The sequence below is a fragment of the Euprymna scolopes genome, chromosome 2, assembly GCF_053919585.1.
Source record: "Euprymna scolopes isolate OS-2025 chromosome 2, ASM5391958v1, whole genome shotgun sequence".
In the NCBI taxonomy this organism is placed as follows: domain Eukaryota; kingdom Metazoa; phylum Mollusca; class Cephalopoda; order Sepiida; family Sepiolidae; genus Euprymna; species Euprymna scolopes.
The window spans coordinates 72,402,236-72,546,414 of NC_136483.1; the positions used below are offsets into that span (position 1 = coordinate 72,402,236).

General features: G+C 33.9%; 3 protein-coding genes across 8 annotated transcripts in view; 2 read left to right on the forward strand and 1 right to left on the reverse strand.

The window, feature by feature from the left end:
- Positions 1-15,391: 15,391 nt before the first annotated feature.
- Positions 15,392-66,288, reverse strand: LOC145292257 (zinc finger MYND domain-containing protein 12-like). Of its 4 annotated transcripts, none has more exons than XM_080138599.1 (9): positions 66,020-66,288; positions 61,362-61,388; positions 48,010-48,151; positions 44,051-44,222; positions 34,445-34,614; positions 31,327-31,449; positions 26,703-26,823; positions 21,794-21,939; positions 15,392-16,406 (listed from the first exon to the last, which is right to left on the reverse strand). In XM_080138599.1, exons 3-9 carry the CDS (start codon positions 48,022-48,024, stop codon positions 16,314-16,316), a joined length of 840 nt encoding a protein of 279 aa, XP_079994725.1. In that variant the 5' UTR covers positions 48,025-48,151; positions 61,362-61,388; positions 66,020-66,288; the 3' UTR covers positions 15,392-16,313. The 4 variants fall into 4 exon arrangements, with proteins under 4 accessions (XP_079994725.1, XP_079994720.1, XP_079994707.1 ...); XM_080138594.1 differs by lacking the exon at positions 66,020-66,288 and adding an exon at positions 64,678-65,121; XM_080138581.1 differs by lacking the exons at positions 61,362-61,388; positions 66,020-66,288 and adding an exon at positions 53,350-53,634.
- LOC145292280 (zinc finger MYND domain-containing protein 12-like) lies at positions 61,720-110,762 on the forward strand. 2 transcript variants are annotated; one of them, XM_080138615.1, is made up of 9 exons: positions 61,720-61,825; positions 76,797-76,938; positions 84,881-85,022; positions 90,333-90,504; positions 95,617-95,789; positions 101,603-101,725; positions 102,038-102,146; positions 104,994-105,136; positions 110,157-110,762. In XM_080138615.1, exons 2-9 carry the CDS (start codon positions 76,823-76,825, stop codon positions 110,283-110,285), a joined length of 1,107 nt encoding a protein of 368 aa, XP_079994741.1. In that variant the 5' UTR covers positions 61,720-61,825; positions 76,797-76,822; the 3' UTR covers positions 110,286-110,762. The 2 variants fall into 2 exon arrangements, with proteins under 2 accessions (XP_079994741.1, XP_079994734.1); XM_080138608.1 differs by lacking the exon at positions 61,720-61,825 and adding an exon at positions 66,321-66,420.
- Positions 110,763-143,187: 32,425 nt separating this feature from the next.
- LOC145292293 (TNF receptor-associated factor 4-like) overlaps positions 143,188-144,179 on the forward strand; it is a 188,387-nt gene continuing 187,395 nt past the window's right edge. Inside the window, exon 1 of one of the 2 annotated variants that reach the window (XM_080138621.1) lies at positions 143,188-143,519. In XM_080138621.1, coding sequence (XP_079994747.1) covers positions 143,377-143,519 — 143 coding nt within the window. In that variant the 5' untranslated portion in view covers positions 143,188-143,376. The remainder of the gene's footprint in view (positions 143,520-144,179) is intronic. The other variant, XM_080138625.1, reaches the window with a different exon arrangement.

Here is a 144,179-nt window from a genome sequence, read left to right on the forward strand (position 1 = left end):
GCTTGTTAGATTTTGGATTTAAAACAATTTTCATTGGTTGGAAAATATTGAGTTAACATGATCCTGTGAAAACTACTTACTTTTGGAAATGAGAAGAAAAAAGAAAACGTGGCTATTCAATCGCATCTCTATTTAGTCACTACAAGCCTATCAGTGCCATACAATGAGAAACGTCCCTACGTTCTCCAATACTATCATATATTTTTTCTCACTTTTTCTTGTTCTGATTGGGTGGTTTCCCTTGGATTTCTATTAAAGTTAGCTGGTCTTCTTTATATAATTACTATTATATTAATAAAATCGTTTGACTATTAATAAATAGTATTGAAAAAAGAAAAAAATACTTAAAAATAAAATAAATTCTTCAGCCAACAATTTGCAATTTCATTTTCTAAAAGTGATTAAAAGCTAAAATTTGTTGCAGGTAACGAAAATAACTGATCCATGACAAATGATTTTACTTAAGCTTTAACAATCCTTTTATAGTTTTCTTTTAAATATTCATAAGTTTATAAATTATTTGTATTATTCAATCTGATATTCTCATTTTCGTTGTTATAATCACAACGTTATGGCTAATGTAATTAATCTCTGTTGCAAGTCTTGTTAGCAACAAATGAGATATAAATATAAGGAACTTGACCACATTTTTGAAAACATTATTTTGTAAAGTTACTGTGAAAATTTTAGAAAATGTTAGAAAATATTTGGTACTTATGCACTATTTGACCAGTGTGCTGAAATAATAACGTTATTATTTAGAAAGCCATTCTTAACATGGGGAGGGGAGGATGTTTTGTAACTATTCTGTACTGTCACCTAACAATTTAAAAAAAAAAGATATTGAAAAACTTGAATTTAACTTGAAAATATTATTTTTAAAATAGCGCATAAGTGTCAAGTATTTTATTATTATTATAGTATTTTATTTTTCTGAGACTATCGGTGTAGACACCTTTTTCAAAAAAGACTTTTTCAACGACGACTTTGGTGCTTTTTAGCTGTTGTTTTTTTTCTTCATTTTCTGGTGGTGTGTAGAACACATTATCATGGGACTGCTTTCTTGCAAACTACAATATGGTCATCCTCATATTGAATATTAACAAATACTTGTATGAAAAAGGACAGACCCAGTAAGTAAGAACGCAAACTAGATGAGTTTGAAAATGATATTTGGAAAAAGTTAGAATCGAACCCAGTAGGCAAGTGTTAAAAGATGATAGATATTTAATCCTAGGAATTGTTCATTCTTTTAGAAATAACTGGATATTAAATATTAAAAAGTTTAGAAATAATGATTAACAAAATAGGTTAAAAACGATACAATTTAATTTAGGAATTTCTTTGCTTACCAGAGGCGTTTAGATGCATGTGCAAAGCGCACATGTAAGTTGAAATGTGAGGGAGTCACATTGGTTGACCACGCCTCTAATGTCATCAAGAAAGGAGATTTCCAATATATTGAGACAGGGTTCTAAGTTAGAGAATCGCAGTCAGAGACAGAGCAAGAGAAAGTTGAGTCAGCCACACTGGGAGCTAACGCCCTATTGGAGGTGAGAGGCAGGGAAGATAGAACAATGTAATTGAAAAGGCTTGAATCCCTGACAATCATCAATCATCCAGCTGTTATGAATAAAGAATCATCCATATTTGTAAACTGTTGTCTTTGTCTGTCGTCATTCCACCAAAAGGAAAAGGTAAATGTGTTTTGTCTATCATCTTGTAAACAAACTTTATGTATAACTCCATCCAAGTATAATGTGTCCCCTCCGTCGTCATCAATAATGTATCCCCTCCTCTAATGAGTTAAAAGAACTGTACATGTCATATCTTTTAGCCCCAGTTAATAATGTCTCCCCCTTGTTATAAAATGTATTCCGTCATCTATCACACAGAAGAATCTACACACTCGACGATATATACACTCCTCGATATATGTACACCTGATATAAACGTCCTAAAATATATATATATACACATGATAAATGTCCACACCCACTATGTAGCAAGACTTGCCATAGACTGTTTTCATCAGTAATCAAATTTTGTTCATTCCATTTATCAGTTTTAATTTTCTCATAATATTTGTCATCGTTCAACTGGCAATCCACACATCTCATTAACCCTAATCCCGGAGTAGTATTTTGGCCTTGATAAATGATAACTAATTAGTATGAAAAAAAAACAAAAAAAAAACATCACATGTCCTTCCTTTCTCACCTGGAATTCTTTACTAATTTCACTCAAACCAGATGCATTCAAAAGCCCCCCCCTCCCGTCTCTTCTCTCTCTACCCACAACATTCACCAACACAGATGAAGAGAATATTTAGATGATTTTTTTTCCTTCTCTTCCACCCTAATTGAAATAAATGAAGGCAATTAAATTTTAATATCTATTTGCCAAAGATATTTACATTAATTTACAGTACACTACGCTTCCAAAAGCTGACCAACTTTATTATAACAAAGAATCATATATATATATATATATATATATATATATATATATATATATATATATATATACATATATATATATATATATATATATACTAGCTGGCAGCCCGATATTGCCTGGTCGTACAGTATGTTTAAACATGATATTTTAATTACTGCAGATTGCGTATGTATTATTATAGAATCAATCCTTTATTGATTATTATATATTACATGGAATAATTTGTCCAATGGACTAATTCCCCCCCCCCCAAATTTTAAAAATAGAATAATAATAATAATAAAAATAATAATAATAATAAAAATAATAATAATAATAATGTTGTTTATCAAATGTCGTCTGTGTTTGTTTACAATATCATGTCAGCTGATATATGGGCTTGATGATTGCTCTAGAAAAGTCAGTTCTGATTAATGTTTAGTTTTAAAATATGCAAACGAAGAAATGATTTGTGACGATTTTAAATGGTGCCTCTGTTATCGTAAATTGAACTCATTAATAAGAAAAAATTAAAATAAAATGGTGAGGTACACTCGGGATTATACAGGGGATCATTTGATCAGTAGTCGAATGCTCTACCACTAAGCTATATCTTCAGATTATAATAAATCTGTTTTTTAAGAAATGATTTGCTGAAATTTTATTATGTCCCTTTGCCGGTGTAAAATATTCCCCCATAAAAAATTCTTTTCTTTTCATCTATAAGAGAGAAATACTATTTTTTAGATCGGATTTTTTCGATATTTATCAGATGAATTTCTGTACAAAACATATCTAAGAACACCCTAGACATATAAATTAGTTTTGTGTGAAATTTGCAAAAGATAGGCTCAGCTGTTTCGGAACCTATAAGGAAGAAACTCACATACACACACAATGTGACTTTTATATAGTAGATAGATAGATAGATAGATAGATAGATAGATAGATAGATATAGAATAAGTTAAGAAGATAAAGTGTAAAGTTACATAGGAGTTTTATTATATTATCAAGTCAAGGGTTACAGAAAGAGGAATAAGGGAGAAACCTCTTCAGGCCATGGCATTTCGAAGCTAAATGCTTCTTTTCAGAAGAGGAGAAAATTTATTATATTATTGTACAAAAGCAAAGGTAAAAAGACGACACGACTTTAAAAAATTCAGATTAGAAATGAAAAAATTTTTTACATTAGAATTGAAAATAAATTTTTTATAGTGGCTGATATGATGCGGATAAAAGAGAGAAGGAACAGAAAAGAACAATATATATATATATATATATATATATATATATATATATATATATATATGGTGGGGCAAGCACAATATCGTAGGATAATATAGAATTTGACCTGGTATCAACTGGTAGTGGTAGGAGCACTAAATATTGAGAGAGAAAAATAGGAACTTCTTCTGTAGATGTGGCCATTGTGATGGTGTTCCTCATTGGAGATAACGTAGCATTTTATTATCACAAGTGAATGTGGCAGAAATGGTGGTCGTAAGCTACATAAGATAATTGCTGTCAGAGTAGATGTAGTGAATTTGTGTGTGGCATCTGTTGTTGCAAACCTACAGTACTTTAGTCCAGAGGGTAATTTTTGCAATCAAAATATTATATATGGAGATCAAGCAAACAACGACAAAAAAAGAATAACAAACTTTGAACCGGTAACTTTCTGAGCTCTGACATCCTGGTGATACTGTAGGAAGGGGAGGGGGACTTCCCAATTATATGCCACAAAAACTTTTTAAGTTCTAGTACTGATGTTAAAAATTTCTCAATTCTCTATCTGGGCCTAAATCTAATCACAAATTCCATGAACAAAGCTTCTTCCCAGAACTGCCCACATATGAAACTCTGTACCACAGGTCTGCTTTCCAGCTGACTACAACATGATCGTCTTCAAGTTCAATGTAAACAAGTTCTTCTTGAGCTGCCCACTTAAATAATCAAACTTTACCCAATTTCCACTACTACCGATCACTATGCTGTTGTTTCACTGACCACCTTTTTTTTTTTTTTTTACACAGGGATCACCACTTATCAAGGCCCGGAGACCACTCAAGGATAAGGGTTAATGGGTATACACTCATTAACTCTTATTCCTGAGTGGCCTTCAGGCCTTGATAAGCGGTGTCTCCGTTGTAAAAAAGGAGGAAGGGTGGTTTGAATATAATTAGATGCATTGCATTTCATCACGTCAATTTGAATACATCGGCGATGCCCCATGTCCCCTCCCTCCTCTGTACTGCATTTTATGGTCTTTTACTTTTAAGTATTTTTTGTTTTTACTTATATTTCCCTCTGGTTTATTATCCAATGTCGAACACATGTTCTATATGTAAGCAATTGTAAATAAGCACCAGTCATGGATTTGATTTTAAAAAAGTGCAAAGTTCAGAGTTTTCTATTTGTCTCCCGGCGCCGCGTGAAAGGAACGCGTCTCCTCAACTCCCGGCAATTTATGATAGACGACGGGCCGCCATGGTATTTGCTTAAACTAAAATGTGTTATTCTTGCTGGTCGTGACCCAAATCTGCATGAATGTGTTATAGGTACATATTAAAAAAAAAAAAAAAAAATATGAACCAAGGATAAAACATAATAGACAAAATGTATAAATGACGTTGAGAAGACATTTTTAACTTTAAAGAAAGAAAAAAAAAAAAAAAAAAAAAAACCTGCTATTTCAAATGTTTTGGGCGGCACCACTTTTTCGAGTGTTGTGTTTATTTATACCTTGTTTTTACTGTTTGGTTGAGAAAACAAAACTTAAAAGTGAGCAAAAGTCATAACCACAATTATGTGCTTTGGTGAACGTGGTTCTGGTTCATGGTTAGAATTGTATACGTGGTCACTGGTCAGTGGTCAGGCACTTTCTTAATATACGGTCGCTTATTATTTACTGCTTGGTTTCGATATTGCTTCAAAAAATAAAAATAAAAATAAAATAAAATAAAATACATAAGCTTAGGATATTTATTAGTATAGACAACAAACCGAAAAAGTAGCCAAGAAACAAATATATAACAAATAAATCTTACCAAAAGCAAGATAAATTACTAATAAAAATACACCCAGTAAATATCACCATGAAATTTATTAGGTGGATTAGGATTTCTATCAGCATTTTATTTTCGTTTTTTTTTTTTACTCATTTTCAACCCAAACAAAGCATATTGCCACTTGAAATGTAAGGGGCTACTATTTGGGATCATGTCTAACAGGCGACTGGGGGGGGGGGTTGAGCAGCAAGATGTCTGTTCACATTAGATTTAACCTTCTGCAGTTTAGTACAGTCAGAGGAGCAAGAAACGGGGAAGGAATTCCAAAGCCTAGCAGTCCAAAAGAAGGAACTATTGAAGTAAAAGATTTTCCAACAACTAAGGACCTCAACAGTGAAAAGGTGGGATTTTGCTGCTTATTGGATTAGTCGGGTGTATGTATGTTGAGAGAGCACACATGCTATGAGTTCACCAGAGCACATTCCATTAAAGTACTTGTAAAACAGGCATAGGGATGCGACATTGCAGTGATCTGGCAGAAATTAGAGCTTGGCTGACAGTCCGAGACCTATTAGATTTGAGACTTTTTTTTTTTTTTTTTTTTGACCCTGTCTAAGAGTAAAAGACTAGTGGTAGATGCACAAGCCCAGATGTGGCAATAAATACTCCATGCATGGGAGAATTGTTGCCTTGTAAAGTTATAGGATACTCTTTTGTGTGAGCAATTTTGAGTGATTATCGAGATTCCAAAGGTGACAGCTTTATGACCGCCATTTTGTTGTCGTTCTAACTTAAGCACTCGATACCACTTGTGTTTCAAAGTATTTAAATGCTTTAAATTAAGTTAAACCACCAAAATTTTATCCAAGTAGGCAAAAGAGTTTTAGGTTTTAAAAATACTTTTAGGGCACAATCTAATAAAATAAATAATTCAATACAAGCTTCTGAAATGACGAACGCAACAACTTCATAAAAGGTAACACAGAAAAGGTTTATTAAGGAGAATGTCATATGTTCCTTGTCAAAAGCTAAACTCTGGCTACCTGGTGCTATCGCGGTAGTTATTCCCAGTAGAAACGTTGATACCGTTAGAAATCACCGAGGTGCAGAGAGAGAGAGAGAGAGAGAGAGAGAGAGAGAGAGAGAGAGAGAGCGAAGAAAAAGGAGGTCCTTTCTGTTTGGTGTCTCCCTCAGTAAGGTCGAGTTGTTCTTCTTCAAACCGGATGCTGGCCGATTTCCTTTGGAGATAGGAAGGATCAATGCGCCGTACCCCTGATTGATCAGTATGTGGCCAAATAGCACTGGGGAGAGGCATTGATTCGAGGAAGAAAAAAGTTCCATATATTTCACTAACATGCTGGAGAAATGTTTCATAATTTTCCATCCTGTTGTCAATTTTCATATCGTACGCCTCCCGATACATTGCTTCGTCAACATGGGACCATTTCATATCTCTCGTAAGAAGAAAAAAAAATGGGTGACCGATTTACCAGAACATTGTAAGTAAAAAGTGAGCACCCCTTTCAAATGACTTCTTTTTTTTTTCTTTTTTTTTTTCATAATCTGGTTAATATCTGGTTAATTAGTATCCAATCAATAATAATCAAGTGAAAAAATTAAAAAAAAAAAAAAAAAAACTATCAGTATAGAAATTACGCATGGGGGTGATGGTTGTACAACTCTGCCTTTTCTAGTATTAAATAAAATTAATAAATTAAACAAATACCTATAGGTATTTAAAAGCAAAGATTTTTTTTTTACCATTTGCTGCCATATCCCTTCTTGATTTGTTTATATCGGCCATTATTTCAGGCTGACTTGCTTTTTCCGAGTTTCGCGCGTATGATTAAACCTGCTACAACTAATTGTTTTTTTTTTTAATGTTTTTGTTTGTTTGTTTGTCATAAAATATGATTTAAAGTACAAATAAATTGTGAATAATGCTGAAGCTTATTTTTCGCCTTGACAGTGAAAAATTGACAAAGTTCGTCACCGTAATTTCACCACCATTTCACTGTAAATAACCAACCGTACATTAGAAAATTGACTCTTTTCATCAAAAGTATTCAAACAGATGTCTTTTTAGTTCTCGGAGTCATGAAAAGTTAATAAGAAAACGAACTGTTTTTACAATCTTCATGCTGTTTGGCAAATGTAAGCTACTTTATTTCAAAACAATGGTTGGTTGATATGGAGTTTGCAAGACTTATTCAAATGATATGAAACCAAATTTCACGCCTGGGTGACAAACCAGCATGATTATCATTTTAATATGCGAGAAACGTGCCTAAAGCTCAATCTCTTGCACGTTTCTTTCTTTCTTTTTTTTTTTTTTTACTTCCTTCTTTCTTTCTTTCTTTTCTTTTACTAGAGCGATACAATTTTTGGTGCGTGTGCACAATAGTGGATTTTGAAATAAACGCATTTCAGGTGAAAACACTATTACGTACTTACATGTCATGACAAAATTAGTGTAAATTTCAAACAGTACAAAAAAATGATCCAATAGAAAAAATAATCGCAAGTAAAAATAAAATTCATCGATTTATAAAGTTTTATCGTATGTTTAAATGTGGAAGACTTCTCCAAATCTAGCGGAGGTAACCACAATCGATCATTTGGCAAAACTGATTTATCTCTTTTGTTTTCAATTAAAATCCGCCATTTTAAAATACAAAATGTCGGATCCTTATTGTGAATTTTTTTTATTTTTTTTTTTAATAAAAACTAGATCTCGATCACTTTTCGCAAATTTTGGAATTTATACTAATGTTGACATGATACGTAAGTACGTAATAATTTTTTTCACCTGAAATGCGTTTATTTCAAAATCCACTATTCTGTACAAGGATTCAATTTTTTTAACTCCTGGAAATAGTTTGGATTTAATCCCATTGAAGATATATAAGTAAAAGTCAAGAACGGAACTGCAGGAAAGAAACCTACAATTATTGAAGCATTAAGAGAAGACATTAAAGAAATACGAACGCAACGTTGAAAGTTTTATTCTGAGAATATCTAGCACATCCAAGCAGTGATAACGAATACTATGAAAACTATTTTATTTAATGGGTTGTTTTATTCTATCCTTTATATTCTAGCGTTGTGTCACATATTTCTGCGATGAGAAGGAAATAAATACGGACATTTAGACTGTTGTGGTGGCACACATTCATTTGCATATGTGAATAATAATTACACATAAATAGGAAGACTCAGTTAGTCTGAGTGTGTGTTCACCAGAAGCCACCGAAGGCCACCGAGAGCAGATATGTTTCTCCAGCAAAGACTCTCTTATTTCATACCATTATGTAAATATCCTGTAAATATACCTTTTCCTAATACACTTCTTATTTGATCTACCTTTGTTTGTTGAGTCGTCATTTGTATTGCTTTCTACGTTACTTGTTTCAACCTGCAAACTTAACAGTGACGACGAGGATGAACATCAAATATAACAGTTTGACGAAGAAATGGAAAGAACTCACTAAAAAAAAGTACAACGCAACGGTTGACCTTTCTAAGGAATACAAGTTTTGACGAACGAAATAGCCGTAAAAACGGATTTTACGCTAAAGAGAAGTTCGACTCAAGCGGAAAAATGAATAATTCAGCGAACATTGGAAAACTGTAAAATATTTTCCTCGCGAAGTACAACACTAAAAGAAAGAAACGGTTGTTTCCCAAATTCCAAGAACAAAAACTACATTCAGGTTAAAAAAAAAAAAGTAACCTCGATTAATAGTATTTTATTTACTAAAATACTAGTCGGAAAAAAAAGAGACAAACCAAAACCTTTAATTGCAGTCTCAAAGAAAAAAAAAAAAATTCGAACGTGGCCAAAAAAAAAAAAAAGCGACGATTTACGCCGTTTCCCGTGGAATCCATCTTTAAAAAAAAATAACAAACTGTAAAAGTGAATTTTTGTAAAACGACAAACCGATTCGTATAACTAAATTACAAAGAACAGATTCGTATTACTAAATTACAAGGAAGTAACATACGAAGAAAAAAAAGTTCACCAGTGGATTTCCTAAATTGCTGTAAATACCAACTAAAGACTTTTTGGTAAACCAAATTTTTCTTTTCGGTATTTAAAAAAAAAATACCACAGTTAAACTAAAATCAAATTTTTTTAAAACTAAAGTTGTCACTGGATAACGGATATAAGACAGTAAAACGTCACGCAAAAAAAAAAAAAAATTTAAATGTAGTCCATACATTTTATTTTTTTCAATTGTGACTCGAGTTGAAAAACTTTCTTTTTTTTTTTTCCTATGGAAAGAGTTGTACTTAAGTTCGGCTGTTATTTATTAGGAAATCCCTAAAACGGAAAAGTAAATCGTATTTTGTGGTTGGATGAGCTTGACTCGCTAGCGAAGTGAGAAAATATTATTCAAGCAGCGATATTACTATTGAAAACAGGAACTATGAACAATTTTTTTCTGTAACACAAGCCATTTTATATGGTACGGATATTGTGTTGCATGTGAAATTGTACAATTTTTCTTTGTAACTGCATTACTGCTACTGAAGGATACAAAAAAAAAAAAAATGGAAGATTTATCTAGAATGTTAATGCAATTTTTGCAGACGCAACAAAAGGCGCAATCCGAGCTAGATGCACGTAGAGAAGAGAAATTATTGAAATGGCAAATGGAACAAGAAGAAAGGCAGAAGAAATTACAAACTTGAACAAGAAGAAAGGCAGAAGAAATTACAACTTGAACAAGAAGAAAGGCAGAAGAAATTACAATTTGAATATGAAAAAAAGGCAAAATGAACGTTTTGCTAAAACACTGGAACTATTAAAGACTAATCGAGAAAATGTCGACAGTACTAATTTCTCGCATACAACTATATTTAATAGCATGGGCGCATTTAATTATGTGCCGGAGGAAGAAAAGACTTTTGAAGCATACTATACAAGATACGAGGATGTCTTTCAACTGGACTGCAAAAGTTGGCCAAATAGTCAGAAAGTGAGCCTTTTACTCAGGAAGTTGGGTGTAAGAGAACACAGCAAATTTGTAGATTATATGTCGAGAGCAGATATGTTTCTCCAGCAAAGACTCTTATTTGTCACCATTATGTAAATATCCTGTAAATATACCTTTTCCTAATACACTTCTTATTTGATCTACCTTTGTTTGTTGGATCGTCATTTGTATTGCTTTCTACGTTACTTGTTTCAACCTGCAAACTTAACATAGACCAAATTGGAAGGAAAGAGAAAGTAAACTTCTGATTCACGACTTTTGTATGAGGTGACCACATGATAAAAATCAATCAATGATCTGGGAATCCGCATATTAGAAAACAAAACAACCGTAACAAATCTCAGAAAAGATGTATATGATATAAACTAATTTAAATTTGCATATTAATTATGCAATAATTGCATTTGATTGCTTAATCCAATAAATTGATTACATATTAAAATTTGCCTTTATTTAGTACTAGTAGGGCTACTCGGCATTGCCCGGAGTAAAAGTATAATATAATTTCTATCCCTCTCTCTTTTACCCCCGCCTCTGTTTTCATCTTCTCCCTTCTCATCACACTTTCTTCTTTGCCTAACACATTCCTCACTCTTCACACATACGCACACACACAACTTGAGTCGGCATAAGGGAAATAAGTTTGTGAAAAAAATCTCTTTACACGATAACGTTAAAAGATGTATGTTTTGATAACATTAAATGATATAAATGGTCTTTTGACCCTCAAATAATGAATATTTAAACTCACATGTTGTAGTCTGCAGAGAAGCAAACCGGTCGTAATATGTTTCACAGATAACTGTTTTATTAAATCGTGCCATTAAAAGCTTTTGCAAAGAAGATTAGAAAGAACTGAAACATTTTCACTGTTCTATAAAATATTTGACAATTGTGTTCAATATATAACTTACTTCAAAGCATATTAAAATCGATTTTTTGTAAATCCATCGCTTTTGTCATCGTTTGACTAATCACACCCCTCCCTCCGATATATTATAATTGACTTGGGTGAAATTTCAACACGAATTGTTTTAAACTAGTGTTGATTATCTTTCCATCATCTGGCCTTCGGAAAACGTTTGTTGAATGGGATAACCTTTTTCTGATAACATCAGATTCCATCCTTTATGCAAGATGCTGAAACATAGAACGAGAACAACATATTCGACTGATCCAACAAACATGCTCAAAACGCTTGACAAAACTTTTTTTTAAATATTTTACAGTGGAAGAAACTTGAACGAATGGAGATAACTTTGAATGTCTACATAGTGTCTAAAATCTCTTTGTATAAGAGTTTGTGTCAGAATAACCTGGTATAAGGATACTTCCTTCTACAAGGAAACCCTGACTAAATATTCCAAATAGCATAGTATTCGAAGTACAAATAAAATCTTTTTGATAAAACTGCGCCACTCTGGCTTATAAGAGGAATGGTGCACATTATCTAAGTGATGTTGCTTATAATTCAGTTGGACTCTCCACTAGACTAGATGAATTCTTGTCCTGGAATCTGGTAAAAGCAAGAGACTATAAGAACGATATACTATAACACAGTTTACTGGTTAGTTAGTGAGAGGAAAAATAATGCTCTTCATGTTTTTACTATATAATGGAGTGGTCGGAGGATCCCAGGAGAGATAGAACGGAACATGAACATAGCTCAGAGTAAGTTGTGTCCTTTTCTCTTCCCTGCAACCTCTCTCCCACAGAAGAGACGTTGCGAGCCTGTCTTTGTTTTATCGTTATTTCCATGGCAAGTGCTCATCCAAGCTCCAATCTCTGGTCCCCCCTCGCCAATCTTTCACAAAAAACACCCGTCTTGCTGAAACCACTGTCAGTAATTCCCCACTCCTTATCTGTGCCTAAATCAAAACGTAGATTCCATGAAAAAAGCTTCTTTCTTAGAAGTGCACTCCTGTGGAACTCTCTTCTATTTGCCTGTTTCCCATCTGACTACAACTTGGATGTCTTCAAGTCCAACATAAACAAATTCCTGATGAATCGTCGCCTTAAGTAAGACTCTTTATCAAATCTCCAATACTAACGATTACTACGATACTATCCCATTGATTACTGTACATGCAATAATCCTTATCCCCGAGTGGCTTCCGGGCCTTGATAATTGGTGACCTCCATGTAAAAAAAAAACAAAAAACAAAAACAAAAAATGAACAATTGAGGGGTAAAGGATAATCTTAAATGAATGCATGAATATCTCTGTATCTCATGTAGAAATCGACTCGGGGCTCCTTAATTTCTGAAAATTTTGATTGAAGTAAAATAAAACGAAAAGGATGATGACATTCTCATGTAGGAATCAAATCAAACCATTAGATCAAATTAGAATATTAAGCATCTATTTAAATGCTCATCCATTTAAATGAGCGCTCATTGTTCATCTATGAATTTAGTCAAGTGAACTATGTTGATCCTCTGATGAGGATTGAACACGTATTCAAAATAAAACAGTACTTCCACATGGCAGTTAAGCGAATTATATTGTCCGTAGAATTTTTTTTTTATGGAAATCACTCCAGATAAGGCATGAAGCCACCCAATGAAAGGAGCTAAAAAAGAAAATACTACTTCAATGTCAAAAAACTAGCCAACGATAGGTGTTAGATGGGTAGATTCCAACCCAGAAAATAGCAATTCTTCCTCCTTTGTCAAAAAATTCGTTCATGGAATGTGAGGACTAAAAGACAAAATAAGACAAACGAAAATTATGAGGCTGCCGAAAGTAAGCGCAAGGTCTATTTTTCTACTCTCCTTAAAATACATGTCTATGCCCAGTTTCTTAAATTTTTCCCTTTTGACCACGTCAACTCAGCTGCAGAAAATATGTCTTATTTTGAATTTTAATAAGGAAAAACAATTCAAAATTAACGTTATATCCATCCGTTCCTGACTCCGGATAGTGTTGCAACAAAAAATGAAGAATCAAAAACAAGAAAAGTTTTATTTTGATAGCTTGTAATTTATTTGGAGTAGAATGTCAACATTTTCATGATACACTCTTGCCTTACAGATGAAGTCAACACCCCAGCCCCCATTCGGAAGGAGAAAATGGTGATACATCCACTCATTCAACTACAAATTTTGCTTTCTCAATTTTTTTTGGCGATTCTCTCTTGATCGGTTATGTAACTCCGACACTTGTTTTTAACATATTTCTCAATTCGACATACTTCAAAATAAAAACAATCTCTCTCTCTCTCTCTCTTTCTCTCTCTCTCTCTCTCTCCTATATATATATATATATATATATATATATATATGTGTGTGTGTATATATATATATATAAAATATAAAATATATTTTAGTCATCGACATACAGACCTGTTTCGTTGTTTCACAACTCATCAGTGCCGCTAGACTAACACCTCTCCCAAGCCGAGGATCGAACCTAGAACCGTCGTGATGACAGTCGGCAGTCCTACCCCTTGACTACAGAATCGGTGGCCGAAATTAACCTGTCCGAACGATTATTTAAATAAACATCGGTCCGTTACTCGTAGAGGGCTCAAACGTTTGTTTGTAAACAAATCGCGAGCTTCGCATTATTTCAGCTAAATTAAGTAGCGAGTAAGATAATTTTCGAGAGTGCTCTACCAAAGAGGGGAGCTTTATAAATATATATATATATATATATATTCAATAAAATAAAAAGCTATAGCAAACATCTAAATGACTACTTTAAATACAGTTCCTGATTTCAAAAAAAGAAAAACCAAAAGATTCATCTGCCTTACTTTTAATGCTAGGTTTATTTTTGGTGTCTTTTCAATTCAATAGAAATCCTCCTAAATTTGCTGATGAGGAGACCGTGCTTACCAAAAAAACTATGTATAATTGTTCTACGTGACTTCATGTATACCTCAAATAAAAAGCACGGATTTCCGAAACGATCGTACAGATAATTGACTTTGTTGTTGTTCCTTCTTATGAAACTGATTTTTAATTTAATTAAATTTTGATTTTTAAATTTTAAAATTTTTTAAAATTTTTAAATTATAAATCACATTACTTAATATTGAATTAGCTCTAGGACATTTAACTATCGAGCTTATTATATATCTAAATTACAACGAGCATTTCCTGTATTTTAATTAAACTAGTAATTTCACTATTACATTAAAATACACTTAGCTCTTTAGACTATTATTCTAATCTCCTTTAAATTTATATATATATATGTATATATATATATATATAGGAGCAAACAGTTAATAAAACATGTTAAAAAACACTTTGAAAAAGAGTTAAAAACATATTTAATTTGAAAAGGAAACATTTGATAAGTGGATAGTCCTTAATCCGCAGAGTTTCGAAGAAATACTTTCCTTCTCATCAGAGGGTAGGAATTATAAATATATATATATATATATATATATATATATATATATATATATATATATATATATATATCTTAGTCTGTCTGTCTTATCCATTTTTCCTCGGAAACTACTGGGCCAATCTGGCTGAAATTTTGTATGGATCTTTATTATGGTAAGGTGCAGCACATTAAGTATTATGGTATCCATACGAAACACAGCAGTTAATAAGGATTAGTATCCAATGGAAAAATGTGCATAAATTTAACCATATTCATTCTAAGTCAACAGGCTATAACATTTTTCTCGTTCTTAACGGGCTAAAAAGTCTAGTGTGTTTGTATTTTCAATCCTTGTCCCAACCTTTAAATTATCACAACGACCATAGTCACATTCCAAACACAGCGTTCACCCACTTGACCTGCACTTCAATCTTGTCTATAATCTCGTTATCTTCTAGGTTATAATTCTTATTTACTATTCTGCTTATTCGATCACTCCGGGGTAATCTCGTTGCACATGTAGAGTTTATATATTTAATTTCTATTGTGTATTAGCATTTCAGCCGGGCGTTGTCCGGGTGTTTGGAGGTGTATATTGAGCAAAAAAAAAAAAAAAAAAAGTGGTAGTTGGAAGGCAGGCTCGAACCCGTACCATGAAGGAGGAAAAGCACAGGAAAAAACGTGACGTCTTTGCTGTTACGACCACCATCAAACCGGGAGTGACGTGGGTTTAAATTAAGGCTAGACAATCGAAAAGAGGGGATGACTTTCAAAAATATCGGCGAAAACACCGACCCCTCCCTGTAGAAAAGTGCCCAGTTGTGGGTGAAGAAATTCATGTTTTTAGCCAATTTTTCGGTATTTGTCGTCTGAAGGGTCGAGCTTCAAAACGATACTGATCTTGTGAATCCGCCGCCTCTCTCGAAAGTTTTAGACAGACATGCAAACATTTATATATTGGTAGCTCAAACATGCAAATATTTATATATTGGTAGCTCAAATTTTCGACCCAAACCGATTAAAAAGCTTTCCCTATCTCTGAATACCCTTTATGTAAAATTTCAAATGCTTAGACCAGAAATTGTCTGAGTAATTTGGTAGAAACCGCAGAGGTCAGATTTTTTTTAACTTTGACCCCTATTATGACCCCTTTAATATTTATTGTTTTGGGTTCAAATCAATTTATTAAGTTAGATCCATGTCCAAGGAACCTACATCTAAAATTTCAAGTGTTTAGACCCAAAATTGTCGGAGGAGTTTGGTAGAGTTCTCAAAGGGCAAATCATTGAACTTTGACCCCTTAACAGCCAAATTTCTGGCCGAAACCCAATCACATCGATTTTCCTAAATCTCAGTACCCTATATATCAAATTTCGAGTCTGTAGACTACAAATTGACAGAGTTATTGCGTAGGGAAATGTACACAGACAGACAGACACACAGACAGACACTTTCACTTTTATAGATATATAGATGAATGAATATTTTTACACTCATTTATTCTTTCATATTTTAATATTCGATTATATTTTTATGTTATTCAGGAACTCAGTTATTTCCTCAGCGTATTTGGGATTTTCACACGTCATATATGCTTTGTTTCCGTATTCTCGGGCCTGCAAAAAAGAAATCAAATATTCTTTTGAAAACGTCATCAACAAATGATCAAATGGGATCTCACGCATGCATGATACTATCAACGTCCCCACCGCAAATGCTAGGAAGAAAAACAAAATAAAAACTATAACTAAAAAGAGGAAATAAGTTGACCAGTAGAACAAAGGTTATAAGAAGTGAGCTTAGTGGAAAGACAATGGAGAGGAAGTTGTTTATCAAGGTACATAAAGGCGGTTTAAATAGGATTGTTAATCAAAGTGTGGCAGGTGACTGGGATCAAAAATCGGGCTTGCAGGTCAATATATTTAGGGTTAGTTTACAGACAGTTTTAAGAGTGAGAGTAAATTTTATGACAGTTTACGAGTTGAGGACAGTTTCCAGTTTGCAACAGTTGGCAATTTGGACCCCCCCCCCCGCCCCGAGAGAGATCAAAGAGATTAGATTAGAGTCAAAGCTGGGCGAGAGTAACATGGGCCAAGAGGAAAATCGCGAGTGACTGACGTGATTAAACAGCTAGCGGCGGACAACATCTGGGGTTTCTTTTTCTACACTATGTGATGGTATCACACACACACACACACACACACACACACACACACACACACACACACACACACACACACATAAAGCTTTTCTGATTTACATTAAGCACTCGATTTGTGTTGTTTTATCATAGCGCGATCACAAAAGTGATAATTGAACCACACACGTATGCATGCACACACAGAGTAATGTTATAAGAGAAATAACCAGTGTGTTTGGCTACTTGTGCAAAAACAAGCATTTTTTACAATTTCAATTGACATTATATATTATATATTAGTTTGATCTTACACCGATACCTTCAGTTTCACAGAAACACTGGAAACTCAGTCTGCAGGGCTAAAGATACCGAATCTAACTGATCCTCCAGTCGATGTTTCACTCAAAAAATCAGTTGCAATTGGTTATATCTGGGCTGAGTTTTCAGTATTTTCATGAAACCGAAGGTATCAATGGAAGAACAAGATAATGTACAGCGCTTATATATATATATATATATATATATATATATATATATATATATATATATAGTACTCCAGATTACACTGCGTATCAAATTATTAACGAGTTTATATTTTTTTTTTAATATTGAAGGAACGAGTGAATAAAAATCCATGAAACTTTGAGAAAGTTCTTACAATACTATTCAGCTACTCCAGTCAGAAAATAAAAGTATTTAAAGCAGTATTAGCGAAACTATGGCAGAATGTAGGAATATCTGTTGATTTCACTTTGTCAAGTTATTAACGAGGTTGAGAAAAAAGCACAATATACCTATAACTTGTTTATTGAAATAATTTTCAAACATTAAATGAACTAGGAAAAATGATTAAAACACAATGACTACATAGCAATTTCTATGTTGACATAATTAGTAGGGGATATGCGATCCTTTTTTATGAATGACTTGTAAAAGACGTTGGTCCACAGAATTAGTCAAATTTGTGATTTCGTCAACAGTTATTCCTCATGATACCTCTTGGAGAGCATTCCACAACTCATCTTTGCTCTTAAATTGGCGTCCACTTGCATAGAGGCATCACTTCATGATACTCCAAAGGTTCTCTATTGGGTTAAATCTGGTGAATTCGCAGACCATTCCATCTTCCGTAGCCCAGAGAACCCCAGTTGTTGCAAATACTCTTTGATTTAGTTTGCTGCATGCGAGGGAGCATTATCTTGCATAAAAATAATGGTTCTTCTGAACGTCAACCTTTGCTTCTTCAGTCATGGTTCAAAGTGCTCCTTCAGAAAATTTATGTAAGCATTTGACATTATTTTTACGCCTCCTGGGACTATCCATGGGCCAATTAAAGACCTCCAATAATCCCAGCCCAAATGATTATCCCATCACCACCTTGTTGGCGCCTTAAACGCTGATGACGATGTCGTGCATCTAAGACCCATCCCTTGCTCCAGCCATCTGGGCCATCAAGTGTGACATGCACTTCATCCGTGAACAAAACTTTGGAAAACTCCATTTTCATGTTGTCCTCTGCCCATTTCAATCGGTTTTGTATGTGATGTTGCTTTAATGGAGGCTTTGTCATAGGCTTAACAGACTTTGACACTTCTTCCAGATGGTGACGTCTAGTACTTTTTGAGACATTCTTCAATCTGGCTTATTCAAAGACTTCTCGACTTGTCTGCCCAGGGTTCTTAGCAACTAAACATTTAATTTGGAGTAGAGAACGGCATGAAACAACTCTAGACTCTTATGTACCTTTGTAGGCTCCTTGACAAAGTTCTTCACAGTTTGACGGTACCTTCCTTTCATTTTCGATATTTCGAGGGTAGCTTTACCTTTTGCTAGCTGTTCTGTAATAGTACTCTTTTCAGAACTACTCAACCCACCTTTACGACCCATTTTATTGACGAAACAAACTGCCTTGTTAATAATTTGACACACCTTAAATACCGTGGATTCAGCAATTACGATGGCAAGTTGTTTACATTGCATGGAACAGTACGAAAATTTCACAGTACGGCACAGCTCAGCATCGCCAACGTTTCCAAAGCTTTTGATATGAAACTACCGGTAAGTTTCTGAAACTGGTAAAAAAATGTTATCTCATTAATAATTTGACACGCAATGTAAGTATGTATTCGGAGAATAGAAATCCAGAGAATTTCAATCGGATTTATGTAATATAGTACTCAATAGTAAATCAATCTATTTATCTTAATATTTTTATTTATATGAACATGTGCAAACGCCACGATACTGACATGACGATATTTCGACCTGTAGTTGTTAGAAACTAAGATCCCTCAGTCGAAAAGGCTCTCATTTCTTTTAGATGTTCATGTGGAAAAAGAAAGAAGGAAAAAACTTTAGGTTTAAAACTGAAAGATCACACGATAAAATTTGAAATAATAAAAGAAAACTATATTATTTTAAATTTGATACATTTTGGTAAATTAATAACTCTCTCAAGACACATCTTCCATTTTATGGAAATTAGTGATAGTTATTATGTACTATTGATCCACTTATTAACATCTGTATTATTATTTTTTTTAATATAATTTTCAAGTTATTCATAAAATAAAATAAACGTCTTATTTCCTTTTTATGAAACGTAGTCCGTACAATCATTTTACTACCAGGTGGAATGATAAAGTTGTTGTCCAAACAAAGATGACATGATTTAATTTCCGTTTGATGAAAACCGGTTTTCTTTATTTTTTTTTTTTTTTTTTTTTTGTTACAGACCATCTACTTGCTGTATAAATCCTAAGAGCAATAGGAACCTTTTATCATGCTTGAAAGTGACACAATGTTCAACGAGCGAAACCGGAAATGCGCCGCTGTACAACTCCTGCTCTCTACCAATCCAAGTTATGACAACAGGAGCATTGCCAGCACCCTTAAAATGCATCGCTGGATTACCACAAATAACAGGGATGTGCCCAGTATGATGAAAACAAATTTTTTGGCCATGGTTATGACCTTTGGTGTGGTTTCAAGTGAGGGCCACATCTTGCCATCTCACATTTTTGAAGTCAGCTCGAAAGTCAACACCAAAGTGTATCTGGATGTGCTGAAAAGTGTTGTGATTCTCTGATGTAATGGGGTGGCCGCTGGCAGACATTGAGGTGACAGTAGGATTCTGTGCTGGTTCACAGTTCAAAGCTTGGCTTCAGAAGAAGTGTTATGACGTTGTACCCTTCTCTCACTGGCCTCTCTCCTCCTCCAACCTGGACTACTTCGTTTGATCATACATCGAGAACATCACCAACATGACCTTCTACAACACCAAAGCCAGCCTGATCGCTACCATCTGCCGAGTATTCACGGAGCTCCCGCCGGCACTTGTGGAAAAGGCATGCTCCCAGTTCCGGACCCGTATCGAGACAGTGATTGAGGCTGAAACTGGCTACATTAAATAGATGTCAGCTCTACTACATAATCAAATTACCTGAATTTATCTTTTCAATAAAAGCTTTAAAATAAAGTTGTAATGTTGTTTTCTTTAGGGCAACAACTTTATTGTTCCACCTTATATTTTGAAAAATCTATTTATTTAAAAAAAAAATTCACAATACTCAAAACAAATTAGGCACAAGGCCATTCAAAAGTGTGTGGAGAGGGATCCAGGGTCATCCTTGTCACTTTATTTAAGGATTATCTATGCTATTCCTAGTTAGAATCCAGTCATCATAATATCGCACTCACTCTAATGGTCGTCCTGCCTAAAATTCCGAAATCGATTTTTTTTAAATTAAAAATTTTATTAAATAAATAAATAAATATTTAATTTGTGTGGAGTAAGGAAAAAACAAAACGTAAAGAACAGGTGTTACTAAGATCCTCTCACCTTTTTCTAAAAAATCGACCACCTGCTGTTTTCCGGTTTATTTGGAACCGAAAACAAGCAGGCCAATCTCTCAAAATGAAATATACTCATCTAGATTAATATTTAATGCTATTGCATATGGATGCAAGATAGCACCTTCTTAGATTGATTAGTAGTCGAACACCTTGCATGGAATAATAAAACAAAACCTCTTTTAAAACAAAACAATGAAAGGTTTATTTTGACACCAGAAAGTTAGACTGTGTCCGAGTGAGAATAAGAAAGACTAGAAAGTTCTTTGTGTGCCACAGGCCATGTTGCATTATTGAATGTATATATAACTTTCTAGTTTGCACTTTTAAAATGCTTGCAAAATGCTATCAAATACATATATACACCTGACAATTCTTTTGTCGTTGTTCTTAAAATCTCCTCTCTTTACTTCTCTCTGGTTGTTTATGTTATCCGTGTCTTATAAAGACATCAACCGACATTCCCGAAATGTAAATATTTAAAATATTTAATTGTTCTTATTTATTTTGTGTTACACAATTCTAACTTCCCGACCTGTAATGTAAGCCTTTCTTTGTTTTCGGTGATAGTTACAATTCAGGTCATTTTTATAAGAGGCTAGAATGTAGATAATCTGAAATGTGCATGTGTGCACATTTCAGATTTTATCAATATCCAACAGTCAGTCAGCAGTTAGCTTCAGCAAAGATCGTCTATGTTGGAGAGTCCTGTGAACAGGGACAGGAGAGAGAGAGAGAGAGAGAGAGAGAGAGAGAGAGAGAGAGAGAGAGAGAGGGGGGTCTCTCTTTGATGCTTGCTGAGTTCTCTCTGTTGACCGAACATGATCCTCTAAGGGGTTAGAAAAGTTCCTTAGATGGAATCAATGCACTCCGCCATCTGATTTGTCAGTGTGTGATTGACTCGCATTGATTCACAAGAAGAAATAAATCTTTATTTTATTTGTGACTACTACATGCTTTTAATGAATTTAAAAAACAAAAACAAAAAAAAAACACTCTTCAATCACTAACCTTGTGGTATTGCCCAAGAATAAAATAAAGCATCGAAAGGGCATGACTTGTTTCTGCCAAATCTTTCGAGCATTTTTTTGGACTTGATTCCCAGATATCATAAATGGTACAAAGAACTTGAGTCGCTTCTGCTTCATCCCATTCATCTGCAATAGAAAATACAAATATCAATACAACATTCACTTTAAATCCATTTAGACTTTTTGGGGACATTTGTAACATTGCCCAACACGTTGTTGAAGACTCAATTGCAAACCAGACAATGAATTGAAAAGAACTTCAACTCGCTTCTTTTTTTTTTTTTTTTGTGCAACGAAATTTATTTCATCATTCTTTCGTAATCGCTGTGACTCCCTCTTGTGATCGTCTTCTTGAATGTACTCTCGAACGTCATCTACGTCTCTAATGTGATCACCTTCTCAAATGTGCTCTCTCTTTTTATAGTCGTCTTTTTCAATTCTGTGATGTCATTTTGCTCATAGCTCAATATTTGCATATAGGTGTCCCCGCTATATTACACATTATCCAACCCCAAAGCAACACTCGCCTTAAGTGGGTTGAACCAGCTTTCTCCAAAGGAGGAAGTTTCATAAGAATATTAAATTCACAAGCAGTCCGTAGTTCTTGTATATCCCCATGAGGGGAGATGACAACATTAGGTTTTTGCAGTTCTTGCAGGAAGGTGTTGCCGTCCTCCTACATACAGCGCCTGGTATTCTCAAATGGTCATCCATCTTGTACTGATCAAGCTCAACTTTGCTTAACTTCAATGATCTAACAAAACCGGTGTGTCAACGTGATTCTTTTTTTAACATAAGGAGATGTATATGGTTTCCACAGATATTTTGATAGTAATTTTTAAATTCAATGAATAATTTCAGTTCTGATAAAAAATATAACGTTCATACACTCTATTTCGTTCCAGGGACATTTGAGCGAAATATTTATTAAAGATCAGAGAAAAATATTTACAAAGAAAACAATTAGGCAAATAATAAACAATAGCAAACAGTATTTTTTGTTTATTTTTTTTTTACAGTGTCTTTTTTGTTTTATTAAATTGTTAGGTGAAAGTACAGAATATTCACCCCCACCCCATGTTAAGAATGGCTTTTTAAATAATAACGTCATTATTTCATTACAGTACATAAATTGTGCAAGTGCCTTTTTTCATTAAAATTACTATACAATGCCTGTTTTCTATTATACTTTGATTTTTCTACTTTAATTTTTAACTGCTTGCCAGCATTTTAATCATTGGCCAACCATTTTCGGCAAAAAAAAAAAAAGAAAAAAAACACATACAGTTTTCGTTTGCATCTTCTGGCGGTTTATATAATCTACCCGAAATATGCGAATGCTAATGCAGTCCCTATTCTGCATAATACTAAATATTGTATTATTAATATAAATGTTCTGTGCAATGATTTTTTTTTTTAGATAAAAATCTCCATAAAAGCATAACAAAAAAAAATATCACCAGTGGAGATTTGGTATCTGTCTGTCTGAATCGGACACTATACTATCACTATTATGAAACCATCCTCTTATGTATTACCTCCTTCTTTTGGAGGATAGTGTAGTATCTGTTCTGTTGTCATGAGATCACCGTTCCAGGCATTACTTTCTCCTTGCGTAGGGGCAGTGTAGTATATGTTCATTATCTATATATATATTAAGAAAAATATTGTTAAGAGAGAATGTATTTTTGCTAGCAGATTTTATTTTTATTTTTTTTATTTTTTTTATTTTTGAAATTATTGGTTTGTCCTTCTTTTCCTATGATATAGCACTACTATCTCTCACCTGTGACAGGATTAATGAAAAGATTGTAGAATAAGATGTCAACGAACGTTGCATGTTCGCCATCACATCGAGAATCACCGAAATGTAGAATAAAGAAAACATGAAACCTCATTCCAACATCAGCCATCTTCGTTAGGAAGAATAAGGAACCGGGTTAGTCGTGGAAAGTTTTTCTGTGTGGAGATTTGAATTAAAGATTATACAGGCCTGTTGAAATAGGAAAAATTCATGTATCTTTGTGTCTGATGGCTTTTTAAAAACGTGCGTCACAAAAGATTAGAGACAGTACTGTATGATGAGAAAGGGCGTTTGTGTGTGTACCGTATTGAATTCCATGTGTGGCGATAACCATGTTGGCTTGTTTGCATTTTCGTCTTAATCGAACCCCAAGCCTGAAGGCTAGGTGAGTTCTGTTGAGTCCCAAGAGAGAAGTTGGGAACAACAGGTCCGTTCCACATGTTGTCAGTCCACGATCTAGAGAGAGAGAGAGAGAGTGTGTGTTGGCTGTTTAACCTTTTGTAAAATCGTTCAGGTGACTGAGAGCTGGTTTCTGATTAAGAAAACCAGATAGGAAGTGTATTCAAAATCTCCAGCCGCAAGAATTCGCTCCTACTTTATTGCAATTTTGTCTGCTACAGGATATTCTGATAGTTTGCTCGATTCTGATACAATTACTGATTCTGACCTAAATTCTGAATTAGGATTCTTCTAACATCTCTAAATATTTAGCTCTAGAATATTTTATTTACTTTTATTTTCAGTTTTATTTTTGGATTACTGTGAAAAAAAAAAAAAAATCATGTAATATGTGCATGTATTTTTGTAAGCATAAAAATACACTTTTGGGGGTTGATTTATAGATGTTAGTTTTACCAGTAGTTTAAAAAGCAATACATGGTTCTCATTTTATCATTAATACCAGAAATGGTAAATTAAGTTTCAAACAAAAAATACAAACAACCAAAACAAAAAGCAATGAAAGTATCGTTTTTGGCATCGAAGAATAGACACAAATCTTTCTGACTTCGATATCCCAAAAATGTTTTGATTTTCTGATTTATAATTCGATTTCGATTAATGATCTCAACACTAGACAGAAACACAGGAAAATTAAGCCTGGGTTTGGTGTTGTCATCCTCAACCCATGAATTATCGTATTTTGTTTTAATGTCGTTTTACATTCTGACATGTGTGAAACAAAAATGTAGCACAAAACAAAGCTAAAAGCTGTTAGGCTCAGAAGAAAGATGATTAACAGGTACTACCTTGATAGTCTATATGGAGAACATGGTTAGTATCCTGAAGAATAGAAGAAAAGAAAATCAGGAAAAAAAAGATGAACAGACTCCTCCCGTAAATCTCATGAGTTTACAGACTTGATTCATACAGACGCCAGTTCACTAATTACAAGGCTAAATATTGAAATAAACTTATTGAAATAATGAACCAATAAAACTCAGATCGGAAACCAAATTGGAAACCCAAAGTAAAAAACTATAAAAACAAAGAACTCTAAGACTATGAATAAGATCAATGATAACAGATAATGATAAAATAGAAACAAAAACATGGCTGACAAAGAAGAAAGACTAAACAAAACATGAAGAGCTAAAACAAAAGATTCTAGAAACGGAGAGAACACAAAAAAAGATACAGCTACAAATCTGAAGTGTACAAAATAAAATAGGACCTTTGAAAACAATGAAAGTCAGTTTTACAAAAGGATAAGTAAAAAAGAATGAGAACGCAACAGTTGAAACTGACTGTAACATGACAATATTGGAGCCATATATGGGGAAACCGGCAAGACTATAAAAGAAATGCTGAATGACTGAAAAAAATGAAAGAAGAACTTCAGGAAATTAAAGAAGGAACAAAAATCGAAATTAATGAATGAACACCCAGTACAGTCTTATATAAAAAAAAAAAACGGCATATATATGAGTATCTGGACGAGGAGGCGCCTTGTTAGCACTCAAATTCCTGAGAAAACCAACAACCGTTATCAGCAAAACCTCAATGGTAAATGGCTGTTGCAATATCGTAATGTGATTTGCAACAGTTATAAAAAGAAATAGTGTTGGAAATTGAAGAAAACTTTTTTAATGTTTTTTTTTAATAGAAATCATTCCAGACAAAGCATGAAAGCATGAAATAATTTGATGTAAGGAGCTAAAAAGAATGAAATATGATTATTGTAAAGACCGGAGATGCTCATTGGCCTAAGTCTTCTCAAGACTAAGGTTATAGGTTGGAGGAAAACAGGTAGCATACAGAAAGGTCCATAAATCTGCAGTTCTTGGAGGAAAAGCTACTGGAATAGAGAGCTGAATCACGATGAGATATCAAAACAGCGAATCAACTGAGTCAAACGAGCTGGAACAAAGTGAGCTAGGAATAGATCATTCAATTCTGAAGAACACCCACCATAATAATATTTATAGAAAACACTGAGACTAGCAACATTGTGTGTGTGTGTGTGTGTGTGTGTGTGTGAGAGAGAGAGAGAGAGAGAGAGAGAGAGAGAGAGAGAGAGAGAGTGAGAGAGAAAGAGAGGGGGTGCAGAAAAGAAGAATGGGTGAAGGCCAAGCAAATTACAGATATATTTCTGCACCTTATCAAGAACCTTCAAATGAAGCAGAGATTCACCAACTCAAATATGATAACAGTATACAATACATAGTCTGATAGTAGATTTGTAGAGATAGAGAATAGTTCCTGAAAAGCGCCTTTACCTCCTATTCTATTGGCCCAGATAGAGGATGTCATGATCAGTCAAGAGCCTAGTTTAACCCTACAGGTAGTAAAAACTGTAATATGAATAGATCTCTAGCCCCCTGGTTGAGTCTCAACTTTATGGGTGTGGGAGACGTAGATACTAGTTGTATGTTTTTCCTCTGTGGTGACGGTGTGGAAAGTCAGAGAGATAAGCGGTCATAACTAGCATGCGCCAGCTGCAAGGAAACAGTGAAATTTGTCACTCAGACTCCAGGGAACACCACCTGTGGTGTTAGTGAGCGATCACTGATAATAACTGAGAAGTCCTTGCAAGTAAAAAACAAAACAAGACAAACAAATGAAGAAGAAGAAGAAGAAAACTTACTGAGAAGACCTTGTGTCGGCTCATCCTTTGCAGCACTGATGGTGATTGTCTCTGGCTGTGAAGCTTGTTTTATTTTGCAAGCAGAAATTTCTGATAAATATCTGTACCAAATTTTAGTGACCTGTAAAAATGCCATTGTAGGTTGCTACAGACATCAAATGTAACTCTTTCTATCATAAACGGACTGGTTCATCCAAGGGGATTAATAAAAAACGTGATATTTTATTAATAAAGTGCTATATTAATAATAATAAAAAATTATGTTGTTTTTATAAAATAAGTTTATAATAAAAAAAAGATTTTCATATTGATAAAAAAAAGTGAGTTTTATATTAATAAAAATGAGTTTTAAAAAATCAGGTTCATATTAATAAGTGTTAAGATCTACGTTTGGATTTAGGCACAGATAAAAAGTGGGGAAAATTATTGACAGTAGTTTCAACCAGACGGGTGTTTCTTGTGAAAGATTGGCGAGGAGGGACGAGAGATTAGAGCTCAGACGAGCACTTGCCATAGAAATAACGATAAAACAAAGACAGGCTTGCAACGTCTCTTCCGTGGGAAAGAGGCTGCAGGGAAGAGAAAAGGGCATCCCTCACTAAACCACAAAGTCTATTTTGTACTCTGTCAAGGCAGGATAGGCTGTTTTTAGCAGCTCCTGCCCAGATGTGGCAGCAGTATTCCATCCTTGGACGTACTTGGCTTTTATACAGATAGAGAATTGCATCAGTAGTGAGATATCTTCTGGAGCGGTAGAAGGATCCCACCATTTTCCCAGCGTCCTTGGCAACAGACCTGATGTACGTGTTCCATTTCAGATCAGAAGTAAAGGTCAAACCCAGAAGCTTGTCAAAACATGGAGCCTCCCCAAGATGAGAGCCATCCATTTCAATTGATGCCAGATGGGGATCAGAGCGTTGATGATGTAAAGATAGAAGCTTGGTTTTGGATGCATTAAAAGTGACCAGCCACCTCTTCCCCCACTGTACGACGCGCTCAAGATCAGAGGAGAGAGAATCAGAGAGAGCTTTGTCATTTGTCACTTGTTCCATCAACACCAAAATCAACAGGAAAAGGCCATTTTTGAAATGGCCTTTCCCCTGTTGATTTCAATATGAATCAGCTGATTCAATTCAGTTTTAGGAGGTCCACCCTCTGAGACCTTGCCTTCTCTCTTTGAAAAGGGGTTAGTTTATTGTTAATCGCCTGAGGCACCACTCCTAGAGAATGCTGACAGGGCTATCCAATATTTTATTTTTTTTTTTTGCAGGTCAGAATGCTCCTCCTTGAAGATGCTGACTCTCCATTCCACTTTCTGATTCTTATGTCTTCAAGGTCAACAAGTAACCAATAATAAGTGCTAGTTGGAGAGATTCTGACCCCAAAACAGTAATTCTTCTCCCTAAGTCAGAAACATCGCTCATAGAATGTGAGTACTAAATGACAAAATAAGGAAGTGAAAGTTACAAGGCTGTGAAAAGTAAACAAAACGTTCACTTTGTATTATCCTTAGTTGCTGCACATGATGTTAAAGGGGAGCATGAGGTCACTACCTTCCAGCAAATACAGGTTGAGGGCATCTAATTGTTGTTCATAGGTATTTGCGTAGATCCTGTTGAACCATTCATGTTGCTAACCTCTGAACTCACTCCAGTTGCTGGATATCTCAAACGAGACAGGAAGGTAGAGCCTGGAGGCTGTATTCCAGAATGGATCACACCAGAGACATATACAACAGAAAGATATCGACTGTAATGGTGACACAATGGATCTAGTAAGGCTTGGATTTTAGAAAAATGATAAAGCTAATGCAAACCTTAAAAATGAAAGAATGTGTCAAAGTTTGGAATTGAATTTTGATTCTTTAATTGCTCAAAATTGTTCATTTCTCATTTTGGAACAGTTCTCATATGTTATTGATATGGTAAACCCGTTAACTGGAGTTGCCCGGTGGAAGCATGCCCCCCCCATCTCATAGAAAAATTAAAGTACGATTGTTGTTGTTGCCCAACCCACAATCTCCTCATGTTAAGAACGGCTTTCAAAATAGACACCCTCAACCTTCTAATGTTCAGAATGGCTTTTGGAATAGACACCCCATTTTGTGAGTTGGGGCGGGTGAAAATAATTGCTCCAAATTTAACCTTGATAATCACTGTCAGGATCCCCACGCGCAAATACTATGAACCAACAGAAAAATTGGGGGTGTCGGTCGGATATAATTAGATTTGTTCTTTGCCTGTGCTTGCTAATCTGGTGGCCAGTGATTTAAGGTGCATATTACAGGGCTTTATATCGCAAAAACTACTTCTATCCGGCAAATATAAATGAATAAAATGTCTAAAAGATAAAATTATCTTGTCGGATTTTAGAAATTGAGCCTAAATAGCATTTAAGCTAACATATAAAACTTTGATTCTGACTAGCCAATTTTAATTTCTTTTTATTGCATCTTTGCATCTGAATGAATGTTTCTATTTAAAGCACAATTGCACCATGATAATTGACTTTCATTTTAAACAAATTCAAGTTTTACTACGACACAAGCCGAAACGCTCGACATATAGAATCAACAGTAGGTTATTTGAAATGACAGGGGCGCGTTCGAAATTAATATTTCTGTTGAGAGAACAACTGAAGCATGATACTTGTCTTTTTCATTTTAAACTTTATTTCAAGCCATTAAATATAAAATATATTTTTATAAAATCAACAGTAGGTTCTGTATATTGCAATGTAGACTACAATATATTATGTATTAAGTCATTGCAGGGAGGCATGTGAAGCTTCCTCCTGGTGCACCATGATGTGTTCACAACTAGAGCAGGCAATTAATTGATTTGATTGAAAAATGGTCGATTTCACTAATTTCGATTACTATAAAAATATGGGAGTGTAAAACATTCATTGATCATCATTCAATCTCGGCAACGTGGGGTTTCCATGCTAGTCATATATAATAATAAAAATGTATTTATATACATGTAGTGCACTTACTATCACGGAACAACTTTTTTGTTTCATTTTGAAGAGTGCAGAACGGGGGAAACAATGCAATTTCAGAACAAGGAGAATCAAAAATGTAAACAAATGGAACAATACAATAACACGAAATAAAACATTATTTGAACATTTATCGAATTAAAATAAAATTAAGAAAATGCTAAAAGCACACAAAAAATTTTTTTTACACAAAAATTCTTAAATGAATAAAGTTGTTAAAATTTATAAATAGTTATGAACACTGTTGTTTTGAGACAGTAATGCATTTATATACACATATTTATGTATTATATGTATAGTAATAAATGCATTTATATAAAAGTATTTATTTATTATATATCTCTATCACTACAATTATATAAATGTAACTTTGTCTGTGTGTGAGTTTGTTCCTTATAGACTCCGAAACGGCTGGACAGATTTTCTGTAAAATTTACAGAACTTTAGTGTATAAGAATGAGAGTGATCTTAGTTAAGTTTTGTCTCAGAATATCCCCGATAATTACCAAATAATCGATAATCGAAACCGTTATTTTAATTTATCTATCATCGGTAAAGCCATTTTTTTCCATGTCGTCGCTTAGCAACTATGATAGAACAGGCTGTGAAAATTCTACTGTGGGTAAGTTGATAATGTGTTTTTAAAATTTTTTTTTTTTTGCATGACGTTGTCTGTAGGTTCGAACTCTGCACATAAATTTCTTAAATTTTTCTTAAATTTTTTTTCATTAACTGCAAAGAATTTTATAAGACTTGAAAATTTACATGTTTTTTTTGCTTTTTTTTTTGTTTTTTTTTTTTGCATGATATGTTCTGTAGGCTCAAACCCCGCACGTTATTTTCTCAGTGTTTTTTTCTCGTTAACTGGAAAGAAGTTTATACAAAATAATTTTATAAAAGAAACAGTAGGTTCTCTAGAGTGCAATGTAGAATAACATATATTTTGGACTAAGTTACTGCATAGTGCCATGTGAAGTTTCCTCCCGGGCGATTTCACAGATTTTGATGACAATAAAAATATAGGAATGTGAAATATTCGTTGATCATTATTAAATCCCGGGCAACGTCGGGTCTCCCTGCTAGTATAGTAATAAACGTATTTATAGAAAAGTGTTTATGTATTATATATGTAATAATAAATGTATTTATAGGAAAGTATTTAAAATACATAAATACTATTTATGTATTATATATATAGTAATAAATGTATGTATTTATGTATTATATATCATCATCATCATCATCATCATCATCATCATCATCATCATCATCATCATCTTATAACCGTGGTCGCGGTGATGAAGTTCACGCGCTCATGCCAGATATCCCAGTCCCGCATGACTGCTTCCATTATCCCTTGCAATGACATCTGAGTATATAAGCATTCAATATCTGGAGTGGGTAGTAGAGTTTTAACAGAAATAAGGATATTGTATACAAGTATTTATCTATTATATATAGTGATAAAAGTATTTATAATCAAGTATTTATGTATTATATATAGTTATAAAAGTATTTATGAATTATTTTGTCAATCGCAGCCTGCGGATTCGTAACAATGTATATAGAAAAAATGACTATCAAGAATAAAAGGATTGAATGAAAATGAAGTAATATTCACCTGCCGATAAATCGACATTGCCATATCCATTTTGCTTTGTCGAAAAAACACGTTGGCCATGTGATAATAGCCACCGGATGTCTTCAATGAGTTCGTGCCGAATTCTTCAGATGCATGATAAATCTGGGGAAATTGGAAGGAAAACAAAAGCCTTGTTTAAAAACTATAAAATAATTGTAGAAAATGTTTTGTAACATAATCTATTATATAAAGTTGTCTATGCGTATGTGTGTTTGTATGTCCAGCTAAAAACCAAATACCACAGAACAAACTCCCACAAGGTTGGTATATTTTTGAACAGCGTTGTTCTGGATGAGTAACATCTAAAATTTAAAAATAATTATTTAATCCTTGGAGGTCAACTAGACAAGGTTTTGTCAGGATTCTTGTCGGATTTTTTTTTTATCCATTTCTAACGTTTTCTATTATATAAAGGAGAGATGAATGACTTACATTATTATTATTTTCAATCAATTAAAACAGAGAGGATTGGACTAGGCAGAAGTGAAAAAGGGTGTGAGAGAGGGATATGGAAAAACAAGGAAAAGGGAAAGACAGATAGATAGAGGTAGAGATAGAATTTTTTTATATAAAGATGTTACACATTTTTTTAACCTCTTCTATTTTGTTTTTATAGCCCTGAGAAACGCCTGGTACCCCTACTAGTCTTATATATGAAGTAAAGATGATTTCTTTCCCTTTCCTACTTTTGGGATTAATAGCTTTTTTGTTACTACAAGCTAGTTAATTTGGATCTGTTCTTTTAATTATTTCTATCAAGCATTGGTTCATGTTGTTAAAAACAAAAAAAACTATTTTCAATTGAATTCATCGATTTTAATATTTAATCCTAATGAATATTTTATTTTTAATTAGTCATAAATAAGGAAATATGGGGGAGATTTTATCCTCATTGTAGTCTTAACATTGCAACCTAAATCAAAAATACAATAGGCGGTCTATCATTTAGAAAGGGTTGGGACACCTGTTTTTTGTTTTTACTCTACAATAAAATGAAATTATTGTTAACAAAATTTATTTATTTATGTATATAGTTAAAAAACAAAACAAAAAAAAAATGAGTAAAAACATCGATTTGGGAAATTTAAGTAGGACGACCCCTAGTGTAAATGGGGTATTATGGTGATTGAGGATTTTAGAAATAGCATAGACTAATCTGAAGTAAAGTGACAAAGATGACCATAGAATCCCCCTCCTCCTCACACTTTTGAAAGGCTTTGTACCTAATGATGATGGTATAATTTTCCGAAATAAATATATATTTCAAAGTACTAATTTAATAACAGATATATATTTTTTTGCTATTTCAGCATTTTGTTGGCTATTACTTTCCCTTCTTTTTTACTAAACGACTCTACATGCTACTCGATACACGTGCACACACACACGGAAAGAGAGAGAGAGAGAGAGAGAGAGAGAGAGAGAGAGAGGGAGAGAGAGAGAGAGAGGGGGGAGAGTGCTGTATTTAATAGTTTCATCATTTCGTACTTACTCCTGTGAGTCATTTTTTTTTTTACTCTGCCCACTGCCACTTGAACATAAGGAGTTACAATTTGGGACCATATCTACAGGGACACGATGTAGGGAGTTGTTCATTCACATTACATTTAAATTTTTGCATGTCAATACAGCCAGGAAAGCAGAAAACAGGGAGGGAATTCCAAAGCCTAGCAGTTTGAGGGAAGAAACTATTGGCTTTCCAACATCTAGGGAGTTCGACAGTGAAGGGATGGGATTTTGCTGCATATCAGGTTAGTCAGAGGTATTTACGTCAAAGGAGCACAAGTGCTATGAGTTCGTCAGAGCACATTCCATCAAAGTACTTGTAAAGCAAGCATATGAATGCAATATTGGAGTAATAGGAGAAAAGTAGTAGCTTAGTTGATAGTGTGGGACCTATTAGGATGGAGTTTCTTTTTTGAATCCTGTCTAAGAGAGATGAACCAATGGTAGCGTTAGAAAGAAACTAGTTAACACATTGTACTTAGACACAGAGGTTGTGTGCTCAAATCAAATCATTATCTGGGGCAAAATCATTTGTGCCTTTACTTTGTCTAAAAAAGAACTTTTTTTTTTTTAATGTAATCTGTATGATTTATGGAAATTAGAACTGTGGACGATGCCAGATAGCCCTGCTAGTCAATTAAAAAGAAAACATAATGGACAAAAGAAAAATAAACTAATTATTTAATCAGATTACATGAGCAAATATGGATTTATCATACTAGAAGTATTTCACAGAAAACAAGTTTATTTCTGTATGTCTGTTTTCAAATTAGGGTTAGAGTTAGTATTAAGGTTACGGCATATTAACACTTTTAATTTAATGCTGAAATGTAATTTCTATTAAAAATTACTAATTACATATAATTAGTTGAACAGAGTTCACTATTTTATCAATGGCCGCCAGTTTATAACTTTCCCCAAGATTCATAATTCAATGCAAGCCATCTAATTGGATTAGAACTTCACATTACTGATTTCAAGATGGTATCCAATAGGTCAATCAGGCATCCCACAAAAACATCAAGTTATAGATATGTAACATTCACATATTTATATCGATTTTTATATTTAATCCTAATGAATATTCTATTTATTATCATCGTATTCATAAATAAAAGTAAAAGAAGGAGATTTAACTCTCACAGTCAGATGTCCTAACACTGCTACCGAGATCACCAAGTATTCATTTGATAAGAAGCAACATTTTCTTAATCATTAAAATAAAAAAAACAATGTTCAAACACAAACAATAAGCAATCACTCGTATCTGGAGCACAGCACCACTGGGGTTTTTACCTTGGCAAAATCAACAGAGTCTAGGCTATTTCTGAAATGGCGTTTTCCCCATTCATTGTGGTATGTTGCTGATCCTGTGCAGTTCTAGGAGGTCCATCCTCCCAGGCTTTGTTTTTTTTTCTTGTTGAGAAGCAAGTTAGTTTATGGCTTATCACTTGAGGCACCCCTACTAGGTAAAGCTGATAGAGCGGCCATTCGGGGGGGGGGGTGAGCTGGTTTTTCAATCCCACTTTTCAACTCTAGTGTCTAATCAAACCCCCCCCCCCGGGGAAGGGAAATAAAAATTACAACTCACATCATGTGCAAAATGCCTTAAAGCATCCGCGTCATCTCCTTTTGCCGCGTAGAGCAATCCTAAATTGCGGTGTAAATTGTACATGATAGAACTCGGACAGTTCGGATCAGTGATAGCAATCCAGTTGGCTTGAGAGAGATATTCCTCCGCTTTGTCAAGTTTTCGCAAACCTATAACATTATAAACAAATTAATAATTGAAAAAAAAAAAAGAAGATGGGACCAATATATTAATAAAAATGGACCTTTATGTTATTATCTCTATTTTTATGTTATTATCTCTATTTTTTCATGACTGCTTAAAAAATTCATAAACCAAGCAATTCGTACAATAAACTGAAAGAGAATTGGTAAATTTGAAATCATTTCTACTTTTCATGACGAGTAACGAGGGTATCATTATGAAACCGTGAGTACAAACTACAATTAATGTTCTCTATTTCTTTTCTTTACGGTAAGTGGGAAATTAAATAGAATCATGTTTTCTCTCCAGTCTCCCAGAACCGATATGTTTTGGTATAACAACTACATGTTTAGACTACCATTCAGAACCTTAGAATGACGTACTGTGTATCCTTTAGCGGTATGTTCTAAAGAGAAAAAACAATTTTTTTAACCAACATAAACAATTTTTTTGTGTGCATGTGTGTGTATATATTAGTGTTGGGAATAAAAGGCGAATCAAATGAGGTATGGGTTGTTTAAACAGTTACATTCAATTTAGCTTAAATTTGCAGTTTTTGAAAACATGACAAGCGCGGACTTTCTTTTTGGCGGCACTCTATATATATATAGTGTTGAGATGAATAATCAGAATCTGAAAAGTCGGAACTTTTGGGGGTATCGAATTGGAAAAATTTGTGCTTAATTTCCAATTTAAAAACCAATTCTGTTTATAGTCATTTTATTTGTTTTGTTTAAAGTTTAATTTTCCATTGCATAAAATCATAAATACTTATTGGTTACCTACTTCTTTGTGCCTCAACTAGAAAGAATAAATGCTGCAGACATGTAGTTTCAGCAGAACAGAGCCACACACCACACAATGTGTAATATGATCAATTTACTGAGAGAAACATTTGGTGAACGAATCAAATTTTAGGAAATGGACCTGTCAACTGGTAATTTTATTTGTGCAATTTAACTCTATTAGATTATTTTCAACACAGATATGTAAAGTCCCATGTCTACACTGATAAACCGGATACAATAGACCACTTGGAAAATAACATACGATGCATTATTGCCTAATTAAATGTGTAGAGTCTGTAAAAATTGGACGTCTAGATTTTGCCATATATGCCGAAATGGTATTTAAATTACAAATGCCAAAAATTAATCTTTGGAATAAACCACATATTTTTATAATAAAAATATTTTTCTGTGATTTATTTTAATTCAAAGTTCGCTATCTCTAAAAAACACTCTTTATATATTTGACAAGAAAGTTCATGCAGTTTTTAACTTTTAAATTCAGATGAACATATCTCGACTCAAACAAAAATTTATTGATCAAAATAAGCACCATTTGCCAACGCAAAACAAAGTGTATTTATGCCAGTAACATAAAAATCTTGTGTTCTGGTGGCGATAAAGTCACTGAAAGCATTTTTTTTATATTGCTTAGGTTTATAAAGTGGTAGTTGGTAGGTGAGAGGTCTGGAGAGTATACTGGATGAGGCAGAGTTTCGTAGACCAATTTGTTCAACTTCTGCAGGGTCGGTTTAGCAACATGTGGTAGGGCATTGTCATGGAAGAGAAACTGACTTTTTCTGTTGACTAATACTGGGTATTGTTGTCAAAGTTTCGGGTGCATTTCATCCATTTGTTGACAGTACTTTTCCGCCGTAATCATTTCGTCTACTTTCAAAAAACTGTAATGGATGAGACCGGTTGCAAACCACCAAACAATCAGCATGGCCTTCTTTTGGTGCAACTCTGGCTTTAGGAAGTGTCGTGGAGCTTTGTCAGTGTCTAACCACTGAGCTAAGCATCGCTGGTTGTTGTAAAGAACCCACTTTTTATTGCAAGTCACAATCCGGTCAAGAAACGGGTCATTCTTGGGTAAAAGAAGGGAGAGTGACATTTTATTACAGCGTTTCTTTTGGTTGTCATTCAATTCATGAGGCAACCATTTATCAAGTATTTTGCCTTTCCAATCTCTCTCAAGTGGTTGGAAATCGTCGTATACATTACATCTAATTCAGAAGCAAGTTCTTGAAAGGTTGTATGTGGATTGACTTTGATTAAGGCTCTTAATTGATGGCTGACCACTATGCTCATCATTTTCAAGACTCTCCTTGCCTCCACAAAATTTCTGAAACCACCATTGTGCTGTGCATTCAGTAGTGAATTCCTGGGCCAAACGCTTTGTTGATATTGCAAGCTGTTTCAGCAACTTTTCGACCTAGCTTGAATTGAAATAAGAAAATTGTGCGAATTTATTCTTTTTTTTTCCATCTCGTATTCAACGTTCTGGAAAGAAGACATAATTTTGTTTAAATGATTGTAATTTAAATGATTAGATAGAAGAAAAAACGCTCTTTAAAATGATATATAAAGTAAAAGTATTTTGAATGTACATCATTTGAAATCAAAATTAAAAATTCTGCAAGAACCTTCTTGTCAACCTTGGCCAAAATGTTTACTTGGCCAAAATGTGGTGAGACGACAACAACTACGGATGGCAGTGATGGCTGAGAATGCAGTTGGGAGATTCGAAGTTCCTATCTGTTGTGGTTACCACCTGATGAAGCCCAGAGGAATAGTTGGCCGAAACGTTGTGAATAAACAAACCAATAAAAGATGAAAAAACAACAACTAATAAAGATGAGACTAGTAGTCCGAAATAAAAATAAATTAATATATATAATGCTCATCTCAAAAAAACGAATTCCAATTAAGGAATAATATATATACCAATCGGTATGGACCCGACTATGGAAGATCAGATAATAAATAAATGTGGATTTATAAGATCAAAGAATCTAACCTTGATCGCCCTTCGGGGCCCGTGGCGCAGTTGATAGAGACGTTGAATCTCTACAGTTCCAGATGAACATTGTCTGAAGATAGCGGTTTCAGTCCCACCCAAAGCGTGCCAGAGGTTTACTTGGCCAAAATGTGGTGAGACGACAACAACTACGGATGGCAGTGATGGCTGAGAATGCAGTTGGGAGATTCAAAGTTCCTATCCGTCGCGGTTACCACCTGACGAAGGCCAGAGGAATAGTTGGCCGAAACGTTGTGAATAAACAAACCAATAAAAGATGAAAAAACAACAACTAATAAAGATGAGACTAATAGTCCGAAATAAAAATAAATTAATATATATAATCCTCATCTGAAAAAAACGAATTCCAATTAAGGAATAATATATATATATATATATATATATATATATATATATATATATATATATATATATATATATATATATATATATATATATATTAAATTTATCTAACTAGCATAACCCAGGAGCAAAAGACAAATGACTAATTTGTTTATGAATAAATTTATTAAATTAGTACATACCATTAATGGATTATTAATAAGGACTAAATAATGATATGTTATAAAAGACTTGTTATACAGAAATACCGTGACGTTCGTTTGCTTAGTTAAAAGGTACAATGGTTTGTGGGGAAATGTCAGATGCTGATTTCTTTTTATTTTATGCTGGAGGTTGAGATGGTGGGACAGCTGAGGGGTGTCCCACTGCTTTGTCACAAGTCTGCCAGGTTTAAGTAGGTCAAACTGATGAATCTATTACCATACCTCGTAAAAATATCTAATTCATATAACTTTTCCTTATAAACACAATTACAGCCAAACTATAAAACAGATCAAAATAGATAAATTCCGAATGCATACCTCTTTTCAATGTATGGAGCTGGACCAAACAATGCTAGACCTTTCTGCCAACGCAATACAATGTGATCTTTTGATCAGATTCTTTGCGAAAGAGCTCCTCCCCCCCTCTCTCTTTCAGTCTTTGGTGTCTCGTTTATATATAGTGTTGAGATGAATAATCAGAATCTGAAAAGTCGGAACTTTTGGGGGTATCGAATTGGAAAAATTTGTGCTTAATTTCCAATTTAAAAACCAATTCTGTTTATAGTCATTTTATTTGTTTTGTTTAAAGTTTAATTTTCCATTGCATAAAATCATAAATACTTATTGGTTACCTACTTCTTTGTGCCTCAACTAGAAAGAATAAATGCTGCAGACATGTAGTTTCAGCAGAACAGAGCCACACACCACACAATGTGTAATATGATCAATTTACTGAGAGAAACATTTGGTGAACGAATCAAATTTTAGGAAATGGACCTGTCAACTGGTAATTTTATTTGTGCAATTTAACTCCATTAGATTATTTTCAACACAGATATGTAAAGTCCCATGTCTACACTGATAAACCAGATACAATAGACCACTTGGAAATAACATACGATGCATTATTGCCTAATTAAATGTGTAGAGTCTGTAAAAATTGGACGTCTAGATTTTGCCATATATGCCGAAATGGTATTTAAATTACAAATGCCAAAAATTAATCTTTGGAATAAACCACATATTTTTATAATAAAAATATTTTTCTGTGATTTATTTTAATTCAAAGTTCGCTATCTCTAAAAAACACTCTTTATATATTTGACAAGAAAGTTCATGCAGTTTTTAACTTTTAAATTCAGATGAACATATCTCGACTCAAACAAAAATTTATTGATCAAAATAAGCACCATTTGCCAACGCAAAACAAAGTGTATTTATGCCAGTAACATAAAAATCTTGTGTTCTGGTGGCGATAAAGTCACTGAAAGCATTTTTTTTATATTGCTTAGGTTTATAAAGTGGTAGTTGGTAGGTGAGAGGTCTGGAGAGTATACTGGATGAGGCAGAGTTTCGTAGACCAATTTGTTCAACTTCTGCAGGGTCGGTTTAGCAACATGTGGTAGGGCATTGTCATGGAAGAGAAACTGACTTTTTCTGTTGACTAATACTGGGTATTGTTGTCAAAGTTTCGGGTGCATTTCATCCATTTGTTGACAGTACTTTTCCGCCGTAATCATTTCGCCTGCATTCAAAAAACTGTAATGGATGAGACCGGTTGCAAACCACCAAACAGTCAGCATGGCCTTCTTTTGGTGCAACTCTGGCTTTAGGAAGTGTCGTGGAGCTTTGTCAGTGTCTAACCACTGAGCTAAGCATCGCTGGTTGTTGTAAAGAACCCACTTTTTATTGCAAGTCACAATCCGGTCAAGAAACGGGTCATTCTTGGGTAAAAGAAGGGAGAGTGACATTTTATCACAGCGTTTCTTTTGGTTGTCATTCAATTCATGAGGCAACCATTTATCAAGTATTTTGCCTTTCCAATCTCTCTCAAGTGGTTGGAAATCGTCGTATATATTACATCTAATTCATAAGCAAGTTCTTGAAAGGTTGTATGTGGATTGACTTTGATTAAGGCTCTTAATTGATGGCTGACCACTATGCTCATCATTTTCAAGACTCTCCTTGCCTCCACAAAATTTCTGAAACCACCATTGTGCTGTGCATTCAGTAGTGAATTCCTGGGCCAAACGCTTTGTTGATATTGCAAGCTGTTTCAGCAACTTTTCGACCTAGCTTGAATTGAAATAAGAAAATTGTGCGAATTTGTTCTTTTTTTCCATCTCGTATTCAACGTTCTGGAAAGAAGACATAATTTTGTTTAAATGATTGTAATTTAAATGATTAGATAGAAGAAAAAACGCTCTTTAAAATGATATATAAAGTAAAAGTATTTTGAATGTACATCATTTGAAATCAAAATTAAAAATTCTGCAAGAACCTTCTTGTCAACCTTGGCCAAAATGTGGTGAGACGACAACAACTACAGATGGCAGTGATGGCTGAGAATGCAGTTGGGAGATTCGAAGTTCCTATCTGTTGTGGTTACCACCTGATGAAGCCCAGAGGAATAGTTGGCCGAAACGTTGTGAATAAACAAACCAATAAAAGATGAAAAAACAACAACTAATAAAGATGAGACTAGTAGTCCGAAATAAAAATAAATTAATATATATAATGCTCATCTCAAAAAAACGAATTCCAATTAAGGAATAATATATATATATATATATATATATATATATATATATATATATATATATATATATATATATATATATATATATTAAATTTATCTAACTAGCATAACCCAGGAGCAAAAGACAAATGACTAATTTGTTTATGAATAAATTTATTAAATTAGTACATACCACTAATGGATTATTAATAAGGACTAAATAATGATATGTTATAAAAGACTTGTTATACAGAAATACCGTGACGTTCGTTTGCTTAGTTAAAAGGTACAATGGTTTGTGGGGAAATGTCAGATGCTGATTTCTTTTTATTTTATGCTGGAGGTTGAGATGGTGGGACAGCTGAGGGGTGTCCCACTGCTTTGTCACAAGTCTGCCAGGTTTAAGTAGGTCAAACTGATGAATCTATTACCATACCTCGTAAAAATATCTAATTCATATAACTTTTCCTTATAAACACAATTACAGCCAAACTATAAAACAGATCAAAATAGATAAATTCCGAATGCATACCTCTTTTCAATGTATGGAGCTGGACCAAACAATGCTAGACCTTTCTGCCAACGCAATACAATGTGATCTTTTGATCAGATTCTTTGCGAAAGAGCTCCTCCCCCCCTCTCTCTCTCTTTCAGTCTTTGGTGTCTCGTTTTACCCTACTATTTCGATTACTCCAGCCTCCCCTATTACATATACTTTTATCTATTACAATCACACTAGCACCAACTCCTCTCTAGTATCACCAAAGTAACAAAACTTCTGAACAAATCCAATAATTTCATCATCCAAATATACTTTCTTCACATCTAGGCTCTCATCTATCTCCATAAACTGGTTATCTCTCAACCTACTTGTGACTCGACTGCACTTTTTGTATACCTAATTTTTGAATATCACAAAACGTTGAGTTTCACCCAACTCCTTTTCCACAAACTGAGCAAAGAAATTTTTCTCTTTCTGGAGACTTTCCATCTCTAAAATCACTGATCATCACTTTGATTTCGGTAACATTAACACTATGATCTTTACTTTCCATAGAATTTATTCAAGTCCAACTTAACAATTGAGTCCTCCATTAGTTTAAAAGCAAATGCTGAATTATCAATATACAGCATCCCTTTCTTTTTATATGGCATAATCACGTTGACACACCGGTTCCCATTAGATCACCGAAGTTAAGCAACGTTGAGCCTAAAATGGGTGACCACTTTGGTAATTCCAGGTGCTGTATGTAGGAGGACGTTGACACCTCTCTGTAAGAGTCGCAAAAACCTAACGTTGTCATCTCCCACAACGGGGATATACATGCGACTTATAAATTTCATACTCCCATAGAACTTCCTCCTTTAGAGGAAGCCGGTTAAACCCGAATAGGGTTAGTACCGTTTCACACACACACACACACACACACACACACACACACACACACACACACACACACACATCTCTTTCAAACAACCTATACAAAATTCTCTGAATAATGTTTCTAAGACACAAATGAAAAATGATGAACCCTGATTTACTCCTTCTTTAATATTAAAGCTAAATGTACTGTTAATTCAAACAGGACTTTGAGCATTTCTGTACATTTTTTCAACAACCTTCATGAACCACTCGATCAACTTTAGTTGGTTTAGTGTTATTAGATAATGCCAATGTTTAAAAGAGATGGAAAACATAAGGCATTTTCTGAGTTTTCTTTTTAGACTTGTTCAAGAGTTAGAGACTGAATAAAAAATATTCAGTTTGCAAACATACAATTGATTAAGGAATAGATAGGCTCTGCCTCTTACCCAATTTTCACTTCTTCTTTGTCTATTCATCGGGTGTAGAGGTACGATTACAGGGATATTCTCAGTTTTTGGTCTTGTTTCTTGACTAGGAAAATGAACGCCATCCTATCCTCTCTCTTAATCTTTATCTGAGCAATATGGGAACACATGGTTTCACATAACTAGTTTTGAATGCTCTTCTTCTGAAAGGTTCAGAGTACAGGTTTAACAGCTTGCCTAGCTACTGTTTCCAACTGGTAGTACAGGGTCCCTAACGCTCTCAACTGTTGTATAATATTGACATAACTGTAGTGCTATGTTGCACATGGAAAAAAAAAACATGCACTTTTCTGCAATAAGTTTTTTGAGCCCAGAACATCATAGATACAGATTCAGACAATAGCCTACTTGTATAAATTTCGTTTTTTGACATCAAACAAACATCCACTTTGTCCAAACCCACTCAATCCAAAAAAATAATAAAAATAATGAAAATGCGAAAAATAGTAAAACAATTAAGTCAGGCGCTCCCCAAAAATATAATCAAATCGCATTCTCCCTTGACGCTTTCCTTCACAAATATTCGGCCACTTAGAACTAACCTTGATGATGCAGAATCTTTTCTCCACGTAAACTCACCAAGTATCCTTGAACTAAACCAAATTAATCTAAGCTCCTCAATCTCTAATCACTTCAATATGTCACAATATCTCTCCCTCTGCCGTAAAAACTCTGATAAACATAAATGTAATGTGAAAAAACATCTTGCTGCCTAACTCCCAACTTAGATTGCCCTCCCCTAAAAATCTGGCCCTTATCACCACAGCTCCTTATATTTCAGTGAACAAAGGTAAACATAAATATGCTGGGCTAGCTTTGACGTTATTTGAGGCATAAATAAATTTTAAATCACAGCTCATGTGTTAAACATATATTCCAAACAAATCCATTATTTAAGTAAAAGACTAAGACCGAAAGTATGGTTAACACATTTAATTATAAATGACAATTATGAAAGACATGATATGCACATTATACAAACCAATAAAATATATTTAGCTCTTACTCTACCGTTAAGAAAGGAAACACTGACTATTATGAGAACCTAGATTCTTCATTTTGTGGGAGCCTTTTAGGCAGAAACAAGGGGAAATAATTCAGCAGTTCTCAGAACTGGTACACAACCAGAATCAGTTCCCTACACATATACACATGCGCACATGTGCACGTGTGCGTGTGTGTGTGTGTGCGTGTGTGTGTGTGTACGTGTGACTTAGAATCTTTTGCACTATTTAAATTTACATTTTGAGGACCCGTTTAACTATAAAAATTCATGAAACTATCCATTTTCCAAACCCCTGTTACTGATAAGGAGCCTCAAAGATAATTTCCCACTAGTGGTTTTATGGTATCGCTATATGACTCTAAACCTTCTACTTAATACGTATATTTCGTTTTTGTCTTTTTTGTATAACCTTTTCCTTATGTATTTGTTTTGTATTTTTGTTTGCACACATGTATGCATGTTTTTGTATGCTTATATATTTATTGGTATGGGTTCTTCTATGTGAATATCGTCTGGTCCCTTTCAGACAATATCAATGAGAAACAATCAGTGATGCTGACCGGTGCACCATCAGAATTAGTTCCCTACAATATCTATATGTTATAGCTGTTAAAAGAATTTTAATTTCCTCTTCCACATGTAAATAAATTCGACAAAAAGAGTTATCTATTTACCTATACACGCTTCTCCAAGGCACAGATAGGCCGGTACAAGGGCTGTACTTGTTCGACCATGTATCTGCAGGCTGAATCGAATAGCTAAAAGAGCAGCTGGAATTGCTTTCTCGTGGAGACCTTGGAACAACAGTTGGCGCCCTCTAGTTGCAGCTATGTCAATTATCTGCAACTAGAAAATGATATTCACAAATATTACATATTGATTTTAGTACTTGTGCATTTCAGCAAATTGTATATATATATATATATATATATATATATATATATATATATATATATATATATATAAAATGAAATAATGATAATATACTGGCCAGTACTTGTAGAAATTTGAATGATCCGTGTAGATTATATCTAAATGAGAAAGTTGAAATTCTAAACAATAAGGACACCCAAAACTTATGAAATTGTAGAAGTGAACTAGCAGTAAACTGTAAACACACAATAAGCTTTACTTTAAAATAACAATACATAAGAAAAATAAAATAAAATAATTATTATTAATAAAAATGTACTCCAAGCATACATGTGTTAAGATAAGGTCAACTTTTAATTTAACACATTCTCAAGAGAAAAAGATGCATCATTCTATAGAAAACAAAACTATAGAATAAGAAGTAAACATGAGCCAAACATTTGTCTGAGTGAGTACGGGTTATTGTCAATGAACAACTTACAAGCAGGAAGAAAAATGAATGTTTAGACTAGTTAACTAACTTAAATACCAAGTAGATATATATATAAAAACAGTAACACAAATTCTGTGCATTATAATTTGATGAAAATAGATGGCAATCAACCTACACAGAATCTTTTGCATTTCATCCTGTGTGTGTGTGTGTGTGTGTGTGTGTGTGTGTGTGTGTGTGTGTGTGTGTGTGTGTGTGTATAGTAAGTTAGAAAAATATATATGGCAATTAAGCTACACAGAATATTCCACATTTCATCCACATTAGGATTCGTCAGGCTTCCTTACTAGCTTATATAAATACTTTTGCAGTTTTAACAGAAGACCGCCAATAATATCAGAGCATTTCCATTCAGTCTTATATATATATATATATATATATATATATATATATATATATATATATTAATTATCTTTAGTATTATGATAATGATTAATAGTACTATTGCCTTTTATTCTTTATTTCTTTAATTTTATCAATGACAATGGTACTCCAAAATTTTTATTATAGTTTATAGCATAAATACCAATATTATCATCATATTTCATTTTCATTAATTGACTTTACTACAATATTTACCTTAGTTTATTATTATTATCATCATCATCTATATATTAATAGGATAGCGTGTGTGTTATTAATTTTGTGTGTCACGCTTACATATAAGTGACTGCCGTTTAATTGCTATGGACTTCCATTTCTTGTATTGAATAATTTTACCAAGAATTCTTCATAAATTTTGGTTTCAATTTCGATTATAGCTGATGCACCCAAGTCATATGGATATTTTTTTTATTTTTAAAATCGCAAGATTATCTTCTATACTCCTATAAATTCGTTTCTCTTTTGTGTGTATTGATATTCATATTAAAAACCTTTTTTCTATTTATTTAAAAGAAAATGCAATGTTATATATGGGTCATAGAATTGCATTCACTAGCAAAAGATCTAGCTAATTTGCATATTTTTTTAAACATTCATTTTAATTAATTCTCTATTAGTTTTTTCGTTTTTCTTATGGGATGATCATCTTTAGTCAACTATTACGTGTAATTATATTCATGCAGATATTCTACATGATTTATACTTGCATAATATTTGCGTAAAAAGTGTGCAGTAAATACGAAATTGTTTCCATATATACTTATCTAGGCATATATATCTTTGTATTTCTATGTATCTATCTATAAAAGTGAACATGTCTGTGTATCTGTGTATCTGTGTGTCTGTGTGTCTGTGTACATTTCCCTACGCAATAACTCTGTCAATTTTTAGTCTACAGACTCGAAATTTGATATACAGGTTACTGAGATGTGGGAAAATCGATATGATTGGTTTTCGGTCAGAAATTTGGCTGTTAAGGGGTCAAAGTTCAACGATTTGACCTTTCAGAACTCTATCAAACTCCTTTGACAATTTTGGGTCTAAACACTTGAAACTTTAGATATAGGTTCCTTGGACATGGATCTAACTTAATAACTTGATTTGAGCCCAAAACAATAAATGTTAAGTGGTCAAAATAGGGGTCCAATTAAAAAAATTGACCGTTTTTTATTTTATTTTATTTTTTTTTTTACTCAGCATACACCTCCAAACACCCGGGCAACGCCGGGAACCCATGCTAGTAATATATAAAAATCAATAGAACATTAACTCTATAATAATATATACAAAATCTGCAAGAATTAAAATATCATATTTAAGTGTAATTTACGACCGGGCTATGCCGGGCGTCCCTGCTAGCTTATATAAATACTTTTACAGTTTTAACAGAAGACCTCCAATAATATCAGAGTGTCTCGATTTACACTGAAAATCTACAGAATGCCAACATTAATATATTACATATGAATGAGTTCCCTGTGAAATTTCCACAGGTCCCGCTAGTTATTATTATTATTATTATTATTATTATTATTATTATTATTATTATTATGATTGTCACCATCGTTGATACTCTTATAATTGTTAATATAGCTATGCTGTTATCACATTTAAATTAAATTTAGCCTTCTCCCTTTTAAGAATTGTATGACCTTGTAACAGTTTTTTGCGCACCTTGAATCATGCCAATCATGCTGTCTAGACGATTTCCACTGTCTGGGTTTACACCTACACATTTGCAACACTAATTTGAACTGATCTAATTTTTAAATATAAAGTCTTCTTTTACCATTTGACACCAAACCAACCACGGAAGCAGTTCTGTTGGTTGTGTGTAACTGACTGAAAATCAAATTTGTGATTTGGGTTATTTTTCACCAATTACAATTTTATATTCATTTAAGCTGTATTGAACTTCTTTTCCAACTGGATTATTTCTTGCTTTGAAATTACTTCTCCATTTGAATTATTTTTTTCACTCTACAACGCATTTGTGCATTCCACTCATTTTTAAATTCTGACTATTTGGTTTAAAAAAAAGATTTCTTTGCTTGTTGTATTTAGTGAGTGAGTCTTTATGTACGCTGGAACTTTTATTCCTGGTTTGTTTTTGTTCTTTTGGTCTTTTTTCCCCCCTATTTCCTCCACATTTTCGCATGTTTTTAACTGATATGAAAACATTTTTTTTGCAATTTATGATGTTTAGTTTAATGCCTTAACTGGCAAATTTTAGCTCTGCTATAATAATAATTTGCTAATTTCTTTCTTTCCTTTGATAAGAAGAATAGCAAGAAAAGCATTCTTTAAAACTCAGCGGAATAAAGCTTTTTGAAAATTGTTTTTGGAGTATTCTATCAAACTTAAATTTAATTATAAATTTTAATTTACAGTTTTAATTTCTTTTCTTTTCCTTATTATTTTCTTCTTCTTCTTCTTCTTCTTCTTCTTCTTCTTCTTCTTCTTCTTCTTCTTCTTCTTCTTCTTCTTTACTATAATAATTATTAGATACCTACAGACACTATTTTTTCATCCTTTCGGGAATCATCGGTGCAGGGTGTCACGATTTATTTGGGATATTCTAACTACTATTCTAATCTTGTTTGTTATATTTACAACATTTTGGCTAATGTCACACATACATTAAAAATATACATACTATTCACAGACAAAAAAATGGATGACACATATCTTGATTTTTAGTATTCGAAAGCAAATTTTCTAATACAAAATTTAAATAGGAAGTAATTTATGTCAAAAATAAAATTTTAAAATATTATTCATTGCCCTTGAACAAAAGAAAGGTACTAATGTTCTGACACAAGCATTTGTTAAGAAAAGAATCGAAAAATTATTAAAAAAGGCAAAAATAAAGATTCAACTGACGTTTAAGTCTCGCATTTTTTTCTTCCATTCTTGGCGGAGTTCTTCTGATGACAAGAATTTGGCAGGTTGTCTTAAAAGAGCCAGTTTCTCACAAATGTGATCATGGATGCTCTCCCTGTCAGACAATTGGTGTTCAGGACAACTGCAATGAAAAAAATTGTTTGCGTTGTGACGTGACTCAAACACATTACTATGGTTCAATACATCTAAGGATAGTGGAACTATTTGGAGTCAGTTGAAGCTTTAATTGGAATACAAATATTTAGTGGTTTCCTTGTTAACTCACTTACCTGTTATTGCTACCCGACATGGACTTCTATTATTGTACCTAACGGAATAAATCTATTCTATATTTTATATCTGTGTAGTGTTTTCCACTTGGCTATAGAAATTGTTATTGTCATTATGTCATCCCTATTTAGGTACAAAATGGACTCTTCACATAAATATGTAATACTTTGACTGTAATCTACTAGAGGAGTTTAGTAACAGAGATATTTGCTGGCTTAGTACATATCAGTTTAGGATCCGTTCTCAACAATAAGTCCAACAGAGACTAGGCCAACTCGGTGGTCTATTATTTGTTAGGTTGAAGTATTAGTTTTCTGTAGAATTAGGTCTATCATTCCAGCCTTTGTCTTCCTCCTTTAGAAAGGAGTTACTTTATTGCTAATTATCTGAGACATTTTGGCTAGAGAATCCTGTAAGAGGCCAAAGTTCCTTCTTTAAGGGCGCTGGCTTACTCTTCTTAACTCCCAGCTTTTTTCCACATCATACTGTCAAACTGTAATACTCGTTTTAGGTCTTGCCTTACGACTTTAGAAAATATGTTAGTTCATGACTAACTGTCTTAGGCACCCCTAGTGGGGAATGCCGAAGGTCAGATAGTTGTGGGTAGTTCTAAGTAGTCCACTCTTCCATGTTTTATGTTTTCATTTTTAGAAGGGGTTAGTTTAGCGTTAACTGCCTGAGGGACTCCTACGGGGGGGGGGGCGAAAGTATGCCTCATCATGTTTTGCTGGGCCAGAATATGTTACTTCATATGCACTGCTCTATCACATTCCACTTTCCAACCTTGTGTTACTTTTTTCTGTGATGGAGGTAGGAGAGACAAATACTATTAAGCAGCAGAATATACACTTGCAATATTTTATTGCTGTAATATAAACTGATTCTTCTTTTTAGCAGATGTGTTGGTCTTATTTATTTATGATGCCTAGTTGAGGACATAACAGTTATTTTATTGGCTATATTCTATATCTTATTGATGCTTTCTTTTGCTACAAAATTCTAAATCGAATGTATTATTAATTAAATTGTCTCTTCAAAATGGGAACATTATTTTTTCTTTTCGCTATTTCATATGCTGTAAATAAATGACCAAAATAATGACACAAACAACCAGTTTTACAAAACGATGGTCGATGCTTCGGGAGATAAACAACAACTTTGATTACTATGGTAACATGGCCTATTGGACTTGTTTAAGGTTATTATAGTCCACTAAACATACTCGAAATCCATTGTTTCTGATTTAATTCAAAATTCATAACTTATCTGTTAAAGCAATCTTTTTGGATAACTAAAAATAATAAGTCGCTTTACTTCGATATTATTACTAACAGAATTACCCGGCGTTGCCCAGGACTGTATAAAACAAAGGGAAGAAATGAAGTTGCGTTTTAACATACTTGCCATTCTTAGGATATTGAGCACTTTATAGTGACTATCTATCATTTCCTATCCCGAGCAAAGCCTAGTAGATTTTCTTGGATAAAAACAGTATAACAAAACACAGTCACATTTTTTTTCCTGGGCGACACAGTCTTTGACCATATTTGCTCTATCCAGGATATCGAGCACTTGAAAGAAGGAACAGGCGATTTTGACCAAAGTTAATACCTTACACAGCCTAACATTACAAGTACATGTAAGAAGTTTTATTACCACACAAGCTGAAAGGCTCGACATATAGAATCAACAGCAAGTTCTTTGATATGACAAGGACGAGTTCGAAATGAATGTTTCTTTTTAAAGCACAATTGCACCATGATACTTGACTTTTGTATTTTTAATTTTAATTCAAGCTTCTAAAATAAATTATTTTATAAAAATCAATAGTAAGTTCTCTACAGTGCAATGTAATTGTGTGCTAAGTCACTGAAGTGGGGGTCATATAAAGCTTCCTCCCGGTGCCCTGCAATGGGTTCCCAACTTGAGCAAGCAATCAATCAATTTGATTAAAAAATGGGCGATTTCACTGATTTTGATGACAATAAAAATATGGGAGTGTGAAACATTCGTTGATCATCATTCAATCCTGGGAAACGTCGTGTCTCCTTGCTAGTGATAAATAAAGCTCATTCAAAAACTGAAGAAGAAAAAAAAAGATTGTAAAAAAGAAAATAAAAAAAATCAAGATAATATTATCTGAAAAAACAAACAAAAATCTAAAATATTTGCAAAAAATTTGTATTTTCTATAAAATGTTTCAATTACATTATATGGCAGGTTATATGTTTACCTACGTTATGTGAATCTCATAAGGTGACGTGCAACTGTTGCGTTCAAACGAAAAACGTCTTGAAAAATAATAAACATTAGTAATCATAAGGTCTTCTTACCAATAATAGGTTACCCGGCACTGAGCACAAACAAGATGGCCAGGTTTTTGACAAAGCTCACATCTTAATTTGATCCCCTTCGGGTTGGCTAATGGATACACATTCATTTCTAAGATTATTGATTTTATATATTTATATATCTCTCTATATCTACCATACCATCGATGTATAAGCACAAATCTCCCCGTCTGTTAAGAGTGTTTTTTGTGTAATGTATATATGCGTACATAGGCAGTAACAGTTGCTAGGGGTGGCCGAGTCGGTGCAAGGGAAATAACTCTATCGGTTAAGAAGCAAATTTGTTACTTGTTAGAGGGTCGAAATTAAAAGAGAGATGACGTAGTCTTCCGAAGTTTTGAAGATACTTGACGTAGTTTAGTGAATTTATTTAAGCATATAAAAATGTTTGATTTTAATGTATTTCAGATTTTATTTTAGAGATTTTGAGAATTGAATTTAATTATTCCAATCACTTTTTAATTTTGGTGTGTTTGTCAGAGTAGTGGGATGTGAAACAAATGCATTTCAAGTGAAAACATTATTACGTACTTAAATGTCACATCGAAATTAGTATAAATTTCAAAAATTACAAAAAAAAAAAAAAAAAAATGATCCAGTAAAAAAATAATTACAAATAAAATTGATAGAATTATTGAATTTATTATACGCTTTAATATGAAAGAGTCCTTTGCGATCAATTCTATATATGACAAGCTAACTTATCTTCCTTGCTTTCAATTAAAACCCGCCATTTCAAAGTACAAAATGTCAGATCAGCAATATATATAATTATCAACAATCTTTAAATTAAATATGTACCTATTAGCTAACCCAAAAGAGATAAAATCAAGATTCAAATTAGATTTCTAACACTGTTGAAGTTGTATTCAACTAATCTCTCTCTCTCTCTCTCTCTCTCTCTCTCTCTCTCTCTCTCTCTCTCTCTCTCTCTCTATATATATATATATATATATATATATATATATATATATATATATATATATGAAGATTAGCTAAATAGAACTTCAACAGAGTATATATATATATATATATATATATATATATATATATATATGTGTGTGTGTGTGTGTGTGTGTGTGTGTGTGTGTGTGTGTGTGTGTGTATATATAGTCATTGTTGTACTATATCTTCAGCTCTTCAGTATTGCTAGACCAGTACCCATCCCAAGCCTGAATTCAGATGAACAACCATCCATCAAGGTGACAGTTTTATGTAAAAAAATAGGTTTTATATTATTTCATTTTAAACTTTTTTTCCATTCCACTGATCTTTTCTGTTTTCACTTGTTATAATGGCAAGAAATTTTATTTATTTATTTATAACGTCTTGGGTATTCAATATTTTTTGGACCTATTTATTATTATCATTGGACCTATTTATTATTATCATTTATTATTAATTAACTTTTAAGACTTGAATATAATTCATTCACACATTGGATGTCCGATGACTCATTTTGGATCTTACAGAGTACAACTTAATTGACTGTTTGATATTTTTTTCAAATTTGATTGACTTTTTGGACGTTACTATGACTTGTAGATGTGATTTTTTGCAATAGTAACGTCTTTGGAAAGTGCTAAGAACAGCGCTAAGAATTAATATATATATATATATATATATATATATATATATATATATATATATATATATATATATATATATATGTGTGTGTGTGTGTGTGTATGTGTGTGCAGTTAAATTGATTGATAAAAAGAATGATAAACATATGAATGGATCACTAGTTAGCAATCAACAAGGGGAATTTTGAAATAAAGGTGAGAAAACATGAATTAAAAAATAAAAAATATATATCAACAACTTTGCAAAAATATTAAATATACTTTGAAAAAACAAATTTTTAAAATTTTAGAATAAAAAGTAAACAAAAGCGTCAGAAAGTTAATCTCAAAATTCCGTTGTAGGTATGTGCATATGTGTGACATTTTACCTTCTGGGTGGCTGTATTCACTGGAGATAGAGTAGCAGGCTTAAAAGGAATTTCACCATGGCACATTCCAGTTGTTTGGTTTCAGGGCACAGAATTAACTTTGGCCCTAACACTCAGACTTAGGGTCAGTGCATACACCGGTTTTTGTAGAAGAGTAAGGGACTTTACGATCGAAGATGCACCACCTGACTGATTCTCTTTAGATATTCAACCCTTGGGTATCAAGGCTCTTAGTTGACTTCAGTCGGGTCTAAGCAAATAGGGTGTTAGAATTGTAGTTCTGTCTATGTATCCTTCAGCAAACATTCACGTCTGTGGAGACTTCAATGTTCACAATGTGGAACGGTTAACCCCCTCAAACAAGAACGACGACGAGGAGAGGTTCTGTCATGATTTCTCTATTGCTTATGACCTCACTCAGATTGCCCATGAACCCACCCGTGTGCCTGACACTGTCAGCCAGTACGCAAGTCTCACAACTTGCCCTGAGCTATGTTCATCTTCTCTTCTGTCTCCACTGGGATCTTCTGACCACTCTGTTGCATGTTGAGATAAAAACGAAATATAATAAGTCCCCTGACGTACCTCTCCATCGTACAGTATATTGATACTCTATGGCTGACTGGGAGAGCTTCCATACATTTATATCAGATCTACCTCTGCATTCTATGTTTAAAAAGGATGTGTCCTCTATAGTATCAGACCTGACAGAATGGTTAATTGTAGGTATAGACCGTTTCATACCCTCGAAAAAGTTCCAGCAAAAACCTTACAGCCAGCCGTGGTTCTCTCCAGAATGTGCTGCTGCCATTGCACACAGAAACCACTTTTTCCATTGCTTCCAACGTAATAGCTGTACTGAAACTAAAGCTGCTTTCAGGACCGCCAGCAACCACTGTAAAAAAGTGATAAAGAATGCGAGAGAGTTGTAAGTTCAGTCCGTCGAGTCCAAAGTAGCCGACCAGCAGCTTGGTTCTCATCAGTTTTGGCAAATAGAAAACAGAATCCTGAATAGGAGTGTGTGCTCTATCCCAACTATTATTAATGGACTTGAGATAATCTCGTCAGCATCAGACAAAGCTAAACTCTTTGCCAAGAACTTTGTAGCTAATTCTACCCTTAACGGCCAAGGCCGTCAACCCCCAGCATTTCCTCTTGCAACTGAAAACACGCTATGCGACATACAAATATCTGTACATGATGTTGCCAAGCCAATCAAAAACCTTGATTCCAGTAAAGCAACTGACCCTGACAGCATTCCAATTATAGTGCTCAAAAACTTCAACCAGAACTAGCTCCCATACTTACAAAGTTATTTAAGCATTGTCTTAAGGAGAAATGCTTCCTAACTGCATGAAAAATCTCATCAGTATGCCCTGTATTTAAGAATTCAGGTGATCGTTCATATCCCTCTCAGTAAAGGCCAATGTCTCCTGTGCATCATGAGTAAGTTACTGGAATCTGTGTTAAATAAAGAAGTAGTCAACCATCTTAGGAAAAATAACCTTCTTAGTGACATACAATATGGTTTCCATTCTGATAGATCTACAACAGATGTGCTTACAGTTATATCTCACAGGATTAGTGAATCTCTCGACGAAGGTTTCCTCTCCTTCATATCAAAGCCCTTTGATAGGGTATGGCATAAAGGCTTACTTCATAAGATCTCCAGCTATAGTATAGCTGGAAATGTCTTCTCAATTATTAAATCATTTCTCTCTGATAGGTTCATAACAGTAGTCATTGATGGGCAGAAATCAGAAGCTCTCAGTATTAATGCTGGATTCCCTCAGGGGTCCATCCTGGGCCCAACTCTCTTCCTAATCTACATCAATAATCTTTCAAATCACATCCTTACATCATTCGTAGACATTTATGCTGATGACACCACCATCTACGGTAACACATCAAAGATAGTAAACGACCAAGTTCTCTCTGATTCTCTCTCCTCTGATCTTGAGCATGTGGTATAATGGGGAAAGAGGTGGCTGGTTACTTTTAACGCATCTAAAACCAAGCTTCTATCCTTACATCATCAATGCTTTGATGTCCATCTGGCATCAATTGAAATGAATGGCTCTTGTCTTGGGGAGGCTTCATGTTTTGATAAGTTTCTGGGCTTGACCATTATTCCCGATCTGAAATGGAACACATATATCAAATCTGTTGTCAAGGTCACTGAGAAAATAGCAGGATCCTTCTACTGCTCCAGTAGATATCTCACTCCTGATGCAATTTTCTACCTATATAAAAGCCAGGTACAGCCAATGATGAAGTACTGTTGCCACATATGGGCTGGAGCTGCTAGAAGCAGCTTATCCTGCCTTGACAGAGTTCAAAATGGACTTCATAGCTTAGTTGGGATACCCTTTTCTCTTCCCTGCAACCTCTTTCCCACAGAAGAGATGTTGCAATCCTGTCTCTACTTTATCGTTATTTCCATGGCAGGTGCTCGCCTGAGCTTCAATCTATGCCCCCCCCCTTCGCCAAACTTTCACAAAAAACACTCGTCTAGCCAGAACCACTACCAATAGTTTCCCAGACTCTTTATCTGTGCCTAGACCTAAATGTACATTCCATGAGCAGAGCTTCTTTCTTAGAACTGCACGCCTGTGGAACTCTCTTTCATTCACCTGCTTCCCAGGTGACTACAATCTGATTGTCTTCAAGTCCAATTTAAACAAGTTCTTGATGAACCGTCCCCATATGTAATCCAACTTACAAAAATCCCATTACCTATGTCATAAACGCTATAATCACATTGACTATTGTATACCCATTAACCCTTATCTTCGAGTGGCCTCCAGGCCTTGATAAGTGATGATTCCTGTGTAAAAAAAAAATTCGTCCATGCAAATAGTTATGCAAGCATAGCAAAAATGAAAGAGCATAAAGTCGGCAGTCCAGCAAGAAAAGCAAAAAGATTAACACAAGAAAGGGAAAACGAACAGAATGGCAATAACTTAAAATCCAAATAATTAGATTTTCATATTTTTTTCCTTCTTTTTTTTTTGGTCCGGATTTTATTTATTTATTTCAAAACAATCAACACTTGATCAGCGCTAAAATAAAATCATATAATCAACAAACAGAATAAGGATAAAATAAAATGCCACAGATATCAAACTTAAAGAGTCTTTCAGTTTCCTTTGGTAATTAGAAAGTCTATGGTGTTTAAACATAGAGAAGTCTTCTCGACTGAATATTCAATAGGACGACCCAACGGGTCTCTGGAAATGTAGGAAAGATGAAGATTGAACCACAGGGAAGTTTTCTCAACTCAATATTCAGTGGATAACTCAACGGGCCTCAGCCGTATCCACGTGCCCTCAAAACATATAGCAAAGTTTTCTTCTTCTTTTCACATGAGACGGGGGAGAGGGAGTAAGAACTTGCCTTATATCTGCAAACCAAGGGTAGCAAAAGAACATATCACTGATCTGTTTCTTTTTGGCATCTTGTTTCACTACTCCGTATAAAAGTTCCAATTTACAGAGATGTTCACGCTTCCTCGCCGTAATATCCAAGCCCCTTTTTTCCCAAGCACTTCCTTTCACGCTAACATCAACCGAGCAAGAGAGAAAATCTTTCTTTCTTTTTCCCCTTTTTTGTTTTTCTCGCCACAGATCAGCATGTGCATAACGTCATCCCCCCCCCCGGCTTCAATCATGCATCATATCTAAAATTAGAAAGTCTGGCCATTTGGTAGATTTCTTGTCGCTTACGTGATCCCTCACTTTGATTCAATAGCGATGTTTACAGTTGCCCTGTTAAGTCAGTACACCACTTTATTGCTTCTTCCTTTTTTCTCTGGTGTTGCTCGGGCCCCATTCGTCACAGTGCTTGAGTCGCGGCAGGTGCAACACATCACAGGTGTCCCAGAAACAACTGAATTTCTGTTCAAAAAGCCACTGTTTTATAGGCTTGTTTAATTTTATGCCGGATTTTTACTTTTGTAGTTTGAAGTGATTTTTATTGGTTGGAAAATATTTTCAATTCACATGTTTCTGTGAAAACTTCTTGCTTTTGGGAGTAATGAAAAAAGTGAATCCCAATGAAACGGGGGGAGGGGGGGAGAAAAATGGTAGCAATTAAAGCCATTTGCTTTTTAGCATTCATTCGAATCGCATCTCGCTGTAAAAATCCGATGATAAAAGAAGTGAAAATGAAACAAGAAGATAGGTTAAGCCAAACAAACAAAAAAAAAAAAAAAAAAAAAGAAAGAAAAAAAAGAAAAGGGGCAGCTTATTGTGACCATTGGTCTCGTCTCCTACATTGATTTCTAATCTATCACAAACCAACTCACACCTCAGAGTTCAGTTTTTTTTCTGTTTGGATCTTAAGAAGTATAACTTTATTCGTAATTTGATATATTCAAATTTAACTGACTTTTTGGATTTCAGCACAATCCATTCAGATTTCGGATTCCAGATTCTTCTTTTTTGACTTTACGGAGTACAACTTCATTAATTAATTATTTGATTTTTTTTTCCAATCTTCTATTTAACACTATACTTTTTAATTCACTTTTTTTATGAATTAAAAAGTTGTTTTTTTTTAAACATATTTTCAAATTTATGCTAATCAATGATACATTTTTTGTTTTACTAAGGTTTATTCTTTGATGAAAAGCGTCTATCTTTGAAAATCCATGGATTAAGATTTTCATAATTCCTTGTTTGACTTTTTGATGGATTGATATTGTAATTTAATCAATTTTTATTTACATCATCAATTTCTCTTGATATATATATATATATATATATATATATATGAGAAATTATATATATACTAGCAGGACCTATGTACCGACGTTTCCCGATGGAAGTATGCCCCCCCCCTCTTCAGACCTGAACAATGATTCCCATAGTCTTTAAATTTTTCCTTTTGACTTTGTCATAATTTTTTCTAGTGATTATCATCGAGTATAGGCCTAATTTTCAGAATAAAAAAAAATTAAGGTAGTACTTTTAATGACTGTAATAGTTGGGAATAAGTTTGTAATAATAATTTTATGATCATTGGAATGCACACTTTTCTTTGCCACAGCAGTTGTTTATGCTGCCCCTAACCATTGAATGTTTCTCTTTTCTCCAAGGTATTTTAGTAGTGTGAAAGCTGAGTATGGAATCTATGATAAACGCCATAGAAATTTGTGAAAAATTGAAAATAAAAATCTAAATGCTAGTGGCAGCATTTACAATGGGAGTGTCCAAAAAGTGGATGTTCACTGTAGTAGAACGTTATAATTCCAAATGTAAGCCTGTAAGCGCTGATAATCGCCTGAAAAATTTACGAATAATTAAAAAATGGAAAAAAGTAAATGGTAGGGGAAGCATTGCTCAGGTCCACCAATTCTTTATTATTATTATTATTATTATTATTTTTTGTAATCTGAAAGTTATGCCTGTAATCGATGATAATCACTGGAAAATAAAGTATTGAAAACTGAAAAGGTGAAATCTAAAGGCTAGGGTCAGCATTGTTCAAATTCACCAAACCATGTTAGGGTGTACCTGAACAATTGGCCCCCATCCCTTTCAATTACTAAAGTTGACCATGTCGCCTTTTCTCAAGTATTTGCGTGGATTAATATCGATTGGACGCTTGGCTACCAGGAAAGGCTGCACATTTAAAGATTTGGAACGGGGTTTCCGTTTCACATGTAACATTATAGTAAATATGAAAAAAAGCTATATATTTAAAGATTTGGAAGGGGAAATTTTTCGTGTCAATGTTCTTTTATAATATGGTAACTTAGTGTCCAAACGATAATAATCTGCAGAATTAGTTTTAAAAAGCCAAAGAGGTAAAAATATGTAAATGGGTTCCAATTGTTAGGGTACACCCATGTTTGCATTACGGAATGTGTGGTGGTCCTAAATATGACCTTAAACTATAGCCAATGGTAAGGCCCTAACTTGGAGGCTTTGGGGAGTGTGGATCCACCCTTTAATTGCTATTGCTCCCAGGTCCACTCTGACCTGGAGTGGTAGTACCTGTTAGGGTCCCAACTATGGGTTAAATAGAAACCAACTTGAAAAAAAAAACAATATATTCTATTAAAACATTTTTTCTTCAAAATCACTGGATTTGACATTAAATAACCTGAAAAGGGTTGATATGCCGTAAAACAAAAACAACAACAACAACAACAAAATAACAAAGGAATGTGTGGTATCAAAAAAAAAAAAAGAAAAGAAAAGAAAATGAAGTTTGTAGTGTGAAATGTTTTCAATGAGATAAGAACAGAAGCAAAAGGGAAGCTGTTTTGTTGTGGTTTTCAATGATGATAATGATTAAAGAAAGTGTCGAAAGACAGTATGTAAACTGGAGTAAAAAAATAAAGGGAACGGAATATTAGTCTGTATTACGAAGTGTGTTCAACGGTAAAAAAAATTCGGTCATAGGGTTTGTGTAATTTTTGTTGTTGTTGCTTTGATCATGACATCGACGACAAAGGAGATTCTTATAGTGGATAGCATGTTTTAAACTTTGTAAAAGAAAGCAAATAAACTGATTATTGAATGTTCGTTTAATGATTTTCTCTTTCTTATAGTTTTCAATCTTACATGATTGAAATGACCTATTCATTAAATGAACTTGACGCTGGGCAACATAACGTCTCTTAGTGACGCCATATTTTAATGTTAGTAACCGTTGTCTTATGAAGTGAAGAACTGGATTCCAGAATATGAGAATTATCAGAGTTCAGCCAATCAGAATGGACGGACTTTGGAGAGGGAGCTTTTATTATTTCTGAATTGGAAATTGGAAGGATTATGTTAGATCTATATAAGTATGAGTCAGTTACAGCAGGCATAATCATCCCAACAAGTGCATAAGTTAAAAAACAAACAAAAATAATAATTTCTTATCTATTACGAAAAACAAAACTAGTCCATGTTAATCATATCAAAGTAACTGTAAGAAAAAAACCCACAAAAAATAAAAAATTTATACGTTATTCGATAGACTTTTATGCAGAAATTTATGAATAAATAAACATCTACAATAAAACAAATGGATAAAAAAATGATGTCTTACCTTCTGTAAAACAAATAGATTTCTTTTTAACAAACTACACAGACGAGAGTTAATCGCATTGAATTAATTTTAACGTTCTCAGTTGCCGAAAATTATGTAAATAACGAGACTGTTAATTAAAGGCCTCCATACATTTTTTTGAAAAAGGTGCAAAAATAAAGTTGACATTTCTTCAATTCAAACAATAAAATCAAAATGAATTGTTCTGATGCTGATGCTGGATTTCCGATTTTAACATTGCCAATATTCATATATTCTATTATATGAATATATGTTTTTAATATTGGAAACCTGTTATAAAAATTCTATGTCTAAACTTCATACTGTGGAATACTGGAATTTAATATCATTTAAATCTTTTTAGAAATAAACATTTTTTTATTTGAAGCTTCTTTTAAATGGTAAAAAAGTTAGGATGATGATATTTAATTAAATTAGTTACATCACATTACATATAGGGGCTTACATATATGGAAGGTTAAATTGCGTTGGAGGTACCTAAATATCGCCATTTATATAATCAAATGACTGCAGAAATTCCCCTCTGGACAAAAGTATCATAGGTTTGCAACAACAGATGCCACAGACAAATTCAATATGTTTAGGCCACTATCTTATGTAGCTTTCCAATACCATTTTAGACACATTCAGTCGTGATAATAAAATGCTACACTGCAACCTATGAGCAACATCATCGCAATCGCAACATCTTTAGAGGAAGGAATTCCTATTTTTCTCTTTAGATATTTAGTTCTATCACTGCTACCAGTAGTCACCGGCACAAATTCTACACTTTCCACATATTCTGTAATTACAATGACCGTAACTGGCTAATACACGTATACACCTACCATAATCTTTCCAATTTCCAATTCAGAATAATAAAGGCTTCCTCACCACAGTCCGCCATTCTGATTGGTTGAGATGTGAAAATTCTCATATCCCGGAATACAGTTCTTTGGTTTATAAACGAACTAATAGACATATTATTTCGCTCGACGTCATTCATTTAATGCATAGGTCATTTCAATCATATAAGATCAAAAAATACAAGAGAGAGAAAACCATTAAACGAACATTCAATAACCAATTTACTTGCTTTCTTTTACAAAGTTTAAAACATGCTAACCACTGTAAGAATCTCCTTTGTTGTCAACAACAACAACAACAACAACATAAACAGCCGATGGTTCAAACCGACGCATTACATTTATATTTATATATTGAAGCATTTAGCTCGCAAATATTTGCGTCTTTTATATTAGGATTTATCTTTTAAAAAAATATTATAGAAGTGAATGTAATTTGACAACATTTATAGGTTTTCCGGTATTATGACATTACTGAATATCACATCTAAAATTGCCGCCGACAAAACGTTATGCTTTCTGAGAGGCCAGCCAAACAATGCATGTGCGCGCGTTGTTTGGCTTATGGCAAGACTATTTGTCAGCGACAATTTACATGTATTATTCATTTACAGATTATCCAAAAACTTATAAATGTCATCAAATTAGTGTGAATGTGAAAAGCGGTGAGAAACAGCCAATTTAACTTTATTGGAACCTTGAACGTTACCTTTATGCTATATAGAGAATGTGGCTATATTGAAGATGTTAACTCTGGACTAAATTGAAGAGGTTAGCTCCAAAATATTTGCGTTTTTCAAAAATTATTATGCCGAAAAAACAAAAAAGTTTTATACGAACTTGTTTTTGCCAACAATCTGGTGATACCTGTGTAAAAAAAAAAAAAAGAAAAAAAAAAAATTCCGTAATTTTTTTCGGAACAAATCACAATACAAAAGACGTGATTATTTGGGAGTTAAACTCTTCAATATATAAATATATATGAAATGTGTCGGTACATTTGACGCGGTACATTCATTTTGGCCATGGTTGTCAGTGCCCGCTATTTTACTGGGCTGTCAGAGGCTCCCACTAACAACTGTAGTTTGTGTGTGTGTTTTTTTTTTTTTTTTTTTTTTTACAGGTTGAGTTGGGCATACTTCCACTGGGAAACGCCGGTACACGGGTCCTGCTACTGTTTTATATTGAAAGACAATATTGAAATGAAATAAGCAAGAAATCATGGAACGTAATTCGGCGGAGAGGGATCACCAAATTGACAAACAACAAAGAATGACTACAACTAGCAACTGCCGCCATCTATGGTAATATTTTTCTAGCTGATCTATGGTAATATTTTTTTTAAGCTGTTTATTATTTACGTGCTTTACAGACGATAATGCATTAGATAATTAAATGTTATATTGTTTTCAGGGCGTGGTTTCACCATAACTGTTCTGATTTTGTGTTATATTTCAACGGGACAAGTCCGGTACACGGTTCCTGCTAGTATATATATATATATATATATATATATATATATATATATATATATATATATATATATATATATTGTGTAACCGTTCCTCGCGTTGCTGTATATGTATGTGTCGCCAACATGTAACTTGCATTTGATTATTTTGCTTAATTCACTATTAATTGATTGTTTATCGTAGCAGAAATTATTAAAAATCCTATTTAAAAAACTAATTTAATTACGAAATTAAATCCATCACAATATATTCCATTCATTCGTAAATAATCTTTTGTTAATCGTTGAAGAAAATAATTAAAAACAGTATGAATTATTTCATGACCATGAATTTAACTTTCAAAGGACTATTTAAAAATAATGAGTTGCTTAAAAAAATAAAAATAAATAAAAAATGGCACAGTTTAAAAAAAAACAAAAGCATTAAAGATGCAAAATAAAATTGAAAGTAAAAACGTTTTCTGCGGCAGTGACGCAAGGTAGGTACAGCTAGGAGGGAGGGAGAGAGAGAGAGAGAGAGAGAGAGAGAGAGAGAGAGAGAGAGAGAGAGAGAGAGAGAGAGAGAGAGAGAGAGAAAGTCAAGTCAAGTATGTTAGCATATAAACGAGTACATCCTGTTTCAAAGACGCGTGGTTGGCAATTGAACCGGCTTGCTTGCGACGTCCGTGCCTGGCTCATCTCCCAAGATTAAATATAAAACTAAAAAATACAAAAAAGCTGGGGAGTTTGTAAGCCAACAGTCAAAGTGTTGTCCGCCACCCGGGTGACACCAAACAATGAAAGGAGCAAACAAGCTACAGAATTTGGTAGACCAGGTTTGGTGATGCTCTGATTATGCCCGGTGTCAACTTTTTCATTATATGTCCCAAAGACTCGAGTATAAATCCTAAATATATATGAGAAATATAAAAAGGGGAAATATCATTGGATGCCTCATACACTTTAGAAGACTCGGAGCCACCACCTATCGAACCCTCACTCACCCCTGCCCAACATTGCTAACAAATAAATATTTCCATTATGCTGGACTCCACTCAGACAAACGTTTGACTGACTTCTGCTTCCTATTTTATTTTTATGCTTTATATAGAGTGACACAGCCCTTTTTTTTTTTTTGTAAATGTGTCTGATTAATAGTTCAGTTTATCTTAACACGTGCATGCTTGGCAAACATTGTTGGTCCTCCGACAAAGGGGGAATTGGACATAGTAATTCACTCCAGTTCATCTATTCGCCCGTTCGTTTGTTCGCACTTTTCTCAATAACCACGCCTTGGATTAAAAAAAAAAAAATTGCCCAAACATTAGTCATGGTGAAAGTAAATTTTTGCCAAAACAGGTTTTCCGGGATAACTCTGGTTGCTCCCCTAGAGAGCATTATAGTAGTAAAGTTGCCCCAAAATCATTCATCCGTTAATTTCTTCGCACTTTTCTCAATAACCACATCTTGGATTTTTTTTAACTCATGGAGGGGACCCCGCATGCTTAGCTTGTTCATATTTAATTTAATTAAATTCTTATCTGTTGTTATTCTAATGTAAAGTTTATACTGTGTATACAGTTGTTTGCTATTTCACTTCAGTAGTTTAATAGGTTTTAAGATTCTTAAAGTTTAGAATTTCGAATTTCTCATTTAGACATAATGTGCACGAGTCGTCCAAATTTTACATGTACTGGCCTGTTGTAATGTTTTATATATTAGTGCCTATGCATTGACTTTATTCCAATTTCCTAAGAAAATATTTAGGGAATCAATTTTATCATTTACCATGTTTTCCATTTCGCTTTGTTATGCATTTGTAACAGTATGTTATATAAAAAATATCCTCCAATATCCATCATAGCTAAATAGACACGTTTATAAATTATCAATTAGTTTTTTTTTCGAAAGTCGTTTTTTTCTTTGTGCCAAGAAAAAATATCTAAAGTACTACTCCGTATATTAAACTACAAAATTAATTTATAGAAGTCATAAACATCAACATTTTTTTCACTCACGCACAGAGCAGTCTTAGCAAGAATGTTTGGCCACAGAATGACTAATTAAACTCCGCGGCGTATTTTTTTCAATTAAACCTTTGAAGGACTATTTCTTGAACCTTTGGGATTTACACAACAGTCACAAAGTGCTTTCAAGCACCAACGAAGAATGCACTAGCCAAAGACTTTCAGCAAATGATCTTTATTATTATTTCCTTCACAACGATGTTGTTTTAACTTTTGGCAACCTACACTTAACGGTGTCGGTAGCTTACATAAATATATTGTTATTTATAAAAGGGCCTTGTTTTTGTGTTTTTACCATCTCGTTTTGTTTCAAATTATTATAAGAGTGGGCCTTACTATTTATGCGAAGATAAACTCCTATATGTTGATGACCTCCAGCGTGACCTGAAAACGCAACCTTTTGATCTGGAGTCAGATTCAGATTATGAAAGATTTATATTCTTAGCATCAGGATCGTTGAGAAAGTAACAATTTATTTTTTGTGAGTAAAATGATGTTATATAAATTTGTAGGGGTTATTTTATTTACGAAACACACACACAAAACAAACACACGCGCACATAGAGAGAGAGAGAGAGAGAGAGAGAGAGAGAGAGAGAGAGAGAGAGAGAGAGAGAGAGAGAGAGAAAACATAGAAAGCATTTACGTTTTTGAATGAATTATATAATAAAATTCTTACTTGAAGCATGATCTCCGTATCCCGGAAGTAGTAGTAGTAGTAGAAGCTATATCTTATAATAATAATAATAATAATAATAATAATAATAATAATAATAATAATAATAATAATAACTAGCGGGACCTGTGAAAAATCCACAGGGGACTTGTTAATATGTAATACATTGATGTTGACTTTCTGCTGATGTCCAGTGTAAATAGAGACGCTCTGATATTATTGTACCTATTTACAATGCCTCCCCACGGGACAGAGTTAGACACCAGGGTGGGGTTTTTAACGCGTACAAAAGGTACAAAAATAAAAAAAATTGTCTCAGTCGTGAAGGACTGCTCCTCCACCGAAAGAGAACAAGAAATGGAAGTGCAGCATGCCTTTTTGTTAAAACTGCAAAAGTATTTATCTAAGCTAGCACGAACGCCCAGCAAAGCCCGGTCATAAAGTATCTATATATATATATACGAAATCTGCAAGAATTAAAATATCATATTTAAGCATACTTTATGACCGGGCTTTGCTGGGCGTTCGTTATATATATATATATATATATATATATAATATCCTATCGATTTTCTATATTATAAAGTTGCGATTTTAAAAATAAAAATATACCTATATGACTTGGATTCACTAGCTTGAATCAAAACCGAATATGTATACAAACAACTTTAGTTCCTTCAGCTATAATCGAAACCGAAACCAAAACTTATAAAGAATTCTTGATAAAATTATTTATAAAACGTACATTATTAGAGTGCCGTTAGCTATAACCGAAACCAAAACTTATGAGGAATTCTTAGTAAAATTATTTATAAAAAAATTAAATGATTTGAGTGCCATCAGCGATAATCGAAACCGAAATCAAAACTTATGAAAACTTCTTGGTAAAATTATTTATTACAAGAAATGGAGGTCCATAACAATTAAACGACCCAGATGTAAGCGTGACATAAATAACACACACACGCTATCGTATTAATATATAGATAATAACTGCGGAGACTAATACACATGAGCCACATAAGCGGGCAGACAAACTGCTGCGAAGGCAAAACCTGAAGAAGCGTTAGATGGAACCGAGAACATTAAAACTGCATATCTATAAGCTCTCTACCCCCTTCTTAATCCTCTCCCACTTCCCTATCACCGCTCCCTCGAAAAAATAGTGATACCAAATAGCCGAGAAGGGTCAAGGTAGAAAAGAGTGCTATGAGTAGGGCTATGACAACAGCATATTCGTTTCACTGTTTTTACTCTCGAGTATATATCCGACACAGTTAGACACAATTAATCAATTGAGGACCACATCACTCTAAAAACATATAAGATATCAATGGATATGTACCTGAGAATCAAAACAAGGAAAAGAATATGCTGTTGTCATAGCCCTAGCTATGAGTGGCATCTCTCCAGATGTGTCAGCAGTAGGCAGGGCTGACTTTGAATGAATAAAGAAAGTGCAAAAAGGCAGTCTTGACACAGAGCATTTGCATGATTTCTTGCGTTATTCACCAACAATCCATCTTGAGAAGATGCCAATTGTCATTATTTATAGCCTCATCTCTTTGAAGACTGAACGTGACACAATTTGCAAAGAAAAAATAAAGTAATGGCTTGAGATCACAAATATTTAAATGCTTTCTGACGTCACAACAAACATGACGTCATTATCGCTCTCTATTTCTCTCTTTCTCATTATCTATCTATAACAACTTTTCGCTGGTGGCACTCGTAAAAAGAAATAAAGTAAGTCTTAGCTCTCTTCAATTTTAAAAATTAATTCGAATTTTATATTTTCTACTATTGTAAATAAAATGGTGGTTTATTAACGTTCACATAATGACTGAATTATTACAATTTAATTGTAATCGCGGCTTCATCGGAATGACAACGATGAAGGTTTGAACGAAGGCCATAACATTAATAAGAATGCGTTCAAATATAGAATAGTGAGCTAAGAATTAAAAAGAGATTCTCGAGCTTCGCCGATAAATTACGGAATTTGCCGAAAAATGCAGATGATATATTGTAGAGACAAATATTTGAAAAACCTGATCCTTTCGCCAATTTCTGCCATCTTGCCGGAGGATTTTTCCCCCTTAGCGGCACCAAAATTAACAGCGTCTATACCATTTCTGAAATGGCATTTTCCCTGTTGACTGCGGTATGCTACTGGTCCTGTACAGTTCTAAGAGGTCCATCTTCCCAAGTTTTACCTTCTCTTTTTGGGAAGAGATTAGTATATTGCCGGAAAATGCCGATGGGGCTGGTTACGCATTTTTTGCAGGCTAGAGTGTTTTAGGGATTATTTATTTTGCGTCTGCTACAGTGTTCGTTATCGGGGGCGCTGGCTCTTCAATCCTATTTTCCGAACCTAGTGGCGCATCTTTTCGGCGTGGGAGAAAGATAAACCCATCACCATTTTTGTCTATTTCGCAAAATCGCTTCCGACAACTTCTTCTTCTTCTTCTTCTTCTTCTTCTTCTTCTTCTTCTTCTTCTTCTTCTTCTTCTTCTTCTTCTTCTTCTAATATATATACATATATATATATATATATATATATATATATATATATATATATATATATATATATAATGTTTAACGCGACTTACAAGAATCATCCTCTTAAAGTAATAAAAATGTCTCACTTATATTTGTTATCGACAGCTTTTCTAAGAAAAAGCATACACATAAATCTGTTTGTAAAATATTGCTTTCTGTTGTTAGAATACAAAATGTTACTTTCGATCGACTTCTTCGTCATTTATATTTTACTAGCAGAGCTACCCTGTATTACCCCGGGCCATAAAAAAATAACTAAATGGAAGATGCCAAATCGTGTTAAGTTTCTCAGCTCCTCACACCTAAAAGAAATTCCCTTTTTACGTAAGTAGTGAAAAAATAAAACTTAGGGGGCCTTTAGAGCGTTATACTAAAAGCTCAAAATAAGCATGGGGATGCCTCCAGAACACTACTAAAACTAAGTTTCTTCCATCCGTTTTCTTTGTAGAGATATAACAAGATTTACGAAATGATAAATCAAATCCGGATTTAGTGTCTTTCAATTTGAAAAAAAATGTTAACTAATACGTAATAATATTAAAAATCATGTTTAATTCCTGATAACATTCAATGATACAAATGACCATTTCACTCCTCCTACCAGGAATGAATCTTTTTTAATATAAATTTTAGATATCATTTTTCCATGGTTATGCTGATTAAAAAAAAATACTAATTTTGTAGCAATATGTTGTGTATTGTTGAAGTTTTAGCTGGACATGCAAACATACATACAAATAAATGCCCTTTATGTATAGATTCTGATGAATATTTAATTTGTTTGGTTTAATTTAAATGTTAGCAGAATATTTACTCACTAAATGGAAGTCCTTCAACTTCACTGATATACACCATGAAAAAAAAACACATAATTTAGTATGCTCTGGTTCGTCTTTACTAACATTTTGCAAAAATAAGCTTTGCTGATTACGGCATATCATAGCTGACAAAATAATTCAGTCATAACTAAAAAAGCACAATGAATACAATAATTATAGTCGACAAAAAATATACAAATAGACTAATTATTTAATAAACAAAACTAGATTTAAAATTAATCTGTCCTCGGACAATCCTTATTTAAACACTAATTTTCATAGCACTATCAGTTTCTCATACCAATAAAAGAACAAACGGTACTTAATTTAGTAATGTGTCCGTCTTATATTTATGTACAATATATATATATATATATATATATATATATATATATATATATATATATATATATATGAAAACGCTCGAAGAGTCATAATTGGTGGCGGTAAATTGTCCAGGACTCAAAGCCGTACAGGAGGGTGAAAAGTACCACGGCTCTGTACACACTGATTTTTTTGCAATTTTTTAAGTGTCTGTTTTTCTAGACTCTGTTGTACAATCTACGAAAAGCGCTGTTTGCTTTGGCCAGTCTGTTGTGTATTTCTCTGTCGAGTTTGGCATCTGATGTGATGGTACACCCCAGGTAGGTAAACTGGTGAACGGTCTTCAGCTTAGTCTCGCCAATGGTGGTGTGGGAAGGGCGGTACTCTACCCGGGGAGCTGGTTGGTGGAGAACTTCCATCTTTTTCAAGTTGACCTCGAGTCCGAAGAGCTGGGTAGCCTCTGCGAAACAGGATGTGAGATGCTGCAAGGCTGTTTCGGTGTGGGCAACAAGGGCAGTGTCGTCGGCAAAGAGGAGGTCTCGGATCAGTTGCTCAAAGGTCTTTGTGCGGGCTTGCAGCCTTTTGAGGTTGAACAGACTACCGTTAAGACGATAGCAAATGTAGACAGCATCGTCATCGTCAAGATCTCTGGTCGCCTGCTTGAGCATCATGCTGAAGAATATGCTGTTTCCGCACCATTCTCAACATCCACTGGGGTGACTATGTCATCAATGTTGAGGTCATCAGAAATCACCAGCATCGAGGCCATGCTGCTGAAGTCACAGCTATGCTGGGTTGGGCACATCTCCAGAATGGACGATTATCACCTGCTGAAGATAGTCCTATATAGCGAATTCTCTACTGGCCGTCGTGACAGAGGGGCATCGAAGAAAAGATATAATAACTTGGTGACTGCCACATTGACCACCTCCAGTGGTCTGCTCTCGCTGCTGACCCTGTTACATGGCAACGTACTGTCCACCAGGCTGTCGCCTCCTTTGAGATCTCCCCCACAGAGAATCTGTGGGAGAAGTACTGCAGAAGGAAGATTCGGGAAGCCTCAGCAGCCACATCTGATGTGACTTTTGACTACAGCCGCTGTGGCCAAACCTGCTTATCCCGCATCAGGCTCGTCAGCCTCAAGCGTGCCTGCAGTCGACGTGGAAAACCCCCTTCATAGAATCTTTGTTTGCGAAGTACTGCCAAGATATATATATATATATATATATATATATATATATATATATATATATATATATCTATATATATAGGGGGGATGAGAAAAGTGTCGCCCTAAAGAAAACAATACTAAAGCTTTATTTTAAAACCTTTATTGAAAAAATAAATTCAGGTAACTTGATTATGTAGTAGAGCTGACATCTATTCAATGTAGCCGCCTTCAGCTTCAATCATTTAATTACTGGGGAATACAGTTATAAGACTCAGCATTCCTATCCCATCGGGGTTAACCACATGAAGAAGGCCAGGGAATGAGTTGCTCGAAACGTGGTGAAATAACAACAACAACTATGAAGATGAGGATAATAGTCCACAAAAAAAAAAAAAATAAAATGAATACACCAATTATGAAGCCTCATTTCAAAGGATTCCAAAAAATAAAAATAAAATAATATATAAACAAAATTTTGTTACTTATGAGGACGGTTTATGACAAGTATTTGTTGAGGTTGGATTTCAAGACAAGAATGTTGTATTCCGCATGGCAGCACTTCCGTGATAATGTGTTCCCCAAATGGGAAATTCTTGGAAAAAGACTCTGTTCATGAAAACTTCGTCTGGTGCTTGACACACAAAAAAAGAAAAGAAAGTTATTTCCATTTGTGATGAAGGAAAAGTTCTTGCTGTTTTAAAAGGAAAAATCGAAGATTAAGATTCCATTTTTTTTTTTTACTCTTGTTCTCCCCAAACAAAATATTGCCACTTGGACGTAAGAGGCTACAAAGGAAGGAGGAAATAGGGAGGGAATTTCACAGTCTAACAGTCCGAGGGAAGAAGCTAATAGAACAGAAGGGTTTTCAGCATCTAGAGACGTCTACAGTGAATGATGGGAGTTTGCTGCTAGACAGGTTTGTCGCAAGTATGTACATCGAGGAGTACATTGATTTCATCAGAACACATTCCATTAAAGTACTTGTAAAACAGGCACAGGAATGCAACATTGCAGCAAGAGGTACTTGTATAATTTAATCAAGACATTAAAAAAATAAAAATATTGAAATAAGGTATATTGTACGTACCAGTCATTGAATGAAGTTCTCTGAAAAAAGATGTCACAAGTAGTTTTTGTTTGTTTGTTTTACATAAGAAAATTAAATTTTAATGAGATCGATTGTATCCCGGCCATCTTGCTTATTTCACAGACGAAGAAGGGAGGGTGCCTTTAAACAAAAAAGTGATTAACAAAGGACGAAATGAAAAAAAGGATTAAAAAACGACAGAGAAATTCTGTGAAGTGAATAAAAAAAAACCCTAAAATATTTATGTAGATAAATATTCTACGTCAATTTTTGACAAACTTTAAGCGGTGATGGAATTATCTCCCTTGCCGCACCCCCACCTCTTCGTGCGCGAAATAAACAAGATGGCGGGATGCGATCGATCTCATTAAAATTTGATTTTCCTCTGTTAAAAAAAATTAAAAAAACTACTTGATCAAATTAAGTGAATTTTTTTTTCCGGAGAACTTCATTCCATAAGGGGTACGTACAAAATAACTTATTTCAATATTTTCATTTTTTAATGTTTTGATTAAATTGTACAAGTACCCAGCAAGGGTATAGGAGTTGGAGTGTGGGATCTATTAGATTGGAAACTCTTTTTTGAGGGGTTCTGTCTATAAGGTAGGCTGCAGCAACCTAGATGTAGCATCAATACTCCATGCATGGGCGAATGGTGGCTTTGTAGAGATACAGTTCAAGCACCTTCCATGGAAATAACGACGTTATTTAGTTTGACACAAGGTGAATTAATTACGTTGTAAAATTCGTCCGAAAGTTGAACCTGTCGGTTATCAATTTATAATCAACTTGGACAAAGAAGGTGTTTTTGAATAAAATCAGGAAATCAAAAAAGAATGTATTGACTCTTTGCCAAAAGAGAAAGCACACACAAATCACTCATAAATGTTCATGCAGCATGGGTGAATGTAAAGGAGGGAAAAGCGGGGGGGGGGGGGGTCTCTTTAAATAGCTTGTTGCTGGTTTTATTCCTTTCAATGCGGTTGTCCTTTTTACAGATGCGTGTTATTTATTCATGAATAAATCAAATGAATCAATAAGAAAACACAATACTAATTGCCGAGTTGTAATCTGAGAGAAAACGAGAGTATTGCTTCCCTCCTCTTTATCATGTTAGACACAAGGTCAGGTGACATATTGAAAAGTCATCGCACTAGAAGAAATGTACTGAGACTTACAAAAAAATGCCTGAGCAATCATGTCAGCATTTCCCGATATAAGCACCGCAAGCAGTTAACAATAAACTAACCCTTTCTCCAAGAGAGATAGTAAAGCCTGGGAGCATGAATCTTTTAGGACTACACAGAACCTATGTTTCCCCTCTGGCCTGACTTTCACAAAAAAACTCCTCTAGTTGAAATCACTATCAATAATTTCCCTTACTCTTTACCTGTGCATAAACCTAAATGTTGATTCAATGAACAAAGCTTCTTTTTTAGAACTGCACGCCTGTGGAACTCTGTTCCGTTTTCCTACTTTCCAACTGACTACGTTGGTCGTCTTCAAGTCCAACGTAAACAAATTCTTGATGAGCCGTTTCCTTAAGTAATCCAATTTACCAAATTTCCACTACTAACGATTACTACATTTTCCCATTGACTACTGTACACTCATTAACCCTTATCCTTGAATGGTTTCCTGACTTTGATAAGCGGTGACTTTGTCAAAAAAGACATATATATATATATATATATATATATATATATATATATATATATATATATATATATATATCTTAGGTCTACTTTTGGACTGATTATCAAATACGTACATTTGACTGGTACAAACAACAGTAATATAAGATGTTATTGCTCTAACCTTTCAACACATAATACACATTGGGATAAAATCATAATGACTCGATTCTCACAAGTTCAACTGATTTGGTTAGAAATGTATCGGATAATAAAATAATTAAAAAAAAAGTATCGAAATAACATAAATTCTCCCATCCTCTCTCATCATCAGTTTTCGAAGAAAGATTTTGGGGGAATTTTTTTCAGAATAGCCAACAAAACGAAAAAGTAGCTGAAAAAATAAATACACAACACATAAATGTTACCAAAGGCAAGCTAAATTATTCTTCTCTCTAGCCGGATAAAATTTTTGAGTTTAACTTATTTTAAAGCGCTTTTATTTTTGCTTAAAAATAAAGGTAGCCTATCGAGTTAAAACAAAAAACAAAATGGTGGTCTTATTAGAGCCATTGTCGAATCTCGACAATCACTCAAAAATAAAAAAAATAAGCAAAGTCTGTTTCTTTTCTAACTTCACAATCATGAGCAGTAACTGAACCGGTATTAGCTAACCTGACGATACTAAGTCACGTGATAAACATATAATATTAAAATGAAATCTTATTTATATAACTCACTACGTCTGTCTGTCTCCATTTTTTTCAAAGTGTATCTTCTCCGAGACTCAAGGTCGCAGAGCGGTGCAAAGCAGATCAAATGATTGCACTTTTGTGGACGTTATTTTATGGTATTTAGCTGGTAAATATAGCTGCTAGTGGTCAAAATTGAAAAGAATTGGCATTCGATTGGCATAAGTCAACTTAAACACATGCTCAATATAGGTCTGGAAGTGAGAGCATGCCTTTTCCACATGCACCAGACGGGAGCTCAATGAATACTCAGTGGATGGCAGCGATCTAGCGGACTTTGATGTTGTAGGAGGTCATGTTCTCACCATATGAACAAAATAGTCCAGTGGGTTCAGGTCGGGGGAGGAGGAGGTAGTGAGAGAAGGGTACAAAGTCGTAGCACTCCTTCTGAAGCCAAGCATAGGTCTCTTTGGACTTATGAGCTGGCGGTGAGTCCTGCTGCCACACCCAGGGTCCATGAGCGGCCACCTGATTGCACCAGATCACCACACTCTTCAGCACATTCAGGTACACTTTGGTGTTGACTTTCAAGCAGACTTCGAAGATGTTAGGTGGTGTGATTTGGCCCTTACTTGAAACTACACCAAAGTGTGGCATTGTTTTCATCACCCTCGGCACGTCTCTGTTATTTGTAGCAATCCAATGATGCATTTTGAAGTTGCTGTCAATTGTTCTGTTGTCATAATTTGGATCGGCAGAGAGCATGGGTTGTACAATGGCGCTTATTGAACATTGTGTCACTTTCAGACATGATAGAAGGTTCCTATTGTCATTGGGATTTGTACACAACTGGTCAACTAATAGATGGTCTGCAACAACAACAAAAAAAAAAGAAAACCGGTTTTCATCAAACGGAAATGGAATCATGTCGTTTTTTCTATGGCGACAATTTTATCTTTCCATCCTGTAACAGATTGATGAATGAATTATGATCACGATGAATGTAAATTGTTAACAAGTAAGAATTACTTCTTTTGAATCGTAGTGTTCAATGGGGTCGCTCATCCAAGATGACCGAAAAAAAAAAGTTAATACTGTTAGAATAGGAAGTCAAAGTCTCATTCTAGCATTTAAAACAACTTTATTAAATCATCTTCGTTAACATGTTAATAATAAAAAAAAAAAGAGGAATGGAAACGAGAAGAGTGTTGGTAATGGAATAAGTCCACAAGTATGGACGAAGACAAAAAGTTAGAAACCCCATCCGGTGTTAAATGAATGTCTCGTTAATAAGGAAAAGAAAAGTGTTTATTTCTGAAGAAAGGGTGAATGTCCTGTTTGTAAGAAATGGAAGTGTTCGTTTATAAAGAATACGGACCGTACACCAGTGAAAGTTAGGGCCGTGTGTATGTGTGTGTGTGTGTGTGTGTGTGTGTGTGTGTGTGTGTGTGTGTGTGTGTGTGTGTGAGAGAGAGAGAGTGAGTGAGTGAGTTCCTCATAGGCTGTTGTTTCAGAACCTATCTTTTGCAAATTTCACATAAAGCTAATTTACGTGTCTGGCAGTGTTCTTAGATATGTTTTGTACAGAAATTCATCCAATAAGTATCAAAATTCTTTTCATTTTATCGATTCTTATTCTCATTATTTCTTATACTTTTTCTTAAGGGATTCTTCGAGTCCATTGCTTTTTATTTGTGTCTTAGAAAGGAATTCCACACAGTTATCCAGAGGAGATGCTTTATGCTGATAATTTAGTGCCTGTGAAACAATGGATGTTTGGTCTAATTGTTAAATTAAAGACTTGGAGGAAAACTATAGAAAATAAAATTTTGAGAGTGAAAGTGATGATCAGTGACTGTATTGTTGGAAAGAACTCAGAAAGGGGGACATTCCTCTGCTCAAAAGTAAGTTGGGAGCAACTCAATTTTTGTGGCATTTGTAAGCATTGGGTATACAAAAAGTGCCATGATTTGAGAGATGATTTGTGTGCAAAAAGTGTAAGATAATGGAGACAGCTGAGCACTTGCATTTACCTCCCTTGCATCTCGGTCACAGCACCTCAGGCAGTTAACTATAAAACGAGAAGGGACGAGGACTCAGGTGTGGGATAATGTTATGTACAGGGGTTTGAAACATTGGTAGATATAGTTGGGCTTGTGTGTGCACACATAACTATACATATATTTGTATATTGATTTTCTAGTAAGTATGTCAACTTGTGTATAACATTTAAGGGACTGTTCACAAGGCATATACAGATTGTGAAACACTGAAGGAGACAATACCTTCTCGTCCGATCGGTTTCATTCAGCTGGTTCTTAGTTCACCTGTTTGAACCATCGGTCCTGGAATAAAGATCTTTAACTTCTCCAAAGAAAAAGACTAACACAGAAATCATCGATAAAATAATATTTACTCTTCTTTATTCCCAGCAGTCGTTTTCTTCTCGAAGTTGCAAGCACCGTTTTTATTAACATTACCAGTCTGTTGGATTCGACCCGCTTCAGAGAAACCAACTTCTCTTGTCAGCTCCCAAAACCCAACTCCTCTAGCTCAATCTCCATGTCTCATTCTAAGATCCATGTAATCTTAAGTGACCTCTACGTCAGACTATGTCAGACTGCTAGAGGCCAGACCTACTTTTAAATCATTGTTATTAATTTAATCGTTCTAAAACCTATTTTGTTTCTATTATTTCTCTAAACATTATCTTTCTGGTTTATATTTATATAAACATTTATTTCAACTAGAATTTAATTTCAAACAACCAATTTATCTTGGGCTAGCAAGTTTATCTGGCATCGTCTGACATTGCTTATGCTATAATAAGGTATATTTGGATGGTGAACTATTGAGGTTGTCCAGTAGTTTTGTTATCCTTGATCAAAGGGTTGAGCTGGTGTTGAGCTACAAAGATTAAATGGTGCTCGTGTGATTACAAGAGTTAGAAATGGATGTTCAAACGACTTCTACCATTACTAATCAACAAATCATTCCCTCTGTCCGACTAGGGAATCATCTATCAAACATATGTGCGTAGTGTAATGGAAGTGAAACCTGGTCAGTAACGGCTGAGGATATGTGCTGCATGGAGAATGATATGATGTATATGTAATATTAGTCTAAAAGACAAGCTTAGATCTGATTACTTGAGACAAATATTAAATCTGGACAATATAAGACGTGTACTAAACAGGAGACTTCGATGGTATGGCCACATTTAAAGAATGGATGAGAGTTTATGGGTTCTTAGTTGTAGAACAACTGACGTCGCAGGGTTAGTCGGCATGGGAAGACCAAGAAAAACATGGAAGGAAGTGATGAGGGTGGATTTAATTCAAGTTATTATAAAAAAACTAACTTTATAAAATCAGCAGTAGGTTCTCTACAGTGCAATGTAGAGCAGGCAATCAATCAGTTTGATTTAAAAATAGGCGATTTTACCGATTTTGATGACAATAAAAGTATTGGAGTGTGAAACGTTCTTTGATCATCTTTAAATCCAGAGCAACGTCGGAGATCCCTGCTAGTATATATATATATATATATATATATATATATATATATATATATATATATATATATATATATATATATATATATGTGTGTGTGTGTGTGTGTGTGTGTTCTGAGAAGTAATGAAGTAATCGATTGTTTCAATACGAAAAATCAATACTGAATTCTGCCATTTCCGACTGAGCTGGCTATTTTCCAACCCTTTGCCCTGCAACATCCAACTGTGCTCACCAGTCAATGAACCTTTTCACTCAGCATCGTTGCTATTATTGTCACCTTTTGTCTTACTAATAACACATCACACTTATTTTCTTGCAGCTTTCTTTTCAAATACAATCCTGTCGATGGAGACAAAACAAATTTATCCCTTAGCCATCCCAAAAGGAAAGACTCACAAATGCATCGTGTGTAACCGCCTTGCTTGGATAATGTGTCAGACGTGTCGGACTGTCTCTTACTGGTGAGTAACCCTTGATGCATACAAAGAAGCACGCATAGAGGAGATATGTTCATATTGCATTGTAGGGGTTGTTGAAATATAGTTTGGGGATATTTTTTTCTATTATTAAAATCACTCACAGATTTTGTCTACTTTTTTTTGTTTTCAGACGACATATTTAAATTCATTACAAATTTACAAGATATTTACATGATAAACTTCTACCTTTTCCGTTTTTTTTTTTTCTATCGTATTTTCTCTGTTAAAAACGATTAGAAACGAAAGTGATTCTATAAAATTATGAGCTTTTGTTTAAATTCTGAATAAAAGTGATTGTTGGCCTAAAAAACAACTTTAACTTACCTTTTAAATTGTTAAAACTCCAACCTTTTCGGTGTGGTTTTAAACGAAACGGAGAAAGAAAGTAGATAAGTATTAGAGCCATTTGCTTTTTAGCGTTCGTCAGAATTAAGTCGCTACAATACCTTCGATTTAATTGAAACACTGAAAACTAAGCCCGTATATAGCCAATTGCAACCGATGCTTCAGTCAACATTTTGATCTAAAAAAAAAAAAATCAACTTAAATTCAATGTTGTAATGACGAGTAACTATTTTTGTCGTTTTAATTTTTTGCTTCAAAATATTACTGTTTTAAATTTTATTATATGTCACAAAAACATTCTATAAATAGAACACACACAAAAAAGCAAGTTTTGATAGAATCCAACGAATGTAAAATTAAAAAAAGACAAGAATAAATCATATTAGTCTTTTTTTTTTTTCTTATTCAGCCATTACTTGCGAAGATAGCTGTGATCGTGTACTTAGTTAGTGAACCCTAAGATCGCTCGTTAGTCCGATCCGAACTCTGAAGTTTCTCCTGCGTGCAGGGCACCTGCGAGTCGATTTGGTAGCAGAGGTACTGACTGCTTTCTTTTCGAATATCACATTTCTCTTGCTTTCCTCAATGCGTGCAGATTTGGCATTCGTGGCCTCTTTGCGGCTTGCAGTACACCAGGAACATTTGTTTTGGACTGTTTTCTCACGATTCGGATTACAAACTTAACTGTTTGATAGACACTTCAATTTGTCCTTGAACCGTTTCCACTGTCCTCCTACAGTTTGGCTAACTCACCACAAAGTAGAAAATTATTTGATGCTAGTGCACTTATTGATCCGCCTTAGTTTTTAAATAGTATTTTCAAGTTTAATTAAAGTTTTATGATATCTGTTTTTATTCAATTGTAAGGTTAAAGTACAGAATCGTTACGAAATACCCTCCCCTACCCATGTTAAGAATGGCCTTCTAAATAATAACGTTATTATTTCAGCACGGACTAATAAGTACACTAGTACCAATTATTTAATAACAAATTGCTGAAAAGAACATGGCCATTACCGCAAAGAATTCGGAACTGAAGTGCAATTTTATATTAATTCATATTTAATTTTATTCAATAAAAGTTATATTGACATACTAGTCTATGGCAACACTACTACGAGTACTGGTGCTCAAGCTCTCGCTGATTTTCTTTCATCTGATCAAGAGCTTGTGGTGCCATAGAGGAAACCGGCTTGCTATTTTTAATATTTCTAAAACTATTTTTTTAAATGTAATTTGTAGAAGGCGGACTAGTTAAACTAAGTAGTCTCTCCTTATTAATTAAATTAATTTAAATCTATTGTTTAACTGTTTCTTCGCCGATAACGAATAATAATAATAATAATAATAATAATAATAATAATAATAATAATAATAATCTAGGGAGACTTGTTGTCACTCAGGTTTCAGGGAACACCACAGGCTGTTTTCAGGGAGAGATCTCTGAAGATCTGTGTGAAAGCTCCTTGTGAGCTAATAATAAACAATAATTATATTTAAAATACAATTCATTTATAAATGCACATTAAATAAATAATAATTAAATAAACAATACTGAATTTATGAAAGCCCAACACTTAAGATATTATATAATTATATTGAAATAGAATAAAATAAAATATTTAAATAATACATTTCAGGTCATTATTTTCTGTGAGACTGTTAGTGTTTACATAGGCGCATTTTACTCAAAGTTGAACACATATCTGACGAAGAGATCTTTCTTGAAATATTATAGAATACGAGTATTCCATCAAACCATCTGACGCCGGTAATCACAATGCATATATAGATAAAATGTGTGTGTGAAACGTATAAATATATACACGTATTTATAGTTGTATTAATAAAACTATTCTTCATCTGCTTCAGTTTGTGTCTTTTTGTTGCACCTCTGCATTGTACTGCCTTCTACAAATTACGGTTAATTACACTAGCAGAACCTGTGAAAATTCCACAGTAATTTAAAATTTTTAAAACACATTATAAATAAAATGAATAAAACATAAAATAAAACAAATAACAACAAATTTAAAACAATTTTTAGCAAATTCATTTTTAAAGCTAAAAAAAAAGATTGATATAAAAAATTAAAATTTTATTCAATGAAAATTCAACACAAATCACATTGCTTTTTTTTCTGAATATTTTTTCTGTAAATTATAAAGGAGCAGATGTCAATTTACTTGCATTTTTTTTTTAAATTTTAAAAGAAACTATATAAAAAAAATCTTGCAATCTCTCCTGACTTTTTTTTTAAATCATAAAATAAAATAGTCAATTTGAAACCATAAACAGACAGCCACATTTTTTTATTTTTAAAATTTTTGGAGAGGAAATGATTTTAATTATTTTTAACTGATAAAAAGTGACTATAAAGAGGAGGTAATTTGTTTCTCATTGATTAATGTTTGCGATGATGATAGTTGTTTGTAACACTGGGCGTACGGACAAGTAAATTCATATTTAGATACTAGACAATGCTTCAAGCAAACTAGACCAACCAATTTTTTGTCTCTTTTCCTCACCGACGCCTGGATCTTTGTTTTGCCCCAGTTGAAATGAATGTCTCTCTCCTTGAAGAAGCCGTGTAGTGTGGATCCTAACTCAGATAGAATACAAACAACAATCACATCTTTGTAAATGTACAAAGACCAACGCTGACAATTCACAAGTTTATAAGTGGCGGGTGAGAAAATAGATAAGAACGTGAATGTTATGAATGATTGAGAATGGGTCACTATTTAGGAAGTGCTAAATTCACCAAAAAAGTCCTGTGAACGAAAGAGATAAAACATTGTTAATGAACCAAACATATTTATATGTCTATAACTTTACTATTTTATTAAAGGTATGTTGAGTGATTGCAGTGCTCGTTAGAAAAATTAACAGTTCTCGTGTTTGTAGAATGTCCGTATTGTGGAAGAAGACACGAGTGTTAGAAATGTGTATGTCTATATGTTTGTTTTCTCTCAGTGTTAATGTGCTTGTGTGAATTCAACAGGCATTGTAGTATGGTGTGTATATTTGCTTAATCGTTGCGATTTGTCAATGTGTGTATGTTCTGCCTTTTCTTAGTGTGTGGATATGTGTGTGGGTAAGCAGAATAGTCATATTGCCTCGTTTCTGGTTCAACTGTCGTTTCAGGTTTTGATTATATCTCACATGTAACAAACCCCATAATCTAACACGTCCTCCTTTGCACTACACACAGAAAAGATGGCGTCCACATCTGTTAGTACCACAAAAAATGATTGCTGAGAATCTAGGAGAATATAAAGATCGAGGGGGGGGATCACTATTCAGACCTTCACTGGAAGAACACAGAGTGTACTAGAGGCGTATTGTCACACAAAATTCAAAGAAAACCAACAGCTGTTATTAGCGAAAATTCAATGGTAAACGTCTGTTACAATAATACAAAATCGTTTGTATTATGTTTCGATTATAATGGAAACACAAACTAAGCACGTTTAACATTTTTATGCTAAGTTGAAACAAGTTTTGCCCTTGTCCCGCCTTTATTTATAACAACAAAAATAAACAAAAGCGCCCTCTAGGCAAGCTAAAAAAAATGCCATACAATTCGATTATATATATAATTTCGATTTGTTGTATTCGCATATCCCTCTATATTTACATGATAAACCAGAAAAGCAACAGCAGCTGCGACAGTCAATAATGACGATGCTAAGACAAAGATTTTCGTCGAGTTAATACAAATGAACTCAATAAATACACACATCAATTTCAAAGCCCATTCTCTTACATACACACATCAATAGAATAGCTCGCACATCACTTCAACCAAGAAAACCGCCAGATAAGGCTGCACAGCAAAAGAGAAAAACAAAATGTAAAACAAAAGCATCGCAGTAAACGCAACTTAGACAGCATATTCATGCAAATAAATATTACATAAAACATTGCAACAATTCAACACCAACTAGGTTACATTCACAGTTTTTCAGCTTTAAATTGATATAAAACATGCATACATACACCAAACAGACGATTCCCTACAACACATTAAAACACAATAAACAAACACAATTAAAATAGCAAAATATAAGCTAATTATCAATTTGCCCTTTGTCTTTAACTACGTCCGCGACACCACTATATGAACACTAACCGTCGCGACAAAAAAGCAGTCGCCCAGAGTCACAGCAAATCTGCAGCATGGGATAGTTATCGGCTCCATCGGATTCCTTCCCGACGTTAATTCCACTCTCGTGCGCATCATCCTTACGAACTTTGAACACTTTGTTTATTTTTACTTTCTCGTTAAGATTAATTTTTATAAATAAACGATTGAGATATCAATCATTTAAAAATTTAAATACATATTGTTTGTCTGGTTCCTTCTCGCCACCATACGCTTATTCATAATATAACAGATTTAAGCTTTTTGCTTTAAGGACGATAACTCACATCCTTGATATATATTATAATTTGCAGTGGTGATCGAAAGAAGCGGAAAGTAATGGACATCTAGTAAGACTTGTTTTCACCCGGACAAAATTTTATTGATCACTTTCGGTGCAAACAACAGCGTCTTGTTTTTACTATTGCTGACATGAAAAACAAAAAAAACAAAAAAAAAAAAAACTTATCGCATGGTTAAAATAAATCTATTGTTATTTTCTTTTTTTTTATGATGTTAAAAGGTTTTTCAATTACTGTAAGTTGAATATTTAAAAAAAAAAAGTGAATCTCATCGACGGTAGCCATTGTGATTAGGACTATAGTTTAGGTTAGGGTGTAGTAGTGTCAGAAACCGATTTTAAGAATACGTTGAAAAAATTGAATAATTCGACCTCCTATTTTTACAAGCTTATAACTACTTTAAAAATGTAATTCAAACCCTAATGTTTTTTTTTTTTCAATTAAAGGAGCAAAGACCAAAAAATTTAAAAAATAACAGGTTTAATAGCAAATCATGCAATATTTGTTTTTTTAAATCGACTTTCTTTAAAAAAGATTTGAAGAAAATCAACGAAATTTTTCTTCCTCCAAGTATAAAAAATCGATATAAATTCCAAAAAATCACCTAAAAAACAATTCAATGTGTAGTTCCATTCTTCATTGTTAAGAATTTATCCGCATTTATATTTTAAATTCTATTTATTTTTTAAATAAGAGAATTTTTAAAACGACTATTTGAAAAACGCGCGATCATGGAAGCATTTTTCGAAAAACCGGAAGTAATTTTTCTCCCTGTTTTGAACTACGGATGAACAAAAGGACATAAAATCCACACGTTCGCGTTAGGCGTGTAGCCTTGTACCTGGAGAATATGTGTTCCCATTGTTTAAAAATAGTCAAATTTTACTCATAATATTATTGCTTTAAAAAAAAAACACTCCAGGAATTTTTTTTCTTTTCTCAAAGAAATACATAAATTTTTGATTTATTATATTTTCAGTATTTTTTGTCGAGTGAAATTTTTGTTTTTTAATATCTAAAAAAAGAAAATATTGAATGAAATAGAAAAAATTAATGTTATCGTCCATTACTTACTGGACAATACAAGCAGAATATAGGCTTCCAATTAAAAAAAATTAACGTGGTTTAAAAAAAAAAGGTTTTACACTTTGGACTTTACAGGTAAATTTCCAAAAAACACTTTTTTTTTTTAATTTACAATATATTATTTATTGATCTTTTATCTTCAGTTTGTGATATATAAAACTTTGGTACATTATTTTAATTATTTAAATTTAAATAGACATTTCAAAATGGGGGGATTTAAAAAAATGTTTGTCTAAAATATTATATTCGGTTTATTGGAAAGAGCATAAAATTTCACACTGACCCTGAAAATATCATAAAAATTGAATCAATAGAAAAAGTTTGATAGATTTTTAAAGTTTAAAAATTGAAAAATATTTAACTCGTAAAATTCAATTGATTTCACTACGAAAAAAAAATGGTTGCATGAAAGCGCTTCGGCACTTTGTGAACACTGTTTTTTTTTTAATAAAATATAATATTTCTATTACTTTTTATACAACTTTAATAGTTTATTTTGGTAGTATAAAGAAAATAAACAACGCACTTTTAAAAGAGAAATTACGAGTTTTTTATATTTTATTCGCCAGATAACCCGAGGATTTAAGATAGAGAAGATAAATATAAATATATTTTAATTCACTGTCAAAATGGATATTTTTTTTTTTTTTTTTTTTTTGTTGGAAGACCTGAGATATTTTGTTATTTGGGAAAAATTCAACAGAAAATGCGATGATGTTAGACGAACATATTGTACTGGCTGAGTGATGGCTGATGACCTCGAGATTATGGGATTTTTAGTCTTGAATGGGGTCTCAGATCGGTGGGGCTTAGCGTGATTTGATTGTCTGGGGAGACTTCCACCCCACCCACATCAGGTCGATACGCTCTAAAATTAGGCAGATTGCTTATTGAATTCTGGAAGAACAAATCGTAGAGAACCGCCGTTCCCTGGAGAGGAGACTCCTCCACCTTCCTCATCCAGCCATCTGTTGCTGTCTGTGAAGAGATTTGAGACTTTGGAAAAAACTTACAAAAACTGAATGAGATTTGTAAAAACATTTGTCCATAATTTTGCGAAAGTTGTCTTTCTTCCTGCCTGCTGCTTCGATATTCGCTTTCAGCATATCAGATTTCATGTAACAACCTCAGAGAAGACTAGACTACAGGAGCCGGGATTTCTAGATAAAAAGGGGTCCTTAATCACCTTCTCACGTGAGGGGTTACGGCAGTTTCCTGTTAGGGGTGTCAAAAATTCCCCTCAAATTCTGATACACCTAGTTATGGTGTGCTGCTACGTGCTCGTCCGCTTGACAACAAATGTCAACCCCAATGTTGTTTCTATGGGATTCTTATCTTTCATCTTCTCCCCTAGCTATGTCATCGTTTCTCACATCAGCGGATGCTGAAGGTGTGCAGTGGCTCACAATTTTAATAACAATAAAACAACTCAAACACACAAATTCAAGAGAAACAAAAACCTCGAACACATTTTGCATATATCGGTTGGACTCTCAGTATGTGTGTGAAACAACAATCTAAGCATTAAGATCCAAATCGACGTCTTCTGTCGAGGCCATGTTCTTCAGCTGCCGTCAGCTCACGTCGATCTGATCTGCGTTCAACTATCCCAAACTGCAAACAGTTGTCAACTGTTGCAAACTCAAGACTGTCTGTAAACTTCCCTTAACTGTCGTAATTTGTCACAAAACTCATTCCCACTCCTCAAATTGCCTGTAAACTAACTCTAAATATATTAACTTCTACTGTCCGGTTCTTTATCTTAAACACTGCCACACCTTGAGTAACAATTCTATTCATTTTTTTTTTTTTTGTTCGTCTTGGTGAACAAATTCCTATACCTTTGTTTTATTGATAAACTTATTTCCTTTTTTTTTTTAATATATTTTTACCTTGTTTTTTTTTTTTTTTTTTTTTTTTTTTTTGCCTAATACTTGAGCGGGGGAGGACGTCGATGGTATCACAAACAGTTTTTCCACTTAAGTATTTTATCATTAGCATTATTTTATATAGATTTTTAAAAAAATTTTGTTTTGTTTGTTAGCAATAAAGAACACCAGGAATTGGATCAGAGAGGCATTCACCAACTCATCTGCACTACATTACGGGATCTTTATGCCGAACCAAAACGAGTAATCCGCAAAAGCGAGAAAGAACGTTTTCTCAAAAAACTACTTGACGCTAAAGTAAGATATTTCTGATTTTTATACATTTTTCAAAATGTTTGTTCATGTTGGATTTTTCTAATGAATGGTGTCGCAGACAGATCATATGATAATATGGCGATCAACTATTGATTCATTTAGCCACAAGGTTACCCATATAAAAGTCGTGACTCAAAAGTCACCCCGCACTTTTATAAATAAAAAAATAGTAAATTTTTGAAACACAAAAGTATGTAGAAAATCTGTGTCAAACAAAGAGTTTCATATAAGCACATTTCATAGTTTGGATCGAAACCGGTGTAAGCGCGACTGAATAAATAATGCAAATGGTTTAAAGATATAAATGCATTAGAAATATATGTGGGGGAGTTAATATGCAGAAATCTGGGAAAGTATATCTGACATAAACAGATGTTTACGATGAGGCTCGATTTTTTAATATCTCCAAGATCATGTGATGATGCAGTCAAACAGCCATGTTGTCACCCATATAAAAAGTGACTCAGAAGTCCATTCTCCCCCGCCCCCGTTTTTTATTTATTTATTTATTTATTTTTTTTTTTTAGCTTGAATGAATGTGCTGGTGAAAACAGTTTTGCCAAATTCATTGCTCTTATTTTCAGTATCATCCCTGAAGCGACAATAATTATTGTCCACTGTCCCTATTTTGTCCAGACAAATCCTGTGACATGCGGTTGATCTCTTCATCGAACAAACCAAGTCTTTTCGACATATCTCTACACATCTTTTTAAGTCTAACTTTTTCGTACACCTAGGGATCTCTACTGTGTAAGAGTAGGATTTAGCTGGTTGTCAGGCTTGTCGGGGATATTTACGTCGAGGGGGCACAAGTATTTGTAGTTCGTCAGAGCATTCACTATTAAAATACTTATAGAACAGGCAGAGGGATGCAACATTTAGTCGATAGGACAGAGGTTGAAGCTTAGATGAGAGTTCAGGCCCTATCAGATTAGCGACTCTCTTTTGAACCCTGTCCAGGAGTGAGAGACTAGAAGCAGATGCACCAGCCCAAATGTGACAACAGTACTCCATACATGGGCGAATGGTGGCCTTATAGAGGTACAGGATGCTTTCAGGCGTAAGTAGTTTTCTAGCACGGTAGAGATAGACCACTTTCTTTGCAGCAGCCTTTGCTATGCTCTCAATGTATCTGTTCCAATTCATGTTCCCTGTGAACGTTAGGCCAAAGAGTTTAAAGGAAGTACTTTCGAGTAATGTGTTTTTGGCCATTGCTATTGGTAAGCACAAATAAATCCTGTTATGTTTTTTACAAGTTTTAGTTCTTTTCTTAGTTTACCTCTTTTGTTTATGTGTAAGAACAGTTAAGAAACAAATGATTATTATACTTAAATAAAGAGCTACTGAAATTTTTGAAATTACAATAGAGTGCAAATACATCATAAGGGTTAAACAATACATATGTATCTAATGACTTATCACGTGAGATTTAAAAAGTTCAACCTATATAGCACTTGAGTAGACATATCAAACTTTGATTCTCGCTAGCCAATTATCAATTCTTATTGTTGTGCCATGTTACTGATACTATAATAATAATAATATGTACAGCATAATCACGTTGACATACTGGTTCTTGTTAGATCACTAAAGTTAAGCAACATTAAACCTGGTCAGTACCAGAGAGGTAACCATTTAGGAATATTAGGCACTGTATATAGGAGGATGTCAAGATCCCTTTGCAAGAACTGCAAAAACCTAACGTCATCATCTCCCTTGATGGAAATATACAAGTGACTGGGAACTAATTGTGGCCCTATTTTATCCAGACAAGTTCTATGACATGTGGGTTGGTCTCCTCACCGAAGCAGACCAACTCTTTTTGACATGTCCCTACACATCTTTTTAAGTCTACCTTTTCACATATATAGCTTTACATATGTGTATAATTTTAGTGCATTACTTATAAGCGCAAATAAATCCTGTTATATATTTTTTTAAAATAAAGTTTTAGTCAGGCGAAATAAAAATAAAGATTGTGAATTTCTCGTGAGTACCTATGTACAATGCCTCCCCACGGTGCAGAGTTAGACACCAGGGTCGTTTTTTAACGTGGAGAAAAGGAACAAAAATTTTAAATTGTCTCAGTCTTGAAGGATTTCTCCTCCACTGAGGGAGAACAAGAAATTGAAGTGCAGCATCTGAAGAACAGATACTACACTTTGATCTTGGCCTGAATTTTCGTGAGTAGCATAGACTTTTATAGTCTCGGCATATTTCATTTTATTTTATTTTTAAACTCTATTTAATACAAATGTCAAAATAGCGAACATCTTTTGCGCCATTAAGTTATTAATTACTAGCTGTCATTCCGCTATCATTCTGCAAGGTTCGCTACTTGAAATACTTGAAGCATTAATATAATAAGCATTCCAGCCGTAATAATAAGCATTCCAGTCGTAATAATAAGCATTCCAGTCGTAACTTTGTTGTAAACAAGAAGCAAAACCTTTTCTCATTTTTCATTTCGATAAATACCAGCCTGGGTGCCCAGCATTGCCCGGGTGTTTGGAGGTGTGTGTTGAGCAGAAGAAAAAAAAAAAGAGCGGTTAGTAGGCAGGCAGGCTCGAATCCGCACTGTGAAGGAGGAAAAGAAAGTGACCCCCCCCCCAAAAAAAAACGTGACGCGTTAGCTGTTACGCCCATCGCCAAACCGGAAGTCATGTAGATTTAAATTAAGGCTGTTCAATCAAAAAGAGAGGATGACTTTCAAAAATATTGGCGAAAAAAGTGACCTCTCCTTGTAGAAAAGTGCCCAGTTGAGGACGAAGGAATTAATGTTTTGGGCCAATTTTTCGATATTTGTCGTCTGAATGACCAATCTTCAAAACGATACTGATCTCGCGAAAATCTGTCGCCCCTGTCGAAAGTTTTAGGCATACATACATACATACATACATACATACATACATACATACATACATGTGAGATTTATATAATAGATTAACATCTTGGTAATTTTCATAGAAATTTATTTATCGTTTTAATGTGATCGTAAAGAAAAGAAAGAACAAATCAATTTGCCTTTTCACTTGCAATCTAGAAATAGATCACAACATGTTGGAAATCAGGACGGGCCCCTTCTATAAAACGGGGCATTTGAACACAAATGCTCAATATTTGTCTACGAAATAAAACAAGGAGAACTATTTTTTATATTAAAATCTGAACAAATGTTGAATTTTTAAAAATCAACGAGTAATAGTTAATTAATAAATGTACGTTTTAAAAACTAAAAGGCAAATCAGTTAACCTTGCAACTAGTGATGGGACGATTCCAAAAGTTTTCCCGATTCCAATACATTTACTAATTCCGATTCTTTTAAAATCACTAAATATTTAGCTGTAGAGTTGTTTTCTTTTAGATTACCATAAAAATTCATACGAGATATTTTTGTGAATGTAAAAATATACTTGTGTTGGTTATCTCTACATTTTAATTTTGTTTTTAACTTAAAACCAATACACATTTACCATTTTATCTTTAGTAATGGTAATGGAAAATTAAGTTTTAAACAAAAACAAAACAAATAATAAACAATTACAAGAATCGTTTTTGGTATCGGAAAATAGGCACAATTTTCTCCGATTCCGATACTTTAAAAATTTCCAATTTTCTCGATTCCCAATTCCAAATCCAATTAATCGTCCCAACACTACTTGCAGCTAATATCGCACATACATAAGCAGCATATAAAATAGATTCCGCGTCTATTGTATAAAGTTGAATTAGCTTGAAATGGGCCGTTTTTTTTAATCACTGTTCGGAGGTGATTGTGATCTAGTAGCTAACAGCACTGACTGACGACCTGAGTGTTCCAAGTTCGAACCCAGTTGTTTCCACAAAAATCACTTTCAACCTTCTCGTGGTCCCTCCCGTAAGTACCTTATGTCTTTCTAGAAATAATTCTGACTACAAAAATATCGGGTAAACCAATGCCAACAATAGAATCTTCGGGATTCATGCAATATGATGATAATACTGCTAGTGTGAGGAAGTTGTTAGTATAAAAGATGATTGCCTCATTTCTAACATTTCCATCAACTTTATAGACCATCTTCGTTAATCATCTAATAACAGGTGAGGTGTTGCTTATCTATGTTATGTTGCTCTTAGTTTGTCTGTCTGTTCCACTTTTTCTCGGAAAGTATTCGTCTGATCTGGACAAAATTTTGTATGGACTTTTGTTATGATAAGGTGCAGCGAACTAAGTATTATGGTATCATTCGATGCACAGTTAGGGATCAATAGGGATTAGTTGCTACAATATCACATTTACTCCGGAAGTTTAGTAAAAAGCACTCATTCTAAGTCAACGGGCTATAACTTTTACTCGTTTTCAATGGTTTAAAAGTGTAATAGAGAAGAATTGCGTGAGTCTGGACGAGTCCATAATAGGAGAAAGTTCTTAAAAGTCCGTCCGTACATAAGTAATAGAGAAGTGATTTGTAAGGATTGCAGTTCACATTGTTAGGAATTTTGTTGTGTCTACTGAACGTTGAGAGTAGGGCTATGGCAACAGCGTATTCTTTTCATTGTTTGGACTCTCGAGTATATATCCGACACAGTTAGACACAATTAATCAACCGAGAAACACATCACTCTACATAAAAACATATAAGATATCAATGGATATATACCTGAGAATTAAAACAAGGAAAAGAATATGCTGTTGTCATAGCTCTAGTTGAGAGTCACCAAATATAGAGTTGATGTCCTGTTTGTAGTGAACGGTTAAAAATTGTGTATTCTAGATCCACTTGTGGCAGGCAGGTCGTCATTTTAGATAATAAAGTCTTCTTGCCGACATTGATAGCCCGTGGCTAATGGCGATTTTGGTTTGTATCCAAGAGATGAGTTTGGTGGTCGAATTGAGCAGCATGGGTGAGTTAGATAGCTGTGCCTTCTCACGGTTAAAGAGAAAGAACAACGCCGATGCATTCCTTTAAATAACCTCTGCTGACTATTGCTCTGTTCACACAAAACGGTGTCTCTGATTGATACAATCTCAATCGAATTACTTGTTTACTTTAATTAGCACTTACAAGTCATTATTTCAGATATTTCAAATATCGTTAATGGCGGCTGTTTTTGTTTGTTTTTGATGATTGTAGTACGGACTACTCCTGCTGCTACAAATTAGATCCACTTTCGCATTTAGATCAAACGAATGTAACAGGTAAGGTTTTGTTAATCAAAACAATTAATCAAGTTTTAAAAACGTTGACATGAGATGAACTGATTCATCGCACAACTTATAAAACTATTTTTTTACTGAATCTTTTTTTTAGCTAAAGATTATTAATGTGTGCCTATTACGCGCCCAGAAGAATCTTTTCGAAGGGAATTATCAGCTCGTTAAACCGGCAGCTTTCCAATCGATGCGACTCTACAAAGAGATCTACAAGACACAATCTGCAAATGCAATTCCTGCTTTCCTTGTTTTGGCAGAAGCTTTATTCGGTGAGTCTAATTTCCGCCCGTTTTTATTTCCGCTATTTTTTTTTTTTTTTATTTATACAGTCCGCAGATCAGTTGATATTGGGCCCACAAAAAATTAATAAATTATTTTCATTTTATTTATTACTAGCCTGGGTGCCCGGCGTTGCTCGGGTGTTTAGAGGTGTGTGTTGAGAAAAAAAAAAAAAAAGGCTCGAACTCGTACTGCGAAGGAGGAAAAGAAAGTGAAAAACAAAACAAAAACAAAACAAAACAAAAAAAAAAAACGTTAGCTGTTGCGCCAATCGCCAAATCGGAAGTGACGTAGGTTTTAATTAAGGTTAGACAATCGAAAAGAGGCGATGACTCTCGAAAATATCGACAAAAAAAAAAAAAGCGACTCCTCCCTGTAGAAAAGTGCCAAGTTGAGGATGTTTTTGGGCCAATTTTTCGATATTTGTCTTCCGAAGGGTCGAGCTTCAAAATGATATCGATCTCGTGAAAATTCGTCGCCTCTGTTGAAAGTTTTTGCGAGACATACATACATACATACAAACAGACAGTTGAGATTTATATTATAGACCCCCCCCCTCATTTTTTTTTAATTTTCTAATTAATTTGTTCAAGCTGGAGATGGAGCATCCTACCGGATGCCAAAAATTCACCAGCTAACTCAGATATTCCAACTGAGAGAACTTTTTAAAATTCTGACCGTCCTTTTAAGTGGATCGGCTACAAGAAGCTTGTTTGAATCATTCTTGCACTTGGTTTACCGGGTATATTTGCCAGGTAGTTTTTGAAATGCTTTTTTCATGAATCCGGTTACTGACGTAAGACCTTGGTATTTATTATGTTAATAATCCAATCTGTGCGAAGCGAGGTGTTCTACAGTGACATCAACCAAAACAAAACAACTGAAGATAAGTAATGACTTGGGCGAGAGACGAGATCAACGTTTTTTCCATCATTGTTTCTTACATGGAACATAATTTTTTAAGTAATGTAAAAGTCATAATTTGATTTTTATCACATACTAGCAGGGGTGCCCGGCGTTGCTCGGGTGTTTGGAGGTGTATGCTGTGCAAAAAAAGCAAAAAAAACAAAAAAAATGGTTAATTTTTTAAAACTTTGACCCTTATTATGACCCCTTAAAATTTATTGTTTCGGGCTCAAATCACTTTATTAAGTTAGATCCAGGTTCAAGGAACCTATATCTAAAATTTCAAGTGTCTAGACCCAAAATTGTCGGAGGAGTTTGGGAGAGTTCTTAAAGGTCAAATCGTTGAAATTTGACCCCTTAACAGCCAAATTTCTGGCTGACACCCGTCACATCGATTTTCCCAAATCTCAGTACCCGGTATTTCAAATTTCAAGTCTATAGACTAAAAATTTACAGAGTTATTGCGTAGGGAAATGTACACAGACAGACAGACACACAGACACACAGACAGACAGACAGACACGTTCACTTTTATAGATATATAGATTTCCACTAAGCTAACTCGATTTTTTTTTTCAGACTTTGTACATATTGGTTTCACATAACAAATTTTTTATGTAATCCCCAAGCTATCATGAAGATTATATTAAAAAAAAAAAAATAATCGGAAAGAAAACTCTATAGTCGGTAAGATAAAGGTTAAAATCTGGTTTGAGATGTAACAAAACCCTATATTCCTCTCCTTAATTCTAACAATAGCCTTGCTAGACGAGTTGAAACTCATCAATTCAATTCCATTTCTAAAGGACGGACTAAACCTGTTTTGTATTCATGTTTTCACAACTGTTTTCGAGCCATGTTTTGTATTGATGAAACTGTTTGAATAAAATTGATTTAAATTGTAGAGAAGAAGTTTGTCCTTTTAGCTAAAGACTCGGCGACTCTTTTCTTCATATGGAACGAAGCCAGTAGGATGATTAACGATGCAACAGTGCAACACCCCTACTACAAAATGGCGATCCGGCATCTTCTCCCACCAACTCTACAAAAGTAAACGCAGTACCAGGGTTCATGAACGTTGCGGTAAATAAAATTGCAATGTAATAGGTAAATACAGTAGTTTGATTTGACCTCAAAGTGATACATATAAAAACTTTGAACGAGTTTATCACAAAATTGGCACGGAAAGATATCTATTAGTCTTTGCTAAATGTTTTGGTCCTAAGTCAATTCTACGTAAACAGAATTTTAGAAACTGTTAAATACGTTAATAATCCAATCTCCAAATAGCGATTGGTCACCATCACTACACTTTTTTTTTTACGGAAATCGCTCCAGACAAGACATGAAGCCATTTGATGTAAGGAGCTAAGAAAAAAAAATAACGATACTGCAAAGTTAAAAACTAGCCAATGATAAGTGTTTTATGGATAGATTTCTACTCAGAAAATAGTAATTCTTTCCCCTTTGTCAGAAACATCGCTCATGGAACGTGAAGACTAAAAGACAAAATAAGAGGAGCGAGAGTTACGAGGCTGCTATAGGAAAATGAATCCGATAATTCCTGTTAAGTTTACACTGATTTCACACTCTGAATAGCACCAAGAAAACAGACCGCAACCAAAATACACAACATGAACTCTTTCAGCACACAATTAGCTATTTTAACAGAATTGATTTATCTTCTGTATATCAGCAGATAAAAGGAAACAGCTGTCACTACTCTTTTATGCTTATTGCAATTCCATTCCGCACCATTTGACTTGAAAACGGCTGCTCCTATGTTTCAACCATATGTGAATTTAAAAAAATATTAAACTTTGTTTATTGTGTATTTATTTACTGAGCAAAGTTATGAAGCAAGGGTTCAATGCCCAACCACTCCTATCCTAAGTTGATACTGTTTGGTTCCAGTAGCAAGAAGTCCAGGACGACTGGAAACAATGCTGAGATAATCAGAGAGCACATACAGCGCCTGGTATTCCTAAATAATCATCCATTTTTATACTGCATAGCCTAAATGATGTGTAACTTCAATGATCTAATGGGAACCGGTGTGTCAATGTGATTATGCCGTATATTGAATACTTATAAACAGCAACACAGGGAAGGTTTAGATAAAGTATTTCAAATCTTTACTGACAATCTCATATAAATAGAGATTTTGTCTGTCTGTCAGTCACAGATTTTTTTAAACATAATAAAACCACTGTGGAATTGGTCTCATTTTGAAATATCAGTGACCTAGTTTTAAAAATGGAAAACATTTGCGTGAAGAGTACATAATTAATTCCCAACAAATAAAGCTGACGCTGTGATCTGAAATTGAAACCGAAACCAGTTGATCTTCCAACTGAGCCATCTGAATGTATAAATAGGGCTTAAAACATTAACAAAATGATTATAGCTCGGAAGTGACGTCATAGATTTATGATTTACGTCATGTTTCAAAACATGAATTCAAACATAAATAATAATAATAAAAAAAATAATATGCAAACATTATCAATAACGTTGGAAAATGTGCACACTCCCCAGGGGATAATGGATAAGGGATAAGGAATTATAACTAAGGGTTATGGACGTGCAAAAGAACTTTTGCATGCATACGGTAGTAGTGAGTTAAATGATGCAATTCATGTTTACAGTGATGGCCAGCATAGTGACCCCTTGCTTGTGCATGATAGCAGGCCCATAAACCCCCTTAATTATAGTAATAACCAAGCCACGTCGTTCAGTTCAACCACTAAACTCCTCTTTTCGCATGCAAAGAAAAGCCACATTTATCCTTGAGTTATCAGCGCTGGCATGTAGACTTCATTACCCAAGATGGCAACCTGTTACTGAATACAAAGATTTTATTTACAAATAACAATATGAACTGTTAGTATTTAAACTAATTCTTACTCTTATTTGTATGCACAGACATTTGTTGGCAATTATCTGAAAACGTAGTTAAGATCTCTGATGTTTCGCAATACATTTATTACATTATTTTAAAAATTGTGGTGGACAGACGAACACACAAAGACACAAGGAAAACGCCCTTTATATTATGAGTGAATTAGCACATTTTACATCACATTGCTAATGGGGATCACTGCATTTTTTTTCAAACTGGATGCTGACGAGAGAACATTCTCCTTTTTCTCACATTTCACCAGCATGTGTAGTGGGAACTGCTACGCAGCTGTCGGTAACATATTGAACGAAGATGACTAATAAAAGTTAATATAAAATCAGAATAGGATTTTGTCTTTTATTCTACAGAGGACACTTCATTTGTTGACAATTATCTGAAAACGTAGTTAAGATCTCTGATATTTTGCAATGTATTATTATATCATTTTAAAAATTGTGGCAGACAGACAGACAGACAGATAGAAAGACAAACAAAGACATAAGGAAAACACCTTTTATATTATGAGTGAACTAGACTCTCCAGGCCTAAGCGAATGCAGATCTTACAATATTATTAGTATGAATAAATTAATTCTTATAAATGCTAAGTACAAATGCAGACCTTTAGATGCACACATGTTGCACATTTAAACCGTTTTAAGGTCTTTTAAGTAAGTTTAACTCCACGGTGTGAATGCGGTATTGTGATCAAAGATGCCGACTAAGAGTAATCTCAAAATATCATAGACGATTAGAAAGACCATCAACTCCTACCCACAAATTTCTTAGGACTTCATGCCTAAATTTGTTGTTTATGGAATTAATCCGTTATTGTTGTAATGTACTGTATTAATTTCATGCGCAATAAATTAAATATAAGATCAAAATGTCGTATCTGTCTCCACAACATTGGTGCCATTTGATACTGGAAGTTTTCATGTAATTATCTCACTTGAAAAAAATTAAAAATACGGACAGACATGCAAACAAACAGAGAAAGTGCTACTTATATAATAAGCAGATAAGAAGATTGGTAATAGAATATTTCAATTTCAGACAGGCAGGTACATAATTTCTATCATTAAAAGATTTAAATTACAGTATTAAAGCTTTCACAGCTTGACTGAAAATGTTTCAGTTGCTAGAAAGACCAAAAAGGTCACACAGCAATCGGCTTAAATAATGATCCAATAAAAACCATTTTGAACAGTCTTTAGAGTGATATTTGCGCAGCGTTTAAACATGGTATTCCGATTTAAAAACCAAATATCGTTTGCCATATTTATGTCTTGCAGGACTGGACCGGCTACAAGAAGCTTGTAATTATTTGTCTTTTGCCATTGAGTGTCGGGTGAAATCATTGTATAATTGGAAATCACCAAATTCGTACAAAGTTTATCGAACGTTAGCTAAGATGTATTTGGTAAAAGAGGAGTATCAACTGTCCATCGAAAGCTTGGCAGAAGACGTAAGTAACAACGCTTTCAAAGTTATAAGGCATTGTAGCAGCCACAGGTTTTTATGTACTATTTTCTCTTGGTGTAAATAGACAAGTTTTAGCACTGAGTAATTGGTTAATCCACTAAAAGAAAGACTTTTTGCCGCCGCTTCTCTCCCCCCCCCTCCCGACAAAAGGAGGGTGGACCTGTAAAGTCACCCTTGTCCATTCGTCCGTTCGTCTGTCCGCACTTTCCTCAATAACTACGCCTTAGAATTTTTTTAAATTTTGCACAAACGTTAAACATGATATGAGTAAAAAAGTAACTGAACAGATTTTCCGGGAAAACTCCGGTTGCCTCTACTAGGGGTGCCTTTCAGGTTAAAATGGTTAAAATTGACACTTTTGTGCTTATTAAAAAAAATTGATGCCTTGGATTTTTATAAAACTTTCTGAAAAGTTGTAATTGATTTCTGTATAATTTTGTTTGTCTATACTTTGCGATAATTATTGGGTGTGCCCCAGGGGCTCTTTTAGGGCTAATAAAAACACTCCATTTTTGGGACTATTTTACCATATTTGTTGAAAATTTTCTGTGTATGTCTATTTAGCAGTTTTGCATGATGCTGAACGCAAATTTAAATATGTTAAGGTCTTGGATATTTTGGGGGCTAAATGCGGGCGGGAGTGGGGGCAAAGGATGGACTTAGTCATTTCTTTTTTTTTTTGCGTGGTGCAGAACTGAAATTTACATATGTTAAGGCCTAAAACTGCACCGTTTGTTCATTTTCACCAGAATTTGACGCCCCTGGCGACTTTTGGAGCTAAATGGCGGGGAGGGGAGGGGCAATGCTGAACTTAGTCATTTTTTTATGCTTCGTTCACTGTGCACTCATGGGGGCCATGCATGCTTCACTTGTTTGTATGGTAATCACTCCAGATAAGATGTGAAACAACTTGGAACTAACAAGAACAAAAGATGATTATCGCAAGTACAGATGCCTATTGACCTTAGTCTTGAAAAAACTATAGGTAAGAAGAAAACAGTCAGCAGGAACAGAGTTCCACAAGCTTGTAGTTCTTGGAAAGAAGCTACTAGAATAGGAAGCTGTATTACAATGAGGTATTAAAGCAGCAAATTGATGGAGATCACTGGACCAACGAGTCAAACGAGCTGGAACAAAGGAAGCAGGGAATAGATCAAATAATTCTGAAAAACATATGCCATAATAAGTATTTATAGAAAAGACTGAAATTAGCAACATCACGTCTGTGAGATTGAGATTGCAAAGAAGAAGAAAGATTGAGGTCAGTCAAATTACAGATACGTTTCTGCACCTTATCAGGAATTTTCAAATCGGACAGAGATTCACCAGCCTAAATATGACAACACTACTCGATACGTGGTTTGATTATAGATTTGTATGGATAGAGAAAAGCCTAAGGTGCGAGAAAGTGTTTAGAGCGATAGAGAGAATCAACTTTATGAGAATCAGAAAGAGCAATGGATTTAATTTATGAACTCCAAGAAAGATTTGATGAGAAAGAAAGCTCAAGAAGTTTCAGAGTCGATTTCTCCTCAAGAGCAAAGCAATTCAGGAAATAAATTGAAAGACAAGAACCCAGTCTGAACAGGATTAAATGAAACAAACCATTTCATGCCTCAATCCATGATGTAATGCAGGCCTTCTATTAGATTAATTACATATTTCAACTGCTATATTTTGTGTGTGTGCAGAGAATTGCATGTTAAGCTGAAAATGGTCAATTGTGAATCGATAAGAGAGTGTTGTATAATGATTCATTTGTGCACATTTTACAGCATATTGCTAATCGGGGACAAATTCCTTATTTTTTTATTATTTTTTTTTTTTGCGAACTGGATGCCGACGAGAGAACATTCTCCTTCTTTTCACATTTCACCAGCATCTGAAGTGGGAACTGCTACGCACCTGTTAACAACATGCTTGCTTGATATTCTTTTTCCTCATGCTCTCTACGAACCTTTGTGTATTATAAAATAATCTATTTATTAATGCGTTTAAAGCATTCAATTTTCATACATACGTTATTACATTGCACACCCATTTATTTAAATGAGATCTTCTAATTGCATAACATGGAATGCAATGTAAAAAAAAAAATGATTTGAAATGTGAAAATAGCGATATTCATCTGGCATTGTCCGTATATATATATATATATATATATATATATATATATATATATATATATATATAAATATATCCATACGGACAACGCCAGATGAATTACTGTTTTTAAAAATAATATATATATATATATATATATATATATATATATATATATATATATATATATATATATATATATATATATATATATGGACAACTTTGACTTACTTGTTGTTTCATCAAATACTTTTGTATGCAAAATCCGATCCCGCATTTTGCTAATTCATACCCTCTGATGAGAAGGAAAGTATTTCTTCGAAATCCCGCGGATTAAAGACTATCCACTTATCAAGTGTTTCCTTTTCAGATTAAATATGTTTTTAACTCTTTTTCAAAGTGTTTTTTTAACATGTTTTATTAACTGTTTGCTCATATATATATATATATATATATATATATATATATATATATATATATATATATATATATATATATATATATTAATGGTCAGAAATAATTTCGAATATAGTCATGTTTTTCAATCTTTTGTCTTGAAACAATAGTTTAATTTGGATTATAAAGTCAAGTAGTAGTAGTAATAATAATAATAATAATAATAATAATAATAATAATAATAATAATAAAAACTGTTAGCGCGGTGGTGTTTTCTTTTTAACAAAATAACTACTTGTTGATGCTGCGTTTCTGAAAAACGACAAATGGGTTCAACAAATCGAAACGAATTCGTTGTTATTTAATTATTGTAAATCTTAAAAAACACAAATAAAACTAATTCTTTAAATATTTAAACCTGTTTTTAAATACATTCTTCACTGTGATATTCTTTGTTTGGTTTTATTTCCGGTTTTATGAAACCAAGAAAAAAAAATAATGATTTTCGTTTCTTTACATTCTAATATACAGGATGTTCCAAAAGTCTTGGGCACATTCCAAGTCCTTATATCTGTCGAGCTATGAATGGCAGTAAAATGAATTTGATATCACTTGAAAATTAAATTTGTTAAATGTTTGTAATGTTAACGATTATATACGTCAGGCGCATTTTCTTTATTCTTAATAGTTTTCAAGAGATTTAACATGGAAATGTGTTCACAACTTCTGGGACATGCTATATTTCATTTATTTTATGGACCTAACCAATAATTACCTTAATGACCCCAGATGAAATCGAAGAAAAATTTAGTGTTTATTGAGATAGAATCGACAGAGATATTCTTTTTATATATGATTTTAAGCAAAAACAGTGCTTACTTGTCATGTCGAAAGTAGTAATATATATAAAAAAAAAAAAATTACGAAAATTCATCGAGTAAAAAATTATTTATAGTTAAAATAAATTTTTACAGAAAATATGGGAAAATTGCACTTTCCCTAGATGTGAACACCTTGAAGATTGCGAATACAAGGAAAATACTTATCTCTCTTTTTCGGCATTTTAATGACTAGCGTACTGTTTTAGACCATAACAATAGACTTTTTTTTTCTTTTTTTCTTTTTACTAAAACATAATGGCGGTTGTTCTACTCAATGAATTTTCATAATTTTTAGATATATTACTATTTTCGACATGACAATTAAGTAAGTACGGTTTTTTCTTTTTCTTTTTTTTTTTTTTGCTTAAACTCACATTTCAAAAATCGATCTGTCGACCCTATTTTTACAAGCACCAAAGATTTTAATACTGTAATTAGATTCCTTGAAAAATGTAACCGTTATTGAAACTCATTTAAATGTTCTAATTGATAATATATCAAAACTAAAAAACAAAAAAACATAGACTTCAGTTTGAAATTTGTGTTACCTGATCATTTTATATATACATGTGTTATATACCGTGTATCAATGCGTGTTTTATATACTCACGGGTCCTTTTTTTTTCGATCATATGTCCTGTTTTTATCTGTGAGTAATCAAGAAGCAACAACGTAACATTAAGATGACAGGTTGTTTAAGCACATGCAGTTCTTTAACACATACAATGAACATGATATCTGACAGTCCGTTTTACACACGCTAGTTTTTTAACGGGCTACTAACTCCAGTATAAATATATGATCGATGACAGCAATAAAACGTCAGACCTTGAGTTTGTTTCTTTTGTTGCCGCCTCTTGCCATCGTTCAAACCTGACTTCTGGATGCTGGAATATATATCTTTCCAAAATCGGATAGCATGCGAATAGAACACAAGACGCTTTCTTGTTATAGTTCAAATTGAGTCTATTCCCGAATCGTTCGTTCAATATAATCGATCCGATTGAGCCACGTTGCCGTATCATTTCTTCTTGGGGCTACATTTTAGTAAACGTCTGATTTCGGTTTTCAGAAACGACTCTCTGATTATCTTGTAGCTTACATCATTGGAAATATCTGTCGGCTTCACTTCCTCAACTTTAACTCATTAACTTTTCAAATATCACCCCAAACTACGTATGTGTTTTTAGTTTTTAATTCTTGTTCGATCTCGTTTCCATGATCTGTCCCTAGTTCGCAAATGTCTGCACTCGTTAAACTTTTGATGTGACCTTTCATAACCCTTCCTTGTCAACACCAGCCATCTGCCCTTAGCGACTAGTTAGTTAAAATCTTATTTTAGAAAATATATTGGAATATGTATATATCTACTCGCCAATTTCTGCAAGCTTGCCATCGTAGGACCTCATTATATAAAACATGTATATATAAAACGACCAAGTAACACGAATTCCATGCATTTTAGCCTGACGATTCCCCGCAGGGATAAAACATGGAAGCCTAATTGCTATATATTTTCATAACTTTCTACTATATCTTTATCTATTTACTTTGTGTGTGTGTGTGTGTGTGTGTGTGTGTGTGTGTGTGTGTGTGTGTGTGTGTGTGTTCCTATGGACTACAACGAAAAAATCCCATTAAAGAAGGAACAGTCCGAATTTGACCAAAGTTAATACTTTTATGCAACCTAACATCAGAAATACATTTTCGAAGTTTTATAACCGCACAAGCAGAAGGGCCCGGCATATAGAATTAACAGTAGGTTCTTTGATAAGACAGGGGTGCATTCGAAATGAATGCTTCTGTTTAGAGCATAATCGAACCATGATAACTGACTTTTGCATTTTAAATTTTAATTCAAGTCACTATATAAAATAATTTTATAAAATGAACATTAAGTTCTCTACAGTGCAATGTAGACTACAGTTAAAGTTATTCCGAAGAGGCATGTGAAGCTTCCTTCTAGTGCACGCTGGCATGTTCCTTACTAGCGCAGGCAATCAATCGATTTGATGACAATAAAAGTATGGGAAGTGTGGCACATTCATTGATCCTCATTCAATCCCAGGCAACGTCCGATTTCCCTGCTAGTATACATATATAAAGATAAAAGATTTATATGAAGTAAAATATACTTTTTGTATGATATAACTTATAAGTAGGGTTATGACAAGAGAATATTCTTATCGTTGATTTGACTGTCGGGTATATATCCGACACAGTTAGACAGTTAATCAATTGAGAACCACATCACTCTATCTAAAAACATATAAGATATTAATTGATATATACTCAATGGTCAAAATAATGAAAAGAATATTCTCTTGTCGCAGCCCTACTTATAAGGTATACCCAGAAAAATATGTACGTACAAATTATGTAATCTGTATTGTATAAATGTCTTTGAATATTTTAGATATATTTCGCCTCAGAATTATATGGTACCCAAGCTATACAAACCTCTGGGGGATATTACAATATGGCGAATGTGTATTTTTATCTCGGAAAACCAACTCTCACGAATTCTCTTTACAAGAAGGTAAGAACGAATCCGTTTTATTTTATTTTTATTTTTTTTGTCTTGACGTAAAATAAGGATTTTATATGCAATTTGAAATATTTTGTTTAAGCTGTTCATAAATACATTTTTCTCACTCCTGAAATATTTCTCCCACTTTATGTTTCCCTTTCTTTTTGTCTGTTGCACTTTTGTACAACGTAACAATATTAATTTAAGTAAGTTTATTGATTATTCTTCAAGAACTTTTATTAATAAAATTGCAAACAGTTATGAATGTCTTTCTTGTGTCCACCTTTCGCATCAATATATATTCTTTATTTGATGTTTCAGGTTGTTGATATTTGGTACAAATTCCTAAAAGATATGTCTGACAAAAAGTTAGCTGAGGACGAAGAAGACGATAATCCATTATCTCAAACGATTCCATTTCATGGCTTGGGTAAAGACTACATGATTTTCAAAAGCTCATAAAAACCAGAGAAATTAAAATATTGGAAATCTAGACTAGAAATCCGTCAATTATTGTTTAACAAATTTCGCATATACTCCTATGGGCTAAGCCAGACTTTATTCAAGGCGAATATATATATATATATATATATATATATATATATATATATATATATATATATATATATATATATATTAGTATATTTAGGCAGCATTTTTTCTTTTATGCACGTTTCATTAAATAGCACAGATAACTCTTGCTTGTTTTTCTTGTAATCCTCCTTTTCTATTTTTCGGACTATTTTCCCAACGTTTTTTTCCGAGCGAAAAAAAAAAAATTTCCCATAATCGCGAACGTTTTCGACCTCCATTTGGTCATCCTCGGGCGAGTAGTAAAAAAATAAAAAATGAAATTGAAAAATGAAAGTAGCGAGATGAAATGAAAAGACGATTAAAAGATGATTAAAAGGTGATTAAAATCGCTTAAAATCATTAAAATACTCAAAAGCACTTGAGCGTGCCCTACGTTTCGTTTTGAGTCTGGTTAATCGTTGGTTTATTAATGTGGATTAACAATGCCTCAAAGATCGGGAGGCGCACCTCGCAATATGAGACAGTTAAAATTTCACTCGGAAAAAACGTTCGGAAAATGGTCCGACAAAGAGAAAAGGAGAATTACAAGAAAAACAAGCAAGAGTTACCTGTGCTATTTAATGAAACGTGCATATATATATATGACGATTGCAACGTCTTGTCAGACGAGTGCCACTCCCTCAGGCACTTAGTCCATGAGCCCAAAAATGACTTCCATCGCCACAGGACAATTTTATATATATATATATATATATATATATACTAGCATAGGTGCCCGGCGTTGACCGGGTATTTGGAGGTGTATGTTGAGCAAAAAAAAAAAGTGGTAGTAGGAAGGCAGGATCGAACCCGTACAGCAAAGGAGAAAAAGAACATGAAAAAAACGTGACGTCTTTGCTGTTACGACCTCCGCCAAAAACGGAAGTGACGTAGGTTTAAATTAAGGCTAGATAATCGAAAAGAGGGGATGACTTTCGAAAATATCGGCGAAAAAAGCAACCCCTCCCTGTAGAAAAGTGGCCAGTTGAGGGTGAAGAAATTCATGTTTTAGCCAATTTTTCGGTATTTGTCGTCTGAAGTGTCGAGCATACAAAACGATACTGATCTTGTGAAAATCCGTCGCCTCTGTCGAAAGTTTTAGGCAAACATGCAAACATACATACATAGATTTATATATTTGTAGCTCAAATCTTCGACCCAAACCGATTAAAAAGCTTATCCTATCTCTGAATACCCTTTATGTAAAAAATCAAATGTTTACACCAGAAATTGTCTTTAGTAATTTGGTAGAGACCGCAGAGGTCAATTTTTTTAAAACTTTGACCGCTATTATGACCCCTTAAAATTTATTGTTTTGAGCTCAAATCAAGTTATTAAGTTAGATCCATGTCCAATCATGTCTGTGTGTCAGTTCAGTTTAAATGCAATCCTTGATTATATATGTCTTTCTATTTCGCTTAGTATTTAGTTTATAAGATTTTGTAATAATATATTTAAATGCTTAAATCTCTAAATATATTACAATATGGTAACGTTCATATTAATTTATGTTATTTGTAATTACTAGGGGATTATGGGGATTTAAATGTTAATTGTATTTGCGTTGATAGAAAAAACTGTGGAAATGATGTGTATAATATATCGGCGGCAAATAGGAGGTTATTATCATGCATATAAATAATTAATTTTGATAATAAGGGTGCTATAATCAAATTGGAAGGGTCCTGAAATGAGTAGATAGATCTTATATATTTTTTTTTTATGATGAGGTGTGTGTTAATCTTGTATATGAATGGGAGTGCTTTTAATGAGTTATGTGCTTTTGTTATTAATCTATTTGGATATTAGAAATTTTCTTCTGTAAGGGCATAATTTGGAGACCTCACTTTTGACGTTCATACAGTTTATGAAAGGGTTATTAATCGCTTGTATGATCTAAATTTTTCTGTAGTGTATTGTGGGCAATTCTAATAGATGTAATCTATAATGATTTTGTTTTTCAATGATCCTCCATTTATTTCCGTAGGGTGTATCTTGGAGATTCCATATTGTGGTTGCTAAGTGATGCCTTTTTTTTTTTAATATTTGAAAGTAATATTGTGAGCGTAGAGCTTCTGTTTGAAAATTCCTTGAGACATTCCAATGTAAATATTTTTTTTGGTGGGGGGTTACACTTGATATGACTTTGGCTTTGTACACTATGGATCTGATTGTGAAAAGAAAAATGAATAAAATCATCATCATCATCATCATCATCATCATCATCATCATCATCATCATCATCACCACCAGCACCAGCACCAGCACCGGTTTAATGTCCATTTAACATGCTGGCATGTATTGAGCAGCTTTTATAAATTTACTCCCAAACTAACCTACTTCTGACCAAGTTTTTATTTAATCAACCCGCCTTCTCTCAAATTCATTTTTATTACTTTCTCCCAAGTTTTCCTTGCCCATTCTCTATGAACTGGACTTGCTATCGTAACAGTTCTACATCTACTAACATTAAGCTGAGGAAACGAATTTCTAAAAGCCGTCAAACACATGCCAACATGTAAAACAGACGTTAAACCGATGTTGCTGTTGTTATTGTTGTTGATGATGATGATGATGATGATGATGATGATGATGATCATGATGATGATGATGATGATGATGATGACGACAACGACTACGACGACGACGACGACGATGATGATTCATTCATATGATGTGTTAATGCTATTTCGTTTCTATTTAGACGAGGCTCAAGCAGCTGAAGCGAAACTTTATCTGAAAAGTATCTACGAATGGTGGCAAGCTTCGAAAAGCAATCACATGCATTTTGCCAAACTCTGCCTGGGATTGGCTTTTCTTTATTTTCTTATCTTAGAAACCAAAGAGGTAAGAAGAAGATAAATCAAAATTAAGTTTGTTTAATATTATCGATTGCTTTTTTTATACAAACAAACTCTTATAGACACAGCCAAAACGGAAGTATTTTTTTACGGAGTCTCTCTTTAAAAATCTACCAAAAATTAAGTAATTATCCAATCAATACGAAATTTTCACCAGTTATTAAGTGAAGAATGCATTTTATAATGGTGTATATTTTCATAATCGATATTCATATATATATATATATATATATATATATATATATATATATATATATATATATATATATATATATATATATATATATATAACTACTTCATTTAATCACATAAATTAATATATGAAAGTATTATTTTATGCTTAAAATTTAAGTATTTACTTCAACCGTTCTCAATACATAGGTAGAGCTAGGTAGTAAGTTATAAAAATATATATGGCAATTAAGCTACGCAGAATATTCCGCATTTTATCCATGCTAGGATTCGTCAGGCTTATGCGAAAAGTTGTGGTTGTCTCACGTTTTTATAAACGCACATTCTATTGAGTTTTTAGTTAGCCAATCAGATTCCTAGTTTCCACCGCTCCCTTCCTAATCAGCCAATGGGCAAGCACTTACAGAACAAAGACCCAGTTAACCTTGGGTTCACCCCTTCCTTTGTGTGTGCTTTTTTAGTGAGATATCTAGTGATTTGATCTATTTTAAACCTAGGTGTAGTTAAATGCGTTTTTTTATTATTATTATGTTAGTTTATATATATATATATATATGTGTGTGTGTGTGTGTGTGTGTGTGTGTGTGTTTTACAAAGGCATCACCACTTATCAAGGACAAGACGCCAATCGAGGATAAGGGTTAAAGAGTGTACAGTAGAAATTGGAAAATCTAGTAATCGTTAATTGAAATTCGATAAATTTGTTAAAATATGGAACGGTTCATCAAAAACTTGTTTACGTTAGACTTGGAGAAACCATATTGTAGTCAGCTGGAAAGCAGGCGTGCAGTTCTAAGAAAGAAGCTTTGTTCATGGAATCTACGTTTAGGTTTAGGCACAGATAAAGAGTGTGGGAAATTAGTGATAGTGTTTTCTGGTAGACGGGTGTTTCTTGTGAAAGACTGGCGAGGGAGGACCATAGATTGGAGCTCAGCACTTGCCATGAAAATAACGATAAAGCAAAGACAAACTCGCAACATCTCTTCTTATGAGAAAGAGGTTGCAGAGAAGAGAAAAGGACATCCACTACGAGACTACGAAGTCTATTTATAACTCTATCAAGGCAGGACAAGTCCTTTCTAGCAGCTCCTGCCCAGATGTGGCAACAGCATTCCATTCTTGGATGTACCTGGCTCTTATATAAATAGAGAATTGCATCAGCAGTGAGATATCTATCGGATGAATAGAAAGATCCCACCATTTTCCCAGCGGCCTTGGCAACGGATTTAATATATGTGTTCCATTTAAGATCAGGAGTACAGGTCAAGCCCAGAATCTTGTCAAAACTCGAGGTCCCCCAAGCGTGTGTGTGTGTGTGTGTGTGTGTGTGTGTGTGTGTGTGTGTGTGTGTGTGTGTGTGATAATTCATGTATATGCATGTTTATTTTTTTTCTATTGTTATTGTTAATTTTAAAATTATTTTGTATCGCTATCCTAGAGTAAAGTTTATGTCTAAAAAAAAATTGTTTTTTTTCCCCGGTTTTTGGCCGTGTGTAAACACTTAATTAAAACTAACAAATGGAAATTTTATATTTGGGAAATTTGTTTATTCAATTATATTTCACCTTTTATTTATACCAACTTTTTAATTTATGAAACTCGATGTAACTACAGAGCATATAACAAATAAATGACAGAAGTCTCTCACCCCCCTCTCTCTCTCTCTTTCTCTCTCTATCTCTCTCTCTCTCTCTCTCTCTCTCTATGCGGCCTCCGCTAATCGAGCCAAAGATGTCTCGTGTCGCGAGGTTCGAATCGTTCGACTGGTAGTAATCGTGACACCCTGCACTGAAAAATCCCGAAAGGATGAAACACTAGTGTCTGTAGGTATTTAATTATTATAGTAAAAAAATAATTATGACAGCCCCTTTAAGAAATTCGTTTCTTATCGTTGAGCACTTTCAGTTGAATTCAAAAGTCGGTCAATTTAGCTCTTATGCGTAGATCATCGTATAACGATTTGATCACTGTCTGTCTGACGTAATGAACATTTAAATTAAAATGTTTAAAATTCAACGCTATTTCACACGGTTAATGGTAGCCGAATGGATGCGGCCTCCGCTAATCGAGCCAGAGATGTCGCGGGGTTCGAATCGTTCGACTGGTAGTAATCGTGACACCCTGCACTGAAGAATCCCGAAAGGATGAAACACTAGTGTCTGTAGGTATTTAATTATTATAGTAAAAAAAAAAAATTATATATATATATATATATATATATATATAGCCTTTGCGATTTGGAAAAAAAATCATTCGACCACCGGTCGAGTGTGAGGGAAAATTTACTCGCCCCAAAATACTCTTACTCGTCCGGCTTTATGTCTTTGTTTCAGTCAATAATAGTAAATAATTTTACAACAATTCAAGAAATTACCGTGTGTATAATCTAACAAGAAAATATTTGTTTAACTCTTGTAAATCAACTATTTTATTGCTACAAACATTTCAGTAAATATTCAACAAAACGTTAAAATACAACACCAGTTTCTTTATATAGCATCATTCATATTATTGTTCCATAGAAATAAGAATCATTTCTTCGGATGCTGATACGTAGTATCAAAATGACAATTGAAATATAAATAATTCAAGACTGTGTTTATTGGTGCTGTTAGAAAACGAATATATCTAACTTTATACACAAAGAAAACATAATGTAAAATCACACCCTTGAAATAAATATATTTTAAAATGCAAAACAAATATTAGAGATCCATTTTTTCATTAAAACATTTCAATATGAAGTCTCTAATTGAAAAATATTCTGAAACACACAATTGGGTATCGATGATTTTTTGAAAGTTGCGCAAAAGAGCATGCGTATATCTGAATTTATATAATTGAGAAAAATATGATTACTTACTTGTTGTATAATTTAATGTTCGGTGCGTGTTTGACGGAACGATGCGTTTTTTTCCTTTTTCAAATGTTCGTCTTTACTTTTGTAAGCATGAAGTGTATGTAGTTGTAGCGTCGAATAATTTTTTCCAAATGAATTTCAAAATCAGAGAGCTAAATGAAGGCGACATTTTGACTACGCGCCGAATTTGTAAATTTGACCTCTTGTGGACCTTTAGCGTGACCACTCTTTTTTCAATACGATATTCCAACGGTCTCACAGCTAGAGATGAAAGAATTCACAAATGATGAGACATAGGTCATTCTAAGTTACTGTATATTTGAGGGTCGTAAAATAAATGAGTTTTTCCCGTTTCTTTATATAAAGAAATTTTATCGACTGGCGGGCGAGTGTTTTACGACTTTTAGTCGCCCCAAGAAATTTTCAATCAACTGTGGCGACCGATCGTGTAAAGTCTTAAAGGCTGTATATATATATATATATATATATATATATATATATATCGTGTATATTTAGGCAGCATATTCTCGTTGAGGCAGATGTTATTAAAAATCACCGAGTTTTTGCTTGATTATTTTCTTTTTTACCTTTTCCAATCTCCGAATTTTTCTTTTTATATTTTTATCAAAGTTGTATAAGTTAGATCCATGTTTTTGACTGTGGAATATTTCTGTTATCTTCAGGCAAATTATGTCATTAATGTTTTTAAAATTACGTTTTTTTTTTTAGTTCGATATTACATGTGTTAAAATTTATATATTTTGTCATGATCACGTGTTGGAGTGGTTTATTTATTGGGTGGACAATTTTTACACGGGGAGGGTAATATTATTATTTATATTGTGTTAAGTTACATTTACATTTTTTTTATATACATGTTATTCAGAATTTACGAACCTAAGCATTTTTAAATTTTCCAACTGCATTCATAATTTATATTATTTATTTTAGGTTGTTTTGCTTTTATGTATAATGCTTCCAGATTTTTAATCTCTTTACATTAGTATTGTTGTGTAGAACCTTGGTATTTTCCACCATGATTCTTCGGAATTTTGAATGAAGGCAGCCATGTTTTTTTTTTTTTTAAAGTGCTGTGATATTGAGCTGAAGTCGAAGAGTTGGAGGGTTATTCTTAGTGACAACGTGTTGATAGTGTGGCCCATGTAGTAAGCAGTGTTAGAGAAACATTCTCCTAGTGGAATTTGGAATGATGGCAGCCATGTTTTTTTTAAGTACTGTGATATTGAGCTGTAGGTTTCTTATTGGGGATGAGAGCGGGCATTCACCTAATCTAAACACAAGGCTTATTTTAAGTGGTTTGGAGTTCGATAGGACCTGGGACCGTGCGTGTGATGCTCAGGTAGGGAACAATACTCCAACTTGACACCTCTTTGTACACACAGGCTTGCTATTCTGACATCTTCTGTGATGTAATCTTTCCTATCACATCTGATCTTGACCTTCAGCTAGTGCTTGAAGAACCGAATGGCGAATATCTTGAAATTTTCTCTTCTGACATTAATTATCAACAGCACTTTTTCTAATCTGCCCATCAGGAGTAAAGCAATAGCTTATCTCTTTTAAAGATTAAGCAAAACTTTCATGAACAAAGTTTTTTTTTCCTAAAGCATTTAATCTATGGAATTAAATAACATGCTTGTCTTCAAGTCTAATATAAATAAATACTTGTGGAACCGTCCTTTTAGATAATTCCTCTCAAAAAATCTTATGCTCGTTTCTCCAGTTGTTTCCGATCCTTGTATGATGGTGTTCACCGTCTAACTAACGCTCTCTTTGACCCTTATCCTCGAGTGTCTCTCGAACTTTGATAAACGAATTCATTATTAAAATATATAAATAAATAAGATAAATAAATAAAAAATTTCAAAAGCTACAAACTGTTTTTCTCTTTCAACGTATTTTCCATATGTTTTTTTTTTTTTTTTTTTTTCAGGCGCAACACTATGCAACGGAGGCCAAGGAAATTCTCCAAAAAATAAAGGGCGGCAAAGAAATGCTAAAAGAAATACGAATCTTTCTTAAAACTGTAATGCCTCGAGAAAGATTCAATCCAAATATTTGAAAAGCAGATGTAAAAATAAATTTGATTTAAAGCAATAAAACTTGTAAAAAAAAATTGTAAAAATAAAGAAAAAAAGTGCAACCTAAACAGATAATGAATTATTCATAATTGCAATTTTTCATTTCTTAAAAGAAACTCCAATATAAAAATTTCGCGACTTTGGGAAGTATTGAGCAAGCGTTAAAGATTGCCGCCAGAGCAGAATGCTAGAACAATTCCATATTAGCATTAAAATGTTTTTTATGTTGCTTTTCTTACATATTATTAAATGATGAATCATTTCGATTTAAAAACTACTTAGTATTAAGCATGTAAATTTGAAAAAAAAGCATGCTTTAAAATGTGTCTGTTATCTGAATAAGTGAAACCTCACAACATAAGATCCAATTTGATCGCCATTTTGTTTTGATTTTGCTTATTCACATAAGGTTTTTCAAGATTGTTCCTATAAAATGCTCCTATAAAGTTATGTGGACTTATTTTTTATATTTTGTTATTTCATATTTTATTATTTTTTATTATTCTTTATTATATTTTATTATTTCATGTTTTATTATTTCATGTTTTATTATTTCATGTTTTATTATTTCATATTTTATTATTTCATATTTTATGAATTCATATTTTATTATTTTATATTTTATTATTTTATATTTTATTAGTTCACATTTTATTTCATATTTTATTATTTCATAGTTTATTTTTCATATTTTATTATTTCATATTTTATCAGTTCATATTTTATTTTTTATATTTTACTTTTTTATTTTTATTTTTTTATATTTTATTATTTTTTATTTTATTATTTTTTATTTTTTATTTCATATTTTATTATTTTATATTTAATTATTTCATATTTATTATTTTATATTTTATTATTTCATATTTTATTATTTCATATTTTATTCTTTTATAGTTTACATTTTATATTTTATTTTTTTATATTTTATTTTTTATATTTTATTCTTTTATAGTTTATTATTTTATATTTTATTATTTTATCGCTTCACAAAGGTCACTATATTTGAAATACTTTAGACATTTATTCATAATAATTATTATTTTATTCATAACGAAAATATTTCTTGTTTATTCATATCGATAAACATTTACATTTTGATCATGTTGATAGAAATATTTTTTTTATTTTAAATATGATTGTAAAAAAAGAAAAGAATGAAGAAATCAATTCGCCATTTCATTTGCAATTTAGAAATAGATCGCAACTAAAAATCATGTAAGTTCCCCTACAGAAGAAAGGAACATTCAAACACAAATGCTAAATATTTGTCTACGAAGTATATTAATATGGTGAAACAGAACTATTTGTTGAATTAAAATCGAAATAATCGCTGATTAAAAAAAACATCCAAAAAACAACAAAAAAAACAACAACAAATAATAGTTGTCCCTTTTCAAAACCAAATTAGTTAACCTAATGATATCGCACATACATAAGCAGTATATAAAAAAGATGGTGTATTTATTGTGTAAAGTTGCTTTTAGGTTTACCATTAGCGTAAGAAATGAACCTAGATGTAGAGATTTGATTAGTTTTTTGTATCAAAATGTGAGTGAAGATGCCCAATGCAAAACATATAAATATGAAACTACCTTGATCTCAAATGCTCGTCTCAAATAAAGTTTTTAGCATCAAAGTGGATCCACATTTTATGGTTACAGGGAAAGAACAGCACAAACTATCCCTAAGCTAACATTAAGTTACAATTTCTTTTAATATTGTATTATCATCGTTAACAGTTTTGATAGCTTTGAAATTGAATACCATAAGCTATTTTTCAACATCTATTATATAAAGATTTTTCTGTGTGTATTTTCTGTGTGTGTGTGTGTGTGTGTGTGTGTGTGTGTGTGTGTGTGTGTGTGTGGCCTGCTAAAATTAAGAAACTACATGAGAAGAACTATGAAAAGTCTATTTAAAGAGTCAAAAAGAAATGAAAGGCATTGCAATTAAATAGAAGAAAAAAACTAAAAGGAATTATTCGACATTTTGTTTTTAAAAGTACATAAGAATAGTATGGTGGCATTTAGAATCAGTGTTTGACAAAAAAAAACTCTCAAAAAATATATTTTAGCTCCTTACATCAAGTGGCTTTATGCCTTGTCTGAAGCGATTTTTATATAAAAAAAAAACACAGTCATGAATAAAAATTCATTAAAAAAAAATATTTTTTTTAATCACCAAACAAACAATGTACATTGCTACTGTGACGTAAAAGGTTCCTATGAATTAGAGGCTAGATTTATAGGAGCATGCTAATCAGAGAGTTGAGTGTGCTAACATCACATTTAAATTGCTGCATGTTTATATAGTCTGGAAAACTAGAAGCAGAGAGGGAATTCCGAGGTCTAGCAGTTCGAGGAAAGAAACTATTAAAATGGTAAACCTACCAGTATCTGGAGAATTTACAGTGAAAGGGTGGGATTTTGCTGTCTGTTAGCTTTGTCGGAGGTGTTTACGTTTAGAGAGCACAAGTGCACAAGTTTGTCAGAGCACCTGCCATTAAAGTACTTGTAAAACAAGCACAGGGATGCAACATTGCAGTGATGGGACAAAGGCTGGAGCTTGGTAGACGATGTGGAGCCTATTAGATAAGAGCCTGTTTTTTGGACCCTGCCTAAAAGGACAAGGGGGGAGTAATGATTGGTGCACTAGTCCAGATGTAGCAAAAATACTCCATGCACAGGTAAGTGGTAGTTTTTATAGAGATACTAGCAGGTTGCCAGGGTTTGTCCAGTTGTAAAATATGCATAAATATTATATTTTAATTAATGCAGATTTCTTATTTATTAGAAACAGAAATACCGTATGTATTAAACGTAATGTTAAATTGCTTTTAAAAAATTGAAGTAAAAAAAAACGGGAAGAAACTAAGACATGTGCATTGTGCATGCGAGTATTATGTTTTTTCTAAACAGTTCATTTCTTGCAAGTAAAAAGAAAAAATCGAAACTAAAACCTAAAGACAGTGAGTCGAGTACGATAACTATTAGACTAGCTTGCTACGTTATTTAAAAGTGTTTTCAAACCTACTTATCATTAACATTAGAAAGTTGTCATGTTTCACGACTGCGCATGTACAGTCAGGAAACATTTGAGAAACATGTCTGAAGGCCGTATACACCAAATTTCAAGTCTGTATATTAAAAATTCATTGAGTATTTAGGTTGAGAAGTGTCCACACACACACACACACACACACACACACACACATACATACACACATTCTCACTTTTATAGATATACTATCAGGCCATCTGGCGGTGCTCGGTCGTAAAATACGTATAAATAGTATATTTTAATTAACACAGAAACTGAGACATGTGCATGCGAGTACTATGTTTTTTTTAACTGTTCACTTCTTGTAAGTAAAGAAAAAGAAAAAATACTCAAGCTGAGATCGAAACCAAAACCTAAAGACAATAAGCCAAGTACGATAAACATTAGATCAACGTGACACAATCTTTAAAAAGTGTTTTCAAACTACTTATTAAGTAAGTAATCTTTAATGTGAACTATTCACGCATGCGCATTTGTGAAACAGTTATCAAACAGATAAAAAAAAAACTATGACTCCCACGTACCAATTTTTCAATTTTGACCTTTTAGAAGCCTTTTTTTTCCGAATGAACATGAATTAAATGTTTCCCACATGTCTGAATATCCTATATACCAAATTTCAAGTCTGCAGATAAAAAAATTCTTGAATATATAGGTTGAGAAGTGTCCTCACACACACATTCTCACTTTTATAGAATATATAGATATGATAACGGCAGATGAGAGTAGTTTTCTCTCCTGACAAAGGGAACCCACCTTTTAGCATTTCAAAAATTAGTTTAATTTTTGGGGAATTCATCTGATAACGAATTAAAAAGTTTGTCACGATGAACGAAATTTTGTGTCGAGGATTTTAAGTTCACCGAACAGGAAGTGAACAATCAGCTTTCAAGTCAAGAGTTTGATCGGATGTGTCAGTGGAATTATGCTTGATCGGACAAGAGGTATCCGAAGAAACCGGAGCACCTGGAGATGAATTGGACATGGAAAAATACAAACAGGATACGAAGAAATCAACCATGTTCCACTTAACTTTACAGAAGCAAATGAGTTACAAGATCTACCGCTGGTTTATAATAAACGTTATTTTAATATATATATATATATATATATATATATATATATATATATATATATATATATGTGTGTGTGTGTGTGTGTGTGTGTGTGTGTGTGTGTGTGTGTACTTAGGGGATTAGAACAAGAGTCTAAAGAGCAGAGTATATTTTAATGTATTAGTACATTCATTAATACAATTAAAATAAAAGAAAGGAAAACAGTGCTAACCATTAAAAGATATTTATATTTTTGTTAAAAATATTTAAAATTTAGACTCTCTTAACCTTACGTTTCAACCAGATTTTATTTTATTTTATTTTTATTTTATCTTACTTTGTTTATAAGCATCAAAAAAGTAACTATTTTTCTTTATATTTTAAATATTTTCCAGATACATCTGCCTTACTTAAAAAATGCTAGGTTTATTTTTGGTGTCTTTAGAAAAAAAAACACCCAATATTTTTACTGATGAGGAGACTTTGTTTCAAAAGACTCACTGTCTATCACAATAAAAACATCGTTTCCGAAAGGATCGTAGAATTTATTGATTTTGTTTGTTCTTTCTTATGAAACCAATTTTTAATTTTAATTATAAATTATCAATCATCTTACTTAAAAGTGAAAGTGTGTGTGTGTGTGTACATTTCCCTACGCAATAACTCTGTCAACTTTAAGTCTACAGACTCAAAATTTGATATACAGGTTACTGGGATTTGGAAAAATCGATGTGATCGGTTTTTGGGCAGAAATTTTGCAATTAAGGGGGCAAAGTTGAGCGATTTAACCTTTGAGAACTCTGCCAAACTCCTCCTACAATTTTGGGTCTAAACACTTGAAATTTTAGATATAGATTCCTTGGGCATGGATGTAACTTAATAACTTGATTTGAGCCCTAAACAATGCTAGTATATATATATATATATATATATATATATATATATATATATATATATATATATATATATATAATACGGAAAAGTGCGAAGTATTTCTATATGTATATATTATACATACGTGTATGTGTGTGTGTCTGTGTACATTTCTCTACTCAATAATTCTGTCAATTTTTAGTATATATATATATATATATATATATATATATATATATATATATATACTAAAAATTGACAGAATTATTGCAGAAATGCAATATATATATATATATATATATATATATATATATATATATATATATATATATATATATATATATATATTGCAATTCTGAAGGGGAGACTTATAATTTATGATTAAAAGTAACATGCGTTTTAAAATAAGGAAAAAGAGGGGAAGAAGAAGAAAGAAAAAGAAAAGGGGGGCGGTCAGCTGACTGGTTTTGCCCTCGTTTTCTCAAAGCTGTATCAAGGGATTTAAAAGGGGAAAATCGAAAATATATACATTTGAAACAGAACTATGCTGAGTCCCGTTATGGATGAAAAAAAAAAAAGAGGGGGAGTGATTAAAATAAAGCAACGTTATGATATTGTTCTAGAAGATCCTAGAGACTAATCATGCTCAAACCTAAGAGACATTCCCTTTTGTTTTTACAGAAAGAAGGCCTTTTCAACCGTGAATGGTCTCCAAGATCTTTAAATGGAATATTGAGTAAGCACGACTCAGAATTAAAAATGAGTTCATGGTGAAGTTCACAGCACATGACGGGATTTTAATGAGATATGGTCAGTTATTAAAGACCTATATGTGTTGGCAAATACGTCTGTTGCTCGGTAAGCCCCATTTCTGATTTTGATAAATACATGCTGTTGGATTCTTCTATCCAATCTCAATGTTGTTCGACCCATGTAGTATGCACCACAACTACATTCAAAATTTTAAATTACATTATTATTATGAAGGGGAGTAGAACATCTTTTCGAGAGGATGGCATTAAAGTTCTTGTAGAGAACTCAACACACACATTTGAAGAAAAATAACATGTTTGCACCGTTGAGCTGATTTATTTGGCGAATTTAACACTTACTGTCCCCAACCACGGTAAACGTAGATATATTGGACATTTATTCACTGTTTGAATTATAGTTTCAGAAAACTCAGTTATTTTTCTTTGCATAACTGACCTAATCATATCAAGATGGTACCCATTCTTGGATAGGGTATCAGTAATTATTTTAAATGCCTCATTCAATTTTGATTTTGAACAAATCATAACGGCATAATGTGTTAGGGTCCAAATGCAATTGATCTTACGTTTTCGGGGGTAAAATGAATCCCAGCATGTATACAGTCCCATAAATGTAGATTTGCGGTATATTGATGTAATGTAACTAGATGGTGTTTTGTTCCCAATACATCAAGGAAAGCCATGGACGCGTTACACTCTCCTTCATAAGTATATTTTAATGCAGGGCATTTTATTGAGTAGGGTGAAAAAATTATTTGCCTCTGTTTGGTTATTGAAGAGACAAAATGTATTGTCTACATATCGAAAATAGACTAAGGGTTTCATGGATCGATAAAGTAATTGCTCGTCATGGAAACCCATGAAAATATTCGCCATTATCGGCCTCAGGACTGGGCCCATGGACACACCTTCTATTTGCCGATACACTGCATCGTTGAAACTGAATTCAACAGATGTAGTGGCAAATTTCATCAGCTCAATAAATATGCTTTCACAAATCGGAGGAGACAATATCTGGCTACGATATAAAAAAAATCTGTGCAGATATCTATAGTCTCTAAAGTCGAGACACAGGTAAACATGCTGTTAATGCCATAAGAGCACATAAATTTATCAACAACCTTAGACTTTCGAATAAAATCTGCAAAATAAAAAGAATCTATAAGATAGCATTTACTGTAATGTTGTAATACTGGTTGTGAAATATTTAAGATCCATTGTACAACCTTATGCTGTGATGACTGTACCATAGATAAAATGGGCCTTAAAAGGATACCCACTTTGTGAGTTTTAGATACACCGTATAACTTTGGACAGATCGATCCTGAGGGTCTAATCTCACTAGCTATTCTGAATGGAATATTAGTGTACTTGCATAGTTGTGAGCAAGGTCATTTAGTCTTGCTTTTAAATCTCTTACTTTAATTTCAGTGACTGGCGAAAGTCCCTCTGCTTGGACATTGAGAATTTCAAATTCGGAAAATACCTCTTCCCGTTTAACACCAGGCAATAGAATACAAAATTCTAAATCATGATCAAGTATTAAAAGTTCAGAAGGAGACACGTCATGGGAAGATAAGTTCATGATGTTCTTGCCAATATTTGAGTTGGTGGTATACCCAAACTTTTTGTATATTAAATATTGCAATTTACTGTTGTTTTTTATGCCCACATTCTTGTAAAATTGCAATGTACCTTGAAAACCGAATTTTGTCACAGCACGATAGAATGCTCACTACTTCCCTCCATAATTGTACATTTTATCTTTATATCTTTCTAAATTTAATGCTAATTTATCCAAGAAATTATGAATTTTCCATTCTATGTCCTGGTTGTAACCTCGCTTTTTTCTATCCTATTCCTATACATAATATTTTGATTGCAGAAATTTCCCTCTGAAACAAATTACCGTAGGTTTGCAAGAACAGATGACACATACAAATCTATTATGTCTAAATTATTATCCACCATCTTCTATAACTTTAGAACGCCGTTATAGACACATTTATTCGTTAGAATAAAGTCTATATTTTATCCTACGAGGGCATCATCACGGTCGCCGTCATCTACAGACCAAGTAGTTCTTATTTTCCTCTCTCTAGCTACAATACTCTACCCACCACACCCGGGAGATATATACACATTATAACTATGTTTTCCATCCAGCCTTCTTAACTGGATCATAAACTCCTATACAAACCATTAATTTACCATTTCCCGCTACACAAAATAATAATTTCTCCCGTACACAGTTCCAGCACTTCTCATTGATTTGTAACTCTCAACTCGCCTATTCAAGAATAGACACCTTATTGAATAAACAAACACGCTAGATGTTTAAAAACATGGCCACACAGTATACGCACTACAATAGTTAAAACCTAAAACAAACTAATTGCTTTTTTTTGTTTTATTTTCTTTATCCCAACTATATTACTTCAGATCTTCTATTGTTGTCAATTAAAATGATTGTTTTCTGCAAAAAAAATAATGTAAGCACGATATTCGTGGTTTACCATAACAGCGAGCGAACGACAGATTTTGTAAACAAATACACACGGAGACAGATAGATACACAGACAGAATAAGAAAAACAGATAAGGACAGAGGGGGAGAGGCAGATAAATTGATATCTAGAGAGAGAGAGAGAGAGAGAGAGAGAGAGAGAGAGAGAGAGAGAGAGAGAGAGAGAGAGAGAGAGAAACAAGTTTTTGAAAACGATTTCACACTTTTTATTTATTTTAAACAGAACATTTACTTTACTCATAAACAATACACATAGACGTTTTTATATTTTTAAACATTATAAATCTTTCCTGTACTTACAAACAATACGGACTAAACATTTTTTGTATTTTTTAATTTCTAATTTTATATACCGAACTTTTTATAATTTTAAACGGGAAATAGTATAATGACAACAAATACCGCATTTCAATTGTCCGCAAATAAGCAGTTTTTCGATTATAAAGCAATATAATATTTTATGCCTATTTTTCGAAAAAATACCATGGGGGTAATCTGCGTGCATAAGCACAAAATTATTTTATAGAAACTATAGTTCTGAAATTATTTAAAAAAAAAATCATTATCGTTTACCTACGTTATTTGTTACCTATTTGCGTTTTAAAAAAGAGTACCGCATTTTAATTGTCCGCAAATAAGTAGTTCTTTGAATATTAAGCAATATAATTTTTTAGGACTATTTTTTGAATAAATATTGTGGAGGGTAAATCAAGGTGCATAAGCACAAAATTATTTTACAGACATTGCAATTGCGAAATTATTAAAAAAAATTTTTTTTTGGTTTACCTCCGTATTTGTGACTTACTTGTGTTTTTTAAAAAGACTAATATTTAAAAGAAGTTTTCGGGCAAGGTAATTGCAGATGGCGCTACTTTTTTTGGCTTTTATTTTACTTTGCTTTATGACGGGACGTTCCTTTTTCTTTCTTTTGTTTTTACTGTGTTTTTTTCTAGACCGACGCACACCCTCTCACTAAAAGGGGATCTTTAAGGTCAACACGGATATCACGTTTGATGTAAACATACGTTTTTTACATTTTGACATAAACAATTTGTCTATGTTATAAATGCTTCACAAACTTTATAGAGGTAAAGTCAATAACGTTATTATTGAACATGTAATCATGTGATTATTAAATTTTAAGGTAGAAGCACAGATTACTTACAAAACATCCTCCCCTACTATGTTCAGAATAACTTTCAAAATAATAACATTATTATTTTAGCACGGTAACAAAAATACATAAGTACCCAGCATTTACATTTTTTTCCAACAGACACTGCACACCAAATTTCCAGGTTAGTTCATAGTATTTACACGTGGGGATCATGACAGCGATTTTCAAGGTTATATTTGGGCACATATTTTGCACCTCCGCCACAAAATGGGGTGTCTATTCCGAAAACCATTCTTAACAGGGGTAGGTTGGAGGGGTGTCCATTCCGAAAGCCATTCTTACCATGAGGATGTTGTGGGCGTCCATTCCAAAAGCCGTTCTTAACATAAGGGGGTTGGGGTTGGGCAATACCAACAACAGTTGTACTTAAGCTTTTTACGAGCGGGGGTGAGGTATGCTTCCACCGGGCAAGACCGGTTAACGTATCTTGCTAGTTTTTAATCAAATAAACGGAGAACATGCATTATTACTTACATAAGAATATAGGAATGTCATGTTTTCTTGTGTTGATCTTATTTTACTTTTAATCTACAGAATCGAGTTTAATTTCTTAATTAAATTAGAATTGTTTCTTGTCTTGAGATATTTCATGATTCTTTGAGACATATGTATATACACCCACCCACACACACACACACACACACACACACACACATATATATATATATATATATATATATATATATATATATATATATGTATACACATATGTATACACGCACACACACACGCACACACACACACACACACACATATATATATATATATATATATATATATATATATATATATATAATACTTGTTTATTGTTATATAAACATGCTCACATCCCGCTGCTACAAACAGCCACTTGTTTCAATCAAACAACAGATATCATCAGGCAGCGACTTGACTATTCAAAAGTTCAATGAATAATCTTTATTCATTGAACTTTTGAATAGTCAAGTCGCTGCCTGATGATATCTGTTGTTTGATTGAAACAAGTGGCTGTTTGTAGCAGCGGGATGTGAGCATGTTTATATAACAATAAACAAGTATTATCAGCTCTTTTTATTGAGCACTATCTAACAACCTCGTTGAATTCATTAGTCCATTATTTTTGAATATAAAAAAACCCCGAGTATATATATATATATATATATATATATATATATATATATATATATATATATATATATATATATATAGAGAGAGAGAGAGAGAGAGAGAGAGAGAGAGAGAGAGAGGAGACATATATGCATATAGACATATATACACCTAGGGGATCGAACAAAAGGACACTGGACAAACCAACCAGGTAATTAAAGCAAAAATAGATACAATCACAAGCAAAAACATCAAATATCACTTTTTATATTTTTTATTTTAATTTGATTAAATTTGGGAACATTAGACACCGGGAAACGAATTTTGGCAAGGTATGAAAATTAGGCATCTACGGCATAAATATCAGTTGAAGGTAGTCTAAGAGCATTCTTAAAGACGATATAGTTTTAAATAGGATTCAAGTGTCTCTCACAGAAATATACATATTTTTAAATATTTACTCTTGTTTGAAAGCAAGTAAGTCGATTTTTCTAAGTTAGGTACGCGTTCTAAGGAGATTTTTTTTATTGCATTATCTTTTACAACTATTATATTAATAAAAAAAAAGTGAAAAATTAAAATCCTATTACCAGAATAAATTCATCATAATACATTTCGGTTTAATCATAAATACGTCAGTTATTATAAGATTTTGTTAATAGTTTGAAAAAAATCAATTACTCAATGATTGTTCGAAATTTGATAGAAATTCGGCAATATTTAAACTATTGAATAGTAAGCCACTTAAATAGTATTTGAGGTGTAGCGCTTTGTTTTCATTTAAAATGATGTTCCCTGATATGACGTCATAAAATCTGTTTAGAGTAGATTTTTATTCTGTACTTGCTTAATGTTTCCACAATTCCAAAATTACATAATTTTCTGTTGCTAATTTTCCGTTATATCATTTAATTATCAGTGATGTTTGGAAGTATTTTTCTTGACAAAAATGTTTTGTTTAATTTTCCAACATTTTTTGGAACATGTAAATCAACTGTTTACTTTGAAAGGTTACTTAGAGAATTTATGCAATTTATTTAAAACTTTGTTTTACAAATAAAACAAATTTACATCGTATTTTGATGTTATTATCATTTTAGTTTTAGTGATGATTTTAAAAACAATACATATTAATCATTAGTACCGATGATGAAAAATTAAATTAAAAATTAAAGACAATCGGTTTTGGAATCGTAAATTAGGAACACATTTTTTGTGATTCCAATACCTCCAAATGTTCTGATTTTTACAACATTTTCGGTATAAAATTTCAAATTTCTTGTTAGCTTTTATTTATTTTTATTTATTTTTTTATTTTTTCTATTTTTGTCCTCTCAAAATGCCGTCCCCTGGCATGTGCCGCTCGCAAAATAATAGAGACACATTTTTCCGATTCCAATACCTCTAAAAGTTCCGAGTTTTTAAAAACTTTGCAGTTTAAAATTTCAGATATTTTGCTAGCTTTTATTTATTTTTATTCATTTTTTTCTATTTTCTATTTTTACCATCTCAAAATGCCGCTCCCTTACATGGGTCTCTCGTAAAATAGGGACGATTTTTCTTATTCGGATACCTCCAAAAGTTCCGATTTTTTACAACGTGTTGATTTTTTTACAAAATTCCAATTTTTTGTTAACTTTTATTTATTTTTTCTATTTTCTATCTTTAACCTCTCAAAATGCCGCCCCTGGCGTGTGCCGCTCATATAATAGGGACACCTTTTTCTGATTCTGATATCTCTAAAAGTCCCGATGTTTTACAACATACGGCATAAAATTTCAGATTGTTTGTTAGCTTTCATTTATTTGATTTTTTTACCCTCTCAAAATGCCGCCTCGTGGCACGCGCCGCCCGGGGCGGACCGCCCCTCCCCCTGCTCCCCCTTGCTACGCCACTGGCCATAAGAGTAAACAATATTGTTTTTTTTTTCTTTCTTTTTTTTTTTTTTTTTGAAAAGCGATTTAAAAGTACAATTTGGTGGTAAAGGGTTAAAACTGGATATGCAGACGTGTTTGTATATCAGTGTGTATAAGTATGCAAAGTATAATATATGCATAGAAAAAGGCTGAACATATTTAATTCATTAGAAAAAACATGACTCCATGAGATCCCGTAGAATATATATATAAAAAAACTGGATCGTTTGATGTTATTTATATATTCAACTCGTTATGAATCAATAAATAGAATTGATATACAAAATATAAAATAAAAAAAAAAACGGGCAAAAACTTTCTCAGAGATATCCGGCATCAAATCCCAGGGTAAAAAAAAAAAAAAAAAAAAAAAAAAAAAAGGTTATAAGTGAGACAGGTACATAGAAAATTCAACTGTAGTGGAGTAGGAAAACACACACACACACACACACACACACATATATATATATATATATATATATATATATATATATATATATATATTTTATGTATTTTTTTTTACATGGTAGTCACCACTTAGCAAGGTCCGGAAGCCACTCGGGGATAAGAGTTATTGCGTATACAATAATCAGTGGGATATTATCGTGGTAATCGTTAGTAATGGAGATTTGATGACGTGTCTTACTTAAGGGGCGGTTTATCAGGAATTTGTTTATGTTGGACTTGAAGACATCCAAGTTGTAGTCAGGTGGGAAACAGGCAAACGGAAGGAAGTTCCACAGGCGGGCACTTCTAAGAAAGAAGCTTTGTTCATGGAAACTACGTTTGATTTACGCACGGCTAAAGAGTGGGGAAAATTACTGATAGTGGTTTCAGCTAGACAGGTGTTTTCCGTGAAAGATTGGCGAGGCGTACCAGAGATTGAAGCTCAGACGAGCACTTGCCATGGAAATAACGATAAAACAAAGACAAGCTCGCAACGTCTCTTCTGTGGGAGAGAGGTTGTAGGGAAGAGAAAAGGGTATCCCCCACTAAGACAGGAAGTCTATTTTGTACTCTGTCAAGGCAGGATAGGCTGTTTTTACAGCTCCTGTCCAGATGTGGCAGCAGTACTCCATCCTTGGACGTACTTGGCTTTTATATAGATAGAGAACTGCATAAGCAGTGAGATATCTTCTGGAGCGGTAGAAGGATCCTACCATTTTTCCAGCGACCTTGGCAACTGACTTGATGTACGTGTTCCATTTCAGATCAGGAGTAAAGGTCAATCCCCCAAGACGAGAGCCATACATTTCAATTGATGCCAGATGGAGATCAGGGCGTTGATGATGTAAAGTAAAGAAAGGAGCTTGGTTTTGTTGTATATATATATATATACACTTGTGCCTGATATTATTCATACCCCTCGGATCTTTGAGATTTCTATAAGAATATTGCTCAAACCAGAAGGTAGACAATATTAAAGGGATTTCAGACAATAAATCAAGCATAGGCATTTAATTTAAACTCAACAAATAAATAAATTATCCAAGTTTGAAACATTATACAAAGAAAAACAATAATGGCACTAGTTCAAAATTATTCATACCTCTCTTACTAATAGTCAATAGCATGCCCTTTATTCTTAATAACTGCCTGTAACCGTTTTGGATATTTATCAACAAGGTTTTTACAAGCATCAACACTGATTTTTGACCATTCTTCAATGCAGTAGTTCTCCAAATCCCTCAAATTTCTAGGTTTCCGCTTTTTAACCTCAGTTTTCAATATGTGCCAGAGGTTTTCGATAGGGTTCAGGTCGGGACTCTGGCAAGGCCATTCCAAAACATTAATTTGATTATCCTCAAACCATTTCTTGACTATTTTGGCAGTATGTTTTGGATCATTATCCTGTTGAAGGACCCAGTTTGGTCCTAAATGGAGATTCTCCGCATCCTGTCTAATGTTTTTCTGGAGTATCTCCAAATATGGCTCCTTCTTCATGGTTCCATCTATCTTGACCAAACTACCTGGACCACTAGCCGAAAAGGAGCCCCAAAACATTAGGCTACCACCACCATGTTTCATCGTGGGTATGGTGTTCTTTGGGTTGTAAGCTTCTCCTTTCTTCCTCCAAACGTAAGAAGCATCCATATGGCCAAACAATTCAATTTTTGTTTCGTCAGTCCACAAAATACTTGAGAAAACGGACTCTGGAGAATTTACATGGGTCCTAGCAAACTTTAGACGTGCTGCAAGGTGTTTTCCGGTGTGCAATGGAGTCCTTCTTGGTCTTCTTCCTTTCAGACCATTTTCATGCAGAGTCCTTTGCAATGTTTGCCTTGATATTTTTATGCCAGAAGACTCCAGATTTTCTAAAATGTCCTTAGTAGTGGTGGTTGGATTTGCATTAACACTTCTTACAATATTCCTGGTGACTCTAGCAGACAGTTTCCTTTTCCTTCCTCTACCAATCAAGTTGTTTGTTGTGTGGTGGCTCTGGAATTTTTTGATGATGCTCTGTACTGTTGCTGTAGGGACCTCAAATTTCTTGGAAATTGACTTGTAACCTAAACCATCCTTATGTGAATTCGCAATTTTAGTCCTAAGATCATTACTAAGCTCTTTTTTCTTCCCCATTCTAATAATTTTTATTCTTTTATTGGTTTTCAGTAGATATCATTTTAATTTCTGAAAAATGCAAAAAACGAAATGAAATTAATCAAAGGTTGTATAAAAGCATTCAAAATAAGAATCAAACAGGAAACAAACAGTCAGAAATTCGATTAATACTGAAAAAATAAGGGGGTATGATTATTTTTGAACATTGCAGATTTTATAAATAGCTGTATATTTCTTTTATTACAAGTATCCCGAGATTTTAAAATGACGAAAATGATCAGAAGAGGTTTATTAAGAATATGTATCGATATGGACGTAAACAATAAATTCTTACAAAGTTACACATAATAAACTCAATTTTCAAGGTGGGGTATGAATAATATCGGGCACAAGTGTATATATATATAGTCATCAACATACAGTCCTGTTTCGTTGTATCACAACTCATCAGTGCGGCTAGACTAGCATCTCTCCCAAGCCAAGGATTGAACCTAGAACCGTCGTGTTGACAGTCGACCATGGAATAACTCGTCGGAATGTCTATTTAAATAGACACCCGCCACCACTTTTATAGTGCTCAAATCGCCTGTTCGTAAACAAACAAACAACGAGCTTCGCATTTTCAGCCAATTAAGTAGCGGGCGAGATTATTTACGATAGTTCTCTGCCCAAAGAGGGGAGCTTAACATATATTTGTAGTCATCGACATACAGTCCTGTTTCGTTGTATCACAACTCTCTCTCTCTCTCTCTCCCTCTCTCTCTCTCTCTCTCTCTCTCTCTCTCTCTATATATATATATATATATATATATATATATATATATATATATAGAGAGAGAGAGAGAGAGAGAGAGAGAGAGAGAATAAATGACAAAAAGTTATATTCCAAAATTAGTGATATTGACCATGGTATAATTTATTCCTTTAATTAATATGGCGCAATGGAAAAATATAAAGGTATTTGCAGCTTCTCTTCCAATTTTCGGATTTTAGTCATGTCAAATCACATTTCATTTCTTTTTGACGGATTGATTGTTGCTATTTCTTCTGATGAGTTAAGGGCATATTAGATTCACTGATTGATATAATAATTAAGTGATGTATTTTGCGCTATGAATCAGATACTGTCAAGAATTGTATAAGTCAACTGAATTAAAGGAATAAATTATAAGATGATCAACATCATGAATTTTAGAATATAACTTTTTGTCATTTATTCTCTATATTGCTCTGTAATTACATTGAGCTTCTTAAATAAGGATTGATATATATTATAAGAAAATATATTTCTACAGAAATATACTGAGAATAAAAGAAATAATATTCCGATGAAATAGAGAGAATAAAAAGGAACAAAGTTACATGTTTATCAACGTTTCATCTTTATTTCAAGACTTTCTTGGGATTATTAAATCGAAGAAATAAAATACCAGTACCATATTTGAAAATATACTTTTTGTGATGTTGTTTCAGAACGAAAAAGTCGTTGGTATTTCAGAAAGTTATAGAGTATGTGAGATTATTTTAACGTCATGTAGCCGTTTAGATATTTAAAAAGATATGATGCAATTTATGTTCTTTTCAGCCGTTACTTTGATTTCTTTTTCTATTTTTACTACCTCATAAGCGCACGTAAACACGTACACTCTTTCTTTACTCAACATAGTGTAAAATCGACTTCGAAATCTAGTGGTTGATGTCCTTTTTTTTCCTACAACCTCTTTCTTACAGAGGGACGAAGCTAAACGGAACTTCCATGGGCAGAGTTTATTTCCAAGAACTATTCGTTTGTAGGACACAATGCCACGGGACTGCTTCCTATCAGACTATAACGTCGTTGTTTTCAAGTCCAATGTTAACAAATTCTTGCTGCTTAGTTTCAGTCGTCATGTCCAATCCTCAAGACGTTTGTCTCACTGTCATTTGACACCCATTAACGCCTATCCTCGAGTGGCTTATTGGGGGCTTGATAAGCGAGGATCTATTAGTGCAAAATAAAACACACACAACTGCTGATTTGCTTTCTTCTCCATAAAGAGGAAGGTGGCAACAAGACCAAATAGTGGGGGGGGGGAGCGCTCCTTAAGGCGCATTCTAGCTATGTAAAAGTAGACATGAACAGACTCATCGTCATTTACCAGTAGGAGCGCCTCAAGTAATCAGTAATCAACCAATCCCTCCTCAAAGCAAGAAGTTAATGCCTAGAAGGGTGCAACTCTTGTGATTGAACTGGATCATATCTCACTCTACCAAAAGATGGCCTTGACCGTTATGGATTTTTAGTTCTCTCCCACTGCAAGAACTTAGATACAAGGGTCGGAAAGTGGGATCGAGAAGTCAGCGCCCCAGAGGAGGGACACTCTGACCTCCAAAAAGTGCCTGGGCAGTTCCGTCGGCATTCTCCGGTAAGGGCGCTTCATGCGATTAGCAATAAACTACCCCCTTCTAAAAGAGAGAAGGCAAAGCCTGGGGGAGGGGTGGAACCCCTAGAACTGCACTAGCAGTGTCAGAAATTTCGTGAAAATAGTGAATAATTCCACCCCATCTTTCCAAGCTTATAACTCCTCGAAAAATGTAATTCAAGCCCTAATTTTTTTTTCAATTAAAGGAGTAAGGACCAAGGTTTTATTTAAAAAAAAAAAAAAAAAAAACAATGTGTTTTTTTTTTTTAAAAAGGTTTTAAACTTCGGACTTTACAGGTAAATTTCTAAAAAAGCGATTTTTTTTTTTTTTTTAAATTTGAATATATTATTTATTGACCTTTTCTCTGTAATTTGTGATATATAAAACTATTAACCATAAATTAATTATTTACTTTTTAATAGACATTTCAAAATGAGAGGCGTAAATTATTCGACCCCCTATCTTTCTAAGCTTATAACTCCTCGAAAAATGTAATTCAAGCTCTAATTTTTTTTCAATTAAAGGAGCAAGGACCAAGGTTTCATTAAAAAAAAAAAAAAAGACAAAAAGAAACAATGTGTTCTTATAAAATAAGGTTTTAAACTTCGGACTTTACAGGTAAATTTCTAAAAAAGCGATTTTTTTTTTGTTTTAAATTTGAATATATTATTTATTGACCTTTTCTCTTCAATTTGTGATATATAAAACTATTAACCATAAATTAATTATTTACTTTTTAAGAGAAAGTTGAAAATGGGTGACACTTGGGGGGGGGGGCGTGAATTTAAAAAAAAACGTTTGTCTAAAATATTATATTCGGTTTATTGGAAAGAACATAAAATTTCACATTGACCCTGAAAATATCGTAAAAATAGAATCAATAGAAAAATTTTGATAGATTTTTAAAATTTAAAAATTTAAAAATATTGAGTTTAAAAATTGAAAAATATTGAGTTCGGAAAATTCATTACTGTTTAAAAAAAAAAAAATATTTTTATTACTTTTAAAACAACTGTAATAGTTTATTTTGGAAGTATAATCCATAAAGAAAATAAATAACCCACTTTTAACAGAGAAATTACGAGATTTTTATATTGTATTCGCAGTTTCGTGTTAGGGGTGTCAAAAATTCCTACAAAAATTCTGATACTGCTAGAACTGCACAGAACTAAACTCCCATCGCAAAATCAACAGGGATCGGATCATTAGAGGAATACTTTGGGGTCCCGAGGATAAAAACCTCTAGTTGAAATGGCAGTCTCTGATCTGCGACAAGAAGAACCTCCGTCGATATCACAGCCGCTGGGGCAGCTGTTTAGTGTTTACTGATATGCGCCTGACAAGTTTCGTAGTGAAAGACGGTCACTGATAATGCTACGAGACGTGTCAACACAAAACAGCTGTTGTCTAGATACAATTACGTCTGACAAAGGCGAGATTGACCAAGTGCTACATTATTGGTATTAGAAAAAGCATGATTTGTACATTTATTGTTATGTTATGAATTGTTTTTATTTTCAATTTATTTACAGTTTTTTTGTGTGTGTGTGTGTGTGCGCACGCGCGTGTGTTCAAAATCATCCCACGAAAAAATATATAAAAAGAACATAAAGAAAAATTGTATCGGAAGAAAATATCGCATACCAAAATCCACGTAATGATCAAGTAGTTTTATTTTCAAATAAGAAAATCACATTTTATGGCTAAACTACGAGTGACCATCTCATCATTTTGAAAGCATTTTGATGGAACAAGGGGAATAACTCTAAAACAAGATTTTATAAAGCCTTTTTTAACATGGGGGGGGGAGATATTGAATAAATACAAATTCGCTTTAAAATGGTTTTCTTTATAAAATAAAAAAAAGTATTTGATCAGTTTATATGATTTATGGTGGATGCTGTGGTTTTTCCGTCACGAATACACACATGCTGCAAATTTATTTATTTATTTATTTCATAACTGGGGGCTTTTTGGACAAGCGCCATTTTTCAATAAAAATGAAAACACTCAAGTCCAACGTAAACAAGTTCTTGATGAACTGTCCCCCTAAATAATCCAACTTACAAAATTCCCACTACTTATGTTTACTACGATATAGTCACATTAACTAATGTATACTCATTGACCCTTATCCTCGAGTGACTTGCGAGCCTTGATAAGTTCCTGTGGAAAAATAAAAGCAATCATAAAACTGAACAAGCGAAATATTAATAAGATGTAGTGGAGGTGAGAGGGGGACACAGATGGACTATGGCTCAATTGTCCAGTGTATCCCCCCCCCGCTAACAAAAGAGACATATGATAAATTTGACAACACAGAAAGAAAAACAAACTCGTGCACGCAACGAACTCTATAAAAGTGGTGTTCATTTCAGCAAAGTAAATATACGTCTGCTAGGAAAATGAAGTTCGTCATTCAACAGTTGAGAGAACAGGCAACAGGACTGGCCAATACCAAATAATGCTGCTGCTATTAATGATGATTCTTGGTTAGGGTAGTTACAGCTGTCAGGAGTGGATGCTGTAAACGATAATGCTGATAAGTGGATCGATGGTTGGTTGCTGCTGTGAGTTGCTTATAGATGAAAAGATGATGTAGTTGCGATGATGATGATGATGATGATGATGATGATGGTGGTGGTGATAGTGGTGATGATGATGAAGATTGTTGACGTGGATGGAGAGAACCGCAGAAGGAAAGGTCAGAGTCGTTGGTGACTGTGGTCGTCATATTGGTGAGATAGTGATGAATTGTCTGGCAAGGATTCATGTAACAAGAGTTGTTGGCGAAGACACGTCCTGTCTGAGGCCTTGAATGCAACCTGAGTGAAAAGATGCACCCGTTTTTATATAACCTGGTCAGCTGCTGCTGATGGAAATGCTTTAATGAGATTTGATTGGCCAGCGGAATGACGATGTATGCAAAAGGAATAAAAACTGTTCTGATTTCTGCCACACAAAGTCGGATTATTCAAAGATCAAACTCCCAGTTTTATTAGGAGTATCGAGCCGTAAACTGGGTGGGAGGAGGAACGACTATGTTAAATACTACATGAAAAAATGAAGTTGGGCGGAGGTAGCGTGAGGTCAACAATTTGCCACTGTCAGGATTAGCTATCCGGACCAGGATCAAAGTGTAGTATCTGTTCTTCAGATGCTGCACTACACTTTTTGGTCTCGGTTAATGGAAGAGAAATCCTTCATGACTGATACATTTTTTATTCTTGTCACTGACCAGAGTGCCCCTTTTTGAAGAGCTGGTTTCCCCTCACATTAAAATCGACGTCATGTCTAACTCTGCTCTCGTGGGGAGGCAAGTAAACAATTTTATCCGGACCTTGTATATTTTCTTCTGGAGGAAAGATGGGGGCTTTAATGTACTCGAGGAACTTTTGCACGCCCCTTCCTCCCTTTGCTCGTCCCCTTCCTTCAATTCTAATTACTACGATTTATTTAGTACCTAGACCGACAGTCTTGCCAACCAGACGACGTTGGGTGTGCCGTTGAAATTTCAACGTATCATTCCTCTTTAATAAAAAGACTAAAGGCCTTACCCAAAGATGGAATTAAAAAGGTCAGAGAAACTACCCTTCGACATGGGACCTTCAATTAAATAGCAAGGAAGCTATACAGAAGGTGAATTCATTTGTTGAAATACCCTTTGAAAGAACATTTTTATTCCAAAGGAAAGGCTCTAGAAGATTTCAATGATTCCTTTTTAAAGGAGAGAAGAAATCGAAGAGCAAGAAGACTTTGGGAAGGCAGAACGAAAAGGAAACTTTCAAAGAAAGGTGTGAAGAAGAAGAACTGGTACAGAGATCCCGAGAGAGATTTCGTCTACCGGGGGAAAAAAGAAAGAATTTTCATATATGTAACTTTTTGTGATTTCTTGTTTGCTTGCCCTGCCTTCCATCTTAGCTTTGGACTTGTTATTGAAACAGAACGATTCTCTTTTTTATTGTTATGTATAACGATATATTTTTTCAAGGACTTTTTTGCAAACCTTCTATGTTTTTCCATTGCGTTGTATGATTAATTCGTATTGCTTTGGTTAACGTCATTAACTCTGCGTAGGAAAATAAAAGCAGCTAATCCTTTTATGGTAATAAAATCGAATTGAATCACAATCAGACTATCATTTTTTACTCATTTTTGTCTGCATTTATTTTCTCCATTTTTCGCTGTCTTTCACTTTGTTATACAAAAATCGAATTTTGTTGACGACCACAAAATTCTAATAAAACATATATCTATAAACTAGGACTGTCTACTCTACCTATCTATCTCTGTTTCATCCAAAGACAATAAAAATTTAACTTTCTGGCATTTGTACTGGAATCAAGCGTCACATTCGTTCTATTGTTAGAGGAGAAAAGATCTTTCTCGTGAGAAGCAATTTTTATTTTTGTCACATTTAGAGAAAGATTCTAGGGATCAAATGGAGTGATCAAACTACCAACCAAGAAGTCAGAGACCGCACTCACTAGTAGGCAATATCGTCAATAATCTGTAAACGATGTCTAAATTGGTTCGGACATACACTAGGATTAGACCCAGAAAGAATTGCCAACCAAATGCTCCAATCGACCCCTGATGGAAAAAGATCAAAAATGAACTGGATTGCCACGGTAAGAAGCTGGGGGAACGCTGTGAATCTTGCTTCCAACCCAAAACGACGGTATACGTGGCAAGATGCGTGAGTTCCTAAGTTTAAGTAAATCATTTAGGAGTGCTTCATTTTGGAGAATTGGATACCCCACATTAAAACCTGAGCTTGTATCTAATTTTGTTTTCGTTTGGGGGCAATTAAATAGAGGCACACAAAAATGGATACATATCTATAAATAAAATACGATTGCTGTCTCTTTGTATAGGAATTAGTGTTGGGACGATTAATCGGAATCTGAATTGGGAATCAGAAAAATCGAAACTTTTTGGGATATTAGAATCAGAAAAAAATTGTGCCTATTTTCCAATGCTAAAAACGACTCCTTTAATTATCTTTTTTTTTTTTTATTTGATTTTGTTCAAAGCAAAATCGTCCGCTGTTGGTAGTACTAATAAAATAATTAATATTTATTGATTTAAATTTCCAGTAAAATAAAAATCTATAGATCGCCTCCTCATAAGTGTGTTTTTACATTTGAGAAAATATATATGCATTTAAGATTTGTTTTTTTTATAGTAATTGAAATAAAATAACCATTTTACAGTTAAATATTTAGCGTTTTATAAAGAATCGGAATCGGTAATTGTATCAGAATCAGGAATTTAGTACAGAATGAGTAATTGTATTAGAATCGGGAAAAATATTGTAATCGTCCCATCACTAATAGGAATGCAGTTTAAAACAAGATCCCATAACAAGATAAAAAAAAATTTTCTCAAGTAAAATTTTACGAGAAATTCAATGATGCCGTTAATTTTGTATTATGAAGAGTTACAATAATATTGTGGGGTGTGCGTTTTGTGCCGGTTATCTCTTTTGTGCTTTTGTGTAAAACATAGTAAGGTTTTATCATTCTAGTATTTAATGACAATATTGAAACAAAATAATTTTTACACGCATTCATGGAGAAGTCGACGGCATTGTTATAGTTGACTCCCTCTTCACCAAAATAATGAATGATCTTATCACTAACAACCTCTGCCATTGTTTTGAGGATTTTGTAGGATATTTCGTGTCTTTCTGGGGAGTTAGCTTGGATTACCTACGGGTCCATTTCATTTTTCTAGAAATATGTTTAAAAATTTTCTTCCAAAATTGGCATTGAGAATAATATAACCTTGATTTAATAGCTTAATAATAATACACACACACACACACACACACACACACACACACACACACACACACACACACACACACACATATATATTATCGTTGGGGAGATTAATCGGAATCAGGAATTGGAAAAATAGAAGATTTGGGGGTATCGGAATCAGAAAAATTGATGCCTATTTTCCGATGCCAAAAACGATTTTTTTAATTGTCTTTTCTTTTTATTTTATTTTGTTTGAACCAAAATATTTCATTGCTGGTAATAATGATAAAATAATAAATATTTATTGATTTTAAATTACCAGTAAAGCTAAAATCGATAGATCATCCTCTACAAGTGTATTTTGACGTTTAGGAAAATATCTGCATATTTAACGTGTTTTTACGAAAATCGGAGAAAATATCAATCTTATAATTAAATAATTAGAGATTTATAAAAATCGGAATCGGAATCGGTAATTATATCGGAATCGGGAATTTAGCACAGAATCGGTAATTGTACCGGAATCGGGAAAAATATTGGAATCGTCCCATCAATAGATTCTCTAAGAGGCGATTTATCGGAATAATGCAAAGCTCAATAAATAAAAGATGAAGAATTTTTCCCCTCTTCTGATGAGAAGCATTAGGTTTCGAAATATCTAGGTACAAAGAGTTTACTTATCCTACACCCCTAATTGATATAATCGATCAGGTATTATTAAATACAACGGAGATACTTTGCTTTATGATTCTTTTTTCATTTTTCGATTTTCCGTATAATCTTTTATATATCAAAATCGAAAATATTGATAAAAGTTCCATAGTTATCACGAGCGCTTTCGATTCGACTGCAAATCATCTTCAAGTGGAATTCATTGAGTTGGTGAGGTGAATAGGAACGAAAATGGAAAGTAGAAAAGTGAAAAGTAAAATACAAAATAAACTGTATCGAGTGATGGGGTTAAAAAGTATATAAAAGTATATAAAAAGTCGGTTAAAAACTAAGTCGATTAAAAATCTGAGTTTTAAAATCAACGAGACATTTTAATACGCTGTTGCTCTTTTTGAATGCGATGTTATTAACAGTAGGGTGCTGGGTTCTAATATAAGACGCTTCGAGAATTTTTTACTTTTTAAAATTGTTTTCGTGTTGTACAATTTTTGTATTATCAACAAGGATTTGTCTAAGATTGGAGGGGGCAGTTATGTTCTTTTATTAAATGCTGGAATATGGCGCTAGTGTGGTTTAAATGCATTTTTTCGATTATCAATTATCAATACTTATTGAAGACATTCCGATGCAAAGTCTATCTAAGAACACTGCCAGATACATAAAGTACATTTGCGTGACATTTCATAAAATTTGGCCCAGCCGTTTCGGAGTCCACAGACAACAAAATCACACATACACATACACGAAGTTCCTTTTATATAATAGTATCTATATATATTAGTGTTGGGACAATTAATTTGAATCGAAAACAGGAGCCGACAAGATTGGAAATTATTAAAGTACTAGAATTGTGCCTATTTTCCGATACCAAAAACGATTCTTGTAATTGTTTATCATTTGTTTTTGTTTAAAACTTAATTTTCCATTACCATTACCATTACTAAAGATAAAATGGTAAATGTGTATTGGTTTTAAGTTAAAAACAAAATTGAAATGTAGAGATAACCAACACAAGTGTATTTTTACATTCACAAAAATATATCGTATGAGTTTTTATGGTAATCTAAAAGAAAACAACTCTACAGCTAAATATTTAGTGATTTTAAAAGAATCGGAATCGGTAATTGTATCGTAATCGGGAATTGAAAACAGAATTGGTAATTGTATCAGAATCAGGAAAAGTGTAGATATTGTCCCATCACTAACACGCGCGCACATATATATATATATATATATATATATATATACGCACACACACGCATATATATATATATATATATACGCACACACACGCATATATATATATATATATTATATATATATATATATATATATTGTGTACAGAAAGTTGTTAGTTGAGACAGATCATTGGTACCGTCGGTTTCAAGCCCGATAATGAGGCCCGTTTAAGGTATCCTTATCAAGCTCTCTTCAGCCAATATTCGTCTTGAAGAGAGCTTGATAAGGATACCTTAAACGGGCCTCATTATCGGGCTTGAAACCGACGGTACCAATGATCTGTCTCAACTAACAACTTTCTGTACACAAAATATAAGTACGCTCTTAAAATTTGGATTTTCCTTTTAATTGAGCACTCTGCTGGAATTCTTTTTCCAAAAAAAACTAATCATATATATATATATATATATATATATATATATATATATATATATATATATATATATATATATATATCGATTCTATTTTTTTTTTTTTTTTGTGTCTGATGAGGTGTTATCCTTGAATTGGGATTCCACTGAAACATGTATGCACATATGTAACCAATAATGTTTGTATATCAAACTGACACCACACACAGACACACACACAGACACACACACACACACACACACACACACACACACAGACACACACACACACACACACACACACACACACACACGAGATAGAGAGAGCGGGAGAGATGCATTAAAAAATGCTTCATCTTCCTTACATAAGGAATTATTGTTTTTCTTAATAGTAGCGGAACATGTGGAAATTACACAGCAGCATCTTTCATACGTAACATATTGCTGATGGACATGAATGGAGACCCCGCGATATTATTGTAGCCCTTTTGTTTAAACTGTAAAAGTACTTATCTAAGTAATATAGTGTCAGAATATATCTGGTTATTACGATTTATTTCCAACATCCTTACAAGAGTCTGTGACATATTTCCATTGTATGGACGTCCGGCGCTAACGAAAACTCCCACAATACCATATTTAGTCAGAACAGATACTACCCTTGGATCCTAGCCATAACATCAAGAAGAAATATTTTAGTTTCACATACGTCACAAAAGCGACATCATTTTTTAAATTTTAATTAATTTTTTTTTTTTTTTTACATTGCCTCTTCAGTGATCGGGAGATCCTATTTATCAAAAAGGAAGATATCGAAGGTGATAACTAGGGCTATGACAAGAGAATATTCTTATTATTTTGACTCTCGAGTATATATCCGATGCAGTTAGACACAGCTAATCAATCAAGAGCCACATCATTCTATATAAAAATTTAAAGATATTAACTGATATATACTCGAGTAAAAATAATGAAAAGAATATTCTCTTGTCATAACCCTAGCAATAATATGCTGCGAACATTAAATTAACGTATCTATATACTAATTTAATATTCGTAGTATGTTATCACCTTCTATCCTCCTATTTAATAAATAGGATCTCCCGATCGAATAATTTATAATCTGGAAACCATGACACATATACGTACGTTAAAGGTACTACGGTATTAATATATAGATTGGCGGAACCTGTGGAAATTCCACAGGGAACTGATTCATATGTAATATATTGATGTTGGCATAATACACACGCTATCGTATTAATACATAAATAATTCTTCTTCTGGTGGTCTTTCTTTTACTTCATGCTAAACACACACACACACACACAAAAAAAAAACAAAAAAAAAAAAAAACAATTATTACAAAATGGTGTATCATACAAGTCGACAAATAATTGCATCTATTAAAAACTCATAACAACTATGAAATGTAATTTTCATCTATATAAAAAAGTAAAATATCTCTTATTCTTAATGATAATGTCTCGTCATAACGCTTTGTTTATTGGTTGAAAGTCACACTTACAAAATTCAAACCAGCTACAGTTTTCCTACTAATCTATTGTATTCTAGCAGGAGTGGTGGAAGGGGTGTGATAGATAATGGCCAGTTGTCCGATACACCAGGATCCTCGCTGACAAATAAAAATTATAATGAAGGACGTGTGAACGTGACAACAATAAAAGCAAGATAAACTCTAGTGTGCAATAAAGACTGAGTGGTTTTTTTTTTGTTTTTGTTTTACTTCTTTAAAAAGTATGTTCCTAAGGAAGAGCTGCTAAACTAGATGATGATGATGATGATGATGATGATGATGATGATGATGGGCAGACTGGGTAGTCGTAGAGTGTAGTCGTAAATAAGAACGGAGAGATGATAATGTTGCACTGGGCACAATCAGGAATCAATGTTAGTCGAAGAGGGTAGCTAGTTATAGATATGGTGGTGGTGGTGGTGGTGGTGGTGATGATGATGATGATGATGATGGCAGTAGCATTGGAAGGTCACCACCCATCTTGAAGTGGATTAAGGGTCGGCCCATCAAAATGTATTATAATGATTTGTGCAGTAGTGTTTAATATGTAGTGAAACCTCGGTGCTAGGAACAGAGCTGCTGATGATGCTCTGCTCTGGATAGAATAGGAGCTCCTCTTGATGACTGTTCTTATCGGGTCGGTACAGATGAAGTGATGACGTCAAAAACAGGCAGGAATGACTTGTTTATATATTTTATTGCTTTTAAAATTTTGTAAATACAAAAAAAAAAAAAAAAGATTATCAAACAACAAAATTAGGCACAAGGCCCTACAAGAAATTGGGGAGGGGAAGGGTTCAGGGTCTTTGTGACTAAAGTGATTAAAAAGTAATAAATGTAGACTTTGGAGTCTTACTCTTGACTGGCAACATTTACCAAAATACCTCATTCACTCTATGGATCTTAAACTAACTAATAAATCCCCAGCATTTAAGAATCCAAACCATATTTACAATTAATAAACAGTTGTCTGTGTGTTTGTGTATGCATTTTTTTTTTTTTTTTAAATATATTAATTTTGTGTGTGTGTGTGTGCATGTGTGAAAAAATAAAGTTCAATTTCATTGGTAAATAAAAAAGTTTTTAAATTAAGAAAAGGATTGCTCGTGGAGAGGGGAAAACTAATTAAAAGTGTTCATGTCAAAAACAAAAAATAAATCCTACTGGGTTGTTAGTGAGACCCCCCTGTACTAATCTTGGTGACTAGACCCCCCACTGTTTTCCGGGGAACCGAAAACAAGCAGGGCGATCCCTAATGGGGATTGGGGAAGATATCTTAATGGCAGTGGGAGAAAACAAAGCAACGGGTGGAGGGGGGTTGGAAGGTGACCTCTGAGTAGGGGAGTGACCGGGGATGTTGAAAAAACAAGGATGTGGCACAAAGGGGATGGGCAGACTCGGAGGTTCTCTAGTACCAAAAAATAAAATCAGGAACAGGATCTCATTTATACCACCAGTCAAGAGTCTTCTTAAGTTTTTCTTAGCTAGAACCTAAGCGGGATGGGTTCCGAAGGCCCCAGCACCGCCCGTGCCATGCTTAAGGAGGGAACACGTATTGAAACTTGGCTCCTCGACGGATGCACAAACTAGTGCTGTGCACCCACCTCTTGTCAAATTCCACTCTAGGCAACCTCCTCCAATCGCATCTGATCTTTACTTTAAGCAGATGTTTGAAGTAAACGATCAGATCCCGATCCGGAACAGATGTCCCTTCGCGGACCAACTTGAGGTGCGTGATCCAAATCACCATGCGCGCTACTGCCAGGATCGCCAGGACAACCATTCTTTCCTCCCTGGGGAACGGCGGCTCCATGTTGTACACAAAAAAACCTTCGTCGAGATCGAGCGGACATTCGGCATTGATGCAAGCCGTTACCCCCTCGACGTACTCCGATAAGGGCTGGATTCGGCTGCAACTAAAAAACGCGTGCCCGATCGTTTCGGGCTCACGTTCGTCACAGCGCGGACAGAAGCCGCTCGTATTTTCTTTATACCGGCAGAGTTCGTCGAGAAGGGGCAGCGCGTTACGGACCAGTCGCCAGGTGAGGGAAAATTCCGAGTTGTTCAGAATCTCCCGTCCCGGCGCCCAACTCCAATGAGAATGGACAACCTCCATCGACCATCCCATCCGCCTACAAAGTGGATCCTTTGCGGTCCCCTCCACTAGCTCCCGATATAGTTTCTTTCTTGGCTGATCGAGGACACTGGTCCCCGGCAAAGCTCTAAGAGCGGTCCGGCATTCGGAGAAGAACTTAGACTCCCCCCACGGTCTACGACGACCTTCTACCGAGGGGTTGGGTTTGAGATTGGGAAACGCGTTCTCAACCACAGGGACCCAAGGAGCGTCTTCTTCAAGTGAACGACCCAGGAAAGCCAATCTCTCGGCATTTCTATGACACAAGAGACTGGGCTGACCCAGGCCTCCCTCGCTCGGCCTCTGGACACAGACCTCTCTGCAGACATAATGCTTACCATCGTTCCACAATAGTGAATCGAGGCGCCCTTGCAAGCGGGTTAGTCGTTCTGCAGGGAGAGGAAGTACAGACAATCGGTAAAGGATGAGCGGAAAGACGTATGTAGCACACGCCTCCGCCCGACCCTTCAAGGACAATTTCCTTCCAATCCAAGTCTTCACCGACGATTTGACCTTGCCATATACTTCCGACCAATTCTTTTCCAGCTGAAGTCCCGGTCCAAACCAGACACCGAGAATACGGACCGGTCCATCGGTCCAGCTGAAAATACCTGGAAGCGAGTTTACCCCGGTCCAGGCCCCCAACCGCAGGCCGACAGACTTGCTGCGGTTGAAGATGGCCCGTGTGACTTCTTCGTATCGAGCGAGCGCCTCGACCACCGCTTGAACGTCCATGTGGCAAGACACGAACACGATGACGTCATCAGCGAACGCGGAAACCCTGGCTCGTGTGCCTCCAGGGAGGGCTATTCCGCGCAGGACTGGTGTAGCTGCCTCGTCCCTTAACTTGCGAAGGAGGGGTTCCAATGCCAGGACGTACAACAGAGGCGACAGCGGACAACCCTGACACACCGACCGAGAGACAGCGAATGACTCCGACAGCTTACCGTTGATCTGCACCGCTACCGTCGGCCTATCATACAGGACAAAGATCCACTTGCGGAAGTCCGGATTAAATCCGGCGGCCTCTAACACAGCTCCCAGGAACCGATGGTCGACCCTATCGAATGCCTTGGACTGATCTAAACTGATCAGCGCGGCTTCGGCGTCGTCTTCTGTCCCCTCTATGATCGAGCGTATCAAATGCAAATTGTCTTGAATCGATCTCCCCTTCACAGCATAAGTCTAGTCCGGTTCGATCAAGTCAGTGATGACAACCTGCAAACGATTCGCAAGAATCTTTGCCAAAATCTTTAACTCTGTGTTTAGCAGAGTCAAGGGCCTAAAATCGTCGAAATTTTCCACCCCACCATGCCGCTGACCTTTCCTCAGCAATGTGATCACTCCCTTGGTCACCTGTCCAGGGATGGAACCCTGGGCAAACCAATGGTTGAACATATCCTTCAGAATAGGGACCAACATGGGCGACAGCCTCAAGTAGAACTCGTAGGGTAAACCATCAAGCCCCGGGGATTTGTTGTAGCCGACCTGCTTCGACGACTGCTGAAAATGCTCCTGCTTTATTCTGATGGATCAGCTGCTGCTGATAGTACAGCCCTGATCCCCTCTTATTGGTTGGAGAATAGGGAGTAGCACAGAGACGAAATTGTGTCTGCTTCAGCCAAACATGCTGTTGAAAGATTGACATCTGATTTTGTTACAAGGACTGTCAAACTGTAAATAATTGATCGTATCAAATAAGAAATGTTTGTTGGGGAAGTTGTTAACAAAATGGACGTGCACAGATATTGGAAATGAGTCTGCAAGGATGAGCAAATCTAGTGGTGAAAGTGAGTTTGCACTGTTTGAAGATGATGGGTGTATGATTTGATCTGTATATGTGTCGGTATACATTATTTACAAGCAGGTTTGCAAATTCAATGAGAGGAGTGCAAGTGAGTTTGGTTAGTTTTAAATTAAATGAAGAGTTCCGTTGTCGAGATCAGTGATGCATTATGGGTAAAGTAGGTAGTGCAAACAAATCTGCATGACTGTTAAAGCGTGATGTTAACAAATAGGTGCGCACTGTTAGTCATGACTAGGGCTATGACAACGAATATTTTTATCATTGTTTTTAACTCTCAAGCATATATCCGACACAGTTAGACACAGTTAACCAACTGAGAATCACATCACCTTATATAAAAGCATATAAGATATCAACGGATACACACTCGAGAGTCAAGACAATGAAAAGAATATGCTGTTGTCCTAGCCCTAGTCATGACATTGGTGTTGCTGAAGTTGGTAGTCCTTTAGGTTTTATCTATATATTAAATGAATTTGATTTTTAACCATCCGTATTTAGTTAATGGCTTACGTCAGTTTGAATGTGTGATAGATTAAGTCTGGGCTAATCGATTTTCTTGTGGTGGTGTTGTACAAAAGTGCATTACCTAATTGTTGTATTAAAATTTGTAGCAGAAGCATTGGTAAGTATGAGATAGACAATGACTGTTTATCTAGTGTAACTTTTTTTTACGAGTTTGAGTGTGTTAACTATTCTGTACGTTTACCATATATAGTATAATCACATTGAAACACCGGTTCTTGTTAAATTTCCGAAGTTGAGCAAAGTTGAGCCTAGCCAGTACCAGATGAGTGACTATTTGGGAATACCAGGTGCTGTATATAGGAGAGCGTCAACACTTCTGGTAGCTCCTGCATCCCACCTAGCTTCCAGCTGTCTCGATCCTGTTCTGCCGCTTGATTAGCTGGTTGGGATGAGAGAGTCAAACTTGCTCTCCACAAACCAGCTTCACTTTAAACAAACTTTCAGCGCGTCATCCATTATCCCTAGGATGAGCAAATATGGCCTTCGTCATTTCGACGAACTGTTACTTTTACCAATTTTCTTATTCAGTTTAATTTGGTTGTTTCGTTTTACGATATATCGACACTTTTCGAGTTAGTTTATGCCGTTTCCAGTAATTTGGCCAAAAGTTTTTATGCTTCAAGTTCTTTATATTTTCAATTTTTTATTCATGGTGGTCGTTTTCTAGAGAAAAATTGTTATTTTTGTATTTGGCTTTTCAGAACATAAAACAGCTACATTTGATGCAGTTTAGGTCAGGAAGTCGGTATCTTCGAACAGCCTGATCAAGAAGTAGCACCTTCTTACTCAACTAATAATCAAACCGTAATTTAAATGTTGCTTTTATTTGAAAAACAGAAAAATGGAAATAAGAATCAGTTGTGAGTAATTTCCGATATTTTCTGAAGGAGAAGAAAAGTTTGTTTTGTTTTGTTTTTGTTTTTTGTTTTTTAAGCAAGAAGAAGAAAAGGAAGATACAGCGTGGGAGAAGAAAAGAAAAGCAAACGAACTGAGTGACGTCACCAGATAGGGATATCCCTGCCTGTTGGGCGTCGATGTACCGCAGCAAAAAGTACTTCTTACAACGAAAGAAATGAATCTCGACTGAAGCATTCAGATCATATGTTTTGTTTTTCCTTTTCAAAGGTGGAAAAACATTTTTTTTTTATTCCGCATCTACTTTCTCGCCCATGATTATTTATTTATTTATTTATTTATTTTTTTCGATATATATTTTTTATGATAAAAATAACTCTAATAATGTGATATTTAGCCAGCTACGTCATCTTTTATTTACATTATTTTAAGTGCATGAAAATATAAATAGTTGAGTGGGTGTGTTAAAACTTTTGTACTCTCTCTGTCTCTCGTCCTCTCTCTCTCTCTCTCTCTCTCTCTCTCTCTCTCTCTCTCTCTCTCTCTATCTATTTATTTATCTATCTATTTCGACGAGTCCATTTAATTGTTGCTCGGTATGGGTGACAGGTTGTAGTCAATAATACGTCAGTCAGGTTTCACGGCTCTTGGGATACCTACACACATCACGTACTAAAAGCACTTGCTAAAAAAGAGGACTCGGGAAGAAAAAAAAAAATTAAAAATCGTGTGAGGAGAGAGAAAAAAAATGCCGGGATATAACTTATCTTTCGTGAATAAACTGAATCGACGCTGTATCTGCCCATTGTGCCGTTTACCTATGAAAGACCCTGTGTTTATAACAACGTGTGGACATCGCTTTTGTGATATGTGCCTGCAGGAATTTTTAAGGTAAGAAAACAGACGTTTATTTAAAACTGATTTGTTTGGTTTTATCAGTTATAGTTAATGAGAAAAGGAAAAAAAGATATGAAAAGTTTGGAACAAGTAGTTTTTTTTTGTTTTTTTTATTTTGTTTTGTTTTTCGGGTTTGTATTACTGTACAACACATAGATTCGAAAAAGTTGTCAAAAAACAAATATATAACAAATAAATGTTATCAAAGGAAAGATAAGTTACTTTTCTACCAAACTAGATATAATTCACGTGTTTTTATTCAATGTAACATGTTTATTCAGCTCGAAAAACATGCAGTGTTTACCGATGTATTGGGAAATTCAAAATGGCGGCCGACTCTCTCTTAAACACGGTAAGTTCAGGAAAAGGTGTTATAAATAATAAACTAGACAAAATACTGTTAGAAATTCGCTCAATATATATTACCGTGACATAGGTTGATATATATTCGGTGTTTTTTAATAGTATTTTGTCTAGTTTATTATTTATAACACCTTTTCCCGAACTTACCGTGTTTAAGAGAGAGTCGGCCGCCATTTTGAATTGTCCAATACATCGGTAAACACTGCATGTTTTTCGAGCTGAATAAATATGTTACATTGAATAAAAACACAAAAAATATATCCAGTTTGGTAGAAAAGTAACTTATATTGC

Excerpts from the sequence above, each read along its gene's own strand:
- LOC145292257 (XM_080138581.1), bottom strand. The coding sequence starts at position 53,585 with ATGAGAACCAAGCTGCTGGTCGGCTACTTTGGACTCGACGGACTGAAC. Across the intron at positions 44,223-48,009 it reads AAAAAATGCGAGACTTAAAC|TTGCAGATAATTGACATAGC; the intron begins GTCAGTTGAATC and ends ATCATTTTCTAG. Across the intron at positions 16,407-21,793 it reads TTCTTGGGCAATACCACAAG|GCCCGAGAATACGGAAACAA; the intron begins GTTAGTGATTGA and ends TCTTTTTTGCAG.
- LOC145292280 (XM_080138615.1), top strand. The coding sequence starts at position 76,823 with ATGGAGACAAAACAAATTTATCCCTTAGCCATCCCAAAAGGAAAGACT. Across the intron at positions 76,939-84,880 it reads TGTCGGACTGTCTCTTACTG|CAATAAAGAACACCAGGAAT; the intron begins GTGAGTAACCCT and ends TTTGTTTGTTAG. Across the intron at positions 101,726-102,037 it reads CGAATTCTCTTTACAAGAAG|GTTGTTGATATTTGGTACAA; the intron begins GTAAGAACGAAT and ends TTGATGTTTCAG.